Here is a 104,418-nt window from a genome sequence, read left to right as displayed (position 1 = left end):
TTAAGAAACTGCCAAAATGTTTTCTAAAGTGTCTGTACAATTTTTCATCCCCACCAGCATTTATGAGAGTTCGACTTCCCCCACATCTTTGTCAACATTTGTTATGGTCAGTCTTTTTAATTTTAGCCATGTTAATGGATGTGAAGTGATATCTAATTGTGGCTTTACTTTGCATTTCCCTGATAACTAATGATGTCGAGCATCTTTTCATGTGCTTATTGGCCATCTGGATATCTTCCCTAGTGAAATGTCTGTTTAAATGACTGACACTGCTGTAAATCTTGCAATGTTGTATCTTCATTTTTATTCAGGTCAAATATTTTCTAATTTTTCTTAGGATTTACTCTTTGATCCATGGGTTACTTAGAAGTATGTTTTTAGTTTACAGACATTTGGAGATTTTTCAGAGATCTTTCAGTGTTTGATTACTAATTTTATTCCATCGTGGTCAGAGAACATACTTTGTATGACTTGGATCCTTTTAAGTGTGTTGAGGTTTGTTTTATGGCCCAGAATGTGGACTGTCTTGGTAAATGTTCCACGTGCACTGGACAAGAATGTGTACTCTGCTGTTGTTATGCGGAGTGTTATAAAAATTTCAGTTAGTCAACTTGGTTGACAGTGTTGTTCAAGTCTTCCATATCCTTAACCAGTTTTCTGTCTACTTATTCTATCAGTTTTTAAGATAGAGATATTAAAATCTCAGACAATAATTGTGAATTCACCTATTTCTCCTTGCAGCTTTATGTATTATAAAATGCTATTTCCTTCATTCCATCTTTATGGTAATTTTTTATACATAATTCACATAACAAAATCCACCATTTAAAAGTTTACACTTCAGTGAGTTTTAGTAAGAAAGAAACCCCATATCTATTAGAAGTTAGTCCTAATTTCACCCTCCCCACAACTGGTGGCAACCACTAATCTACTTTCTATCTCTACAGATTTCCGTATTCTGGACATTTCACGTAAATGGAATTCTTCATTATGTGGCCTCTTGTGATTGGCTTATTTCATTTAGCATAATTACTTTGAGGTTCATCCATGTTGTAGCATGTGTCAGAACTTCCCTCTTTTTCAAGGCTGAATAATATTCCATTGTGTGTATATATTACACTTAGTTTATCCATTCATCTCTCAGTGGACACTTGGGTTTCTTCTACCTTTTGTCTATTATGAGTAAGGCTGCTATAAACATGGGTGTACAGATACCTGTTCAAGTCCTGGTTTTCAATTCTTTTGGGTATGTGCCAAGAAGTGAAATTGCTGGGTTATATGGTAATTCTATTTTTAATTTCTTGAGGCACTGCCATATGATTTTTCATAATGGCTATACCATTTTACATTTTCACCACCAGTGTACAAGGGTTTTGATTTCTTCCTATCCTCACCAACATTTGTTATTATCTGCTTTAAAAAAAATTTATAATAGCCACCCTAATGGATATGAAGTGGCATCTCGTTGTGGTTTTGATTTGTCTTTCCCTGAGGATCAGTGATCTTGAGCATCTTTTCACGTGATTGTTGGCCATTCACATATATTCTTTTGAGAAATATCTATTCAAGTCCTTTCCCCATTTCTTAATGTCACTTGCATTGTTTCTGACAAGAAGTCTGCTGTCATCCTTATCTTTGTTCCTCTGTGGATATTGCGTCTTTATTTTTCTGAAGACTTTTAAGATTTCCTCTTTATCACTGGCTTTCAGCAATTTGAATATGATATGTCTTGGTTTTCCCAAGCGCAAGGACTCCAATCACACATAACATAGAGGCAACAATAGAATTTAGGGGCTGGCCTGGTGGCACAGCAGTTAAGTTCACACGTTGTGCTTCTCGGAGGCCCAGGGTTCGCCAGTTCAGATCCCGGGTGTGGACATGGCACCGCTTGGCACACCATGCTGTGGTAGGCATCCCACATATAAAGTAGAGGACGACGGGCATGTTAGTAGAGGAAGATGTTAGCTCAGGGAGAGTCTTCCTCAGCAAAAAGAGGAGAATTGGCAGTGGTTAGCTCAGGGCTAATCTTCCTCAAAAAAAAATTAAAAAAAAAATAGAATTTATAGCACAGAGTTGGAGTTCCTGTAGTCAGGAAGTAGAAAAATATTTGAAGAAATAGTGGCTGAAAACCTTCTAAATTTGATGAAAACTATGAACCCACAGATTCAAGAAGCTCAACAAACCCTAAATACAATAAGGGTGAAGAAAACTACACCAATGCATATCCTTCTGAGACTGGAGAGTATTAAAGAAATCACAGATATCAAGAAAGTGATGCCATAAAGTTGTGTATGAATTCCTGATCTCATTTTCAGGCAATGCATGTGTGAATTGGAACCTAAATTGCACACCAAAGGCCTTGGGAACTGAACTATGAAGCAGACCACTTCCCACGTCTGAGACTGAGCACTGGGTGGTGCACACGCAGAATAGATGCAAACAGGACTGCAACAGCTTTGAAAACTGAATTGACAAAGCCACAGTCCACAGAAGGCTGGCAGGAAATGGTGAATTAAAGCTAACTGGTTTGATTGTCTGCTGAAACAAAGCAAAATAAAAAAAAATAAACATTCTCTATAGGATTTAAATAAGACTCAGCATTTCATAACATAACATTCATGACAGAATTCAAAATTACCTAATATATTAAGAACCAGGAAAATGTCAAATTCTCACAAGGCAAAAGACATTCATCCTATGTCAATTCATAGATGACACAGTTGTTGGGATTATCAGACAGACTTTAAGACAGTTATTATAACCACGCTCCAAGAAATAAGGATGAACACACCTGAAACAAATGGAAAGAGAGAGTTCCAGCAAAAAAAATTAGAAGATATGAAAAAGAATCAAATGGAAATTTTAGCACTGAAGAACATAAAAACTAAAAAATATGCTGGATAGGATGAATAGTAGAATGGAGATGAGAGAGGAAAGGGTCTGTGAACATGAAGATAGTTTGAGCTGAACAGCAGAAAGAAAAAAAAGAAAAAAAGAAAACCAGAGCCATAGGAACCCATAGAAAAATACCAAAAGGTCTAATATTCATGTCCTTGGAATTCCAAAAAGAGAGAAGAAAGAGTACAGTGTAGAAAAAAATGTGAAGAAATAATGGTTAAACACTTACCAAATTTTGCAAAAGAGTTGAATTTACAAATTGAAGAAGATCATCAAACCCCAAACAGGATGAACTCAAATGTATCCACCCCCAGACACATCATAATTAAACCCCTGAAAATAAAAGACAAAAAAATTGTAAGCAGCCAAAGAATAACAAAGCACTATATATAGGTGAAGAATGTTTTGATTGATTGAAAATTTCTCATCAGAAAACATAGAGGGCAGAAGACAGTGGAACAACACTTTTCAAGTTCTGAAAGAAAAGAACTGCCAGCACATAATTCTACATCCAGCGAAAATATCTTTCAGGAATGAAGGCAAAATAAAGACAGTCTCAGTGGAAAGAAAAGTAACAATTTCTCACATGCAGACCTGATCTAAAAGAAATGCTAAAGAGAGCTCTTCAGATGGACAGGAAAGAATATCAGAGGGAAACTTGGACTGAAGGAAGGGTAGGGGAAATGATGAATATCTGGGTAAATCTAATAGGCTATTTTTATCCTCTTAAATTCTTTAAAATATATGTAATGATTGAAATCAAAAGTTATAATACTGTCTGATGGGATTTCCACTGTTTGTAGACATAAAATGTGACAATTACAACAGAAAGGAGGAGGGTAAATGGACCTAATGGTGGTAAGGTTTCTACATTCCACCTGAAGCAGTAAAATAGTTACTCCAAGTAGTCTGTGAAAAGTTATGTACAGTAATCCTTAAGGTAATCACTAAAAAGCTATCCAAAGAGATGTAGTCAAAAACTCAATAGATACACTAAAATGAAATACTAAGGGGGCTGGCCCCGTGGCTGAGTGGTTAAGTTAGTGCGCTCCGCTGCAGGCGGCCCAGTGTTTCGTTGGTTCGAATCCTGGGTGCGGACATGGCACTGCTCATTGACCCATGCTGAGGCAGCATCCCACATGCCACAGCTAGAAGGACCCACAACGAAGAATATACAACTATGTACTGGAGGACTTTGGGGAGAAAAAGGAAAAAAAAAGAAAGAAATACTAAGGGGCTGGCCCTGTGGCTGAGTGGTTAAGTTTGCACGCTCCACTTCGGCAGCCCAGGGTTTCACCAGTTCGGATCCTGGGCATGGACATGGTACCGCTCATCAGGCCACACTGAGGCGGCGTCCCACATGCCACAACTAGAAGGGCCCACAACTAAAATATACAACTATGTACTGGGGGGATTTGGGGAGAAAATGGAAAAATAAAATCTTTAAAATGAAATGCTAAAAGAATTCAGATAATCCAAAAGAAGGCAGGTAAGGCAAAAGAGAGGAATAAAAAACAGAGGAAATAAACAGAAAACAAACATGAAATGGTTGACGTAAATCCAATCACATACACAATTACATTAAATATAAATGGTTTAAATACACCAATTAGAGAAGTGAGATTGTGAGAATGAATGAAAAAGTAAATTCAAGTAAATGCTATCTACAAGAAACTCACCTCAAACTAATGAAAGATAAAAAGTAAAAGAATGGAAGAAAATATGCCTTGCAAACAGCAATTGAAAGAAAGTCGAAGGTGGCTATACTAATATCAGACATGGAAAACTATGTGCAGAGAGCTGTTCATAGCTTTACTTTATTATCCTTATAATGTTTGTAGTTTCTCTAGTGATATATCCTACGAGAAAGTTAACAGGGATAAAGAGGTATGTTACATAATGATGAAAGAGTCAATTCACCAAGAGGGCATAACAATCTTAAATGCATACAAACCTAACACAATTTCAAAATATATGAAGCAAAAATTGATTTAAAAAAGCAGAAATGGACAAATCCATAGTTATTGTTGAAGACTTGAATTTTGCTCTGTAACTGATAGAACAAGTAGATGGAAAATCAGCAAGGAAGTAGAAAAACTGAACAACACCATCAAGCAAATCGTCTCATTGATATTTATAGAACTCTGCCCAATAACAGCAGCACACAAACTCTTTTCAAGTGCACATGGAACATTCACCAACATATATCGTATTGTGTGTCATAAAACAAGCCGTAACAAATTTAAAAGAACTGGAATTATAGAAAGCATGTTCTCTAAACAATAGAATTAAAGAAGTCAAAAACAAAAAGCTAACAGAAGCTTTCCCAATACTTGGACATTAAAGAACACACTTCTAAACAGTTATGGGTCAAATCAGAAGTCTCAAGAAGAATTGGATAATATTTTGAACTGGGTGAAAATTAAAATACAACATATCAAAATTTGTGGGATGCAGCTAAAGCAGTGCTTAGAGGAAATCGCATAACATTATATTAGAAAAGAAGTTCTTAAATCAACAATCTAAATTTTTAAGAAGACTACAGACAAATATCCTTCATGAACACAGACACAAAAATCCTCAACAGATTACCAGCAAATTGAATTCAGTAATATATAAAAAAGTCACATACCATCACTAAGCAGGGTTTATTCCAGGAATGTATGACTTGTTCACTGTTTGCAAATCAACATAATCTATCATATTAACAGCCTAAAGAAGAGAAACCATAGAATTATATAAATTAATGGATGCAGAAAATGCATTTATCAATGTTCAACATCTTTTCGTGATTCAAAAAAAACTCCCAGAAAATTAGGCATAGAAAAGAACTCCTTAATCTGATAAAAAGTATCTACAAAAAGGCCACAGCTAACATGATTCTTAATGGAAAGAGCGAATGCTTTCCCCTTAAGGTGGGGAAAAAGATAAGTATGTCCATTCTCACCATTCCTATTCAACATCATACTGGAAGTCGTAGCCAATGCAATAGGGCAAGAATAAAAGAAAAAGCAATAAAATTAACAGACTAGAAAAAAATAAATAAATCTGTCCCTATTCACAAACAGCAAAATTATCTATGTAGGATATCCCAAGAAATCTATAAAACAGCTTCTAGAACTAACAAGTGAATTTAGCAAAGTTGCAGGATACAAGATCAACATACAAAAATCAATCATATTTATATATAGTAGCAATGAACACTTGGAAATCAAAATTTTAAAAATACCAAAAAGTGAAATACCTAGGTAAAAATCTAACAAAACATGTTCAGGATTTGTGTACTGAAAACTGCAGAATGCCAACATAAGAAATCAAAGAAAACAGGACAGATTTTTTCCATTCATGAATTGGAATATTTGATATAGTTAATAATTCAAATCACTCCAAATTGATCTACAGATTTAGTGCAATTCCACTCAAACCCAGGAGGATTTTTTTTGTAGATAGAGACAAGCTCATCCTAAAATTTATATGGAAACCCAATGAAACTAGAATAGCTAAAACATTTTGAGAAACAAATTATAGAGCTCATACCAGCTGACTTTATGTCTTACCACAAAGCTAGAGTAATCAAGACAGTTTGGTATTGGCATAGGGATAAGCAATGGAACAGCATAAAGAGTCTAAAACGGACCCATACAAATATGGCTGATTGATTTTTTTTTACAAAGGTGTAAAGTCAACTCAATGGAGAAAGAATAGTCTTTTCATCATATAGTGTTGGAAAATTGGACATCTACACACACACAAAAATGATTTCACACCCATTAGTATGGCTGTTGTTAAAAAATCAGAAAATAACAAATATCAAATATGGTAAATTGGAACCACTGTACGTGCTGGTGGCTATATACCCAAAAGAATTAAAAGCAGAGACTCCAACAGATATCTGTGCACACATGTTAATAACAGCATTACTTGCAATAACCAAAAGGTGCAAGCACCCAAGAGTCTATCAACAGATGAACAGATAAACAAAATGTGGTAAATCCATACAATGGAATATTACTTGGCCTTGAAAAGGAAGGAAATTCCAACACATGCTACAACATGGATGTACCTTTAAGATATGCTAAGTGAAACAAACTAGTCATAAAAGGACAAATATTGTAGGTACCTAGAGCAGTCAAATTAATAGAGACAGAAAGCAGAATAGTGGTTTCTAGGGGCTGTGGGGAGAGAGGATGGGAAGCTAGTGTTTAATGGATACAGAGTTTCAGTTTGGGAAGACTAAAAACTTGTAGAGATGAATGGTGGTGATGGTTGCACAATAATGTGAATGTACTTAATACCACCAAACCATACACTTAAAAGTGGTTAAAATGGTAAATTTTACGTTACATATATTTTACCACAATTTAAAAAATTGAACCCTAACCTAAACTTCAAACCTTACAATAATTAACTCAAAATGCATCATAGATCTTTGTAAAACTATATACTTTTAGAAGAAAACATAGAGCATCTTTGCGACCTTGAGTTGGGCAAAGAGTTCTTAGCTATGACATCAAAATTACAATCCATAAAAGAAAACATAGAAAAGGAAACAGATGAAGTGAACTTCATCAAAATTAAAATTTTTGCGTAGTGAAAGAAGCTGTTAAGAGAACGAAAAGACAATATGTGAAGTCACATATCAGACAAAGAACCTGTATCCAGAATATTTGAAGAAGTGCTAAAAGACAATTGTAAGAAAACAAACAGCGCAATAATTTTTTTTTTCAAAAGATTTAAATGGAAACCTCCCCAAGGAAGATAAAGAGATGGCAAACAAGCACATGAAAAGATGCTCAACATCACTAACCATTAGGGAAATGCATATTAAAACCACAATCAAGTACCACGACTTGCTAGAATGTCTAAAAATCAAACAAACAAAAAAACTCGAACAACTAAACAAACAGAAAGTTGACCAAACCAAATGCTGGAGAGGATGCAGAGGAACTTTCACACATTGCTGTTGAGATGAAAATGGTACAGCCACTCTGGAAGACAGTTCGACATTTCCTTATGTAGCTAAACATACACTTAGGTATATACTAGGTATTTACCCCAAATAAATGAAAAAGTCAGTTCACACAAAAACCTGTACCTGAATGTTTGTAGCAGCTGCACTCATAATTACCAATACCTGGAAACAACTCAAATTTCGTTTCAATGGGTGAACGGACATACAAACTGTGGTACATCCATGTCATGGAATATTGTTCAGTAATAAAAAGAAATGAACCACCAATACAGGAAACTTAGATTCATCTCAAAGGCGTTATGTTGAATGAAAGAGGCTAGTCTGAAAACATCACATGCTGTATGGTTCCATTTTTATGACATTCTTTAGAATGTCCATGTGACATTCTATTTTACGTGTGGGCACGTGAAGCAGATCAGTGACTGCCCAGGGTCATGGGCGTGGGGAGTGTGTGGCCACAGGGGCAGCATGAGGGAATTTACGGGGAATTGTTCTGTATTCTGGATGTGGTGGTGGTTCCATGATGTACACATCTGTTAAAACTCCTTAAAGTGTACTCCATAAAAAGTCTATAATTCTGTATTTACATTTTACAAATAATAATTTTAAAATCCTAAAAAAATACAAAAGCTAATCAACACTCAAACATCTTAGTATTTAAAAACTTTGAGCCTTTAATTTCTACATAAAAACCAAATGGCCTGTAAATGTTACGGTATCTTCTTCTATCTGCTTAATATCAAAGGAAACTGAAATATATATCCTTAGGGCATAGCATATTTTTTCTTTTCTGTTTTTTTGACATATAACTCACATACCATAACCTTTCACTCTTTTACAATTCAGTTGTGCAATTCAGTTGTTCTTGGTAAGCCGCAAAGTTATACAACCATCACTACTATGTAATTTTAGAACATTTTCATCACACCAAAGAGAAACCCCATGCTCATTAGTAGTAACTCCCCATTGCCTCCCACCTCTTCCCATCCCCTGGCAACAACTAATCTACTTTCTACCTCTATGGATTTGTCTAATCTGGACATCACATATGAATGGACTCATGCAATATGTGACCTTGTGTGTCTGGCTTCTTTCACTTGCACGTCTTCAAGGTTCATCCATGTAGTAGCATGTGTCAGAATTTCCTTCCTTTTCAAGGCTGAACAATATTCCATTGTTGGATATACCACATTTTGTTTTTCTGTTCCTCGGTTGATGAGTATTTGTGTTGCTTCTACCTTTTGGTTATTATGAATATTGTATAAGCCCCTTTGGACATGTGTTTTCCATGTTCTTGGGTTCGTACTGAGGAGTGGAGCCTCTGGGTCATATGGTAACTCTATGTGTGACTTTTTGAGGAACTACTAAACTATTTTCCAAAGTAGTTGCACCATTTTACATGTCTACCAGCAATATACGAAATTCCTTGTTGCTTCACTTTCTTGCTTGCATTCAGTATTTTCAGTCTTTTCAATTTTAGCTGTTCTAGTAGGCGTCCAGTGGGATCTCATTGCAGTTTAGATTGGCATTTCCTTAACGACCAATGATATTGGTCGTTGAGCGTCTTTTCTGTGCCTACTGGCCATTTGTGTTTGTTGGCCATATCTTCTTCGGAGAAATGTCTATTTATACTCGTTGCCCATTTTTGAATCGGAGTATATATTTGTCTTTTTACTGTTGAGTTGTAGGAGTTCTTTATATATTTTGGACACAAGTCCTTTCCAGACATATGATTTTCAAATATTTTCTCCCATTCTTTGGGTTATCTTTTCACTTTCTTAGTAGAGTTCTTTGAAGAACAAAAGTTTTTAATTTTGATGAAGTCCTTTATCTTTTCTTTGGTTATTTGGGTGCAGTATATTTGAAATACATCCTAACATACCTTTCCTTATCAGTCAGCTGGCTTCTTTCTCTTTACCCCTTCTGCTTGATAAGCCTCAGCCATAAGGTTTATTGCTGCTCTGGAAGGAGAAGGGCAGATAGCAACAATTAGAACAAAAAGGTCATTTGACTCAAAGTCAGCTTTTTGGTTGAGAGTTCTAAGCTACAAAAGTTCCCTCTACACATTGAAGGCAAAGCCTGGTTTTCTGTCTGAGGTTTGCTGTAAGTCCTATGTGGAGAGAATACTATGGAAAGAAGGTTCCCAGATACCTAGGGAGAAAGGGGAAAGAGCTTCTGGAACTGGGAGGTCGGCACACAGTAGGCCCTCGGTAAATGTAAGTTCTCTGTCCACCCCACCCAGTTGGCAGAAAATCTAGGTTAATGCAGAGACTGGAAGATCCCATGATGGGAAAGGATTGATCTGAAGTTGTATGGGCTTGATTCACAGGTCGCCTATGTTGGTACCAGCAGTGTGACTTGGGAAACGTCACTTCACTTCTCCGAAGCTTTTCCCACCCTGTGAAATGGTGACGTCTACCTCCTGGGGCCATTGTGAAGATACCATCAGATGAAGTGCTCTGCATACTGTGTGTAAGTCATCGTGATGATAGAAAACAACACGCGAGGCAGTACAACTGATGTGTACTGAGTGCCAACCAGGCGCATGACTAGTTCCAAATGCTTTAAATGTAAATCTCACGTCATTCTGTAACGACTCTAGAGGCAGGTGCTACTATCATCCCCATTTTACAAATGAGGACGTTTAATCCAAGCGATGTTTAAAAACATGTCAAAGTATCACAACTGACAAGTGACAGAGTCGGGGCTAAAACCCAGGCAATGAAGTTTGTGCAGACTTCATTGACTCCCCCACCTTCTAAGGACACTGGGCCCAGGCCCCACACAAAGGACTGTGTCTGGGCTTGGGGCCAAAGATGGCCACTTTGGCCTTGACTCTAAGGCACAAGTTACAAAAAATATGTCCTGCATCATGTTCCTTGTCTGGGCTCGCCACCCGACGGGCACCTGACAGAACTTTAGAAACATCCCATCCATGAAAACAAAAACGATAAAAACACCCCATCCGTGGGAACAAGAAGAAATAACTCAAAATATCCAAATGTCTAAAACTTTGAGTCGGAACCCAGAGAAACCTTGGGATAAAAGGGAGTCACAGGCATAGAATAATTGGAGGTCTCACTGAGGAAAGGACGCTTTGCCTCAGACCTGGACAATCAGCATCCCACCCGTCGTACAAACTATTGGGACTTCCCCGGCTGATTGTGGCATGGATGTTGTAAGTACCGATTTGTTGTTCCCCTTTATCCCTGCTCCTTGTTCTGTTTCCCTTTGTCAATAAACTTGGATTGCTTAAACAACCAAGTAGCCTTGGTGGTACCTGTCATCCTTGCCCTTTGCGGCTGTGGGCAGCAAAGCTCCAGAACCTGCACCTCAGTCGCTGCTTTACAGTGCAAAGACCGCCCTTCAATCAAAGCCACTAATGCATGGAGACCATTTCACAGAGCCTGGCACGTGGGAGACACTCAATCAAGGGTAGTAGCATTATGAACATCGTGGCAAATGGAGTCAGACTGTCTGGATTTGAATCCCAGTTCTAACATTTACCTAGTGTATTAGTGATCTACTGATGAGCAAAAAATACTCCCATACTTAGAGGTTTGAAACATCAAACATTTACCATCTCACACAGTTTCTGAGTTACAAATCTGAGAGCAGCTGAGTAGGGTGGTTCTGAGCCAGGATCTCTCATGAGGTTGTGGTCAAGATGTCTACTGAGGCTGCATCATTTGAAAGCTTGACTGGGGCTGTAGGACCTGCTTCCAAGACTATACGCTCACTTGGCTGTTGTGGGGAGGTCTCAGTTCCTCTCTGGTTCTTGGCGGGAGGCCTGAGTTCCTCATTATGGGGACCTCTCCATAGGGTTGTTTGAATGTCCTCAGATGTGGCGGGGTGAGTGATCCGAGACAGGGAAAGAGAGAAAAAGAAAGGGAGAGAGCAAGGAGGAAGCCACAATGCCGTTTACGACCATTCCTGGAAGTTACAAACCATCACTTCCCTCACATTATTCATTAGAAGCAAATGACTAAATCCAGCCCACTTCCAAGGGGACAGGAATTCAGCTCCACCTCTAGAAGGGAGGAGGGTCAAAGTCGTTTGTTTTAAATTACCACACCAAGGGGCGAATTATTAATCTCTCTCTGCCTCAGTGGTTTCCTTTTCTAAAATGGGTTAATATTAATGTTCTTCATGGCAGTTTTGTGGGGATTTAGTACGACAATTTACATAAAGAGCCTAGGTGGCGCCTGACACATAGTAGGCATCCATATAAGTTAGCCACGATTAGCATTTATTTTCAGCTGTGTTGAACATGGTGAAGTCTCTCGTCTCTTAGTCTGGATTTTCTCACCTGTCAAATAGGATTAACATCTGCTCTGCTCAAGGCACTCAAAAGCCGTTTGTTGACTACAAGAATGAATGAATTTATTGAACACATACTATATGCCAGGACCTGTTCTAGGCACTAGGGACACATCAGTAAACAAACCAGACTAAGTTTTTACCCTCATGGAACATACATTCTGAAGGGGGAGACAAAAAATAAAAACCTACAAGAAATAATAAGGAAAATAATTTTTGAAATGATAATAAAATAAACCACGGGATATATGCAAAATGAAACCCACTGAGACACCACTATCCACTCAGCAGAATGGCTAAAATGAAAAAGATGGACAACATCAAATGTTAGTGAGTATGTGGAGCAAACAGAACTCTTGCACATTGCTTGTGGGAGTGTAAAATGGCAGAATCACTTTGAAAAATGTCTGGCAGTTTCTTATAAAATTAAACATATATCTGGTCTATGACTCAGTTATTCCACTCTGAGGTGTTTACCCGAGAGAAAAAATACATCCACACAAACACTTGTACGAATGTTCATAACAGCTCTAGTCAGAATAGCCGCAAACTAGAAACCAATGACCATCAACAGGAGAATGGACAAACTGAGGCATATTCATGCAATGAGAGAATTCAGCAGTAAAAGAAACAAACTTTTGGTACATCAACAACACGAATGACTCTCAAAAACATAATGAGTGAAAGAAGTCAGTCACAACGAAGTACATAGCGTACAAGCCCATTTCTAGTTCTAGAACAGGCAAAACTCATCTATGGTGGAAAAAATTAGCAAAGCGGGAGAAGGGGCTGATGGAGAAGGAACAGGAACTTTCTTGAAAGATGGAGACATGCTATAGCTTCACTGTTTGACCTGCCGGCCACGAGCCAGATGGCTTGTTTAAATTTAAATTATTTAAAATGAAATAATTTGGAAAATCCAGTCCCTCAGTCTCAGTAGCTACATTTGAATTACTCAATAGCCACATGTGGTGAGTGTCTACTGCGTCTGGACAGCACAGAGCGTTTCTGTCACTGATGACGGTTCTATCGGGCAGCACTGCTCTACATCGTCTGGGGAGGCATTTGTCAAGACCCGTGGAATGCTAAAGTTAAGATTTGTGCATTTCATTTGTAAGATTTACCCTTAAATATGTTGAACTCATTTAAAGCTACCTAGGCTGACATATTTAGGGGTGAAGTGTACTGCTGTCTGCAGCTTACTTTGAAATGCATCAGAGAATAAATGGACTGATGGACGGGTAGAGGGATGGAGACAGGCGCTGAGGTATATTAAAGCAAATATAGCAAACTGTTAACTACAGAATCCAGGTGGTTGTATATGTATCTTCATTGTACAGTTCTTTCAAGTTTCCTGTATGAAAATTTTCATAGTAAAATGACAAAGAAAAACACGGTGATGTAATTGAAGAATGACTATCAAGGTGGAGAAGCACGTGTGAAATCTTAGTTAGGGGGTCAGAAAATAATCAGCAAAGGTTCTTGCAGGGATCACATTCACCCATTTATTCAAGAGGCAGGCATGGATCAGACCTGATTCCCGCCCTTGAATCGGGGAGATGCCATCAGGGTGACCCGTTGTGCCAGGGTGCTGAGAACCTTCTATGTGGCTGAGTCCGGGCATGGGTCAGTGGGACCCCACAGCTCACATACTTTTCTAGCTGTGCCACACTGCTTCCTCGCTGGGCCCTGACCGTCTCTCTGACCTCACTTTGGACCACCTGTCCCTCACCATACTTTCAGGAAGACCCAAAAATGGCAGTTCCATAAGCATGAGGACTTGGTTCACCACTCGATATCCACTGCCCAGCACATCGGAGATGCTCAGCAAGTGTGCCAAGGAAACATAAGAAGGAAAACTGTCACCTTGCTGGCCTTCTCTCCACCCCTGGGGCCTCACCCCCTGCTCAGGCCTTGCAGCTGCTCTTGCTGTCTGGACCACTGGTCTCTGGTTCTTACAAGCTCCTTCTCATTATTTAGGTCTCTGCTTCAGCATCACCTCCCACAAGAGGCCTTCCCTGACCACCTGGCAGTCCCCTCACCTCTCCGTCATTACATCACCCTTTTTTTTTTTTTTTAAAGCAACCTATGCAGGGGTACATAACAATATTTATTTATAGGTTTAGTTGAAAATCAACAGTTTTATGAAGGCTCTGTGATGTTTGCAAGGTCTTCATTTGCTCTGCTAACGCCAGGCTCGCCCCAGATGCCCACTGTAAAGCGGGAGACTTCAGAGCGTACATCACCCGATCTTGGTTCCTTCACGCTACCGTCACTTCTTGAAGTTATTTGGCCTGTTTGGTAGGTTTATTTGCTTTTTGTCTGTTTCCCCTTCAAAACCTAAGTTCCAGAAGGGCAGGGGTCTTCTCTGTTTTGTCCACAGCCCGACACAGTAAGTGCTGAATGAACATCGCAGCGACACAGGCTTGCTCCCTGGGTGCGCACTGTTCTTCCATCCTCGGGGTTGCGGTGGGAGGAGAGAGCCAGCTCCAGGGTCTTGGGAGAAGGTGGGGGCGCAGACCCAGCCTCCAGGACAAGCCTTATGGCCCCGCCCCTCGGGCCCCGCCTCCGCGGGGGCGCGTGTTCCTTTAAGGGCGGCGCGCGCCGCAGCCTCGCTCTGGGGTCGGAGCCTGCGCGCTGGGGCCCCGCGCGCCCCCCGCGCCCCCCGTGCCCCCCGCGCGGCCCCCTCCCGCAGGGCCCTCTCCTTCCCGGCGGTCATGGCCGGCGGTCCGAGGCGGCCGGGCGGCGCAGCCCCGGCCTCGGCGCCCGCAGCGAGCGCCCGCGGGGGGCCATGATCCGGCTGGGCGGCTGGTGTGCGCGGCGGCCCCGCGGCGCGGCGGGCCCGGCGGGGCGGCGCTGGGCGGCGGGCGGGCCGGCGGGCCGGGCGGGCGGCCGCGCCTTGCGGGTGCTGGTGGACATGGACGGCGTGCTGGCCGACTTCGAGGGCGGCTTTCTCCGAAAGTACCGCGCGCGCTTCCCCGACCAGCCCTTCATCGCGCTGGAGGACCGGCGCGGCTTCTGGGTGTCGGAGCAGTACGGCCGCCTGCAGCCCGGGCTGAGCGTGAGCATCCCCCGCGCGCCCGCCCCCCGGGGCTGGGAGCCCGCCTGGCCTTGGGTGGGTCACCGCCTCGAGCCTCGGGTGGGCCTCTGGTAAAACAGGGTCCTGGGGAGGACCCAGGGTGCAGCGCCGGGCGCAGCCCAGCGCTGACCGTTGGCTCTCATCGAGGGCTTCTCAAAATTCAGGAGAATATAAAGCATAGTATAGCTAACTCTCCATCTCCAGCCGACTTTTTAATTTTTGGTGTATTTGGCCTGAAGTATTTGGTTTGTAAATTTTTTAAAATAAACGTTCCAAGTAAAGCCCTCCTTGACCCTTGCTGCAGTCACATTTCTGTTTCTTCCTCATGAATTTGATGAGTGTCTTTACTATTCTTTTTTGCCCTTTTCTGTGAAAGCATAGCTCCCAGAGAGGTTGAGTGACTTTCTGGACGTCACACAGTCAGTCAGTGGTCAAGGTAGGGTAGGATCTGCTCCTTGGTTTATCCCCTTGCTCTCCTGACCCTGCTGAGTGCAAAGGACCCCACCTACCTGACTCCCGCTGGGCTCTGCCCTCTGCACCCATGATGGATGCAGGCCAGCGTCCAGGCGGGTTTACAGACAGAGAGCTTGGTTTTAAATTTGAGCTGTGTCGTGAAGGGAATGGGGAATTTTGCCGTGCACAGACTCAGAGAGGCTGGGTGCTTTCTGCCCCCCCCCCCCCCCCCCCCCCCCGCCCACCGCATTGGCCACCTCAGGGCACTGTGGGAGGATCTGATGGTGACCCTGGAGCCTGTTTTGTAGCCACAGGTTGCATTATCTTCTCTGTGGGGTGGGCATGATTATTGCCATTATGCAGGTGAGGAAACTTGTCCCAAGTCACATGGCTAGTAAGGGGCTCAGTCAGGATTCAAACTCCAGACTTTCTGCCCCCCAAGCGTATTCAGCTTCCCCACCTGAAGTCCTGTTCTCACTTGTTCTCACAAGTGACTTTTCTTTTGACATATGTAAGGCACGTTGACAATAATTTGGTTTGTTGAAGGGCAGGTGTTAAAAAGGAAATCAAGCGTCATTTCTCTTCATTAGCACCAGGCACTTCGGAAGGCGACTTTCCCAGAGCCAGTGGACTGACTTCTCCCCGGCCTGATACCTAATCGGAAACTTTGAACCCAAGAGAATACCCTGGCAGTTTCTGTAGCCTTGGTAACGTGCTGTCCTGCTGTGTATGTGTCGCTTATAGACAGCAGCACTGGTACTCTGGGCACCTTATTTCCTCCCCAGAACTGTTTAGGGGGATGAAACTAAGCCCACCCCAACTGTGAAAAAGCAGCTTTTCCAGTCTGCTGTGCAGGTGTGCAGACTCCAGCTCTAAGGAGATGAGTCACCGTTTTCCGAGTACGAGGCAGAGGAGCAGAGCTCCTGGGGTGCTCGGAACGGGGTGCTCTGGGAGTGACCTGCTCATTTCTGCTGCTTCTGGGAACGTTGCAGGCAGCTGGTTTTAATAGATGAAGACATGCCCTTCATCCCCAGCACAGCTTACAGCAGGATACCTCTGGCTCTCCCCTTGGCCGAGCTGGCCCGGCATCTGCTGGTGAAAACAACCAGCCAGCCAACCCCGGGTCCCTGTGTAGGCATTTCTACTTCACACAATACTACTCTGTCCTGTTCCCTTTGATCTCCACATTGCTCTGAGAGGTAAAGAGGGCAGAGGTGGAAGGCAAAGCTTATTGTAACTGACTTAGAATCTTACGCTGTTCGGACAGGTGAGGAGCTGAGCCCAGAGAGCGAAAGTGTCTTGACTGGGGTTTCGGAGCAAGTTACTGAAGGGGGGAGGGAGGGGATCCTGGGGTGCTGATTCCTGAGTCAAGGCGGTTAGCCCAGGGTCACACAGGAAGGCCCAGTCCTTCTGACTCCCACGTCGAGCGTACTTTCCAGCATTCCACGTTGCCTCCGTGTGAGTCAGAACCTCCACGTTCAAGTTCTGACAGTATCACTTTGATACTGCATGTTATCGATAAGCACTGGTTTGTTTAAGCCCATACTGTTCACAAGAGTATTGCCAGTGTGGCCTCAGTGTACTCCACCCACAGGAGTGACGTGGTGGTGGCACTTGTTCTGGAGCAGCTTCTGACCTGGCAGGGGCACTTCCTGCACTGCACACATGGGGTTAGGTTCCTACTTCTCAGAGGCTGGGGTATGTCTCCCCTCCCTAGTCCTGGCCCTGGAAAGGTGTGGCATTCTGCAAACTTGATTTTGGTGTGGCAGCATAAGGTGGAAACGCCTAGCCTGGGAGTTGGAGATGGGATTCTACTCACAGTTTGGCCACCGTTTCGCTGTGTAACGTTAAGTAAATCCCCGTTCTGAGGCTTGGTTTTATTATATGTAAAATGACGGTCTGGATTTTTGGCTTGCAAACTGAAAAAACAGCAGAATACTTTTTAAACAAAGTATTTATTGGTATCTCAATGCATAAACCAGATAAAAGAGCTGTTCCGGTTGATGTCGGTGAGGGGCCTGGAGCTCTGGCCAGTTGGCCTTCTACCCACACCCGCATTATTCGGGAAGACACAGCAGTGCTCTTAAGGATCTCTGAGTTTCTCTGGAATTTAAGGACTCTAGTGCTCTGGCAAGACCTGGTCCCTCCTCAGAGCCTGCAGGCTGCTGCTGGCTGCTGGAGTCAAGCATACGTAAGGCTCGTGGTGATGGCCCTGTGTCCCAGACGGCTCCAGCAGCCCCTGCAGCCGAGCACACTTCAGAGTCCACAGCCCCTAACACCTTAGCTGGTCTCTGCTGCCTCCTCGCAGAAGTCAGATCCCTCCTGGAGAGCGGCTGGAACACACGCAAGCTCGTGTAATCCTCTGCCTCCCCGCAGGAAATAAGTCCTTGGGGGTGTCTGTGGGGGTGGTGGTGAGGGGAACGTGGAAGGCCCACCTGCTTGTCAGCAGCCCTCCCCAGCCACAGCATCCTCTGTGCCACGAGGCAGGGTGCCGAGGACTCTGAAAGTCACCTGCTTCTCTTTGTCTTCTCAGGAGAAGGCCATCAGCATATGGGAGTCAGAGAATTTCTTTTTTGACCTTGAACCTCTCCCGGGGGCTGTGGAAGCTGTGAAGCAGATGGCCAACCTAGAAAAGTAAGTTTGTCTCCTCGCTTCCCAGTGTCTGCACCTTCTTCTTGCCATTACCTCCCCTTCTATCTCCCTCCCTTCTCTCTCCTCACCCATTTCACAGGACCATGCTTGTTTCATTGTCGTTGGACTCAAGTTTGTAGGTTATTAAGATGTTTTGATCCAGTAACTTGAGAAAATATCGAGTCTAATTTAACTGGGTTCGCTGGATGTTCAGAGTTCATTTATTCAGCCAGTATCTGAGAAGGGACTGGTAGATGCTGCTGGGTACCCATGATACAGAACAAACACAAACGTGGTTCTTGCTCTTGTGGAGCCCGCAGTCCAGCCGAGAGCACGTGTTACACAAAGAATCACACACGTGAAGATAATTACAGATTGTTATAAGTGCTGGGAAGAAAAAGATGAGGCGTGTGAAGAGGTGCCACAGGAGACCTAAGGACAAAGGATGATTAAGGAAGCAGGAGTACTGTTTTGTTCGAGTGAAATGACTGGTTCTGTAGCTGAAGCCCCGACTCCATAGCCATTGCCCACTGTCCACTGAATTCCGTTAGCCGGTACAACTATGTGCTTCCCTGAGGACTTTTTAAAAATCGCTTGATTTGAAGTGTACCCATTTGAAGTGTACAATTCAGTGGTTTTAAAATATGCTCACAGAGTTGTGCAACCATCACCATAGTCAATTTCATCACCCCAAAAAGAAACTCTATACCCCTTCCTGCCCTCCCCCTGCAGCCCTTGGCAACCACTGTGTACTTTATGTCTCTGTTGATTTGCCTATTCTAGACATTTCCTACAATATGTGGTCTTTTGTGACTGGCTTCTTTCATTTGACATACACGTTCCAGGGTTCATCCGTGTTGTAGTGTGAATCAGTACTTCATTCCTTTTCATTGCTGAATAATATTCCATTGTGTGGATATGCCCGTTTGAAGTGTACAATTCAGTGGTTTTAAAATATGCTCACAGAGTTGTGCAACCAGTCTGGGAAGTGCAAGTCTGGACCATATCATTGGTCCTTTACTTCCATTTTGGCTATTAACTGGGTGGAAGATTCCTAAGGTCAGTCAGTGCCGACTATATGAGAGACTCAAACAGTGTGAAGAGATGTGAAAACATGTGAGTTGCCCATTTTCGCCTCTCTCCCTACATATATCCCCCTTCAGCCCACTCTTTTGGCCTTAGTAGACGATTTAGGGTGTACGCTTCCAGACCTTTTAAAATGCATTTACATATGTATTTATGTATAGATTTGTAATTTATATGTTCCACCCAGCAGCCAGAGTGATATTTTTAAACCAAATTCTGGTGATGTTGGTCCCCTCTTAAAACCCTCTCTTGGCTTCCTGTTGCACTGAAATAAACCCTAACCCGCCAGGCCAGTGAGGCTGTCATTGTGACCTGGCCCTGCCACCTCTTGACCTCTTCTCACCTGCTCGAGGCACACTGGCTTATTTTCTGCCCTGTGGTTGTGCCACGCTTATTTCTGGCCTTATGGCCTCTGTTCTTATTATATCTCTTGGAAAGTTTCTCCTCTGGTTCTTTGCGTGGCCACATCATTTTCGTCCTTCAGCTCTGAGCACCTTGAATGTCACCTCTTCAAAGAGGCCATCCCTGACTGCCACGGCTAAAGTGGCCACCATCCCCCCCAGTCATTCTGCCGCATTGCCTGGGCGCCCACTCTATGCTGGGATGGTGTGTCTGTGCTTGTCCCTTCCTCTTTTGAGTGTTGGCTTCCGGAGGTCAGGGATTGGCTTGGTTACACCTTTCTTCTCAGGCCTAGAGTGATACCTGGCATATGGTACACACTCAGATATTTGCCAAATGAATATTCACGTAGTAGCTGTTGGGTTTATTCTGTCTGTAGCTTTCTCTTGTTCGCTTAACAATATGTGCTAGATATTTTCCATATCAATACTATGGAACTATCTTATTCTTTTTACCTACTATATAGTATTTTATCATACACATATACCATAGTTTATTTAATGATTTCCATACGACTTTTAAGCTGTTTTTCATTTTTTCTTGTATATGAGGGCTGCAGTGAGGTCTTGGTGTACGTGTGCAAGTATTTCAGTACAGTAGTCGACTAGCTGGATCAAAGCCATGTGCATTTAAACTGTTGGTGGATACTTAGTCATGCATGCTATCCTTTTAGTAGTAACAACTAGCAGAGTATATGCCTCATAAAATGCCCTCAGTCAACATGAATTGTCCTTAAAGGGGCATTTGATGTGTAAAAATAGCCAAAACTTATTTGGAGTCAATGCTAGCAAATAAGTGAGTCATATCTGAATTTCCCTGATGCTTAGAATGTAATGGATTTCAGTGTACATTGAATAGGAAACTCATGATGCCTCAAGCAACGAGTACTTTCTGATGTGATTGTAACCGGCTTCAGAGGGAAGTCAGTCCCTAAGAGAAGGCCAAAGAATGTTTGCCCTAAAAAAATACAGCATATGGTTAGTTTTTGAAAATTAAAAAATGGATAAAAAGTTATTCATAATCTCACCACTTTGAAACCACTGCTTTCTTACATTTTGGTATTTTTGTTTGAGTTTTCTTTCATATGTATATGTATTTTTCCATAGTTGTTGTTATATCTAACTCCCAACACGTATTAAGCGATCGTATTTGTCAAAACAAGCATTTGACATCCTAGGGCACTACTTTTGAAGGAAACATCTCATTTAGGACAAGTTTAGATGTGCTTAAACCTGTGTTTAAACGTGGGTCTCGTTACTCTGTTGTGGAGCCTGGAATAAGAGACAGTTCATTCACTCACTAAACAGATTCGTTTGTCACTTACTATGTGCCTGGCACCGTCTAGCCCTGGAGATGTATTTGTAAATAAGACACCTAAGGTCCCAGGCCACAAGGAGTTGACGTTACAGGGGAGGATGACAACAAGTAAACGGAGTAATTTCAGATTGCAGTAAGCTTTGTGCAGGCAATAAACACGGTGGTGTGTTGGGAGTAGGTGGGAAAGGGGCTGCTCCAGGTGGTGGGGAGGTTTCTCTGAGGAGGTAACATTTGGCCTCAGACCTGAGGGTAGGAATGAACTGCTAGTTCGGACCCAGGGGTGCGGCCCTCCAGGGCAGGAGGAGAGCAGGTGTGCAGGCACTGAGGTGGGCGAGGGCTTTGCTTATCTGATGACATGAAGGAGACCTGTATGGCTGGGACTAAGTGCGTGTCGGGGGTGGGATGGTAGAGTGGTGGAGGCTGAGGCTGAGGAGAGAATTATGGGATAGAACTTAGGTTTCAAACATGGGCTTGGGGTGATGAATTTGGATGGGCATTTCTCCAGAGGAGATATACACAAGGAGTGCATGAAAATTTGCCTCAACATCCTTAGTCCTTGGCGAACAGCAAGTCAAAAAACAATGAGAAACCACTTCACACCCACTAGAATGACGATAATAAAAAAGATGGACGATTGTAAGTGTTGCCGAGGATGTAGGGAATTTGGAACCATTGTCATTGCTGATGGGATTGTAAATTGGTGCAGCTGCTGTGGAAAGCATTTCCTCAAAATGTTATAAATGGAGTTACCATATGAGCCAGCAATGGCACTCCTGGGAATATACTCAAAAGAAATGAAAATATATGTCCACATAAAAACTTGTGCATGAATATTCCTAGCAGCACTATTCACAATAGTCAAAAGGTGGAAACAGCCCAAATGCCCATTAACTGATAAATGTGAAACAAAATGTGGCCTATCCACACAGTGGAATGTTCTCGAGCAATAAAAAGGCATGAAGTACTGATGCATTCTCCAGTGCCTTGGAAACATGGTGCTAAATGAAAGAGGCTGGTCACAAAAGACCACATAGCGTGGGATTCCATTCATATGAAATGTCCTTTCATATTCCGTTCATATGAAACAGAGGCAGGAGGTAGGTTGGTGATTTCCTAAGGCCGGGGGCAGGAGTGGGGAGTCACGGCTGATGGATACAGGGTTTCTTTTTGGGGAGATGAAGGTGTTCTGACATTGACTGGTGATCGTTGTCAAACTCTAAATATACTAAAATTCATTGAATTACACACTTAAAATGGGTGACTGTCATGGTATATGAATTATATCTCAGTGAAACTTTAAAAAAATCAGTCTGCCCAATTAGAAAAAAAGGAACTATTGATACATTTAACAACATGAATGAATCCCAAAAATAGTTTCACTGGATGGAGGAGCCAGACAAAAAGGAGTATATACTCTGTGGGTCCATTTGTATAAAATTCTAGAAAATACGATCTGATCTATGGTGATAGAAACAGATCACTAGTTCCCTGGGGACCAGGGGGTGGGGAAGGGACAGGGAAGGGCAGGCAGAGAGATGACAAAGGGGTGCTGGACGTGTTTATTATCTTGACTGTGATGATCTGTGTTTCACACGTGTCAAAACTTACCATTTTGTACCCTTTTAATATGTGTAGTTTATCGTGTGTCAGTTATAGCTTGATAAAGCTGTTCAGGAACAATCACTCTGGATGCTGGGTCTCAGGGAGTGGCTGGGCGCTGGGTCTCAGGGAATGGCTGGGTGCTGGAGCTCAGTGAGAGACGGCAGTGCCCTGGGCTGGGGCAATGACTATGGAGAGAAGCTAACAGACTGAAACATGCTTTGGAGGCAGAACCCGTCAGACCTGGTGATGGATATTGGGGGTGGAGGAAAGGTAGGAAAAAGGCTGATTTTTAGGTTTGTTGCTTGAGCAGCTAGATACATGTATAGTAATGCTATTAACTCAGGGAGGAACAGGTTTGGGGAGGGGGACAACCACATGCTCCATTTTGAAAATATCGAGTTTGAGACGCTGGTGCGATGGCCACATGGGGATATTTAATAGGCCATTAGGGATGTAAGCCTGGCACTCAGGAGAGAGGTGAGTTAATACAAAATAGATGTGTGTGTACTGGTCTCTGCCCCCAGCTCCTGGCACTGAGCTCCTAACCCTTGTAAATTCCTAAGCGATAAGAACACCAGGAGCGTCTTTTGTTCTAATGAGGTGACTCTGGGGCGACTCCTGGATGGCTCCTGCATGGGGGTGGGCCCCAGAAAGACCAAGCCATGATGAGCTGAGAACTGTCAGCCCCCCGCCTTCTCCAGAGAGGGGAGAGCGCTGGAAATGCAGTTAATGGTCGATCGTGCCCGCGTGAGGAAGCCTCCAGAAACCCCAATAGTAGGGGGTTCGGAGAGCTTCCAGGTGGGCAAACACAGCCACACCGGGAGGGTGGCGCACTCCAGCTCCACGGGGACAGAAGCTCCTGCGCTCGGGACCCTCCCAGACCTCCTCCTGTGTGTCTCTCTTCACCTGCCTGTTCCTCTGTGTCCTTTATAGGAAACTGGTAATAGTAAGTAAAGTGTCTCCCTGAGTTCTGTGAGCCACTCTAGCAAACTGATGGAGCCCGCGGAGGGGGCCGGGGAACCTCCCATCTGTAGCTGGTTTGTCAGAAGCACAGCTGATGACTTGAACTTGTGACTGGCATCTGAAGTGGGGCCGGTCTTGTGGGACTGAGCCCTTAACCTGTGGGGTCTGACGCTGTCTCCAGGTAGAGTGTCAGAACTGGGTTAAATTGTAGGACACCAGCTGGTGTCACAGAGAATTGCTTGGTGTGTGAGCTTCCCCCCACATCTGGTGTCAAAAGTGTTGTGGGTGTGGCAGTAGTGTGAGAGGAAAGGAGACATACAGGAAGGAGAGACACAGGAGGAAAAACTGGGTGGTTTTTCTTATAGAGGAGAGAGCTGGACTGTGGAGGTAAAGTTCGGGGGCACCAGCATAGAGACGGTGTTTAAAGCCCTAGGGCTGGAGGAACTGCTGAGCTGGGAGTGTAGACGGAGAGCCAGAGAGCTGGGGAGAGCCAGCCGGCAAGGCCGGGAGACTCTGCTGGGGCAGTTGGTGAGGGCAGGTGCGCCAGGACGGGAGAGCTGTCATGGAGGAGGGTGTGGCTGCCACGCTGCGTGCTGGTGGGTAGGAGGAGGAGGGTGCGGTGTGCATTGGATATGATGACCTGAGGGTCCTTGGTGACAACGGGCAATTTCTGTGGAGTGGAGGGGCTGGACGCCAGGCTGGATTGGCTGGAGCGGGCACAGGAGGTGAGGAAGTGGAGTCAACAAGTGCAGGCCACTTGCCAGGTTGTTCTGCTGCGACGGGAGCGGAGATCCAGGGTGGGGAGGGGAGGGCAGGGGTCAGGGCTTCGTATGCGCACATGTATGTTTTAAGACGGGAGGCGCTGGAATGTGCTGGGACAGGGAGGAGTGGTGGAAGGGGCATGTTGCAGTGGCCCCATCTCCCTGTGAAGATAAGGGCACGGGATCCAGGGCACACGTGGAGGGCTCGGCTCAGAGGAGGCAGGGACCCACTTCCTCCTGGCAGTGGAAAGGGAGAAGGAAGTTCAGACACAGGCGACTTTCTCGATTTCATGATGAGCAGACGAGGCACGTTGCGCAGGAGAGCAGTAAGTGAACACGCAGTAGGGCCCCGAGGAAGGCTGCCAGGCGGGCTCAGACCCTTGGGGTTGCGGTTATGATTTTAAGGTGGAACTGGCCAAACTCGTTATGTGTTTTTTCTTTTTCTCCAGCAGCATGGCATTGCTTGGGTGCAGGTGGGAGAAGCTGGACAGTCGGGTTCTTTTGGGGGCCCAGCACAACAGACCCCCATGGAGGAAGAGAAAGGCGAGCTGGGTGATGGTGGTGCTGGGCAGTGGGAGAGGCAGGCCGCCAGGGAGGATGCAAGGGTGCTGGGCCTCAGTGGGGTTGAAGACCAAGCAGAAGAAGTTAGAATGAGTTTACTGGAAGGGTAGTGGGTGGTGGTCCCAGAGCAAAGCGTGAAGTTGAGACGGCAGAAGTGATTACGAGCTCCTGGGCGGCGGTGGCAGGGGCCTGGAGACGGGTGCGGGATGGGGTTTGGAGGTGAGCAGGTTAGGACCTGAGGGGCTGGAGCTGCATGTGTGTGCATAGTGTATGTGTACGTGACATGGTCGCTGAGGACAGTGATAGGAGTGGGATGGAAGGACAACGGCAAGCCCACGAGGTGGGGGAGGGCACGAGGGGCAGTGCCTGGGCCAGAGTAGGTGACAGTGACGGAGACAGCAGGGCTGTGGTGTAGGAGGCAGGAGTGTGGAGGGGAAGTGGTCTGGAGGTGGCAGTGCAGAGCAGGGAGACTCCTCACCTCCTCTCTGAAGCACGTGGGGCGTGAGGAGCGAGCGGCTTTCACTCAGCCGCAGGGGAGCCGGGTTCTTCCCAGGAGGCCAGGTTTCAGTGCAGGCAGGAGGTGAGAGAACCTTGGGGAGAGGCTGAGTACCTAGGGGACCGAGCCTGCACGTGGGAGGGGACACGAACTTGGCAGAGGCAGTGCTGAGAGAGGGGAGACTCAGGGAACTGAAAGACACGTGCCTTCTGCCCGGGAGCCTGGCCATCTTACCATGGCTCTCAGGGGACTAGTTTGCAAAGAAAAGGAGCCAGGAAAATCCAGTCTTCCACAGGCTCAGTTTGATCAGCCAGTAGGTGCCGGCTTTATGTGGGTGTTGAGACCAGCTGGCTCTGTCAGCAAGGACAGCCTTGGGGCTGTGAGGAGAAGCAGGCTCCTGGGATGTCAGCCCCCGCGTTGACCCAGCACGGAACCACAGACCGTGGGGAAGGGGCCTCCCTGCGCAGAGCCCATGCCCGTTTCGAGGGGGCTCCTGTGGTCGGGGAGCTTAGCCGGCTTGGATCTGGGCTCCTCCTCTGCTCCTCCCTGCCAGAGGGCTTGGCAGGCATACTTTTTAGGAAGACTTCTTCCTCGAAGGTTTCTTTACTTTGAATTGCATGAGGTCCTGACTCTCCCTCAAGTCACTTGCCCTGCGTCCTTTTCGTGCTCCTCTCCGTGCCACGTGCTTCTTTCTCAGTGTTTCCCAGTTCAGATCTCAGAGGGCACTGATTAGCCCAGCTAACCTTTTGGGTCCAGCCATGCAGAATTGCCATAAGTTGGATGCCCACCCCTGTGCTGGTTCTCTGGGCCAAGGAGTGGCGTGGCACAGGGCTGCCCAGGGCCATAGGATGGGCAGATGTCACTGGTATGGAGAGCAACTCGGAGCAGTGGGCTTTCCCGTTCTGGGTGGTGGTGCAGACTGAGAGGGTTCGGTGCCGCAGAGTGGGGGCGGGGCTGGCGGGGGCCACAGGGACGTAGGCTGGCAGGCTCACTGTCCTTCCTCTTCCCGCAGCACTGACGTCTTCATCTGCACGAGCCCCATCCGGATGTACAAGTACTGTCCCTATGAGAAGGTAAGACGAGCAGCTCACTCGGCGCGGGCTGGTGCTCTGCCCCTTGTCACCTTTACCCCATGTGTAGCAGGTAAGGGGTGCTGACCCTCAGCACAGCTGCTGGCCAGCTGGGGTCGCCTCCTCTCTGCCACTTCTCCTGTCGCTCCCTCCTGTCTCTCTGCCAGGGTCTGCTCTCCTGAACACCTTCTCTAGCACCACTCTGAGATTCCGTCACGTTCTCTAGATGGTACCTGGTGAAGACGCCAGGTTCTCTGGGAAGGGTGACCATCCACATTTTAGTGCAGGGTTGTTTGTGAAGGATGGATGGAGAGAAAGTGTGTCAGGGGAGGGATTGGAGGCAACCGAAACCCAAATATTAGGGCATGTGAATTTATTTACATGAAAAGTCTTACAAAGGTGAAACAGTTAAATTACATATTGGTACACACTCACTTTGTCCTTATTGAAAAAATAGAATTACGGGAAACAGACTTTTCTGGAAGTTGGGAACCTCTGGTTGCCAAACCCAGAGTAAAGATCTGGTGCCCAGGAGGCAGGCATTCACACAGAGGTGGTTCAGGGCCCAGCTCCTGCCCCGGGGAGGTCCAAGCAGCCTGCCCAAGTCCAGGAAAGCGGGCCATGGGATCCGGAGGCTCCCTGCTCTGCGGGCTCGGCACGGCCTCCAGCAGGAGCTCTCCAGAGTGTCTTTGTATCTCTCTTCAGCTCCAGGTTAGAAACAAAACATGCACAGTCAGCCAACATTGAGTGCCTTCTGTGTGCTTTAAATGGGGCGGGAGCTCACTTACTGAGCAGTTAGAGTGGTATCAGGCGTGGCGCTCGGCGCCCACTGATCGCGTGCTCATAGCACACTGTTCCGTGGTTGTCCCGACGCCCTGTTAGCATGGGGAACGTGAGTTTGGTGAAGCTCAGAGGACTTAAGGACTTACCCTCAGTCGGTAAGTGAGGGGTCAGGACTGAAGGCCAGGTCCACTCTTCCTGGGAGAGCAGTGGTCCAGGGTCAGAGCCCAGCCCATTGGGGTCATCAGCCCCTGGACACCTGTAAGAAGTGGACGTTCTCCGGCCCCTCCTGAGACCACCTGCGTCAGAAATTCTGGGAGTAGCCATGTGTCTTTTAACAAGCCCTCCAGGTGCACCTTTAAGTTGAGAACTGCTGGGTTAGAGTAACGGTTTCAGCTGGGATTATACTGGGTGGTTAGGATGACTGTCCAGTGGTTGCTGAATTGAAAAGGTGGCTGTCATTTGTCTATTCCTGTGCATTTCAGTGTCATCTTTATGCCCACCATCTTACCCCTGTAGCCTCAGCCGGGACTCCCCTCTGAGCTCCAGACAGTTCCAACCTGATGTGTCTGTCCCTGGGGTCCTGATGCTCCATCCCATGTCCATCCCTCCCCGCTCAGGCTGGAAGTCTGAAGCCGTCCCAGTGACACCCTTCTTACCCCTCACGTCCAGCACATCAGGAGGTCATGTTTCCTGTTGATGCTGTTGCTAAGTATTTCTAGCATCTGTCCACTTGTCTCTCTCCATCACCACCATCTTAGCATTTCTTTGTAGAAATACTAAGATAGCCTCCTAAACTGTTCTTTTCAGTTCCACACGCGGCCAGAGTAGGTCTTTCATAAGCAGATCATGTCAACTCTCTACTCTAAAACCTCTTAATGGGGGGATTGGCCTAGTGGCGTAGTGGTTAAGTTCACACTCTGCTTTGGTGGCCTGGGGTTTACAGGTTTGGACCCCAGGTACAGACCTACACCACACATCAAGCCATGCTGTGGTGGCATCCCATATATGAAATAGAGGAAGATTGGCACAGATGTTAGCTCAGGGCCAATCTTCCTCACCAAAAATAAAAAAATAAAAATCTTTTAATGTTTTTCCACTACACTTAAAGTAGAACTAAATACACACACACACACAAACACACACACAAACACAAACACACAAACTCCTCGCCATAATTTACAAGGCCCTGCCTAGTCACCTCTCTCACCCATCCTAAGTTTCTGTCCTCTCTGTTCACAATGCTCCACGTTCCTCTGTTTCTTGAGCATGCCAGGTGTTCTTGCTTCTCCCTCACCCATGCTGGGCCCTCTGCATGTCTCGTTCCTCTTCATCCAGTAGGGCTCAGCCCAGCCCCCCACAGTTCCTGACCATATCTCAAGTACGTTCTCTCTCCGCCTTGTTGTCCTGTGTCTCAGACCTCGTTTCCTGTGTAACACACTGTTTGAAATGGGTCCATTTCTTTGTCTGTGTCTTATCTGTTTGTCTCCTCCGCTGGACCACAAGATCTCTGAGGGTGGGACCATGACTGGCTCACCTGCCATTGACCCCAGCCCCAGCACAGGACCTGCACGTTGTGTGCACTCAGCGTTCGTTGTTAGACGAATAGATTCATTTGTGCGGCCGAGAGTTATCAGACACCTTTTAGTAATAATGTTTGCTGTTTATTTGACGCCTCTAATATGCAGGGTCCTATACTTTTATTATCGTTTTTAAGGCTTACCACAGCTCCTTGTGAAATAAAATACTCTTCTGATCTGACAAATGAAGAAAGGGGCTGAGAGAGGGGAGGCAGCTCATCTGCTGGGTCTATGATGACGTAGGCGGTGGGGCTCGGTCCTGATCTGTGCGCCCGGAGCCCGAGCTCTTAGCCACTTCTGCAAGCAGCACATGCTCACCGTAGAGGGTTTGGAATCCGGTGAATGTGTAAGAAGAGGATATCACTTAGGACTCTCTAGTCTCACGCAGCATCAATGGCATCTGGCTACTTAAGCAAAAGTAGAGTTTATTAGAAGGATGTTGGTTTGCTCAGAGAATCCAAGGAAAAGCTGCAGAAGCAGATCTTAGATGAGCAGCTGGGGAGCCAGAGCTGACAGATGGTCTCTTCAGCGTATGAGCTTGAAAAACGCGCAGCTCCATTCGTTCTCCATCCGTTGGTTTCTTTGCCCGAGATTCGTGTTCCCAGGAGAGAGAGGCTGACTGGCTGAGCTGGGGTCCCGCGCCAGTCCTTGGCCAGGGGAGGGTGGGCATCCTGGCTGACATTCTGTTAAGGATGGGGGCGGCTTTGCAGAGAAAAACTGAGACGCTATTAACAGAGGGAGGGCTGCAGCGATGGTGGATGCTGTGGCCAGAATAAACGAAGGACAGACAGCAACAGAGCCCACAGCTATAATCCTGCCATCTAGCAGTAGAAACACTGTTAACATTTTGATGTGTTTCTTTCTGGTTTTGCTTTGATGTGTATTAAATATAATATGTATATTTTAACAAAACTTAAATCTCATATGGTTTAGTATGTTTTTTCTACTTAATGTATTTGCTTTTTTCTGTCACCAAATATTTTTCAAAAACATGATTGCTAACAGCTGAAGTCATGTTTAAATAAATCTTTCGATGATCATGTCCGTAGGGTAAATTCTAAGAAATAGAATTCCTAGCTCCCGCAAGCGGAGGTGGAGTGTGGCGCACGCTACAGGGAGAGTGGCTGTGTGCCATTGGCGCTGCGCAGGCCTGGGCGGAGCACCCCTCCCACCCGGGGCCAGGCGGGGCTGCACAGGGTCAGCTGGGGCAGGAAGTGGGGCCCTGAGCAAAGACACCAAGACAGGACAATGCAGTCTGTTTGAGGAGGTCTGGGTGAATTCTGCTGGCTGGTGGCCAGAGGGCCTGGCTAGAATGTGCGGTGGGCCAGGCTCAGGGTGCGTGCTTATCTGCAGTCTCCAGCCCTCTGGAACAGTTCAGCCACGTTGACAGCTTTTTTCCTGGAACTAAGAGGGGAAAGTGGACCGACTCTGTCTTGTGAAGAGATGAGTGTAGCTCCTGCCACCTCCTCTCCCACCGACCACATACCCTCTTGTCCCTAGTGGATGGGGCTTCTGCCCTTGGCTGACGGAGGCTGGGGCCAGGTGGGTGCTGACGATTCCTCTGCCTGGGCCTCAGGGATTGAAGGGCTGGGTGCTGGTCTCAGGACATCGTCTGCACTGTTTTGTCCCTAGGGCAGCGCTGGTGGGTGCTCAACGCCTTGACTGCTCACAGAGTTCTTCCCTCTGCTCATGCCCACCACAGCAACGTCAGCCTTTGGCGTCAGAAGCAGGAGCTTTTCTCCTCGCCTGATTCCTCTCCAGACCCAGTCAAAGAAGGGAAACCTAATTGCTATGAGCTCAACTTTTTTTTCGCTTGCTCGTTTGGTATTTGTTTTTGTTTTGTTTTTCTGGTGATGAAGATTGGCCCTGAGCCAACATCTGTTGCCAGTCTTCCTCTTTTTGCTTGAGGAAGATTGTCGCTGAGCTAGCATCTGTGCCCATCTTCCTCTCTATTTTTTGTATGTGGGATGCTGCCACAGCATGGCCGGATGAGCGGTGTGTGGGTTCACGCCAGGGATCCAAACCAGTGAACCCAGGGCTGCCGAAGTGGAGCGCAGGAACTCAACAACCATGCCTCTGGGCAGGCCTTTTCCAGTGCCTTTTGATGAGCAGAAGCTGATGAAGTCCAGTCTATCAAGGTTTTTTTAAAAAATGCTCAGTGTCTGTTGTGTCCTATAAGAAATATTTGCCTGTCCCAGAGTAATGGTGGTAGGCCCTGTGTTAGTTTCTTATTGCTGTGGTAACAAATTACCGCAAATGCAAATTACTGCTAAAAACAACTCAGATTTACCATCTTACAGTTTTGGAGATCAGAAGTCCAAAATCAGTCTCAGTGGGCTAACAGCGTGGGGTCGGCAGGGCTGGTTCCTTCCAGAGGCTCCAGGGGAGGATCCATTTCCTTACCCACTGCAGCTTCCAGAGGCCGCCTGCAGGTCTTGGCTTGTGGTCCCTTCCTCCATCTTCACAGCAGCCATCACATTACTCTAACATCTGCTTCCACCGTCTTTCCTCTGACTGACTCTCCCGCCTCCCTCTTTCTTATAAAGACCCTCGTGATTACACTGGGCCCACCTGGGTAATGCAGGGTAATCTCCTTTGACGATCCTTAACTTAATTGCAGAGTCCCTTTTGCCATATTCACAGGTTCCAGGGATCAAGATGTAGACATCTTTGGAGGGCCATTATTCTGTCTACCACCATCTTCTGTGTTTTCTTCTAGAAGCTTTATATTTTTAGCTTTTACATTTAGATCTCTGATCCGTCACAAATGAATTTTTGTATATTGTGTGAAGTAGGGGATGAGGTTCATTTTTTTCCTGTTTGCTTTTTATGTTTGTTGAGAATACTTTTTTTTAAGACTTTCATTTTCCAATTGAATTGTTTGGTTCTTTTGTTGAAAATTAAATGGCCATATATATGTAGCTTTATTTTTGTTTTTTTTTCCTTCACTTTTTTTTTGAGGAAGATTAGCCCTGAGCTAACTACTGCCAGTCCTCCTCTTTTTGCTGGGGAAGCCTAGCCCTGAGCTAACATCCGTGCCCATCTTCCTCTACTTTTTATATGTGGGATGCCTACCACAGCATGGCTTGCCAAGTGGTGCCATGTCCGCACCCGGGATCCAAACCAGCGAACCCCGGGCTGCCGAGAAGTGGAACGTGTGAACTTAACCACTGCACCACTGGGCTGGCCCCTGTAGCTTTATTTTTGTACTCTCTATTTCATTCCACTGATATGCATGTTTCTCTTTATGCCAATGCCACGCTGTCTTAATAATGAATATTGATAGCATGAGCCGGCCCTGTGGCTGCGTGGTTAAGTTTGCATGCTCTGCTTCAGCGGCCTGGGGTCTGCCAGGTCGGATCCTGGGTGCGGACCTAGTACCACTCATCAGGCCACACTGAGGCAGCGGCCCATGTGAGCTCAATTTCTTTGTCATACCTAGGGAATCAGAACTGGGCGATATTCAGGTTATTAGGACCTTCTTTCTGGCTGGAGCTTGCTGATATTTTAAACCCAAACCTGCTCAATAATAGTGGGTATTAATGCATGAGTTGGTAGGTAGTATATGCAGGCGAGGGCTTTACCTGTGCAGATCCATTTCACCTTCATAATGGCCCTTTGACATAGGTATGTTATTATCCCCACTTTACAGATGAGGAAACTGAGGCACAGGAGGTTAAGTCACTTGCCCAAGGTCAGCAGCAAGAAATGGCGAATCAGGCTTGGGCATTCTGGCTCCAGAGCCTGTCATCGGTGCCTCTGTGCCACGCTGCCTCCCTTCTCTAACTTCACCCAACTCAGAGCTTAGTGAGCATGATATTACCATTTTTTCCAAGAGAGAGATTTTAAAAACTCCACGGCAAATTCTTGAGGCTCACACATGACGTGGTGCTCCACTTTTCCTCATTCAGCAAGGTGAGTGATCACAGTGGGGTTAAGTGAGATGCTTGGTTGTAATGGTGGGACGGGTTCTTTTCATTTGAAGTCTGGTCTCCAGATCACATGTCAGCTAGATTCTGTGTTTGATTTTAAGAATAAATGGTAAACATTTCCACCCCATAATTGAGCCTCTTAACCTCAAATAAAAAAACATAGGCCATTTTTTGAATTTAAGAAGATAATGAATTAAATTTCTTCATGCCTTTCCCACCAAACTGTCTGACTGTTCCCAACACGGGCCCTCTTGTCAGACTTAACTAACAGGCACATTGCTTTCTCTTGCCACCAAAAGCAACCACAGGTCCTTTGAGGGACAGTGTGCGAGCCATGCTGCCAGCATTTCAGGAACTTCCCCTCGTGGCATCTCCCACTTTGTGTGCTACCTAGGAATCTGAAACTGGGGCTTGTGGCATGTTTTGGCCCAAACCAGTGTTTACTAAAAAATTGAGTGTTCGTTGTAGTTGGCGTAGGTCTTCTTTTCGGGATGGTGGAAATGTACAAGAATTGGCTCGGTGATGGCTGCACAACACGGTGGATTATTAGAGAACTACTGAATCGTACACTCGAAGTTGGTGAATTTTACAATATGTGAATTATATGTCAAAACAGACTGTAGAGTGGAGTAAAAGGAGACAGCATTTTATAATATAAAAAACTAATACACCAGGAAAAGAGGAGGACTCAAATAAAATCAGAAATGAAAAAGGAGATGTCAAAACTGATACCATAGATATATAAAGAATGAAGAATTATACACCAACAAATTAGCCAACCTAGAATAAATGGATAAATTCCTACAAACATACCACCTACCAAGACTGAATCATGAAGAAATAGAAAATGTGAACAGACTGACTGCCAGCAAGGAGGCTGAATCAGTGATCAAAAAACCTCCCAACAAATAAAAGCCCAGAACCAGACGGCTCTACTGGTGAATTCTACTAAACATTAAAAAATTGATACTAATCCTTCTCAACCTGTTCCAGAAAATAGAAGAGCGGGGAACTCTTCCAAATACGTTGTACAAGGCCAGCATTACCCTGATGCCAAAACCAGACAAGGATGCCACAGAAAAAGAAAATTACAGGCCAATATCCCTGATGAGTGTAGATGCAAAAATCCTAAACAAAATAATAGCAAACCAAATTCAACAATCTGTTAGAAAGATCATACACCACGATCAAGTGGGATTTATTCCAGGGATGCAAAGATGGTTTAACATCCACAAATCAGTCAGTGTGGTACACTACATTAACAAAGTGAAGGAAAGAAATCAAATGATTATCTCAATAGATGTGGAAGAAGCATTTCATAAAATGGACATCCATTTATAATAAAAAAACCCTCGACAAAGCGGATACAGGCACCTTGGAGATACTGCAGGTTCAGTTCCAGACCACTGCAATAAGGTGAATATCACAATAAAGCAAGTGTCGTGAATGTTTTGGTTTCCGGTACAAATAAAAGTTATGTTTACACTATACTGTAATCTGTTAAATGTGCAATAGTATTATGTCCAGAAAAAGAGATGTACATACCTTAATTAAAAAAATACTTTTTTGCTCAAAAATGCTATCCATCATCTGAGCCTTCAGCGAGTTGTCATCTTTTTGCTGGTGGAGGGTCTTGTAAAAAACACTCTATCCGCAAAGCTCAGTAAAACAAGGTCTGCGTGTGTAGAGGGAACACACCTCAGCATGATAAAGGCCATGTGTGACAAGCCCACTGCTAACATGGTATTCAGTGGTGAAAAGTTGAAAGCTTTTCCTGTAAGATCAGGAACAAGACAAGGATGTTCACTCTTACCATTTTTAGTCATTTTATTTGTTGTAGCCAGAGAAGTTAGGCAAGAAAAAGAAAAGAAAAGCCATCCAAATTGGAAAGTAAGAAGTAAAACTGTCACTATTTGTAGATGGCATGATATTATATAGAGAGAGTTGTGAAGACTCCGTCAAAAAACTGTTAGAACTAATAAATGAATTCAGTGAAGTTGCAGGATACAAAATCAATACACAAAAATCTGTTGTGTTTCTATACACCAACAGCAAACTATCAGAGAAATTAAGAAAACAATTCCATTTACAATTGCATCAAAAAGAATAAAGGACCTAGGAATAAATTTAAACAAGGAAGTAAAAAACCTGTATATTGAAAACTACAAGACATTAAAGAAAGAAATTGAAGAAGACGCAAATAAATGGAAAGATATCCCATGCTCATGCATTGGAAGAACTAATATTGTTAAAATGTCCATCTTACCCAAAGCAATACACAGATTCAATGCAATCGCTATCAAAATTCCAATGGTGTTTTTCACAGATATAGAACAAACAATCCTAAAATTTGTATGGAACCACAAAATCACCAAAATTTTTACGGAAACGGAATAGCCAAAGCAGTCTTGAGAAAGAAGAACAAAGCTGGAGGCATCGTGCTCCCTGATTTCAAACTTACTGCAAAACTAAAGTAATTTAAAAAGTGTGGTATTGGCATAAAAACAGACACATAGATCAATGGAACAGAATAGAGAGCCCAGAAATAAACACAGCAAATATGGTCAATTAATCTATGACAAGGAACCAAGAATATACAATGAGGAAAGGACAATTTCTTTAGTAAATGTGTTGGGAAAACTGGACAGCCACATGAAAAAGAATGAAACTGGATGCCTACCTTAACACCACACACAAAAATTAATTCAAAATGGATTGAAGATTTGAACGTAAGACCTAAGTGGAGTAACTTGTACAGAGAAAGAGAAATATCCCATGGTCTCACTCACATGTGGAATCTTAAAAACAAAACAAAGCGTGAAAACAGAAACCAAACTCACGGAGAGCAGATTGGTGGTTACAAGAGGCAGGAGGTGGGGGTGGGAGAAATGGGTGAACTGTTCTTTGTTTTTTAGTTTAATAAATTGAATAAAAAATTTTTAAAAACTAATAGAACTGCAAGGAGAAATAGACAAGTTCACAATTGTCAGAGATTTTAATATTCTTGTGTTAACGACTGATAGAATAAGGAGACAGAAAACCAGGCAGGAAGTAGAGCCGGCTTGCCCGCCTGACGCCTGCCTGGCGCTCCACACCACAGCAGCAGACGGACGTTCTTGTCCCGTGCATGCGGAACCTTTAGCAAGACAGGCATTATCTTGAGATGGTGAATATACTAAAACCCACTGGATTGTACACTTTAAATTGGTGAATTTTATGGTATGTGAATTATTGCTAAAAAAAGTTGGCTGTTGAGATGGTTGATACTTCCGAAACTAACCTCTTCTTCTGCTTAGATGTGGTCATTTTATGCTCATGATGGGAGATGTGGACAGAAGTGTGTGATACCTTTACAGGGCCCTGGGTCAAACCATTTTTCCTTAAAACCTTGGCTTTCATGCTACTGTTGGTCACATCTCTTGCTAAAAGAAGTGGGCCACTATTGAAGACGCCCGTTACTGGGCAGGAGCGTGTCCCTCACCCCCAGCACTTGCGCCTCCTTCCCTGGTTTGAGGTCCGTCCTGGGATCTGCTCATCTGAGCAGAGGAGGACTTTGGGAGGCCTCCATCCAACATTTGAATAGCGAGGACCACGTCTAGCTCGGAGATCTCCGTCTCTGAGCTGCTGCTTTGCTTGTGGACCCGTGAGCCACACGGCTCCGAGGGGGCTGTGAGGTGGTGTCAGGGAGCTGCCGCAGGCCCACTGCTGCCACCCTGGACATTCTGCCCCTGCTGTCCCTTCCAGCACCGAACTTACCCCGTTGCCGCCTTGTCCTCACTCAGGGAATCCTTGGCTCCCACAGTCATTGGTCTCATGGACTTGCTGTTCATACTCCAGGCCTGAGAAGGTCGCCTCTCTTGCGAGTCCTCCTGGTGACTCCTGCTACATGTAGTTTAGACTCAGTTTCAATCGTTTTGACCGATTCCAGTTTAGAAATAACACCACCATTTTACACTTGGACAACTCTACATTCATCGGGGCCGAACTATTTTATCCTCAACTATTTTGAGGAAGCAAAATTATAATCGGGTGAATGAGCCACCTTTCTCTTCCAAAACCTAATTAGCACTGCATTGTCCAAGACCTGCCTTGTCCTCAGAGGTGTCCCTAGGATGGCTGCCCTCACTGAGCCCTGGCTGAGCCTGGGAGTCCCACTTTCAGCTCTGGATCTGTGACCCCAGCTGTAAGCTCCTCGATTCACCTCTCAGAACCGTGGGTTCTTGATCGGTGCTGTTGTGGTGATGCCTGCCATGGGCATTATTAAAGAAGATTGAGTGGTAATCATATTGCAGTACGTAAATGGATCAAGTCAACACGTTATACACCTTAAACTTACACCATGTTGCATGTCAATTCTATCTCACTAAAAACTAATTTTAAAAAAGTTGAAGAAACTTACATAAACCACCTAGCATTATGCTTGCTAGCAGTAAATGTCATCTCCTTGTCTTCTGTTCATCCCCAAATTCCCCTGCCCAGCAGTAGAGAAAGAAGGAAGCTCAGCATACTTTTCTCAAACCAGGAAGCCTGGACCATTCTGTAGTCAATTAATTTTTTTCTGCCTTCTTGGATCCTGGAAAAATAAGGTTTTTTTGCAAAGTTGCCTACACAGTTAAATTACAAGTATGTTTTTTTTCAAGTGGTAAATTTTAAAAAGAGGAAGGAAATACAGCCAACTGATGTAGTTATTACTTTCTCTCACTTTCCTCGATTTTCCAGATTTTGTTTGATAAGCTCTTACTTTTGCAGTAAGAAAGTGAATGCCTTTTCTGTTGGCGTTCCTTCAGCAAACGTGTGCTGAGCGCCTGCTACAGCTCTTAGATGTCGCATGCCCACCTCTGCCTTCGGGACCTGGTAACAGTGCAGGTGGAAGACAGCTGGCTGTCACCGTGTTACAGGCTCTGTGGGCACACCGGAGGAGGAAGCCAGGGCAGGCGTCTTGGGGAAAGTACGAACTGATCTCATCATGGAAATGAGACGGCAGGGAAGTGAGGAGAGCGAGTACGAGTGGTGGGCACACAGAGGACGCGCAGACACAAAGATGCGTAAAGGGGAGCTGTAGGGGGAGGTGAAGGGGAGGCTGGCGGTGAGCTGAAGGGGCAGGCGGGGTCTGTAGGATCAGGCCCCAGGCACTTTGGGGCCTTTGGAGGGTTTTTAAGCGAAGCCCTCGTAAATCCCACTGGCGTTTCTGCAGTGGAGGGATTGTGGAGGGGCTGGGGGCAGGGTTGGTGGAGGGGCTGGTGGAGTCCAGCCCCTGCTGGAGGCTGTTTGGAGGTTCGCAGGGGAGACAGAATGAGGACCTGAACCAGCACAGAGACAGGGGCCCAAAGGGGCTGAACAGCTGCTGTGGGGTGACAAAAGACTTCTTACAGCCACAGGAAATGGCTAACACCCCATAGAAAAATGGGGTACAGAGGCGAAGAGGAAGTTTCTTTAAAGCAAAAAACTACAGTGAACGTATGCACAGATTACTTCATTAGTAAAGAAATTAAACTTTAAGTGATTTTTCTGTATTAGAATGATAAGCACTTAAAAATTATAATCACTAGAATTGGTAAAGGTTTGGAGAAACCAGCATTTTCAGATATGGCTGGTGGAAATAAACTGATCAAACCTTTCTGGTTGGCAACTTGGCAGAATACTCAAAAACCTTTAAAAATTGCCCTTATTACCCTTTTTTGCATCAGGTTTACTAAGATATAATTCAAACTCTATGAAATTGACCTTAAAGGAGCAGTGCCACGACAGTCCCGACAGAGCACATTCCACCCCCAGGGTCCCTCAAGGCCCCATCACGGGGCCCACACTTTTGTGAGTTTACTTTCAGGAGTTTTGCCAGGTTCTCACAGTAAAGCTCAGAAAAAAATCCCTTCGTGCTTCTGGTGGGGAAAGAATATTCTGGAGATATGCCGGAATACTCTATTCTTCACGAGGCTGCTCTCAAGGGAAACTGTTGTGCCAGAGCCTGAGTTGCTGGGTTTCTCAGAGCCTGACTGACTTGAGGGAAGGGAAGTACCCAGCTCCAGCCCTCTTGCCGTCCTGCCCCGCTCAGGAGGGGAAACTGAGATGCACTGGTGAGGCTGGCAGAGCAGAGGCCCAGCCTTGTCCAAAGACTGAGACCTCATCCTGGGACTAGAGAACGTTTCCCCTCCCCCACCTCTCCACCCGTCACCAAAGGCTTATTTCCTGCAGTTTCTTTTGGCTGGTACATCATGTCTGCCTTTCAAGAAAAAATTACAAGTCATACAAAAGGGCAAAAGACAGTTTGAAGAGACAGAACAAGCCTCAGAACCAGACAAGATAAGGTTGGAATTATCAGGCCAGAAGTTTAAAACAACTCTGATTAATACGCTGAGGGTTGTAATGGAAAAAGTAGACAGCATGCAAGAAAAGATGGATAATGTAAGCAGAGGGGTGAAAAATCTAAGAAAGAATTTTTAAAAAGCTAGAGATCAGAAACACTGTAACAGAAATGAAAAATGCTCTTGACAGGCTCATTAGTAGACTGGACACAGCTGAGGAAAGAGTCTCTGCGCTTGAGGATATCTCAATAGAAACTTCCAAAATTGAAAAGCAGAGAGAAAAAAGACTGGGGAAAAAAAGAACAGAATATTCAAGAACTATGGGACAACTGCGGAAGGTGTAACGTCTGTGTAATGGGAATGCCAGAAGGAGGAGAAAGGGAAAGGAGCAGAAGAAATACTTGAAACGGTAATGACTGAGAATTTCCCCGAAATTAACAGTCAGGCAGCAAAGCAAAGGTCCAGGAAGGTCAGAGAACACCAAGCAGGATAAATGCGAAAGAACCTGCACTTAGGCATATCATTTTCAAATTGCAGAAATCAAACATAAAGGAAGAAGTCTTGTGGGGTGGGCCCGGTGGTGCAGTGGTTAAGTGCACACATTCCGCTTTGGCAGCCCAGGGTTTGCTGGTTCAGATCCCGGGTGTGGACATGGCACTGCTTGGCACACCTCGCTGTGGTAGGCGTCCCACATATAAAGTAGAGGAAGATGAGCATGGATGTGAGCTCAGGGCCAGTCTTCCTCAGCAAAAAGAGGAGGATTGGCAGTGGATGTTAGCTCAGGGCTAATCTTCCTCAAAAAAAAAAAAAAAGGAAATCTTGAAATAAGCCAGAGAGAAAAAAAACCTTACCTACAGAAAAGCAAAGATAAGAATTACATTGATCTCTTCTCAGAAACCATGCAAGCAAGAAGAGAGTAGAGTGAATATTTAAGGTATTGAGAGAAAAACCCCACCAACCTACAATCCTATGCCCTGTAAAATTATCCTTCAGAAATGAAGGAGGAATATTTTCTCAAACAAAAATCTAGAGAATTTGTTGCTAGTAGACCTGCATGGCAAGAAATGTTAAAAGAATTTCAGAGAGAAGGAAAGTGATATAGGTCAGAAACTCAGATCTAAATAAAGAAAAGAAGAGCATTAGAGAAGAAAGAAGTGAATGCAAAAAAACCCTTTTATTTTTCTTATTTTTAATTGATCTAAGAGTTTGTTTAGAATAGTATTAGCAGCAGCGTATCTGATGATTACAGCTTATGTGTGAGTGTGAGGTATGACAGCAGTGAGACGAGGGCCGGGAGGGAGAAGTTAGGAATACTTTGCTGCTGTATGGTGCTTGCACTACCTGTGAAGCAGCGCGTGTCACTGTACTGTTGAAAGCAGACTTGGATTAGTTGTAAATACATATTTCAAACTCTGAAAAAAGTAAAAAAAAGAGTATGTGCTTCTCGATATACTAAGGATAGAAAGTGGAATCATATCAAATGCTCAGTTAAAACCACAAAAGGCAGAAAGAGAGTAGAAGATAGAAATAGGACTAGGGAACAAGGGCAATGAATAGAAAATGGTAACAAATACAGTAGATATTAATCCAACTATCTCATAATCACTTTAAACATCACTGGTCTAAATACACCAATTAATAGACAGAAATTGTTGAAGTGGATCAAAAAAACAAGACCCAAATATACAAGAATACAAATATATAAGAAACACAGTTTAAACATAAAGACACATACAGATTGAAAGTAAAGGGATGGAGAAAGGCGTACCATGTTAACACTGGTCGAAAGGAAGTGAGAGAGCTATAGTAATTTTAGACAGAGCAGACTTCAGACCAAGGAAAACTATCGGGGATAAAGAACGGGTTTATATAATGATAAAGGGGTCAATTCTCCAAGAAGACATAGCAATCCTTAATGTGCATGTGCCTAACAACAGAGCATCAAAATACGTGAGGTAAAAACTGATAGAACCGCAAGGAGAAGTAGGTGAATCCACTATTACAGTTGGAGACATCATCATCCTTCTCTCAGAAATGGACAGACCCAGCTGGCACAGAATCAGTAAGGACATATTTGAACTGAACAGCACCATCAATCAGCATCAATCAATTGATTGATACTTCATCCAACAACAGCAAAATACACGTTCCTCTCAAGCTCACATGCAACATTCACCAAGACTGACCACCTTTTGGGCCAAAAAACTCATTTTAAATTTAAAATTTAAAATAATAGAAATCATACAATGTATATTCTCAGACTCAGTGAAATTAAACTAGACATAAATAATAAAAAGATAGCTGGAAAATCCAAAAATACTTGGAGATTAAACAACACAATTCTAAATAACACGTGTCAAAGAAGGATCTCAATAGGAATTTCAAAATATCTAGAACTAAATGAAAATGAAATGAAAATACAACTTATCAACATTTGTGGGATGCAGCAAAGTAGTGCTTAGACGGCAATCTAGAGCATTGAATGCACACATTAAAAAAGAAAAAAGATCTAAAATCAATCAAAGCTTCCACCTTAGGAAACTAGAAAAAGAGGAGTAAATTATATCCAATATAAGCAGAAGACAAGAAATAATAGGAGCAAAAATCAATGAAATTGAAAACAAGGCATCAATAGAGAAAATCAATGAAACCAAAAGCTGGTTCTTTGAAAAGAGCAATAAAATCAATAAGCTCCTAGCTGACTAAGTAAAAAAGAAAACATAAATTACTAATAATATAAATGAGAGAAGAGAATCACTGCAGATCCTATGGACATTAAAAGGATAATAAAGGAATACTGTGAACAACTCTATGCCCACAAATTTGATAACCTAGATGAAATGGGCCAATTCCTTGAAAGACACAATCTGCTAAAACTCACACAAGAAGAAATAGACAATATCTATCAAAGAAATTGAGTCAATAATTAATACCCTTCCAAAACAGAAAGCTCCGGGCCCAGAAGGGTTCACTAGTGAATTCTACCAAACATTTAAGGAAGAAATTATAGCAACTCTCTACAATGTCTTCCAGAAGGTAGAAGTAGAGGGAATACTTCCCAGCTCATTCTGTGAGGCCAGCATCACCCTCATACCAAAACCAGACGAAGGTATAATATCTGTCACCACCACAGATGCAAAAATCCTGAAGAAGATATTAGCAGGTTGAATCCAACCACGTATAAAAATAATTACATACCAAGAACAAGTAGCATTTCTCCCAGGTATGTAAGACTGGTCGAACATCTGAAAATCAGTTAATGTAATCTACCATATCAGTGGGCTAAAGATGAAAAATCACATGATCATATCAATAGACGCAGAAAAAACATTTGATAAAATCGAATACCCATTCATGATAAAAACTCTCAGCAAACTAGGAACAGAAGGGAACTTCCTCAACTTAACAAAGCCCATCTACAAACAGCCTGCAGCTAACATCATACTTAATGGAGAGAAACTAGAAGCTTTCCTGCTAAGATCAGGAACAAGGCAAGGATGTCCTCTCTCACCACTACTTTTCAACATTGTACCGGAAGTCCTGGCTAATGAAATAAGACAAGAAAAGGAAGTAGGAGGTAGACACGTTGGGAAAGAAGAAATAAAAATGTCTTTGTTTGCAGATGACATGATCATCTATGTAGAAAATCCAAAAGAATTGACAAAAAACCCTCACAAAACCTCCTGGAATTAATAGGTGATTTATAGCAAGTTTGCAGGATACAGGTTAATAAACAAAAGTCAATCACTTTCCCATATACCAACAATGAACAAGTGGAATTTGAAATGAAAAACAGAATACCATTTACCTTAATATCCCCCCACCCCTGCCAAATGAAATACTTAGGGTTAAATCTAACAAAGTATGTACAAGATCTGTATGAGGGAAACAACAAAACTCTGATGAATGAAATCAAAGAACTAAAGAAATGGAGAGAGACTCCATGTTTATGGAAGGAAGACTCCATATTATCAAGGTGTCAGTCCTTCCCAACTTAATCGAGAGAGTCAATGCAGTCTCAGTTAAAATCCCAGCAAGTTATTTGGTGGTTATTGACAAACTGATTCTGAAGTTTCTATGGAGAGGCAGAAGACCCAGATCAGCCCACACGGCACTGAAGGAGAAGAATGAAGTCGGAGGGCCAACGCCACCTGACTTCAAGACATACTGTAAAGCTCCAGTAATTGCCACAGTGTGATATTGGGGGAAGAACAGACAAATAGATCGGTGGAATAGAATAGCCCAGAAATAGAGCCACGTAAGTATCGTCAACTGGTCTTTGAGAAAGGAGCAGAGACAGTCTCTTCAACAAATGGTGCTGGCACAACTGGGCGTTGATATGTGAAGCATGAATCTGGATACAGACTTTACAACTTTCACAAAAATTAACTCAAAATGGATCCCAGACCTAAATGTAGAATGCAGAACTATAAAACTCCTAGAAGATAACGTAGGAGAAAACCTAGATGACCTTGGGTATGGCAGTGACTTTTTAGGTACAACACCACAGGCACTATCCATGAAAGGAATAATTGATCAGCTGGATTTCATTAAAATTAAAAACTTCTGCCCTGTGAAAGACAATGCTAAGAGAATGAGAAGACAATCCACTGACGGAGAGAAAATATTTGCAAAAGACATAACATATAAAGAAGTATTATCCAAGAAACACAAAGAATTCTTAAAACTCAACAATAAGAAAATGGACAGCTTGATTAAAAAATGGGCCAAAGACTTGAACAGACACCTCAGCAAAGAAGACATACAGATGGCAAATAAGCCTGTGAAAGGATACTTGGCATCTTATGTGATTAGGGAATTGAAAATTAGAACAATGACATACTGCTGCGCACCTAACAGAATGGCCAAAATCTAGGACACTGACAACAGCAAATGCTGGTGAGGATGTTGAGTGACAGGAACTCTCATTCATTGCTGCTGGGGATGCAGGATGGTGCAGCCACTTGGGAAGACAGCTTGGCGATTTCCTACAAAACTAAACATACTCTTACCGTACGATCCAGCAATCACACCCTGTGGTATTCACACAAATGATCAAAACATATTCACACAAAACCCTGCACAGAGATGTTTACAGCAGTTTTATTCATGATTGCTAAAACTTGGAAGCAACCATGATCTTCCTTAGTAGCTCAATGGATAGATAAACTGTGGTGCGTCCTGTCGATGGAATGTTATTCAGCACCAAAAAGAAATGAGCTATCAAGCTATGAGAAGACATGGAGGAATCTTAAATGAACATTACTAAGTGATAGGAGCCAGTCTGAATAAGGTACAGCACTGTATGATTCCAACCATATGACATTCTGGAAAAGGCAGGGCTGTGGAGACAGTGAAAAGGTCAGGGGTTGAAGGGGTTGGGGTGGAGGGGAAGGGTGAACGGGCAGAGCACAGAGAACTTTTAGGGCAGTGAGACTACTCTGTATGATACTGTAATGGTGGACACATGTCATTATACATTTGTCCAAACCCACAGAATGTACACCACCAAGAGTGAGCCCTAATGTCAACTGTGGACTTTGGGTGGTCGTGACGTGTCGATGTAGGTTCATGTCGATGTAGGTTCGCTTAATGTAACAAATGTAGAACATTGTTGCAGGGTGTGATTGGGGAGGTGGTGCATGTTTGGGGACAGGAGGTATATGGGAACCCTCTGTACTTGCTGCTCAATTTTGATGTGAACCTAAAACTTCTCTAAAAAATAAAGTCTATTGAAAAAAATAGTGCTACTTTGTGTCCCTTTACAGTCAGTCCTTTCCCTGCCCTGTCCCCGTCACTGGATATTGTTGGCATGAGTGAACCACTGATGTTCTCCATCCCTGTAGTTTTGCCTTTTCCAGAATGTCATGTAAATAGAATCATATAGAAGTAGCCTTTTGTGTCTGGCTTTCACTCAATGTAATACTTTTGAGATTTATCCGTGTTGTTGCATGTATCTGTGGTTTATTCCTTTTCATTGCTGAGTAGTATTCTACTGAACAGCTGTACCACAGTTTGTTTTGCCTTTGCCAGCCGATAGACATTTGGGTTGTTTCCAGCTTTGGGCTTTTGTGAACACAGTTCCTATAAACATTCATGTCCACGTCTTTGGGTGGGCTTGTGCTTTCGTTTCTCTAGGGTGGGTACCTAGAGTGGGACACCTGGATTGTCTGGTAGGTGTGTGTTTAACTTTAAGCAGCTGTCAAACCGTTTTTAAAAGTGGCTGTCCCATCTCGCATTCCCACCAGCAGTGTATGAGCTGTCTAGTTGCGTCACATTCCATTCGCACTTAGTATTGTCAAGTCTTTTCAATTTTACCTGTTGTAGTAGCTGTCGAGTGATATCTCATTATGGTTTTTGATTTGCGTTTCTCTAATGACTAATGGTGTTGAAACCTCTTAAGTACTTACTTGCCCTCCATATGCCTTCTTTGACGAAGTGTTCACTTTTTGGGACTAATTTTTCATTAGATTGTTTATCTTCTTAGTGTTGAGTTGTGAGAGTTCTTTATATACGCTAGATACAAGTCCTTTATCAGATGATATGTTTTGCAAACATTTTCTCACAGTCTGTGGCCTGTCTTTTCATTTTCTAAGTGTCCTTTGAAGAACAGCATTTATAGTTTTAGATTTTGTATTTGGGTTATGATCTATTTTGTTTGATTTTTATATATGGTAGGAGTTAAAGATAGAGGTTTTTGTGTTTTTGTTTGTGGTTTTTTTTGGTTTTTTTTTTTGCCTGTGAACTTCCAGTTGTCCCTCTGTTGAAAAGCCCATCTTTCCTCCATTGAATCTTGGCACCTTGGGGTGTTTCTTAAATATATTCTGTTCCTTTGGTCTAAATATCTATCCTTTTGCGAATACCAGTTACTGTAGTTTTATAGGAACTCTTGAAAACAATGTGAGTTCTCCAACTTTTTATTCATTTAAACAATTGTCTTGGATATTCTGGATCTTTGTATTTCTGTATAAATTGTAGAGTCAGCTTGTCAGTTTCTACGGAAAACTGGTTCGAATTTGACTATCTGTGAGGTTTGAGAATATTGAATCTTCTGACTGATGAACATTTATTCATTTTCATTTATTTAGATCTTTTAAAGTTTCTCTCAGCAATGTTCTGTAGTTTTCAGTATACAGGTCTTGGACATATTTTGTTAAATTTGTCCCAATTTTGTATTGTTTTTTGCATAGAGCCTATATTTTTTAACTTTATTTTTTTAAATGTTTAGGGATTGTGGTAAAGTACATGTAACAAAGAACTTACCATTTTAACCCTTTTTAAGTGTACTGTCAGCCTATTTCATATTTTTGGCACTATTGTAAATGGCATTGTTTGTTTCATTTCAATATCCAAATGAATGGACATACAAGTGATTTTTGTATATTGACCTTGTATCCTGCTCCTTAGCTAAACTCATTAGTTCTAGTAGCTTTTTAATGTATTATTTGGGTTACTGAAGTTCAGCTGTGATATAGTTTATTGAGTACTTACTGTATGCCAGGCGGTATTCTAAGTGTTCTGCACAGATTTGATTTTTTTTAATCGAGCCAATGACACTGTGAGGATACTGAGTCTTAGAGTATTAAATGGCTTGTCCGAGGCCCCGTAACTCAGACGCATCAGGGCCACAGGAGAGCAGGACAAGACCCACGCCAGAGCCCTTGGTCCCGCTGCCATGTTCGGAGCACGGGCTATGTGCCAGGAGCACTGGCTATGTGCCAGGAGCGCAGAGCTAGTACCGCCGTCAGCCATGTCACTGTATGTGGCCCAGGCTGCTTGCTGAGGAGGACGTCCAGCCATGAGAAGCCAGCCATGCCTGTGCAGGAGAGGCGGCGGTGCTGGGGAGGGCCCGGGTGGCAGCCGGCAGGGCTCTGGAGGCGCAGACCCCGTGTTCATCGGGGCTTCGCACTCGCTGAATCTCTCTGAGCCTCAGTTTCTTTGTACAGAATCTGTTCGCCTGATGCTGTGACCCTTTAAAACTGTAAATCCAGTTGTGTCATTTTCCTAAATAAAATTATTTTGTTGTAGTTATTTGGTGCCGCTTCACTTGTGGTCCGCCGACAGGTGCTGGCCCAAGATGAAACACAGAAATTGGGTGTGAGTGATGGGAAATGCTCGCAGCCGTTTGATGTGGATGCAGCATCCAAGCACGTGGTTGGAGTTCATATGTTACAGAAGTATCAGTCCAGGATAAATTGGAAATTAAACAAATGGTCCTTCTCCACAGACAGTTTGTGAAACCCGACTCTAACGGACTCCCATGGACTTAGAACAAAGTTGTGTCCCCTACTGCAGCCCATGAGGCCACGGGACCAGGCCTGCCCAGCGCCTCACTCTGCCCCCTGCTCCCGCTGCTCCCCGCGCTCCAGCCGCGTGCATAGCCACCAAGCATGTTCCTGCTATAGAATGTTCGTGCTTGTTGTCCCCTCTGTGTGGGACGTTCTCCCAGACCTTGGAACACCAGGCCGTGCCTTGTCATGAGGTCTAGTTGCAGACGTCCTTCTCAGAGAGGCCTTCTCGCCACCATGTCCCAGCTCCGTTTCATTGCTCAGAGCCCTTGTTCCACCTGAAACTGCTTGTTTGTGTGTTGGGCCTCCTATTACTGGAGTGTGGATTCCACAAGAGTACCTCACACAGCGGCTGCTCAGTCGGTGTTGGTTGAATACCTGCGTGAACAAGGAGAACACTGCCTGCTTCCTGGGTTGTTGTGAGGCTCAAATAAGACGATGGGTGATGAGTGCACGTGTAGGCTTCCTGGAAGCGTCAGCCCCAGGCCGTTCCTGCCTTTGCATGGCAACATGCGCCCACACCAAGGCTGCCTGGCCCTGGCCCTGCAGTGCCCCTTTTCCTGTGGTCCCTGGAGAGGTCCTCACCCTCGCCAGGTGGTTGGTGTGGGTGACCAGCTCATCCTCTGTCGATCCAGCTGGGCGTGGGGACTTGCGCCTCGCTCAGCTGTGTTGTGAACCAGATGGCGCCCTGCTCTTGCATAATGGGGTCTTTCTGAGAAGATGGCCAGCGTGGCCATTTGCTCAGGGTCCTTTGTCTGCTGGGTAAGATCACTCAGGAGAGGATGTTTGGGGAGCCCAGAACTGGGCCAGGGAGAGGCGAAGGGGCAGCTGATGGGCAGCAGGTCACGGTGGGGCCGCCCTGCCACCTTGGCCATGAGGTCTTCAGAATCAGAGCCCCTTCTCCCTTGGGCAGGGCTGGCCGAAGCAGACCCGGTCCTTCTTTTCATATGTTTGTTTGCTTGTTCACCAAGTCTTCACTGAGGCGTGGTCTTGGACCTCAAGGAATTTCCAGTCTGGCTGGGCAGATGGATGTGAAACAAGTAACTGGAGAGGTACCTGGCCACAACCATGGCCACTGCCAGGAAGGACAGTTAGAGTGGGGAGGGTCAGGGGAGGCTGCGCGGCTGGGAGAAGAGGTGTGTGCATGTGTGTGCATGTGTGTGCATATGTGTGTGCAGGAACAGTGACAGGAAGTGTTCCAGTCAGAGGAAGGGCCTGTGTGAAGCTGCTGAGGCAGGACAAAGCATAACACAGTCAGGAAATCAGAAGAAGGTCATTGTGAGTGGGGCATAGGGAGAGAGGGGACCACAGAGAGGCTGCAGCTGGAACCGCCGGAAGGTCCTGATGGCCCACAGCGCGTGGCTGGGCCCCCTCCACCCCACCCTCCCCAGCAGGCCGCCCTCTGGCTCTCCTAAGGAGGTGTCATGGGGCTGTTGTGGGGCTTAGCACGGTGCCCTTTCCCCCAGAAAGAAGCCATCCGTAGCAGTCGTGGTCTCACGCCCGCACTTCACACACGGGGAGTTGGGGGCCCGCGGAGGGCAGGGACGTGCCGGCCATGCAGCTGCCTCGAAGAAGGCCTCCCGGAGCTCCCTGTGGGGCCTGAGGCCACACTGCTGGGCTATGGCTCCCAATCGTTCTCTACACAGGATCGGGCGAGCTTTGGGAACACATCAGATCCCTCCACTACTTAAACCTGTTGCGGGCTGGCCCCGTGGCCCAGTGGTTGGGTTCATGCGCTCCACTGCGGCGGCCCAGGGTTTCACCGGTTCGGATCCTGGGCGCAGACGTGGCACCGCTCATCAAACCATGTTGAGGCAGCGTCCCACATGCCACAACTAGAAGGACCCACAACTAAAAGTAAACAGCTATGTACAGGGGGACTTTGAGAGAAAAAAGGAAAAAACATAAAGTAAAATCTTTAAAACCCATCACTGATTAAAACCCGTAGTCCTGACAAACTCTGTCAGCTGAAGTGCTTGTGTGCAAAAGGCAGGAGTTGAGAAAGGTGTTGGAAGGACATCAGGGTGGGCCCGCTGGCTCTGGAGCCTCTGCCGCAGGCCTGGCAGGGGGCGGCCGCTTGCCCCTGTTCTTGTGTGGCTCCCTCACGCTGCCTGCTGCCCCAGAGCCCAGTGGCTGGGCTCAGGCCTCTTGCCCACCACCTGGCTGCACTGGGATGGTGAGAGGTAGGGGGGCCGAGAGGGAGCAGCCAGGAGCCATCAGCCCCTGCTGTGGGAGGGCGCCCCCTGGCTACTTTCCCCAGGGAAAGGGGAGGCTGTGGAACAGCCCGACAGTGGCGAGGCGCCCTGTGTGTGGCTTGACCAGCCTCCGTGCCCCTGTGCCTCCCTTAGTCACTTGCTTTCTGTCAGCTCCCCTGACCTGCCTGCCCCTTTCTGCCTTAGCCCCTCACACATGACCTCTTCCTGAGATGCTCTCCCGCTCCCTGGTGGAGTCGGTTCCCAGGTGGCTTCCTGAAGAAAGTCCTCGGCTCACCCAGGATATGGGTGGACCGGCAGGGTCAAGGGCCCTGCGCACTGGTTCTTGGTGGCACTTTCCCAAGTGTCATGTAACAACTTGTCTACATGCAGCTTTAAGCTCTGTCCCCCCTTTCCTTTGTCCCTAGAGCCTAGCAGAGTGCACGTACCCATTGGGAGCCCGCGGGGCACTCACATGAGTGTTGGACGGATACAGGAGGCCCTTGTGTCCACTGTTGCTGTGCGGGACTCGAGCTGGGGGCCCTCTGGGTTCGACCCGGGACTCTGCTGCCTTCTGGCTACAGGGACGTGAACGAGTCGCGCCGTCTCCCTGAGCGTCAGTTTCCTTGGCCCCCGACGGGTGAATCGCGTCCCCCTCATGGCGGCCCTTCTTCCTGGAGGAAGCCTGGCTGTGCCCAGGGCTGACGGCAGTTTCTTCTCCCCTCTGCCTGTTCCCGTTCCAGTATGCCTGGGTGGAGAAGCACTTCGGCCCTGACTTTCTGGAGCAGATTGTGCTGACCAGAGACAAGACTGTGGTCTCTGCCGACCTTCTCATAGATGACCGGCCGGACATCACAGGCAAGTGAGGAGCGAGTGCCGAGGGCTGTGAGCCGCTCAGCCTCACCCCGCTCTTGAGTGGCCCCCACTTAATCACCAGCTGTGTATGAGGCATCCAGCCTGAGCCTGCCACTGCGTCTCCTCCCTGTCAGGAAGACAGAGTTCTTCTCAGCATCTGGCCTTGGAAGGGGCACCGCTGGGAGTTGGGAGAAGCAGGTCCCAGTTGGGGGTAACTCTCCAGGTGGCCTTGGGTGAGTCACTTAACACCTGGAAGCCTCACCTTCCTCATGTTAAATGAGGGCCCAACTCTAGCTTCCACATATTTGTTTTTAGCTGCAGAAACCTTTGTTTTCTAAAAGCTATTTGAGCTGAACCTAATATATAAAACAGAAAAGCAAAGTCTGTTCTTTCCGGTTGAAGGTAGTTTGTGGGCTGTATTTGCTCCCTCTGCTTGTGGACGCCCCTCCCAAAAAAGAAGCAGACAAACAAGCCTTGAACTGGCTTAAAAAAGAGAGGGGAAATTTACTGTGCTCCTAACTGAAAAGGTGGGACAGGAGGGCTTCAGGCACGGCTGAATCTAGGAGTTCAAACAATATCAGTGAAAATTCAGTTTCTTTCGCTCCTGCCTCTGCTCTGCTCTGTTTTGCCTTTGTACTCAGGCAAGCTTTCTCCTCCTGGTAGATATCATGGTTTCAGGGTTAAATCCTATTCTTTTGGACACCTCAGTGGGGAAATATGGAATATTTCTTCCCTAATGGCTTTTAGAGCTGGCTTGGGAAACAGGGCACTGTGTTGAGAGGTAGAATCCAGGGGTGTGCCCACCCCTGACCTCCCAAACCACGCAGTTTCCCAAGGGGAGTCAGGGCACAGTGCCAGCAAGGGCCATGACCTTGAGGGGCCCAGAGACCTGCTCGGCTTCCATCTCCAATGATGGGGAGCAGGAGAGAGGCCTGTGCAGGAGGAGTGGGGCACCAGGCTGTACGCTGAGGGGCAGGATTGCCATGGTCAGTGCCCGTGTGCACATGTGGATGTGCAGGACTGAAGCTTGAGGGGGCTTGTGGGCCCGTGGTCAACAGCTGGTGGGCTGTGAAGCTGGCGCCCGCTGGTGCGGGACGGCTGGGCACAGGGAGGCGAAGGGCAGGGTCTGAGCAAGGCTCGACCATACCGACTGCTGCAGTCACTGCCGAGCACGGCTGTGTGCCTTGCCGAGGGCTTCATGTGGGCCTCTCCGTTAATCCTTGTGGCCCCCGCAAGACAGGGGCTAGTGCAGTCACCACTTTGCTGATGGGGACACCAAGTCTGGGAGGTGAGCTGCTGCCCAGGACACTCAGGAGTCGGGCCCAGGCGGCCGCGCTCCGGGGCTCCTGACGCTGGCCTGAAGCACTGCCTCCCGCCCACAGGGGCCGAGCCGAAGCCCAGCTGGGAGCACGTCCTCTTCACGGCCTGCCACAACCGGCATGTGCGGCTGCAGCCCCCCAGCCGCAGGCTGCTCTCGTGGGCGGACGACTGGAAGGCCATTCTGGACAGCAAGCGGTCCCGCTGAGCTCGACTGTGCTCCGGGCTCCTCTGCGGGGCCCTGACCTCAGGGCTCCCAGCTCAGGGCCTGGGGGCTCCCTCGCAGCCACCCGCTGGCCCACTGCATGGCTCTTCCCTTGCCCAGCCCTGCCAGGCCTTAACTGATCTCGGGCAGGGCTGGCCCACAGGCCTGGGCAGGAAGCGTGCAGCCAGGCAGTGCAGGCCAGGCTGCCTGGGGCAGGGCCTCCAGACGGACAGGAGCCGAGGACATTATTCAGAGGGCCAGTGGTCCTCCCCCCTCAGGGAAGTCCCCTCTTCCCAGGCCCCGTGACCCATCAGCAAGGGGTGCCCGGGTGAGATGGCTGGGGTGTTCCTGGCTGCGGGTGACAAGCAGGAGCAGGGGGCGGTGACCCCTCACTCCCTGCCCCCCAGTCCCGTGTCCCGCAGTGACCCGCCATGGACTCAGCAAACACACTCCGAGTTTAGGGCACGCCGGGCTCTGTGTTGGGGACACACAGGAGGCCCTGCCTTTGACCAGCTCAGGGGTTTCTTGTGCTGTGTCCCTGGGGCCCCGCTCAGGGCCCAGCAGAGGGTCAGCTGGCTTGAATGTTTGTTGAAGGCATGAAAAAATAAAGGCTGTTCACATGTTGCCTGAGGCTGTGAGCTCCTCTGACCCTTGCCCCAAGGCCCTCCAGTGTCTGACCCCCAGGCACCCAGCTGCACATCCCGTAAGTGCCTGGCCGTCCCCTCACTGACGACAAGGGCTGAGGGTGCCACTTCCCCGTGGGTGCCGCACAGGGACCTCGGAGGACAGAGTCTTGCTGGTGGTGGAACTGGCGGCCATGGTGGTCCCCTTGGTCCGACCCCCCACACCCTGCAAGTTTAGCAGTACCGTCCCCTCAAGTGCCTCCTTCCCACTCCGAGCCCCCGGGCCCACCCTCTGCTCCTCTTCAGGGCCAGTCCCTGTGAGGTCCCAGGAGCCACGTGTGGAGGGGCAGGCTGCATTAGAGACTCAACCTCTCCCCTTCCGACCTGCTGGGGGCGGCACCTCGAGCAGCCCCCTCCCACACTTCTTCCTCCGAGGCCTGGGGCCTCAGGGCCTGCACTCTCCCACTTCTCTCCTGCTGCCCTTGCAGGGGACCCCTGATGGTCCTATCTCGGGGTCCTTCTGTGACAGGCACCCTCGGGCTGCCTCGGGGGTGGGGTCAGGTGGGAGGGAAGATGAGGGAGAGGTGCCCGAGGCTCAGGGCTGGGGAGCTTCTTGGCTTTCTGGCTCTGGGGCCTCAGGAGCCCAGATGAGGCAGGACGGCCCCAGCCTGGCCAAAGGCAGTCCTCTGCTTGCCCCTCCCCTTGGCTGGCTCCATCCCTTGGGTGCCGGCTCTGCAGGTCATCCTGATGGGGAGGGTATTTGGGGTTGTGTCACATGACCCAGAGGCCGCCTGGCCCCAGCAGGGCAGTGTCCAGAGGAGTCCCAGCCTGCGGCCCCAGAACAAAGACAGACCCTGGAGCGCCAGCTCCCCAGCGTCTCCCCAGGACCCTCTGCGGTGCTCACACGAGGACACAGAGGACACAGCCGCTGCCTGAGGGCCTGAGGCCATGTCACATGTGCGGCACAGTGCTTCCCTTCTTCCCGGGCTCGGTCACTGCCCTCTTCCCAGTTGGCAGTGGGGGCCTGGCCGTCTGGTCCTGCACGCCCACTCTTCACAGGGCTCCTCCTGCTCAGAGGTGTGAGGTCTAGATTTACTGGGACCCTGCTCGCGACTGTCCGGGGCACTGCAGCGTCTGGCCTGATGGGAGTGGCGTCTTCCCTTGGACTTGGCCTTCCTGGGGTGGGAGGAGCACCTGCCCCGGCCGGGGTGTGTGCTGGCCCTGAGGCCACAGCCGTGCAGTAGGCTTGTCCAGCCCTGGCCTCAGTCACCGCAGATGGCAAAGTGGGGCAGCTGGAAAGCTCTTAGTTCATTTCTGTCATGGGGCCTTGTTTTCCTGATGACAGAAATTAGTCCCGTCAGGTTTTTCTCAGCCACATCTGGTTTCTCCCTCCTCCTCCTGTCCAGGGAGAGCCCCAAGCACGGGGGTGTGGGTTTCCTGCAGGGGTGTCAGTGGTGAGGGGCGTCCGGTATCCTGTGGTCCCATCCTCATGGCGGTCTTGCCGGACAGTGGTGCTGGCACTGCTGGATGGCCCGTCCCCCTGAGGTCAGCCATGGGGCCCCACATCTGGTGCACAGCCCCTCTGCTACAGGGACACGGCTGGTCACCTGTGGCCGTTGCCCCCATGCTCCCGGCACCTGGTGCAGTGCAGGGCCTTGGGTGGGGCGGGAGGCCAGGGCACAGAGCCCACTCAGGGATGGGCCCTCCCTGGCCTCTGCCGAGCCCTGCTGCCCGCCCCGCGCCGTGCCGCCAGGTCCGCTCCTAACAGCTGCTGCGTCCTCAGGAGGCGCTGCCTCTGAAACCTTTCCTTTCCAGCCGCCGCTGTGTGAGTCTCCGAGGCCGGCTGGGGACTCAGAGCTGCAGGTGACGGTGCTCTCTGCCCAGCCGGGAGCCCGCCCGAGGCAGCGGCGCTTCAGCTGCCTCGTTAGTTTACAGGAGAAGGAGCAGTTGCAGTGGCACAGGGGCTGCGGTCAGTGCTGCAGAGGGTTGCCCACCTGACAGAGCCGCTGTCCCTGCGGAGTGCAGCGCGCCGGGGGAGCGGTGCGGCGGGGCCTGGGCAGCAGGCATCTCGACTGAGGTCTGAGTAGAAGAGGGGGAGCCCTGCCGAGGGAAGACCAAGGCCGTGCAGAGGCCCTGGGGCAGGAGGGGCTGCCGAAGAGGGTGGGAGGGAAGAAGACAGCAGGACTGGGGCCTGGAGAAGAGGCAGGGAGGTGGGAGGTGGCCCCCGGGCGCGGGGACTGGCACCTACCCCCGAAACAGCTGAGGACGCAGCCAGGAGCACAAGGCTTCATGATTTTCTTTTTGTGAAACAGGACACACCCACTTGACATGAAGGTGATTTTCTTCAAAGCTTGAGAAGTGTATGTTTTGCTTTGGAACCATTTAATGAGCCGCAGAAAAGGAAGTCCGCCTCTGGAGAGGAGAGCCGGGCCTGTCCTGCCCCCAGCCGGGTGACGCATCAGCACGGTTCCTTGCCATCTCCAGTGGCTGGCCTGGAAACGCCTCAGCTCTTGCCCAGAGTGGAGATTTACCCCTTTGAGGATGCTCAGGACTCTGGGCCTGGGCCTGGGCCTGGGCGGCATGGCGTCCTCGGGCCAGCAGACGCCTCGGCCAGGGAGCCTGTGTGGTTTCTTCACTTTCTGGGTCACACTTTCCCTGCGGGGACCCATTCCATGTCACAACCACAGTGACAGCCATTTCCTCAGCACTTCCTGTGTTCTGGATGTTGATGAGCACTTAACATGGCCTGGTGACCACTTAACCCTTGGGGCTGTGGGCTCAGCAGGGTCAGCTGTCCCCATGGAGGGTGAGCCAGGTCAGTGGTGCCACCAGGATGGAGTGCAGGCAGCCACGTTCGGGGCTTCTGCTGGCGGCCTGTGCACAGCCCTGTCGTCCGACCTGCAGTTCCCTGGGGGCTCAGGTGTCCATGGGTAGAGCGGAGTCGGCTTGGGCTAGGCCTCCCTCTGAAGGCGGGTATTCAGACCCTCACCTGCAGTAGAGACCGGGCACAGGTGGGAAAGGATCAGGCCGGGGCTGCGCAGTTCCTAGAAGCAGGCAGGGCAGGCTACGGCCCTAGGTGACAAGCCCGAGGAAGGGGTGTGAGGAGGAGAGGAGCTCCTGATTGCCCTGCGGGCCAGGCAGAGAGACGTATGTGATGGAGATGAAGATGCTCCCTAACACCCCTGTTGCCCCCGACTTGCCAGTGTCCTCCCCTGCACACCTGCCTTCCAGGTGAAGCCAGAGTCCAGCAGCCCCAAGGAAAGGCAGGGCAGGTGTTCAGGACAGGGAGCCCGTGGTGGGGGGAGGTGAGGGACGGCCTGGTGAGGCCCCAGAGAAAGTGGCCTGCTGGTACTGGGCCCAGAGGCCACAGCCACAGCTCAAGTGAAGATAAGCCAGGTCCCTGGGAGGTGGTGCCCCATCCCATCCAAAGTGGAGCCGTTGAGCAGATGAGGTAGGTCCCCAAGACCCCTCCTCTCCCTCTGACACGAGGCTCCAGGAGTCCCTGCATGCCTCTGGGGGAGGAGGGGGTGTCGAGGATGGATGAGCACGCTGGCTGGGCACTCAATAGGGGACCACCAAGGAGGGGCAGAGTGACCCCAGGGCTGCAGGGCTGAGCAGTCTGCCTGGGCCGAGAGCAGGCCTTGCTATGCCTGCACAGGGGCTGGCCGTGGGGGCAGGGGGGGCAGAGGCCCCCGCCCAACACTGGGTGACATGGCCAGTGTCCATGCAGAAGCCGGGTCCTGGCTTAGATGTCCCTTTGCCGGGGACAAAAACGAGGGAGACCCTCTGAAGAGAGGATATGAGCCCCTTCAGGGAGTGAGTCTTGAGCTAAGAGCTTCTCAAAAGAGCCTGAGTTAGAGACCAGAGAAGACCATTTAAATGGAAAGAAACTGAGATAGTTGTAATTGGCAATTGAAAAAAAAGAAAGAATGATCAGTTATATAGTTAATAGTGAACACTTATCTGCACATTTGAGTTTTAGCGCATATATATACACACACACACACATTTCGTTGTCCCCAGGAAGCCAGGGCTCAGAGAGGTTCATTGACAACCCTGAGGCCACCCAGCCAGCAGGGCTGGGGTCTAGACTCAGCTCCCAGAGCCTGCAGGGAAGAGCCAGAAGGCTGCGTGGCAGTGGGAGGGGCTGGGAACAGCCTGGAGAGGGGGCTGCCTGGCCGCCTGCCGGCTGTGTGAGCTCAGCAAAGCCACTTCTCTCTCAGCCCGTTTCCAGAGTTGGGTTTCCATGAGAAAGGGTTGCAGGAAATAGGGACATTTATTCCAGAACGTTGCTGCTCGGGGAGGAAACTGACTTGCTCTGTGGGACAAGGTGGTGGCTCAGTGGCCGGAGCCCCACTGCGGGAACCAGGGGTGCTTGTCCTGGTTTGGCCACCGGGTGGCAGCACAGCCCACTTGAAATGGACTGGGGAGTGTGTGTGTGTGTGCGTGTGGGAGCGAGCGGGCTGGGGGATGCTAGTGATTTGTGAGTGCACAGGCAACTGCAGGGAAAGAAGGTGGAAGGGCCACATTCCCGAAGCCCCCGCCGGCCCTCCTGGACCAGCTCTTGCCCCTTGCTCGTGGGCTGCAGTGGACAGAGCGGGCCCTGCGTGTCCGCGAGGCTGAGGACCCTGTCCCGTCTGCCTGGCCTGCAGGAAACCTTGTTTCCAGCCACAAATCTCAAACACCTGCTGCCTTCTGCACCTTCAGGGGCCTGAGAGGGAAACACGCTGCCTCCGGGCCAGGCGTTGGTGTAGGTCCCAGGCCGGCCTTGGCCTGCGCCGAGCCGTCCCTGGCTCCCCGTCGCACTGAGGGCAAAGTGGGGACTCCTTACTTAGGGAGGGCCCTTGGGGACCCCGCATTCGCCCTGGGCTCCTTGCAGCTCCTCCGCTGCGTCCCCCCTGGGCGGCACGTCGGGCTGCCGTCTCCCCAGGCCCGCGCAGCCCGCGGGACCGCCGGCCCCTCTGCGTCAGCGGCTGCGCCTGCAGGACTTTTCCAGAGCTGCCCAGGCCTGGGGGCCGGGCCTCGGGGAGGGAGAGGCTGGCCGAGCCGCAAGGCAGCAGCCCTCCAAAGACGGGCCGCGCCGGGACGAAATGACGCTTACAGATAGAAATACGTAGTAGTGAGAACCAAGTCACCCGTCCAGCAAATACCTTGGCCTTGTTGGAAATTTGGAATAAATTTTTAAAAATCCTTAACTAGATTTGGCAAAGCTGGCTTGGACCCACAGGCTGAGGCCTGAAGGAGACCAGAAATGACGAGGGTATTTCAGGTCGAGAAGCTGGCAGAGAAGGGGGCTGAGGAGCCGAGCCCGGAAGCCGCAGTGTCCTTGCCTGGGTCTCCCTCCCGCCCTCCTGTGAAGGGACAGGTCAGGCGACGCCGGCCACGGGGAGGGGCTGCAGCTCCCAGGGACGGCCACACGGTGGCGCCACAGGCCCGGGCCGGGCCGGGGCGGACAGGCAGCCTCCTGGACCAGACCTGCTCCCTGTTCTGGCCCCACGCTGGTGTTCCCAACCGTCAGCATCTCTTCTGACCCCCGTACATTGTGGAAACTGCTGTGGGCAGGGCCTGGCCTGTGAGCAGAGGGCACCTCAGCCACGATGGTCGAGCAGGGTCACATCAGCCCTAATCCTCCCCTGGGAGAGCAGAGTGCTGTGGGGGCAGTTCGGGCTCCAGGGACAGCCCTGTGCTCTCACGCCGCCGTGCCCCAGCCCCCTTTCCTCTGCACGTGGTTCGCCCTGCTGCCTGCCCCAGACAGCCCTCGCAGACCGCCCAGCCCGGCGCGCCTCCCTCCGACCTCCCGGCCTCGCCGCCTGCACCGCGAGCTTCCAGCCTGGCTCGGGGGCCGTTCCTGTGCAGTGGATGGAGCGTCGGGGGCCCGGGAGGGCCCACGGTTACTGAGCATGCGCCAGACACTTTCATCTTCCCACGTGACCACGAGGTAAGGGAGAGTAGCCTCGTTTAATTTTGTGAAATTGCAGCTGAGCAGGTGGAGTCCGGGTTCAGTTCGTCGCCAAAGGCCGTGCCCTTCCCGCCATCCAACGCTGCCCCGCAGAGCGCAGAGCGGAGCTCAATCCCCTCGAGGCATCAGGAGCGAAGCCCAGAGAGCGCAGCAGCGGAGGCGGGTCACGTGGGGGCTGACTCACACGACGCCTCCCCCACAGTCCCAAAGCCCAACCACAGCGGAAAACAAGAACCGTGCTGTTGGTGAACCAGAAACCGTGCCAAATGCCTTAAAGGTGGAAGGCAGCTGGGTGAGACCGAAGGAGAGAGCTGTGTGAGGGGGTGGCTCCTGCAAAATGGGAGGGGCCAGAGGCCCTGGAGGGGTGGGTATGGGGACTCAAGAGGACCTTGGGCCCCTGGCAGGATGATTGTTTAGGGTACCTCAGTAGGAGCTGCCAGGTGAGTTGAACACTCTCTCTACCCTCCTCCGCCACACGGCACACCGCCCCTAGGCCAAGCAGGGGACACAGCTATGTGTGTTTTGGGGGAGTGGGGAGAGTAAGTGTGGATGCGAGGGTTGAAGAGACAGTGTCCCGGAAAACTGGTGATACCCGGGGAGAGTGGAGAGACCCAAGCACAGAACATTAGGATTGTCTCGTGGTGCCTTACCCTCCCCACAGCGAGTGGAGCGGGCTGTGGGGAACAGATTTGACATCTGCAGCTAAAGTGAACCTCAGGTGCAAAGATGAGCCCCATGAAGGATAGGCGTGAGACTCCTCAACGAGAAAATTGACACCCAAGGAAAGGAAGTTAATGTAACCAGAACGAGATTTCAGAACAGGGGTCATCTATATCCTTAGATGTCATAGAATATTGAATCCTCAAAAAGCGGCTGGGGAATTCGGAAAATTCAAATCTGGTCGCTGAAAAAAGGGATGAATAGCAGAATGAACATAGCCGAGGAGTAAATAAGTGAATGGAATATTGATCCAAGGACTTCTAGAATGCAGCACAGAAGGACAAAGAGGTGGAAAGCACAAAATAAAAGGAGATACAGAGGATAGGGTCAAGCTTCATTTCCTAGTGCAAAAGGAGACAAGAATACAGAAAAAGAGATTTCCCAGACCTGGGTCTGAAAATGTCCCAGAAATATGATTAGAAGAGGCTGCCAGTAGTAGTCAAAACAGCATGGTACTGGCACAGAAACAGACACACAGATCAATGGAACAGAACCAAGAGCCCAGAAATAAACCCACATCTACAGACAGCTAATTTTCGACAAGTGAGCCAAGAACATACAATGGAGAAAAGAAAGTCTCTTCAATAAATGGTGTTGGGAAAACGGGACAGCCACATGCAAAAGAAGGAAAGTAGACAGGCCGGCCCGGTGGCATAGTGGTTAAATTCGCACTCTCCACTTCAGCAGGCCAGGGTTCATGGGTTTGGATCCCAGGCACAGACCTACACTCCCCTCATCAAGCCATGCTATGGAGGCATCCTACATACAAAATAGAGGAACATTGACACAGATGTTAGCTCAGGGCCAATCTTCCTCACCAAAAAAAAAGAAAAAAAAAGGAAGAAGAAGAAAAGAAGGAAAGTAGACCATTATCTTATACAATACACAAAAATTAACTCAAAATGGATAAAAGACTTGAATGTAAGACCTGAAACCATAAAATTTCTAGACGAAAACATAGGCAGTACACTCTTCAACATCAGTCTTAGCAGTATCTTTTTGAATGCCATGTGTCCCCAGGCAAGCAAAACAAAAGGAAAAATATACAGATGGACTACATCGAACTAAAAAGCTTCTGCAAAGCAAAGGAAACTATCGACAAGACAAAAAGACAACCTACCAGGGAGAAGATATTTGCAAATCTTATATCTGATGAGGGGTTAATATCCAAAATATGTAAGAACTCATACAACTCAACAACAAAAAGAAAAACAACCCAATTAAAAAATGGGCAAGGAATCTGAATAGACATTTTTCCCAAGAAAATATACAGATGGTCGATAGGCACATGAAAAGATGTTCACCATCACTAATGATTAGGGAAATGCCAATCAAAACTACAATGAGATATCACCTCACACCTGTCAAAATGGCTATCATTAAAAAGATAAGAAATAAGTGTTGGAGAGGATGTGGGGAAAAGGGAACCCTCATACGCTGCTGGTGGGAATGTAAACTGGTGCAGCCACTATGGAAAACAGTATGGAGATTCCTCAAAAAATTAAGAATAGAAATATCATATGACCCAGCTATCCTACTACTGGATATTTATCCAAAGAGTATGAAAACACTAAGTCAAAAAGATATTTGCACCCTATGTTCATCGCAGCATTATTCACAATAGTCAATACTTGGAAGCAACCTAAGTGCATGTCAGTGGGTGAATGGATAGAAGAGGTGGTATGGAGCCAGCCCTGATTGCCTAGTGGTTACAGTTCAGCATGCTCTGCTCCAGTGGCCTGGGTTTGGTTCCTGGGCACACAAACACACCACCTGTCTGTCAGTAGCCATGCAGTGGTGGTGGCTCACATAGAAGAACCGGAAGGACTTACAACTAGAACATACAACTATGTGCTGGGGCTTTGGGGAGAAAAAAAAAAATGTGGTATGTATATACAGTGGAATACTACTCATCCATAAAAAGACGAAACCTTGTCATTTGCGATAGCGTGGATGGACCTTGAGAGTATTTTATTTTGCTGAGTGAAATAAGTCAGGTGGAGAATGTCAAATACTGTATGATGTTGCTCATAAGTGGAAGATAAAAACAACAAATAAATGCATAGATACAGAGACTAGATTGGTGGTTACCAGAGGGGAAGGGAGGAGGGAGGGGGGCAGAAGGGGTCATGTGCACAATGATGGATGGTAATTAGTCTTTGGGTGGTGAACAAGATGTGGTCTACACAGCTATCAAAGTATAATGATGTGCACCTGAAACTTATGTCATAGTATAAATCAATGTTACCTCAATAAAAATAAATAAAGGAACAAGATAACCTTAAAAAAAAGAAGAGGCCACCAGTGACAGGATGAATGAAAGAGATCCACTAGTGGACAGAGTGTTGAAATTTTAGAACACTGGAGATAAAAAATTATAAATATTTCCAGAAAAAAACAGAGCACTGGAAGCAAGAAGAAAATGAAGCGATTATCTTCAAATTCTAAGGGAAAATAATTTCAAGTCCAGAGTTCTGTACCCAGTCAAATGTAAGAATAAAAGCACATCTTGAAGACATGTGATGTCTCAAAATGTTTAGCATTGAAAATAGTTCCTTTTTGTAAATATTACTAACTGATATGCTCTAGTAAGAAGAAAAATCAGTCCAAGGAATGGGATACAAGAGACGAAGGTGAGGCAAGAACCAATAAAACTTATTAAATCTAAGTAAGTGTTGATTGTTTAAAGAATTAATAACGATCTGGAACTAAAATCATAGTATTATCAACAAAAGAGTTAAGGAGTTTGTGGAACAGAGGAGGGTAGAAGTGTGCGAAAGGTCTTGTCTTGGAGGGTGGACATAGACTATGGATAGTTCTAGCTTTGCTAGAATAAGATCGAGTGTGTGTGTGAAGATGTTATGGGAAATCTCCGTAAAAATAGAAGTGAAGTGTATAATATTAACTACTGTAAACTATTAGAAGGAAAAACTAAAATGAAGAAAATCCAACAAGTTCAACTTCTCTTCCTAGGAAAGAGAAGAAAATCAAAGCATAGGAGATAGAAGAGAAAAGTAATATATCAGGAAGAAGTTCAAACATTTCAATAATTGTAGTAAATGTGAATGGGTTAAATTCATCTATTCAGGAGAAAATTTCCAAAGACAAGAAATAAACTTGTGTCTTTAAGAGACATGTATAAATGGTCCCAGGAGGGTTCTAAATAGGAGAGTAGGAAAAAGGACGTGAAGTAAATCCTAATGAAAGGACAGTGGTGAGTGTATGTCAGTATCAGATAAAACAGAATTCAAAGAAAAAACAAGAACAAAAGACAAAGTTCCTGTGTTTATGTTGCTAAAAGAGACAAGCTACCAGCAAAGTGAAAGTTATGCAATTTTCTGACCCTAACAACATACTTTCAAAATGTTTGAAACAAAAACTGAAATGGGCCGGCCCTGTGGCCAAGTGGTTAAGTTTGTGCGCTCTGCTTCGGCAACCCAGGGTTTCCCCAGTCTGAATCCTGGGTGCGGACATGGCACCGCTCCTCAGGCCACGTTGAGGCAGCGTCCCACGTGCCACAACTAGAAGGACCCACAACTAAAATATACGACTATGTACTTGGGGGATTTGGGGAGAAAAAGCAGAAAAAAAAAAAGAAAATTGGCAACAGTTGTTAGCTCAGGTGCCAATCTTTAAAAAAATTTAAAAAATAAATAAATAAACCCAGAAAACTATAAAGAGAAATGGACAATTTCACAGTTACAGTGGGAGACTTTATTTTGTTTTGGTTTTGGTGAGGAAGATCTGAGCTAACACCTGCTGCTAATCTTCCTCTATTTTGTATGTGGGATGCTGCCCCAGCGTGGCTTGATGAGCAGTGCGTATGTCTGTGCCCAGGAACCGAACCTGTGAATCCCGGGCTGCTGAAGTGGAGCCTGCAAACTTAACCCACTACTCCACCTGGCTGGCCCCTATAGTGGGAGACTTTAATGTATTTTCCTTAGAAATTGACAGATCAAAGAGGCAAAAATAAGGATCATATATATATGTATATGTATATAAACTTATGTATATATATAGTTCAAAAAAGAAATTACGTTATTTTCAAATATACATGGACTGGTCATCAAATGGAAATGTTGAAAAAGAAGAGATAAAACTTGTTATTTTGTAGACAATATGATCATCTCCTTCAGAAAGGGAGAAAGAAGTAATGGCAGAATTCAGCAAAGTTCTCGGATTACAAGATCAAGCGTAAAAGCCAGTGCTTCCCTGACAGTGGGAACGGGAAGAGAAGAACAGCTGTGAGAGGTGACGTCGGGAAGGCAGGACAACAAGGCTGGGAGGAGAGGACAAGATGACAAAGGGAGGCCTCTTTCCCCTGAGGAGGTGAGGGCTGGGAAGAGAGAGTCTCAAAGTGTAAGGGAGGCACAGAGCAGGCGAATCTGGGCTTGCCAACATTTCTTGAGCGCCAGGCATGCCCCAAATGGTTTGTAGGAATTGTCTCATTTAATCCTTGAAGTGGGTGCTATCAGCTGTCTGTCTCGCAGATAGGAAACCTGAGATGTGCGCAGGTGTGCGCATCACAGCGAGTGGGGTTTGGACCTGGCCCGTCTGGCGCCCAGACTGCTCTCAGTCTCTGAGCCATGCAGAGCATGGAAGTCACCCTGCTCTGGGCGCCCTTCTAGCGAGAGCGTCTCTTGGTGTTATCCAATTCTCAGAGAAGTCTCTGATCCGTAAAGTGTTAAGAATCCCTGACTCACGTGTTGGGATCCTTTTCAGAGCTGGAACGAGGGACTCAGAGAGCCTGGCATGGGGGAGGCTACTGGCTTCCGCAGCCCAGGGGCCCTGGGGTGGACTGCGCTGGGCGTTCTGACGCTCCCTCGAGTCAGGACGGGACGTCTGGTTCCACTCAGGCTCTCGGAGCAAGAAGAGACAGACTCTCCTGAAACCATCTCTAGTCCAACACTGTCATTTTACAAATAAGGACTCTGAAGCCCAGAGAGGTTGCCCAAGTCACCGGCTGTATGGTCCTACAGCTGGTTGGTGACAGATGGCCAGAGCCAGGGAGTGGCCGACACTATCTGAAGATGGTCCAGCCTCTCTGCCCACAGGGTGACTCCCTGGGCTGAAGGCAGACTGTCCCCAGTCCCCCGCAGGAGCCTGCGAGGCGACAAAGGGACTGGAAGAACACTTTAGCCTGTGGCCAGATGGTGTGGCTTTGGTTGATTTTTTAAAAAATTTGTGGTAAAATACACATAACATAAATTTTACCATTTTAACCATTTAAAAATGTATAATCCAGTAGCACTAAGTACAACGTTGTGTGACCAGCACCGCTATCTGGTTCCAGGACTTCGTCATCACCCCAAAACCAATAGCCGTCACTCTCCCTTCCCCCTCCCCCAGCCACTGGAAACCACCCATCTGCTTCCCATCTCTGGATTTGCCTGTTCTGGACATTTCATACGAACACAATCAGACAGTGGCTTTCTGTGTCTGTCTCCCTTCACTTAGCATAAACATTTTCAAGATTGATCCATGCTGTAGCATGTGTCACAACCCCATTCCTTTTCATGGCCAAATAACACTCCATGGTGTGGATATGCCCCATTTTAATGGTGACCCAGTCATCTGTTGAGGATCCCTGGGCTGCTTCCACCTTCCGGCTATTGTGAACAGGGCTGCCATGAACCTCCGTGGACGCGTTCTTGTGGGAACACCTGCTTTCACTTCTCTTAGGTTTACACCGAGGTGTGGAACTCGGGGTCACGTGGTAGATCTACGTGGAACTGGTTGAGGAGCCGCCAGCCTGGTTCCCACGGCAGAGCGGATGTGCACGGCCCTTGCTCTCTGCATTCGGCACGTCCCTGTCCGCACCCCGACCCCACCTTGCTGCACCTGCATCTTTGCTGCAGGCCCACCTGCTCTGCTCAGTTCCAGACCCACAACCCGCACCTGCGTGACCCCTTGGGCCTCCCATCACATTGTCCCTTGCTCAAATATGCTCCACCTGCACCTGCCTCTTCTCTCTGACACGCCTCTGCTCAGTGTCCCTGCAGCGTGGGTCCCAGCGGGTGACGAGCACCAGCCTCAGGCTGGCACGTGGGCCACAGGTTGTGAGGGTGGGGGTGGTACACCCACTGTCTGCTGCTGGTCTCTTATTATCTCATTTGTTCCTCACAGCAAGCCCATGAGGCAGGTGCTAATATCGTCCCCATTTTGTAGATGTGGAAATGGAGGCTCAGAAAGGTTCAGTGACTTGCCCAAGACCACACAGCTAGTAAGTGGTGGAGTGAGGGTTTGAAATAGACAGTCTGTCTCCTCAGGGGTTAAGACAGATGCTTGGGCTCCTGGGGTCAGTAGAAAAACCGCTGGCTTTGAGGAAAGAAGGTCAGGGCTTAGGACTCAGGCTCCAGAGCAGACAGCTGGAGGAGAGACAGGGGTTCTTGGGAGCAGCGCCTCTTTCGGGGACGAGGTCAGAGTGAGGTCCTGAGCTGGAGGGCAGTCGTCAGACCCTGCATCCCCACGCTGTGACCCCAGGGCCTGCTGAGCCTGGTGAGTGGACAGACTGAAGCTGACTGCGAAGGACTCTGGAGGTGATGGACGGCTGAGAGGCGTCGATTTTGCTCAGACGTCATTCATCGACTGGAACGCATACGTGTTTCATGGTGAGATGGCGTCTATCACCACGGGACTGGTGGGGGCAGAGGGGTGCACCCAGGCACCGAGTACAATCCCCACCTGCATCGAGCCCCCAGGCAGTGAGCAGAGGTGGGTGAGGGTGTCCAAGAGCCCGTGAGCCCACGTGCCACAAACACCTGGCCAGCGGCCATTCCACAAGCCCTTCCCCAGATGATGACTCAGCCTCAGGGCTGATAGGATGGCTCCCGTCCCCCCAGGACAGAGACTGGTCAACTGGGAGGGCTCTGCCCCAGTCAGAACCCCACGGGCCATGCACCCTCCTTCTGCAGCGACGCCCCTGCAGGGAGCCTGGGTGCTGGGCTGCATCCACATCCACAGCTGGGCCAGGCCTCTCGGTGCCCCCTCGAAGCCCGGCTCACCTCAGGTTCCAGCTGATCTCAGGGCAGAAGGCAGAGATGGGCTTGTCGGTGGGCTGGACCCATTCTAGTTGCAAGGCTGTGCTGGAGGGCAGGCTGTGTCCCTGTCTTCTTGAGCACAGGCCATGCAAGCACAGAAGGTGGCCGGAGGCCATGAGGACCCCCGTTCTCTCCCTTGTGCGGTTCTGAGTTGGCCAGGCCACCTCTCGAGACCCTGGGCACCCTAGGCCAGCAGGGCCCTCCCACCTGAGCATTCCAGCTGGCTGGGGGCCCTCAGCTCTCCTTGTGGATACACTGGTTTCCTGGTTCCAGCTCCCTGAACCCCTTCCCCACTGGGGCCTCCAGAAAACAATTTCTGGGCCCACGAAGCTGAAGGTCAGGTACCTGGTGGTGGAGACCTCACCGAGTAGCCACCGCCCTGTGAATCCCGGGATAGAGGGAAAGAGGCGGGGAGGAGAAGGGAGGGAGGGGCCTTTAAACTGGAACAAGGAGGAGGAGCAGGAATTAGCTAGGAGAGGAGGCGGCAGGGGTCATAGGAAAGGGGTAGTGTGTGAGGACCCCAGGGTAGGAGGCAGATGTCCTCGGAGGGCTGAAATAAGGCCCATGTGGCTGCGAGTGCAACGGACGAGTGTAGACAGGGACGAGGAGCAGGTGAGGAGGAGGCAGAGGTGGGCAGAGCCTCCACCCCGCCCAGCGGCCTCAACTTGTGCTGGCATCTGTGGCCACCAGCCCGCTGTTGCAGTGACCCACGAGCACCCCGTTGCCCGGGGTGACTGTGGTGTCTGCAAGGTCATAGCCTGCCTTTCTCAGCATCATCTGCACTTGGCACAGGGACTGGTCGGCGCCCGGTGAGAATCTGTAGAATGGAGAAAGTAGATGTGCGAGTCAATCCACTGATCTCACAGAGAGACAGAAGCCAGCGTTAGGTGAGGCCTGGGGACCTGTGTCCCTGCTGCACCCCTGAACTCTCGGCAGGGTGGGCAGCCTCCTGGCTGGGGCTTCCAGAAGGCAAAGGGGGATATTTAAAGGAGCCAGACAGAGAGAAAGAGAAAGATGGTCTCTACAACTCTCCTGGGAGGTGAAGCACCTTCTTGAAAACTAGGAGGGCTTCCTGGAAGAGTCAAACCCAAGGTAACTGGCTCACCCTGCACCACTGCGGGGCTTCTGACCCATTCCTCCTGGAACCCAGAGACCCAGCCTGTTCACCCTCCAGCAGGGGCTCCCTTCCCCTGCTTCCCGGGCGTTGGAGGAGCCACAGGAAGTGGGGGTGACGCGGCCATCCCTGCTCAGGGCCACTGGTTAATTCCTCAGGCTTTGCTGTGAGCTATGCGCCCTTCGGCTGAACATTCAGGCTGCTGCTGGCTTAGCCCTGCCTGCGTCTGTGAGGCGCTATTTTTATAGCCCTGGGGATGGCTGACGAAAGTGTTTAAAAGGACACAAAATTAAAAAATTTAAAAGCTGAGTGCCAGCTGTTTTGTTTGGAAAGCAAGATGGCATCTGTGTTCTGCCCAAGGAATGCATCCTGTCCACTGCCCAAGGCGCAGGGGCTTAAGAAACCCTATGTGCCACTCACCCCCTGTGTGACCTTAGCCAAGCCCATTCCCCTCCTGTGCCTCAGCTTCCAGCATGTGAAAAAGAGAAGCTTGGATGAGTTGATTCTCCCTCGACTTTGGGGGCTTGAAGAACTTCTCCCTGCAGGGGACAGGCATGAGAAGGGGGCAGCCTCTCTCCTCGGTTTCACTATCCCTTCCTTCGCCATCCCTTTGATTAATTCCCCTAAAAAGGCTCCACTTTTTCACCCAGAGGAAAGGCCCTGCAGGCCCCTGGCAGGGCGCTGGGAGGTCGTGGGGACGGGAGTCAGCAGCCTTGAGCCCTCGTCTTGACTCTGCAACCCACTTGCAGTGTGACGTTGGGCAACACGTGTAACCTTTTGGGTTTCAGTTTCCACACCTGTTAAAAGGGAGGTAATGATGCCCGCCCTGCTTGCCTCATGCAGCCGTGATGGGCATCCAAGGTCATGATGCATGTATGTGGGGGACAATACTTGGAGTCCCTTCGGTGCCACCAGTTTTCACGTACTCCAGTCCAGAGGCTAACTCAGCACTTAGTGGTGCCGGAACACATGTGACCGTTGGCACATGGGCTGGGATAGCTACCCGGGCAGGATGATTTCTGAGCGAGTCCTGGCGAGGAACAGCAGTGACTCTCTGTCCTCCATCGTGGGGTCGGAGTCACGAGGATGTGTTGAGGGTTCACCCCATGAGCTCCTCCTTTGCGTGGTCCTCTGGTGCGGTGGCCGCACTAATCTCTCTGTCCCACACATTCTCTGCACCGTGACCTGACCTCTCCCCTCGAATCTGGGTGGATGTGTAACTCACTTAGGAGCAAGAGACTGGGCAATGCAACCCAAGGCCGGAAAAGAAAAGGCATGTGGTTTCCGTTTCATTTGCTGAAACTTCGTGTAAGCGGGTGCAGCTGTCGGAGGACGCCACCCTGTGAGGAAGCCCAGCTGGGCCACAAGGATGATCTCTGAGGTCTCATTAGAAGAAAGAGATGCCCGGTGTGCCCGGCGGCTCAGGACTGCAACTGCATACAGGCTGCCCCGCTGAGCCCTCATAGAGCTCCTGACCCGCGGACGCTGGGAGAGCCAGGGCAGTGTTGCTGTCTTAGCCACTAGGTCTTGGCGCACTTTCTTACGCAGCTAGAGTAGCTGGTTCAGAGATGGGGAGCATGGGGTGGAGGGCAGGTTTTCGTTCAGAAATCTTGGGAAGGACCGTGGTTGGCGTGGCAGCTTAGGCGTGAGGTAGCTGTGGACACTTTGCTAAGCCGGGCTCTCGGGGCCTCAGGCGCCTTTTCTGTCAACTGCATGATGGGAGGCCGGTGGAGGGGGTCGACTTGGCCAGTGCTCACCAGCAGTTCCAGTCCTCCGTCCCGGGCACACAGGAGGCCTGTACTCCACACGCCCGCTTCCCAGCGCTAGGTGTGGCCCTGTGACTCGTGGGCCAGGGAAATGAGAGCAGAAGTGGTAGGTACCGCTTCCAGGAGCAAGAGCTACAGCGTGAACTCCATGTCTTTGCCTGGCAAACTCTAAGGCCTCATTTAAAAAAAAAAAAAAATTTTTTTGAGGAAGATTAGCCCTGAGCTAACATCTGCTGTCAATCCTCCTCTTTTAGCTGAGGAAGATTGGCCCTGAGCTCACATCCGTGCCCATCTTCCTCTGCTTTATATGTGGGACGCCTACCACAGCATGGCTTGACCAAGCCGTGCCGTGTCTGGACCTGGGAACCCCGGGCTGCCGAAGCAGAGTATGCGAACTTAACTGCCGAGCCACCGGGATGGCCCCCCTAAGGCCTCATTTTAAGGTGGTGGTGTCGTGAGACAGCAGGACATCTCTTAACCTTAGTCTCCTGAAGATCTGTGAGGAGAAAGACCCCTCCCATGAAGCCAAACCTTTGTGGTTTTAAGCCATTGAGATTTGGGGGCTGTTTGTTGCAGCAGCATAAAGATGACTGATTCAACGATAAAAGCAAATAGCAAGAGTGAAATATTCTCCTTTTTTTTTTTTTTTTTGAGAGCCTGGGTCACCGCGAGCATTCAGTTAAGTGCTGGCTCTTATTGCAATACCAATTCCTATGTCTTAGGTGGTTTTTTCTCAAAAGCAGACCCTGAGACAAAGATTTGAATGCAAGAAGTTTCTTGGGAAAGTGATTCTGAGAAGCACAGATAGAGGAGTGGGAAAGGCAGATGGGGAAGGAGAAGCGGCCCAATCGTGGGGTGCAGGGATGAGCCGGTTACTGCTCTGGGCAGCTGGGTTCAGTCCTGCTGGGCACCTCTGGGAGACTGTGTTCATCATGCTTCCGATTGTCCCACCCGGAGGGCCGGGAAGCGGGGGTTTGCTCATCAGTTCCCATCACGGTGGCTCCCAGGGGCGTCAGCTGCCTCGCCTTCTGGTTTTCCCTGTGCACACGTTCTCGGGCCAGAGGAAGTCCTCAGGCAGAGGCCCCGGGCCTGTAACGAGGAGCTGTTGGTGAGCACCTGAGAGGGATGTGGGGGACACTGTCCTTCACAGATGAGGAAGTGGGCTCTCAGGAGTTGCTGAGTGGCAGAGCCAGGCTTGGCCCCCGCCCATCTGACTTCCTGGCCAGATTCTGAATTGTGATGCTCTTGGTGGGAAAAGTGCAAAACACCAGAGCAGGACCTCCTGTCCTGGGTCTGAGCTCTTGGTGGGAAGGGACTGTGTCTTATCTGCTGTGACCAGCGGCTCTGCATCTGTGGAAATGCCCCGCAGGGTGCAGCCGAGGCCCAGGTGTGCTCTGGCTGGGCAGCTTCCATGGCTGCTGGACGCTGGTCCTGGGCTTTGACGTGGGGAGCCGGCCGAGGCCTAGCTCCTCTCCCAGTGCCTGCACTGAAGGCGCAGAGGGGCTGCCAGGGGGTATCCCAGCCACCCGGTCTGCCCTGCGCTTCCTGCTGCCTCCCTGGGCCGGGAAGCAGGGGGACTTCAGAGCGGCGGCAGCACTGGGTGGGGTGGGTGAAGAGCAGGTTCTCACATTCAGCACCATGTGGCCCTGTTTTGGCTCTTAGGAAACTGAAGAAGAAACTTGCCCTGTGCATTGTGGGCCACACATGACGGATGCTGGACTTTGGGGGAGCGTGGGCCAGAAAGAGCCCTGGATCAGGTGTGAGGCAACTTCTAATCCTGGCTCTGCCTTCTTCAGCTGTGTGACCCAATGTCTGTGTGTGGAATTGGATGCAGCAGAACCACCCAGATCCCAATCAGAACAGGGATTATTGAGAAGGAAGAGGAGGGGATGGAAGCTGAGATGAACTCTGAGTGCTGAATTTTAAGAGAGATCACAACAAATGGAAAAGAGTGATAGTGGTGTTAGAAATGCTTTTGGCTGCAAGTAACAGAAAATGCAGCCAACAGTGAATGCACAAGCAGAAGCTTGGGGCTCCACAGTGGCTGGTGGTGATCAACCTGCCCAGTGATGTCCCCAAGGCTCCATCTGTGCTCCGGCTTGCCCGCTCTCAGTATGCTCACTTTTCTTCTTTTAGCTGCACAATGGCCACCATAGCCCCAGGAATCATATCTGTATTCAAGGTGGAGAGACGGGGGACAGAGTGAACCTGAGGCTCCTTTCCTGCATCGTCTCTCTTACTGGGAGGCAGGAGCCTTTCCAGAAGCTCCTGAAGAGACAGGTCTTGGCCCAGCACTGGGTCATATGGCCACTCGTGCTTGCAGGTAGTTTGACCAACCGTCTTGGTTTGCCTGGGACTGTGGGAGATCCCGGGATGCGGACTTTTGGTGCACAGACCAGGAAAATCCTGGGCAGACCAGGTAAGCGGGTCACCCTAACTGGAAGGAAGGCTGGGAGAGTGAATTTGGGACTTCCCAGGCTCTCCTGTAGGAGGTTGCAAAGGGGGATGTGCTGGTGGTGGGTTTTGGGGTGGCCATCAGCAGTGTCCACCACAACCAATCAGGGTGGTGAAGGGGTTCAAAATTAAGACATATCAGGCATGGGCTGGAGGGCTTCCAGAAACTGATCCCAAGGTCCTACAAAGCTGAGTTCAGAGAGAGGGCATCAGGTTGACACAGGATGCTCAAGTGGACTGAAAGGGCGGAAGCGGGTCCAGAAACGCACACACACAGGTTCCCGAATGTACGGTAAAGTGCCGTGGGAAAAGGGTGGTCTCGGCAAAAAGTGGTGCTAAGCCAACTGGATATCCACGTGGAAGAGAGACACACCTTGACCCTGGCCTCACACCACACTCAAGAAACAGCTTCCAGATGGAGCGTGGATCTATACAGAAAGGTAAACAGTAAAGCTTTAAAAAGAAACCACTGGAAACGAATGTCCACACAGAAACGCGTACACGCATGTTCGTAGCGGCATTATTCACAGCAGCCAAAAGGTGGAAACCACCGAGTGTCCCTCCCAAGCTTGCTCCTCCCCCACCTCAGTAAACAGCAACGCAGTCCTTCCGCTTGTCCTCGCCCCGAATCCAGGAACCATCCGGTCTCCTCCCCGTCCCTCGATTCCAGTCCCCAGCTACAACGAGTCTACTTGCTCACAGCTCCCGACTCTGTCCGGCTTGCCGCTCCCGTGGCCGGCCGTGAGCCCAGGCCTCCAGCCTCTGCTCCTGCGCGTCCGCCCTTCCCCGGCAGTGATCCTCCTGAAGGTGCCGGCTCAGGTTCCCCTCACGGAAACTCTCCAGGGCCTGTCTACCGCCACCATGAGCTTCTCCGGGGAAGCCTTGCCCGCGTGGCCACCCCTGGCCTCTGCTGCCCGGTGCCAGGCCCGCCCCTCTTGCTCTCTAAGCAGCAGTCGGTCCTCTTGCTCCCGGCTTGGGCCCTTGCCTTCTTCCACTTGCAGCTCTATTCCTCTCTTCCCTTCTTCCAGTCCTGCACTGCCTCTAGCTCTCAGCTTCTAGGGAAGTCGTTTCTGACCTTCCCTCTCGGGGGAGTCAGCTCTCACCTGGGCCTTTGCAGCCCCCAGTGCTTCTGGGGGCTTTAGCATGGTGGTTACCTGCTCAGTCTTTGCCACTTAGGAGCTGTGTGACCTCGAGCAAGTTACCGAATGTCTCTGGGCCTCAGTTTCTTTGTTTCTTCATCTGTAAGTTAAGGTCAATAATGTTTGCCCTCCAGATCCGGCCTCCGCCCTTCTCTGCTCTGCTCTGCCCTGGCCCTGGACGCTGACCCTTCAGGCTGCATTTCAACAGGAGGTGCCATCAGAGAGCAGAGGGAGGGAGTGGTCACAGAGTCTCTTCCTGGCCCCCTCCTTGTCTGGGGCCAAGTGTCTCACTGAGGGGCAGCCGTGAGGGTGGTAACAGCTCCCGCCGTGGCTCCCTTGGGCACCTCTTGATTTCCCCTTAACTCTGTCTGAGGCACGGTCAATAGTCACTTTGTTAGTACGTCTCCTTGGAGCCAGGGGTGAATTCTGTTTCTACACCAGGGCTGTGGAGGGGATTGGAGGAGAGCGCTCCTGATGCCGCACTGCCGCACTGCCTTAGCGCCCCGCCGGCTCGCCTCGCTTCCGCTCTGAGGACTTTTCCTCAAGCACTGCGCCGTCACCTGGTTGCACGAGTGATGGTTTTTTTATCCATTTCTGCCGGCAGACTGGAGCTGAAATGCAGAGACCTTTCTCAGCTGTACCCCTAGCGCATGGCCGACAAGAGCATTTGACGAATTAGTGGTCCCGTTTGCCTGTGTGCAGGACTTTCATGGTGCCAGGAGGAGAGGCAGGAGTGCCCACAGGCCCCCTTGTGCAGTCGTTCAGGTTGTGCACTGCAAAGGTGCCTGGCCCAGTGAACAAGGGGAGCTGAAATCAGCCTGTGCTCTTCCCATCAAGCTGGGAGACAGAGGTGTTTTTCCTAATTTGCTCAAAGGGGCTGTGTGAATTAGTGGTTCCTTGGGTCTCTACTTCCAAACCTAGTGTTTGTTCATCTACACAGGAGGCTCCATCCTCCCTCCTGTGTTCTGTCCCCAGCCCCCTGGGCACCTCCCTTTTCATTAGCTCCTCTCGGTCTTCCAGGAAGCGAGCAGCTCCCCAAGGAGGTGTCCTGGCTTGAGAGAGGCCTGCAGAAACCAGCGGGGACAGGATCTCCGTGGGCAGGTCTCTGGCCCCCTACGCATGAGAGCCACCAATCTTCCAGCGGAATGAAGGAAGACAACAGCTAGTGAGCGGTCAGGCCCAGGAGAAACCAGTCATGGACGGCTGCAGAAATAAGAAGCCTGGCAGCAAAGAGGACTCAAAGTGGGCTAATAGGCAATGAGCACCAGAGAGCCCCCACTCCAGCCCCAAGCCCATTACACAGGACAGTTTTAACCAAATCCTGTCTTCAAGAGCTCTATCTAGAGTCTGCTTAATATAAATTGTTCTATATGGAGGAAAAAAACCGCAACAATCCAGAGAGTGTTCTCAGCGGGAGATTTTAATAAGTGGGTTGGAGAGGCAGCCGAGCTCGATTGAAATGCCTTGCGGGCAGAGGATGGAGGCGGCCAAGTTTCTGTTCAGCCTGTTCTGTTTCTCTCTGTTCCAGGGCCTCCACCTGCCCCCTCAATCTCTTTCATATTTGGAACCCGGAATGGCTCCACTGTGGGGTGACCTGCCTCTCGGCCTCTGCTCGGGACGCTCAGATCTTGAAAGGGACTGGAAGTGGGGCCTTCAGGGCCCAGGCCTGATTCCCCACAAGTGCGAGACCCTGGGGGGGGGGGGGTGCCCTGGCCTCAGGCTCCTCCATTCCCTCCCCACGCCCGTGAGGAGAGAGCACCGCCAACAAGGCCTCCCCTCTGGGCAGCCCCCCAGTGTCGCACCCCTGGCTGCACTCGGGAATCACTGGCCGAGCTCTCCCAGTGCTGAGGCCCAGGCCCCGCCCCAAGATTCTGGTCCGTTGGTCTGGAGTGGGGCCCAGTGTGGGAACTGTCCACTGAAATAAAGAGTCTGGGTGGAGGTTGATTAAAGGAGTTTATTTGATAATCAAGGTGAGGAACTTGAGTCCTAGGAAACACTCCAACAGAGCGTTCTGGGGAGCTGCTCCGAGGGCTGCAATCTGATGCAGTTTAAGCTTTTCACGAAGCAGCGTCCGTGCAGGAAAGGGCTTACACATCTAATAGTCATCTGCTTCAAAGAGAACAAGAACATTAGCTTTTTGTTCAAACAAGTTCAGTGGTGCTGCCGTTATGTACATGTGGAGGGGAGCAAGGACCAGGGTCGTCCGTTATTCCCTGAGTCTCTAAGAAATGCAGCTGGGAAACGTGAGAGCGAGGCGCCCTTTATCTCTCCTTGCAGATCCGTCCAGCTGGCGTCCTCGGTCGTGAGGTGTGGGTTGCAAGGTCATTCTAACACAGGCTAAGGGTGGCCTGCACGGCTGCTCCACAGCATAGATTTTTGTCCTGACTTTAAGCCTTTGCCACTTGCTTGCTAGACTCACCTGTTAGACCAGGGGCAGGGGCCCAGTTTTGTTCGTAGAACTGGAAAACTCCTCCTTCCACGTGTAGCCAAGGTTGAGGCCCACTGGTCCCAAGGCCCGTCCTACACCTGCTCTCTCGAGTGGTCAACTGCCCCTGCAGTCCTGGGAGACAGGGAGATGCACCTTCTTCGACCCCCAGAGCCTCGGTTGTCAGAGTGGGGTTCCCCAGACAGCAGCATCAACACCACCTGGGAATGCATTAGAAATGCAGGTTCTCAGGCTCAGCCCCAGAGCTCTGAAATCAGAAACTCTGGAGGTGGGGCCCAGCAATCTTTTTCATTTTTGAGGAAGATTGGCACTGAGCTAACTGCTGCTAATCCTCCTCTTTTGGCTGAGGAAGACTGACCCTGAGCTCACATCCGTGCCCGTCTTCCTCTACTTTATACGTGGGACGCCTAACACAGCATGGCCTGTCCAGCAGCACCATGTCCGCACCCGGGATCCGAACCAGAGAACCCCAGGCCACCGAAGCGGAATGTGCGCACTTAATCACTGCGCCACCGGGCCGGCCCCAGCAATCTGTATTTTAACAAGCTTTCCACGGGATTCTGATGTGCTGTCAAATTTGAGAATCCCTGCCCTGAATAATGATAGAATTAACATTGTAGTTCAGGGCTTTTCAAAGTCTAACGTGCACAAGACTCACCTGGGAATCATATTAAAATGTAAATCGCGATGCAGCCCTGGGGAGGCCACGATTCCGCGTTTCCCTCAAGGTCCCGGGGCTGCTGCTGGCCTGTGGGCCTACTCTTGGCAGCGAGGTTGTCGATGCCTCACTGAGTGCTTACTGTGTGACAGGCGCTGTGCTAAGGCCTTACTTATATCGTCTCATTTCATCTTCCCAGAAACCCTGAGGTAGTTCGTTAATTTATTAACATTTCCTTTTCTTAACAGCTCTGTTGAGAAATCATTCACATGCCATACAATTCATCCACTTAAAGTATACAATTCAATAGCTTTCTGTATGTTCAGAGTTGTGCGACCATCAGCACTATCAATTTTAGAACATTTTCATTCTCCTCAAAGGAAACCCTGCTCCTGTTAGCTGTCACCCTCCCTGGCTCCTCCTCCCCAGCCCCAGACAAGCTACCTTCCCTAAGATAGATTTGCCTGTTCTGGATGCATCACATAAAAGGGATCTGGCAATATGTGGCCTTTTGTGAAGGGCTTCTTTCACTCAGCGTCATGTTTTCGAGGTTCGTCAGGGGTGCAGCGTGTGTCAGAACTTCACTCCTTCTGTGGCTGAGTAATATTCTATTGTTGGGTAGACCACGTTTTGTTGATCCGTTCATTTGTTGATGGACACTTGGGTTGTTTCCAGTTTTTGAACATTATGGTTAGGGCTGCCGTGAACACTCGCGTACAAGTATTTCCACTTTCCAGGTGAGGACACTGAGGCTGAGAGGCCAAGCAGCCTGGACAGGGCCACCAACCACTCCAGCTTGCTTTCTGCCCCCTGGCCGCCATCAGAGACCCAGGGGGCAGCAAGGAGAATGGGGACCCGCTTGTCTCGGGAGAGGGAGCAATGGCCTTGGAGTCAGGTCTCCTGGACCTGTCTTGGCTTGACTCCTTCCTGAGGACCTTGGGCAACTCAGGGGAGTCTGAGCCTCAGTTTCCCCAGGAAGGAATGATGAGTCTATTGGGAGCTGGGTATGGAGGAGGGGATGGGGATGGGAAGAAGATTCTCGTGTGGGGGAGGCACTTGGCAAATGTGGGCAGGGAGGGTGTTGCTAGATCAGGGGCCAGAGGGGCTGAGAGCACTAGTTGGGGCCCTCATTGTGGGGTCAAGGGGAGAGAGAGAGAGACGGGGAGGTGGGGAGAGGCCGTGCTCCTGGCTGGGAGGGGTGGGCCGGGCAGGCTGCCTGCTAGTCAGGGCGCTGAAGCTTTTAACTTCCTCCCACAGCCATTTGCCCAGCCCCTGGGGTAACTGCCGTCATTTCAGGCTGGTAATGCCAGGCGGATCAGGAGGGAAAGGCTCCCTCGGGTTCAGCAGGAACAGTAGGAACAGTTATGAATGTCAGTGGCTGATGGCTTGTCAAGAGCCCAAGCATGAAGGCGCCCGCTCCCTGCTGCCTGCTCTGGGGTGGGCTGGGCCAGGCCCCGGGAGCCGCGTGGGCTACTGCACACCCCATACCTCACACACCACTCCTCAACCCCCTTCAGGTCATCTCAGCTCGGGGTTCAGACAGGATGGGTTCAGAACCTGCTTCTACTGCTCAGCATATGCTCTTGGGCAAGCAAGTACCTTAACCTCTCTGACCTCATCTGTAAAATGGGCACAATAGCAACACACACTCTACAGGGTCTCTGTGAGTGTTTGCCACCGTCAGGCCCTACTTAATCCTTCCACTACGAGGGAGATGCTTCTATATCCCCGTTTCTCAGAAGAGAAGACTGATGTTCAGCGAGGTGAGGCCCCATTCTGGGCCTCAGTTTCCCCATCTGCAGAACACGGAGATTAAGTAAGAAGAGGAGGCCTCAGTCTCTGTCCCGATGATGGGGGTGGAGGGGCAGGAATGAAGCAGGGCAGGGGAGGCGGCGGAGTGAGGCTGAAGGAAGGCTTTTCCAAAGTCAGCTGTTCTGCTTCCAGCTTGAAGCTGATGCTGCTGGAAGCCCGGGGGGAGCCAGCTGTCTGGGGTCCCATGCCAGGTGACCGGGAGAGAAGGCTCATGGCAGCTGGGAGACCAGGCTGGAGTTGCAGCTTCTGCCCCACCCTGGGAGCCCAGAGGCTGAGACCCAGCCTCCTCAGGGTGAGGAGCTGTTCCGGGAGCGATGGCTCGCTGTCGTGGGTGAGGCTGGCCATGCTCTGCCCAGAACTCGTGTCAGGCACGTGCGAAGGTGTGGCGATGCCAGCACAGCCTAACTGCCCTCAGCCGCTGACAGATGCCGGGCCCGAGGAGGCCACGTTTCCAAGGGGAGAGACGGATGGAGAGGAAGAGTGAGATGGGGACAGCGATGGCTCTGCCAGGAGTATTTTCCTCCCACCAGAAAAGCCTGTGGGGTCCCTCCTCAGGCCTCTGCCCCACTCGGGGAAGTGAAGTCAGTCCCACCTGGAGCCCTAGGGCTGGTGATGGGTGGGTGAGAGGAAATGTTGGGGACCCAACGAGGAGACCAGACACAGGTCGCCGTCCCTTCCCTCTTCCTAGCACTTTAACATTTTCAAACACAAAAAGCTGAAAGAACTTCAGAACCGTCTGCTTACCGGCCACCACAACTGCTGACACGGTACTGCCCTTGCTGGGGTGCACACAGATGCCGCTCTCCCGCCCCCGACCCGCACGTCTTGTTTTTTGATGTATTTCGAAGGAAGTTGCTGTCAGGATTCGCTCCAAGGCACTGCAGCATGCACGTCATTAACTGAGGGCAAGATCTGCCAGCAGGTTTTTTTTTAAGGTAAGATTCACATGCAGTGAAATGGACAAGTTTTAAGGGTAGCAATCAATGAGTCTTGAGAAATGCACACACTCGTGGAGCTCAGTTGCCTTCGAGACGTGGAGCATAACCATCGCCCCGGAAAGAGAACCCTCGCTCTTTCATCATTTCCATCCCCTGAGAAAACAGCCACCCTTCTGATCTTCCCAACATCGCTTAGATTTGTCTGTTCTAGAACTTCATATAAATGGAGTCGTACAGTTCGTAAGTTCTTTTGGAGGGGGCTTCCTTCTTTTGCTGAACGTATTTATTTTGAGATCCATTCGTGTTGCGTGTGTTCGTAGGTCGTTCCTTTTATTGCTAAAAAATCTGCCACCGTGTGACACATCCCATTTGCTTACCATTCATCTGTTGATTCTTTGAGTTGTTCCAGACTGGGGCTACTATGAATGAAACATTGTGAACATTTGTGTCTGAGTCTCTGTGTGGACATGCCTTTGCATTTCTCTTGCATAAATACCTAGGAGTAGAATTACTGGTCTTCCTCCTTTTAAACGATCAAATAAGAGAAAGAAAGAGACAGAGAGAGACACTCAGAGAGACAGAGAGAGAAAGAAAGAAAAAGATTTAAAAAAAGGTCGGCAACCAGATTGCAGAAACCTTGCACAGTCTCCACCTCCTGGTCAGAGAAGCCCCCAGGACAGACTCTGCAGGTTGTGGAGGAAGGGTTGGCAATGAGACAGGTTTGGTTCAAATCCTGGCTCTACCGCTTGTAAACTGTGTGACCTTAGGCAAGTTCTTAACCTCTCTGAGCCTTAGTTCTTCCTCCGTTAACTGGGGACAATGGTGGCAGTCACTGTAGGGTTGTTGGGGAATTCCCTTATGAGAAGGGCTGTAAAATGCCCGGCCCAGGACCTGGACCACCATGGGTGCTGGCAGACATGAGCCTCTTCTCCCATCTATTTAATCCTACTTGTCTTTCAAAGTCCAATGTCTTCTAGGTGAAGCCTTTCCTGAAAATCTAGGTGAAAATAACAAGTGCAAGCACTGTTAGAATACTTACCCTGAACTGGCGTGACTGTCCGTGCTTTGCAAGTCTCAGCTTGTTTGGTTCTCCCAGGAACACTATAGAGCAGCTTGTTTATCATCATGCCCAGTTCATAGGCACAGAGAGATTCAGTGATTCGCCCAAAGTTACACAGCAAGTCAGTGGTGCAGCTAGGACTGGACGCACTCAGGCATGTTTCTATGGATTTGCTTATTCTGGACACTTCATATAAGTGGAATCATACAGTGCGTGGCCCTCTGTGTGCTGCTTTCACGCAGCAGCGTGTTTCCAGTTCCGTCCACATGGTGGCACGTGTTCGGAGTTCGCGCCTTCTTGTGGTTGGATGATGCTCCGTTGAACGGGTAGACCACACTTTCTTTATGTCCGCATCTGTCGGTGGGCATTTGGGTTGCTTCCGCCTTTTGGCTATTGTGAACAGTGCTGCTGTGAACATCTGTGTATGAGCTTTTCTTTGAACATCTGTTTTTGATTCTTTGGGGTATACACTCGGGAGTGGAACTGCCGGGCCGTGTGGTAACTCTGTGTTTAACTTCTTGAGGAACCACTGAACTCTGATCTGCCTCTGAACACTCTTGCAGCTGAAGACGTGGCTGATGAAGTGAAGAATGGTTTCCCAATGCTGTGGGCATCTTACCGAATGGGAACACAGTAAAACAACGTCACTAGACTTTCACAATCATCTTGCTACCCTGCCAGCTGCCCTTCCCACGCCGGCCTTCAGCTGGGAGCCAGCTGGGCCCTTTCCCAAGCCTCCCTCCCCTTCCACTCCTGACCTCCAGGGGACGTCTTCCTCCCGGTGGGGCGGTCCTCTGGGGCCGGACCCTGCAGGGCTTCCCTTCAGGGACAGGGTGGGGGTGTCAGCGCCCCGTCTGGCAGAGTCCTACATGCAGCCAGGCTGGGGTGTTTGGAAGTGAGCAAGGGGACTCCTGCGTCCGCAGGCCTCTCCCTTCTCTCCCACTCCAAGGGCATCAGGGGTCCCCTGACAGCTCCACACCGCCCCCACCTCCCTTCCACTGTCAGACCCAGGAATGCAGCCAAAGGCCAGTGGACTGCACACGGCAGAGCTGGAGGAGAGGAGGCTGGAGCCACCTCACACAGGGAGCCTGAGAGTTTAGTCGTTCGCTCAACAAATGCAGAATGCTTCCTGCGTGCAGGGGACTGCCGCGCGTGTCAGGGATACAGTGCTGAGCAAAACAGGGGAGACCCCTGTATCATTTTCAAGGCCTAGTGTGAAATAAAGCTGCAGGGCCTCTTGCTCAAAAGTTGTGAAGAGTTTCAAGACAGGGGCAGCAGAGGCCCTTCTGACTGCTCAGGTCACAGGCCCAAGAAGCCAGCCCTAGCCCTGCCCTCGGGGAGCTTGCATTCCTCGGCACCCAGTGGTAGGGGACAGGGGCATGAGCCCTGACTCAGGACGGCCGCAGGCTCTGGGGGCTCCAGCCGGGGATGGAAGCGAGATTGTGGGATGAGAAGAGACTTAGAAGATGTGGGTCCAGTTCCTGCTTTGGAGACAGAGAGCGGGCGGCTGGGAGCGGGGCTTGCAAGCTGCCCGGGCCAGGCGGGGCTGTGACTTCTTGCAGGAGCGCTGTCTGGAGTGGGGAGGTGCCGGCAGCAGTGCCCTCGCGCTGCCTGCTTCCGTCTGGAGGGAGTGCGAGCCATGCAGAGCGGGTCCACAGAGAGCCAGCTTGCTCCCTCCCGGCAGAGCCTACCCCTGAGTGGACATATTCTGGGAAGAAACCATAAGACCAGCACTGCCAGCAAAACGAGGACCAGACGATGATGCTCGTGCCCCTGGGTTCCACCAGCGGCCCCACAGTTTGCTTCACACTTAAATACAACTGCAAGAACTGACCCCACCCAGTGAGCGTCCTCTCAGCCACAAAAACGGGTTCCTCAGGCTCATGTCTTCTGTCTCTGGTTGGATTGTTTTCCTGAATTGAGGTAAAATACATACAACATAAGATGTGCCATTTTAACCACTTTATAGCGAATCTTCAGTGGCATTTAGGACACGCGCAATGTTGTGCAACCAGCACCTCTCGTTCCAAGACTTTTTCACTTCCCCGAAAGGAAACGCCGTGCCCGTTAGCAGTCCCCTCATCCTCGGCCCCGCCTCCCGGAAACCACCAGCCTGCTTTCCAGCCCCATGGATGCGCTCCTTTCGGACACTTCGTCCAGATGGAGCCCCCAGGGCCTGGCTGGGTTTCCAGTGACCCTGGCTTCCACTTGTTGAGCTCTGATGCTCCCGACTGGACTGCTGGGCATGCCTCCCAGTGCCACCCAGCTCCGTCCTCATGATGGTCCCAACGCAGGCACATCTCAGGAGGAGGAGACTGGGCATTGGAGAAGCCGCTTGGAGGCCGATGGCGGGATGGTGCTCACAGCCAGGTCTGCCCACTCCCCAGGACACTGCTCTCTTGTCAGAGCTCAATGAGGGTCAGAGGCTGGGGTGACCTGTGCGAAGCTGTATCACCTTCTTTGTCTATACAATGGGGCCGAGAATCCTCTCTCGGTGCTTCTTAGGGTCCTCATGGGGCCCAAGGCTCTGATAGATGTGCGGAAGCTTTGTGAGTGGGGGCCCCTATGTCCCGATGGTGTCGTCATGGAATACAAGGCCGCTGTCCGTGCCCAGGTCAAGGCCCTGCCAGAGCTGCATGGACAGATGAAGCCATTAATCCCTCAGGAAGGAGCCTCTGCTATGATGTGGAGGCCCATCTCCAGCCTAAGAGAGACTCAAGACGTGACTCCTGGAGAGAAGGGAGGGAACGAGGTGGGGGCAGGGCTCCCTCACCCTGGACGGGGCCCTCCCAGGAGCAGACGCCTTGGATTTTGGACAAGCTGCATGTACTATCTATTCAGCAATTAAGTATTTTAAAAACAAATCACAGACCACACAGAAACTTGTACACAAATGTTCATAGCAGCATTGTTCATAATAAAATAGCCAAAAGGTGGACAAAACCCAAATGTCCATCAGAGTATGAATGGATAAACACAATGTGGTCATCCGTACAATGGAATATCCTTAAAAAGGAGGGAAATTCTGACACATGCCACAAGAGGTATGACACTTGAGGACATTATGCCAAGTGAAAGAAGTCAGCCACAAAAACCCACTTACCGTAAGATCCCATTCATATGAAATGTCCAAAATCAGCAAATCCATAGAGACAGAAAGTAGATTAGCGGCTGCCGGGGCTGAGAGGAGGGGCCCGGGGCGTGATAGCTGAAGGGAGCAGGGTTTCTCTTTGAGGCTATGAAAATGTTCTAAAACTGACTGGTGCTGGTTGCAAAACTCTGTGAATATACTAAAAATTATTGAATTATACACTTTAAGTGGGTGAACTGTGCGGTGTGTGGATTCTATCTCAATACTGCTGTTTAGAAAATAAATCAAAGACTTGCTAAGGTCTCCATCTCGCCACCCACTTTTCTCCCGAGGGTGGGGTGGTTTGCAGCCGTCCCTTGCCCTCACTTATTTGCTCAGCACAGACCTTCTTGGATGCTGGATCCGTGGGGGAAGGCTCCCCGCCCCAGCACTGTGCCCTTGCACGGGGCCTGCACCAAGGCCACCACTGCCTGGCACAGGTGGCACAGGGTGGCCTCCCGCAGGCCTAGTGGCAGCGCCCCAAGATCCCTGTCCTGTGACCTGGCCAGATCAGAGCAAGGGTCTGCACTCGGAGGACTCTAACTCATCTTCGTGGCCCAAATAATACAAGCAGAACCACATGAGAGCTCAGGGGGTCTGACATCCCCTTTCACTGCGCCCATGGTCTCCCAGCCGGGCTGGGCAAGTGGGGCCTGCTGACTCCAGGAGCAAATGGTCTCGGGGGCTCCAGATGGCCTCCTGCTCCCTCCACAGCCCCATCTTCACCTCCTGCTCTGAGCAGGCTTCAGTTTAGGGTTACCTAGGAGCTGATAGTGAGCCCACAGCCCAGGTGTAAGGGGCCCTGAGGCCCTCCCCCGCTGCCCTCATTTAAAGAATTACCTCTCCTTAGGGCCATTTGCATTTTAATAGGGAGCCCAATGGGGTACACTCAAAGGGTAGAGTTTTGGCATCTGACCAGGTGGGTGAGTGTGCAGGTTCGTCCGCACAGGCTGTGGGCCAGCAACGGAAGGCGCGAGCTGAAGAGACTTCTCCCCAGTGAACACTCTGGTTTGCTCAGGAGGCTGGGAGATGCGCGAAAGCCTCCGCTGATCGCCTCAAGTACTGCGCTCACTGCCCAAAGCTCAGCCCAAGGGAGCTTTTGTTCTCAAGGCTCAGGGAGCTGGAGGAGAGGAACGCTGCCTGCTCCTCAGGGATCTTGGCCAAGAGCCTCGGGGGAGGCCCGGGCACAGAGAGGGTTTCTAGCCCAAGACGTCGTGACGGGCGGAGGGGCGGCTGGCACAGGTGTCAAAGCCCCAGCAGGGTGAGGGGGGCAGCAGCGAGCTGGGACGTGGTTCCCTCCAGGAGGCTGAATAAGTAAAGTGGGAGGGTCCTGGGAGCCAGGGGGCTCACTGAGGAGAGTTGCAATAGGGAAAGGGCGAAAACTAGATGACCCCTGAGGTGCTGGTTTGCGAAAGGCGGCAGAACACACCACCCCAAGGAAGCCACTTCGGCAGAAGGACTATTTTGAGCTCAAGGCAGTTAAGAAGAAGGCAATACAAAAAAAGGCTCTCTGCCCTCCCCCTCTTTGCTGGAAAGCAGGACAGTCTGTAAAGGCATCCCCTCCCCTCCCCACCAGGAAGGACAGAAGTTAATCACCAGAGACAACTCCAGACCCTTAGCAGCCCAGAGACGAGATGGCGCCGGGGGACCCTCCAGACCAGACTTGACTAACCAGGCCCTCATCTCGCATGAGCTCCCTGCGTGTTTACTTTCCCACAATTCCTGCCCTAGAAGTCCAAAGTCCTTTTCCTCTGTCTTGTCATTTCTCTGAAAATCTCTTGTTCTTTTGTTAAGATGCCGTATGAACCCAAGTCCTCCCCATCCCTGTGCGTTCCTCATCACGGGATGCTCCATGTGTATGCTGGGTGCACCTGCTAATAAGCTCCTGTTTGCTTTTCTCGTGCTAATCTGTCTCTCGTGAGTCTAATTTACAAGGCCCCAGCTGGAAAACCTGGGAGGGGAGAGGGGGACAGAAGTTAAATTTTTCCGCCCCTACACTTGGAATTGGAGGCCTCCATTTAAACTCATGGTTTTCAATATACACATGTGATATAAGAATATAGGCATATAGCTCTGCCCACTGAGAGGGCCCAGGACAGCGCCACCCCAAGAGCAGTGAACATGCCCACTGCCCAGATCTTAATTTCTAATACCAGACTCTTTCAAGAAATGACTAAAGCCAGCGCTGGGGCAGGGAAGGCACAAAAAGATCCTGGAAACTTATAACTGAGTAGTGCTCCAAATATGATGGAGATCTGTCAAAAAATACAGCCAGCATCTTGAAAGGGGCTCTCACTGGCCCAAATCAGGGATCACGTAAGCATCAAAATAAACAGCCATGATAACATTATAACCCACGGAATGAACAGGAAACCATAAGTCCTTGTCGATATAAGTAAATGAAATAATACATGGAAAGTTTGATGAGCAATGGAATAGTCACATCATCTCAAAGTACCTGTCCACAAAAATACTTATTAAAGAGCCTGGAAGATGCCATCTTCATCAAATGCTCTCCTTGGGTACCACCGCCCCGCGGTGGGGAACACTGCTGTACGTGTGGCAACCATCAGTCAGGGAGCCCCCGGTCTTAGAGACACGATGGAGTGTAAGCATCCTGGGGAGCACCTCTTGAGTTTCCTGGCTGGGCTGGCAAGGTGGGGGTGGGGATACTCCAGGCAGAAGGCTTTACAAGCCTGTGGGCACAAGTTGCCGTGTGTCTGGGAAGCCGCGGGGGCTGGAGCAGGGGGAAGCAGAGTGCGGCTGCTGCGAAGCTTCTGTAGGAGTCAGAATTCAGTCTCGGGGTTTCTGTGTCACCACGCATTTTCCTACTAAGTCAAGCAGTTCATGGTGGCCAGGAAGCTGGGTCTGGACCCTGGTCCACTGTGTGACCTTGGGGAAGCCACCCGCACTCTCTGAGCTTCAGCTTCCTTGTCCGTGACAGAGAGGCTGGACTGGACAATGTGTGGATATGTTTTCAGCTCCTTTGGCTAAACGCCAAGGAGCCCCGTTGCTGGACTTCACGGTAAGAGCGTGTTTAGCTTTATAAGAAACTACTGAAACGTGTTCCCGAGCGGCTGCCCCGTCCCGCATCCCCCCAGCAGGGAGTGAGCGCTCCCGTTGCTCCACCTCCTCACCAGCATTTGGTGTCGTCAGCGTTCCGGATTTGGGCCATTCTAGTAGGTATTGTTTTAATTTGCACTTCCCTGAGCACGTATGATGTGGCACATCTTTCCACAGGCTTACTTGCTATCTGCACGTCTTCTTTGGTGAGGTGTCTATTAAGGTCTTTGGCCCATTTTTAACCAGTTTGTTTTCTTCTTGTTGAGTTTTAAGAGTCCTTACGTATCTGGATGACAGTGTGCCATGTTCCGAATGTCTGTCCCCCCCTGAAATTCACACATTGAAATCCCAGCTTCCAGAGGTGATGGTGTTAGGAGGGGGTCCTTTGGGAGGTGATGAGGTCATGAGGGTGTGGCCCTCAGGAATGAGATTAGTGCCCTTACGAAAGAGACCCCAGAGAGCTCCCTGCCCCTTCCACCCAGTGAGGACCCGGTCTGTGGTATTTCCTTATAGCAGCCCAAACGCACTGAGAGAAAGGCCTTTGTCAGATGTGTTTTTTGCAAATATTTTCTCCCAGTTTGTGGCCGGTCTGCTCATTCTCTTGACATTGTCTTTCCAAGGGAGCAGAGTTTTTAATTTTAATGAAATCCAGCTTATCAATTCCTTCTTTCATGGTCTTGCCTTTGGTGTTGTACCTAAAAAGTCACTGCCATGTCCAAGGTCATCTAGGTTTTCTCTTGTATTATCTTCCAGGAATTTTATAGTTTTTTGTTTTACAGTTAGGTCTGGGATCCATTCTGAGGTCATTTTTGTGAAAGGTGTATGGTCTGTCTCTAGGTTCACTTTTCACATGTGGACGTCCCATTGTTACAGCACCATTTATTGAAGAGACCATCTTTGCTCCGCCATATTGCCTTTGCTCCTTTGTCAAAGATCAGCCAACTACAGTCACGTGTCACTTAACAACGTGGATGCTTTCTGAGAAATGCGTCATTAGGCGATTTTGTCGTTGTTCAAACGTCATAGCGAACACCCGTATGGGACCACTGTCGTATATGTGGTCCATTGCTGACTGAAGTGTTGTTATGCGGCCCGCGGCTGTATATTTATGTGGGTCTGTTTCTGGTCTCTGTTCTTCCAATTATTGTTTTAAGCCACTAAGTTTTGGGACACTTTGTTCCACAGCAGTAGATAATCGGGAGACTGACGGTTCCACCCCTCCATGTCCTCACACCCCCTCCTGAGAGCAGCTTCCGGGTCTGCTGCTCCAGCCGGCCCTCGCTCTGCTCTGCCGTCGGGGGAAACCCAAACCAGGACAAGCGGGACAGTGAGAATTCAGGGACACTCATGCCCACTGAGCCCAGGGCGGCTGTGAACACGGCGAGACTGGAGGCACGTCATCAGCTTGGGGAGGTCCTCAAAACCCAGCGTGAAATGGAAAACAGGGAGCCACAGAAGGCTGAACCCAGTGGGAAACTCTTTGCAGGTGTTTAGGAGCACACCCAGCGCTGAGGGAGCACGCCGACACCCAAGGGAGCGCGCCGACCCCAGCATGCGGCCAGGTGCCACCAGACGGCGTGACAGCAGCCCCTCCGGGCCCGGCGGGGCTGCCCCGTGGGTCATTTCTGTATGAAAAAGGGCAGCAAATACGAAGATGGAGCGCGCTGGTGAGTAACAGGCGTTCATCGTATCATTCTCTATTCTTGGCTGCATGTTTGCTGTATTTAATAATAAAAAAAGCGAGTGATGTAAGGACAAAGGGGACCAGCGGTTCGGCCACCCTTTCAGCCCCGCTTTGGCCTTCCAGAGAGAGGCCCGGCCGCCGCCACCCCTTGTGGTCGGAAGCACAAGCCATCCCGTTTCTTCAAACAGCCTGCCTCCCTTCGCCCAAGGCGCAGGGTTCCGCTCCGGGCCCCCTTCCAGGCTCAGGGCAGTAGCCAGGAGGGCCCAGGGCCTGAGTCTATCCCCCAGAAGTGCTCCTAAGGCCTCACCCAAAACTCAGGCGGGGGCCTCCCGGTGATTCTCACGGCCGCCGCGGCCCCTTGTCCCAGGAGCGCCCCTCAGTAGGCACAGTGGCCACCCCCTCAGGGCTGTAGTGATGGTGACAATAGCAGCTGTGTGTCTGCAGCTGGCGTTCAGTGTCGCGCTGTTCTCCAAACCGCCTGACATTTCTCAGGCCTGAGCTGGTGGAAGCTTTTGGGGCGGCAGGGGCTTGACGTCCCACTTACTCATTTTCCAGAAGGAACAGAGGTTCTGAGAGGATATGTGAAGCCCCCACCTGCCCCAAGGTCACACTGCACTTCTGCGGGGGAGACAGAACCCAGTGCGGCTCAGAGGGACGTCCCCCTGCCCCTGCCCCCACACCCCACTCAGCAGAGCGAGGCGGGCTTTAGGTAGGGGACGAGTTCTGCTGGCCACTGTGTGGACCAGTAGTGTTTTTTCTGCCCAGGCTCTGGTATCAGCACCACCTATCTACCCGCTTCTTTCAGGGAATGTCTCTCTTGTCACTCCATGTGGTTCCAGGGAGGCTGCCAGGCACAGCTCACGGCCTCTCCTGCTGCAGAGGTGAGCAGCTGTCAAAACGGGAACATAAGACACATTTCCAAAAAAGCACATTAGAAGTTATAAATCCAGGCTACGATTAGAAGCAGAAAAAATCTGAGTGTCACAGTGGACCACAAGATAAATTCAAGGCAGCAAGATAATGTTACCTTTAAGAAAAAGAGGCAAGCAGGGTGCGAATTGGGAACATAATGTTTGGGGACAGGCAAAGCTATTCCTATTGCTCATTCCCCACGGCTTTGGGAGGGGAAGACTCATTGTGAAGAACACGGCAAATGCCTGAGCATCTGAAGTGAGGACCTAGAGAAACTGGTAGGAGGTCAAAGGCTTGTGACCAGGAGCAGAGAAAACCAGGACCTCTGCCCAGCCTGGACTTGCACAACCCTGAGAGGAGACACCCCCTTGCCCACCCAGGCCCGGCCCGACACCCTCGCCTTTAGCACACTCCCCTTAAGTTAGAATCAGACCTACATAGATCGGACCATCGCTATGTACACTTTAAATATCTTTCCTTTGTATTTGTCAATTATACGTCAATAAAGCTGGAAGAGAAATTGGAATCAGAGCTGCAGATGTCTGCCCACCAGATCCTGGGGCTGAGGCCGTGTCTCATCTACCGTTCCTCACCTATCTTTGGATGGGAAAATGGAGACCCAGAAAGATCCACCAACTGGCCCACAGGTCACACAGCTGGTTAGGGGCTCCGGGCACTTGGACCTGGGCAGTTGTGCGGGAGGCTGCGTCCTCCACCACTGCTCTGCCCTGCCATCCCAATGCGCCCTCTCCACTCTGCCCGCTACTCTTCAGGTCCTCCACCTGCAGGCTCTGGGTCGTGGGGTTGCTAACACCCACTGGCTTCCCTGCTCGCACCCCTGCCCTGTCCTGACAGCCTGCTCTAAGTCCAGAAGCAGAGGGGTCCCCTCCTCTGCACCGAGTCCCAGGGCTCCCTCTTGTCTGTCTACGGCCAGAGTCCTCACACTGGCATAAGGGCCGAGGCACCTGGCCCCCGTCTCCCCTCTGGCCTGGCTGCCTGCCTGTTTTCCCTGCTCACTTCACCACAGCCATGGTGCTCACGGTCCTGCCCCAGCCTCTGCATTGGCTGTTCCTTCATCTGCAATGCTTTTCCATCAGACGTCCACAGAGCTGGCTCCCTTACCTCCTTCGGGATTTGTTTTGATGTTACCTTCTCAGCGAGCCTTCCCTGACCGCACTGCCGGGGGTACCCAGGCACGTCCTCTGAGGCAGGGAGAGAGGCGGTCAGCATAGGGCCTGCCATCGGGGGCACTGTTCTCATCCTCCCACCATGGGCGCATGGTCTGGGCATCCCCCCAGGGCACTCGGGCCGTGGAAGGTCACCCAGAACAAGCTCTCCGCTCGAGACCATGAGCTCCACAGCATGCAGAGGCGGGTACAAGCATTTCTTTACCTTTCCCGTGAAATCGGGCCTGGAGGGGCTTCCAGGGCCTCTTCACCCTCCAGTGCTCCTAGTCTTCCTGTCCCCTGACTCGCGCTCAGGCTCCTCCATCCTCCCCGGGACCCAGAGTCACTAAGCTGCTGGCTCTAGTCTGTCACCAGGAGAGGATGGCATGAGGCTCGTGATTTCCAGCGCGCAGCGTCCACAAGGCAGACAGACGGCGTTGCTGCACCTCGCGGCTTGGTTCACATGCGCAGTTACGCTCGTGGCATCTGTCTCTTCATCAGGTTTAATCACAGACACCCCCCGCCCGAGGTGAGGGGAAGGAAAGGCCAGGCCCATGTGTGCGTGTGTAAGCTCTGCACCTGTGTGACACACGTGCGTGCCTTATGGAAATGCATGTCTGAGGTTAGATCGGAGTGTGTTTACGCCGGAACCTCTGCTGTGACCGGGCACACGTGTGTGCACTGAGCGGGTTAGGGAGGCCTCAGGGGCCCACGCCTGGCAAATAGCCCCCCAGGAGGAGCAGGAGTGTGGTAGGGGGCCTGGTCGGGGGTCTGGAAAGGAGAAGGGAGTTCTCTGGAGCTGGTGGAAGGAACCTAGAAAAGTCTGAGTGTTGGGGGCTGGAAATCCTGGGGGTAAAGCCAGAGGTTGCGAGGTCAGAGGTGGGGGACAGAGAGTCATTTAGAGCGGACTGCCAGTGCACTGGCAGGCAAGGGGATGACCTGTGACCACTGGTGGTGTCAATAATATTTGCAGCCCAGGCCAAGGGGGTGAATGTTGAAGGTGAGACAGAAGGTCACAAACAAAGGCAGGAGAACAGAGAGCTACAGTCATGCAGGGGAGTCGGTGCTGGCATGTCTAGGGATCGAGGCTGCCACTAGCCCCCAAGGTGCCCTGTGTGATGTGGAAAATGTGTCACCTGGAGATGGATCAAAGCCCCAGGAGGTGGACGCAGTGCCCCCTGAACGTGTATGCAGTGTCCGTGAAGGTGGATGCAGTGTCCCTGAAGGTGGATGCAGTACCTTCTGTAGGGGATGCAGTGTCCCTGAAGGTGGATGCAGTACCTTCTGAAAGTGGATGCAGTGTCCGAGAAGGTGAATGCCGTGTCCCAGAAGGTGAATGCAGTACCTCCAGAAGGTGGATGCAGTGTGCCTGAATGTGAATGCAGTGTTTGAGGTGGATGCAGTACGTCCTGAAGGTGGATGCAGTGTCCCAGAATGTCGATGTAGTGCCCCCTGAAGGTGCATGCAGTGTCCCTTAGTTGGATGCAGTGCCCCCAGTGATGAATGCAGTACCGTCTGAAGGTGGATGCAGCGTCCCTGAAGTGAATGCAGTGTCCCTGAGGTGGATGCAGTGCCCCTTAATGTGGATGCAGTGTCCCTGAAGGTGGATGCAGTGTCCCTGAAGGTGGATGCAGTGTCCCTGAAGGTGGCTGCAATGTCCCTGAAGGTGGCTGCAATGTCCCTAAAGGTGGCTGCAATGTCCCTGAAGATGGATGCGGTGCCTCCTCAATGTGGATGGAGTGACTCTGGAAGCTCCCAACCGCATGGGGCTTCCATGGTGCGTCTGGGCTTGATTTCAACCACCCCGCCCCGTTGGCATGATGCCCTTGGGCAGGGCACAACTCGCACAGCTTTACATGGCAGCCCTGGGAGAGGCAGGGCCTATAGAGACGAAGATCAGCTCTGGGGTGAATGTGGCTGTTTGGGGTGCTGGGGGCAGGAAGGGGCTGGGGAGCATCTTGGAAAGCCCCGGAGAGGCAAGGGCTGGTTCACGGCTGTGGTCACATGTGCCTGGCAAGGCCACAGATCAACACCCCACCACCTTGGGGTGAGGGTCCACACGCTCACACCCATGGAGGCGCCACAGCCCCAGGAGCCTCCGGTCTGCCAGCTGAGCTGGGACTGCACACTGTGGAGGAGACCAAAGACATTTCCTCACGGAGGAAGCATGTGCCACATGGAACAGGCCTGGCAACCATTATGGGCCTCAGCAAACAGAGGGTTACCTGAAGACCCAGCAATTCCACTCCCAGGTGTCGCCCTGAAAAACCTGAAGATGAGTATTCAGAAAAAACCTAGCCCACAAATGTTCATAGCAGCATTATTCACAATCACCAAAAGACGGAAGAAACCCAAGTGTTCACCCACAGATGCGTGGATAAGCAAAATGGGGTACATCTGTACAATGGAATCTCCTTCAGTCATAAAAAGACAATAAGGACTGACACAGGCTAACGCATGGACGATCCTTGAAGACCTCACACCAAGGAAAAGGAGCCAGTCACCAAAGACCCAATACTGTGTGATTCTGTTTATATGAAATGTCCAGGACAGGGAACGCCACAGAGCTGGGGAGAGGCGGTGCTGGCCCAACACTGTGAATGTACTAAATGCCACTGAATTATACACTTCAAAATGGTTAATTTTATGTTGTGAGAATTTTACCTCCATTAAAAAAAAATGATCAAGAAAGCAAACAACTGGAGACCACAGGGATCTACAGAGCTAGGTAGAGACCAGGACAGGGCCGGCGTTCAAACTGCTCACCAGCTGGCCCCGCGAGAGCACCGGCCAAGCTGTTCCTCCCCTGACAGCTTGTGAGGAGGCCTGGGGGTCCTGGAGGAAGGGCCGTGTGGCTCCAGTGGGGGGCCCAGGCTATGAATGTCTAAGTGTGAACATATTCCAGTCTTTTCTCCCTGCTGAGCATCAGCCCTGGATAAGGCTATGTGTGCCAGTCAAGGCAGGCTCCTGGAGGGGCTCTGGGTGGGGGGAGGGCTGAGGGGCAGCAGGTTCTGCTGGTCGGAACAGCAAGCAAGGTGGAGTCGACAGACGCTGAGCTGCGCTCCAGCCGGGCAGAGGACTAAGTCTCCACTCTTGCACCTGCTCGTGGAGCGCACAGGTCTCAGAAGCTTCCTGAACCTCTGTTTCCTCAGCAGCCAAAGGGAGCCCATGATTCCCCTCCGGCAGGAGCGTGGAGTGAGAAGACCCCCGAGAGCCTGGGCCCACAGCAGGTGTCTAGCCGGGCTGCTTGCCTTTGATTCTTTATCACAGGCAGCTGGAAAGGAAGCCGAGTGCCCAGAATAGCAACGGGCCATCCAAAGAGAGCTTTTAAAAAGGTGCCCAGGAAAAATCAGCTTCCTGTGTCCACACTCAGCCTCAGGTGTATTCATAGGGAAGTGATGGAAGCCTGGCCGAGGGGGTCTGGAGGAGGTTTGCTGCCGGCCTGTCATTCTGAGGCCCCAGAGCCTCAGTCTCCCGCCCGCTCTGCCACCGAGCAGCTGGCAGGTGGCTCTCCACACACTCCCCCATCAGCGCATGAGCCCAGACGCACTTCCTCCCTGGCTCTGTGCTCCCAGGGCAATTTGGTAGCAGCTGCCTTTCAACTATTGTTGCAGACTCAAAATGGGGTTGGGGGAAAGAGGCGTTGGGCAGAGGAGAAAGATGAGCCAGGCAAGTTGGCAGCTGGGCAAAGCCACCTGCTCCACCAGGCAGTGAAATTAAAGGACTCCCAGAGCCAAGAGGGGGTGAGGTCAGGCTGCTGCACACTCCGCCTGTCCCCACCTCACCCCATGCACCTCCAGTCCACGCTCTGTCCCCTCCCTGCCCTAGGAGGCTGGCCTGCACAGACCCCATCGCACTCAGGCTGCCCACGGGGTCTGACCAGTGGGAGGAACGAGGGCGGGATGCATGGAGGTCGGGGTGCTTACTCGCCCTCTCCCTGCCAGGCTGAGTTGCTGTTCTCTGCTGCAGGCAGCCCCACCTCATCCAGCAGCAGCTCCTCCTGGGTTCCAGGATCTGCTCCCTTCTCTTGCCCTTCAGGCCTGAGGGTGGGGACACTGTTGCCAGCCTGGGCCTGTCCCTGCTGGTTTTCTCTGACGGTGCTCACTGCTCAGCCCTTGTGAACTCTCCTGCTCCTGTTAGCGTGTGAATTCCCTGTTTCCTGCCAGGACTGTGCCTGCTGACCCAAGTGAGTGTCAGGGTAGGGTGGACTGGCCACGTAAGAAGGGTAGCTCCCTCCAGGCCCTATTGCCAGGGTCAGCTGGATAGTGCCAGGCCAGCCGCTCACCAGCTACACAGTCTTTCGGAAGGGTGACAATGACTAACCTCGACAACGACGTGGGCCAGGGCTGACATCTGTTGGGGACCTGCAGGGTGATCTGGCATGTTAGGTATTTGGGCTTAATTTTCCCAACTAGCTATTCCCATTTTCTAGATGAAGAGCCTGAGAAGCTGTGGAACCTGCCCAAGGTCTGAGAGGTGGGGAGCATCAGAGCGGGGCCGGGGCGTGCATCCCCATCTCCTAATCCCCATCTCCTCCTTCTGAGGAAGTCCAGAGTCAGGGCAGTGAGGCAGAGGGGCTGGCTTTGGTGTCACACAGGCTCTGTCCTGCACAACCACGAGCAGCACAGGGAGTTGTCCCACTTACCTCTTTGAGCCTCAGTTCCCCAGTCAGAAAACGGGCAAGGAGAGCCCGCTCAGGCGCTTGTTGTGAGGGTGAATTGCGGGGAAGGGATGCAGAGTTGTGTGTTTGCCATCATTTCCTTCCTGCCTCCCACACCTCTGCCACCTCTGCCGTCTGCCTCCTGCTGGTTCTGAGGATCCACGAGAAGGTGGACAGGACTGGGCTCCGGGACTCAGCTGGCAACACCCAGGAAACGAGAAGTGTCGTAAAGATTGTGTCTAAGTCACCAACTCGGAGATGGCCGGAAAGTCAGCCCCACACTTCTGTGTGCGGCTGGGTTATGCCTTTGTCACGCATGCGTGGCAGAGACAACGGCGGCAGCAGAATTGGGGTGCCTGTTATGTTCCGGACATTTCTCCAGAACATGGGGGGAGGGGCGAATTAGGAACCAGCAGTTCTGGGTTCTGGAAGGACAAGACAGAGCGATGCAGGGGAAGGATGGGGGGCCAGGTCTACTTCAGGGGTGGCCCCAAGAAGCACTATTGGGGCTCCTGCAGACACGACATTTCTGTCTGGCTCTCCCATTGACCTAGTTGCCTTTCTCAATGAAAGATGCTCCACAAAGTGCAAATTGCCCCAAACCAATGTCAGTTCTGAAAAAAGTCAGACGGGAACAAGATGGGCTTGGTGGCGCCGTCCCCACGTGGGTCAGCAGTGGCAGGTGGGAGACCGTCCACACAGCCAGAGCACCCTAGCTCACAGCCCACTTCCCCGGGACCCTGGGCGACCCTGTCCCCTCTCTGGGCTGCTTCCCATCCCATCCAGAGGAGTGATTGGATGGAGGCTGGATGGTTTGCACCCCCTTCCCTCCTAGAACTGTCTCTTCAAACAGAATCTGACGCAGAAGCTCAGCATAAAGAGCAAAGGGGAAGCAGAGAGGCCCCCTGGAGGCAGAGACGGGGTGTGCGGAGCCGCCGGTCTCCTCCACAGGGCACCTGGGGCTCCGCGGACCCAGCAAGCCCCAGCAAAGGCGGATTTCCTGAGGCCTGGCGCTGTCTGGGGGTACCTGCCTGTCCCGGTGACGTCAGTCCAGACGATGTCATGGGAGGTTTTGTGCCCAGTCAGCTCAGAGCTAACCCTGCCACCCAGGTTTGTCTGACCTTTCGCACCCATGAGGACATGCTGTGCCAAGGCAGGGCTGGAGCAAGGCTTAGGGCTCATACACTGTTGTCAAACTCATCTTGGGTAAGAAGAGAGAAAAAGCAAAACAAACAGAGCTGCATGCACTCCTGCTGCCCTGGTACAGAAGTCTTTCCTGAAACAGCAGGGTCACAGGTTCCCGCAGAAAACCCCCAAGGTGAGAGGGGGTGCACTTACCTGACCCCTGGGGAGAAAATGCCCTCCCTGCCCCCAGCCCCACCCTGGATCTCTGTGAGCACGGGGGGAAATAACAACTGGCCGTGGATCTCCTGCTGCTCTGGCGTTTGGGAGGGCCTTGCATATAGAGGAAAGTGCAAGGACGTTAATCGACTTGGACACATTGTTAGGACAAAAGCATGAAGAACACTGCAGATGAGCTGCACCCCTTACTTCCTCTGTGATTTGGGGCCAGAGCACTTCAACCCGCCAAGGCCTGGTCTCCTCCTCTGTAAGTGGGTACGCTTCACCCGACTCCCACGGCCAGGGTGCCAGTGAGGATGAATAGCGGACACCTTTTAGTCTCCAAGCACATTGTCCGGCATGTGGAGGAATGTCTGAACATCTCCTTTCCCCCTTCTGTAGGTGATATCACAAGTAAGGGGCTAAGTGAGCCTCAGTTTCCTCATCTGTAAATGGGGACGCATGCTTTGTGAGCACCAAGGTCCCCCAAAGGCTAACAGGAGCCCAACATGAGCTCATCAGAGTTTCTGGGGCCAAGCAGCCCCCAGTCATTAATGAAGCATTGAGCATGTTAGGGCTAAGAAAGGGCGTCAGGCCTCAGGTCCGGCTGGGAGGTCCAGAATGGTGAAGGACATGCCCACGGTCAGAACCGGGACTAGTGCCCAGGTCTCCTGCTCTCTGGTCTGGGTCCTTCCCTTGCATCACCTTGTCTTGTCTTTCCAGAATCCAGATCTCCTGGTTCTTCATTCACATCTCATCCCTCACATTCTGGAGAAACATCCAGAACATAACAAACACCCCAAATTCTGCTGCCTCAGCTGTCCTCGCCCTGCCGATTAAAGGGACGACCCAGCCACATCCACGTCCATTCACACATTCAGCAAACGTTAGATGACACAAAGATATACTACATCCATCAAGCAGCAGAGCCACACAGGGGACTCAAAAACATGTGAGAACCTCACATGAGGTGCAGTAGCGGAAGTGGCTGCTGGGCCCTCCCCTGCCTCCCTCAGTCTACCTGAGGGCACTTGCTGCTCCAGGACCAGCCTGTGGTCAGCTGCTCGCATGTGGGGCTTGTACCTTCCAGAATGGCTGAATAACACCTCCCATTCGACGTGCTCTCCTCACAATGCATCTGCAAAACTTCCACAAAGAGGCGAGCTCTGTGTCCCCTCCTCGGACTCTGGGTGCACCGTGGCATGGGCAGAAGTGCTGCTGTGTGACTCCTGAGGCCAGGTCACCTCGTGGCTCTGTCTGGCTCTCCCAGGACACTCACTAGTAGAACTGCTGCCATGCTGTGGGGAAGCTCAAGCCACGTGGACAGGCCACAAGGAGGTGTCTGGCTGACAGCCCCAACTGAGGTCTCAGCTAAGAGCCAGCACCACCACCAGGCATGTGAGTGAGGAAGCCTTCAAGATGCCCCCAGCTCCAACCTCCATCTGACTGTGAGAACTGGAGCAAGAGCCGCCCTGCTGAGCCTAGCCAACCACTAGAGACAATAACAAAATGACTCTTGCCGTTTCATGTCATTACATTTGGGGTGGTTTGTTTGCAGCAATAGATAACCAGAACCCGAGACAGGTGCCTGGGTCTCTCTTCCTTTCTTCAGCAGCCTCCTCCACCAGCAGGTACAGCTCTGGAGCTCAGCTTTAGGAATCAGGAGTGGGTGAATCAATGCCCCAGCCTCCCCACTGTCCAGAGGGTAGTTCTCAGAGGGTCCCCAGCAGCATTGAACCCCAGTTGCTCACAGCTCTCTCCCATTCATTAACACAGCTGTTATTCACTTATCTCACCTCTCCATTCTCCCCTGGGATCATCTTTCTTTCAAATAAACTACTTGCACCTAGGGCCTTGTGACAGGCTCTGCTTTTGGTGGAACCTACACTGAGACGTATGGAAAAGGAGGTCCTATAAATATCGGGTAGGGGGGATTCTAATTTAGCATAAGATGTTGGGAAAATTGACTTTCTTTATGGGCAAACAGTTATTGAGTGCTAATTACTGGGAGTAAAATAAAGAATAAGACAGTCTCTACCCTCAAGTGACACACAGTCTAATGGAGTTTCATCCAAAGCAGAAAATGTCTTCTCTTCACCTTGCTGTCTGTGGCTGCACACACATAAACACACACACACACACACACACACACACACACACACAGAGTAAGCTCACTCATAAAACCTCTTATTGTGGGCACTAGAGTCTGGAGGTATATAAACCTGGTTCAAATTCTGTTACCATACATCTTTAACTAGTGAGGAGATTGAATCAGTAATCAAAAACCTCCTGAGAAAGAAAAGCCCTGGACCTGATGGCTTCACTGGTGAATTCTAACAAACACTTAAAGAACACCAATCCTCCTCAAACTCTTCCAAAAAATTGAAGGGGAAGGAGCACTTCCTAATTCATTCTAAGAGGCCAGCATTACCCTGATACCAAAGTCAGACAAAGCCGCAGTAAGAAAAGGAAGCTACAGACCAATATCCCCTGTGAACGTTGATGCAAAATCCTCAAGAAAATCCTAGCAAAGGGAATCCAGCGGCTCATTAGAAGCAGTAGACATCACGACCAAGTGGGATGCATTCCTGGAATGCAAGGATGGTGCAACATATGCAAATCAATGTAACACATCACGTGGGGAAAACCACGTGCTCATCTCAACTGATGCAGAAAAAGCCTTTAACAAAATTCAACTCCCATGGAAAGAGTTCTGGCCAATTAGACCCAAGTGGAAAGGTGCTAAAGATTCCTGGGGAAGATTTTTCTTTCCTAAAAGAGGTGCTGCCCTTTCCTTCTTCTTCGTCTTCCTTCCTGTAAGGGGCGTGTGAGGCCAGAGGTGGGACACGTGTCTTGTACGCAACACGTCTGACCTTAACGGATGATCAGTGTGGCAAGATGAACCATGCCCCCTCTCCCCCAAAGATGTCACACCCTAACCCCTGGAGCCTGGGAATGTGTTACCTTACATGGCAAAGGGGGCTCTGCAGATGCGGTTAAGTGAAGGATCTTGAGATGGGGAGCGTATCGTGAATTATCCAGGGGGGCCCAATGGAATCACAAAGGTCCTTATAAGAGGGAGGCAGGGGGGTCAGAGAGAGAGAAGGAGATGAGAGGATGGAAGCAGAAGTCTGAGAGAGAGATGTGAAGATGTTACACTGCTGGCTCTGAAAGTAGAGGAAGGGGCCACGAGCCAAGGAATGCAGGCAACTTCTAGAAGCTGCAAAAGGCAAGGAAAGAGATCCTCCCCTGGAGCCTGCCTGAGGAACGCAGCCCTGCTGACCCAGCTTGGTCTCCTGATCTTCAGAATGGAAGAGAATAGATGTAGGGCTTACAGCAGCAGTAGGAAACGGATGTGATCCGTGAACGTCTGTTTTCTCCTCTCCTCCATCCCTCTGGTTAGCCTTTACTCTGTGGCCGGATGGATCATTTCCACCCCACGGTGTTAGCTGGATAGCCCTGGGGTATTCCCTGCTTTAATAATCGCCCTTCCAGGTGCAGGTCCCAGGGGTCAGGTTGTGCCCCATGACCTTGCCCCTGCTTACCACCGACTGGGCCAAGGATGAACTCTGGCCCAGTACGGGTTGGCCAGATTTTGTCTCTGGGGAATGTGGACTTGGGCCCCCCAGTGGGCTGGGGCATCGTCTCTGCGCTTCTGTCAACCTGGGTGCTGTGGGCAGCATGTGAGGAGAGGAATGATGGAAGTCTAGAAGAAGGCAGAGAGCAGAGGAGCCGCACGAGACAAGAGAGTCACAGAGACACAGCAAGACGGGGGAGAAACAGACCGGCAGGGAACAGAAGAAGATATACAGGGAGTCAGAGAAAGGAACAGAGAGGGCAGGGAGAGACAGAGACACAGGGAGATACCCTGAAAGACAGAGGGATAAACAGAGAGAGACAGAGAGAGCGAGGCACAGGGGGGACCAGGAGAGAGGCTCTGAGACAGAGGCCAGAGAAATGGAAAAGAACAGGGAGAGACCGAAAGAGATGGACACGGAGACAGAGATACACAGAGAACAGGGAGAAGCAGGGGAGAATAACAAAGAGGCACAGAGAAACAGAGAGACACAGAGATGCAGAGAGAGAGACAGAGAGACACAGAGAAAGACACTGAGAGAAACCCCACACACTCCACACACACACTCGCACACTCACACAGTCGCACACTCGCACGGTGACTGTCCTGGTTCCAGGCTCCAGGGAGCTGCAGTGCACCCACACCCTCGGGTTTGAACCACTTGCCCTTTTGCCCCAGGTAGTCTGGAGCGGGCTTCTGTTTCTTGAGCCCAAGTATCCTGAGTGGGGTAAGTCCTCCTCCGACACCTATGGCGGCTCCGCAAGGCCAGCCTTGAGCCTGGCCCCCTTCACCCACACATGTCTCTTGCAAAAGCATCTGGGCTTTTTTTAATTAAAATTTTTTTAATTTTTGAAATAATTTTAGATTTACAGAAGAGTTGCAAAGATAGTACAGAGAGTTTGCATATTCCCTTCACCCAGTTTTGCCTAATGATTACATCTTGTAGAACGATGGGATAATTCTCAAAACTAAGAGATCAGCATTGCTGGGGCCGGCCCAGGGGCCGAGTGGTTGAGTTCGCGCGCTCCGCTGTGGCAGCCCAGGGTTTTGCTGGTTCCGATCCTGGGCGTGGACATGGCACCGTTCATCAGGCCACGCTGAGGCGGCATCCCACATGCCACAACTAGAAGGACTCATGACTAAAAGTACACAACTACATACCGGGGGGATTTGGGGAGATAAAGCAGAAAAAAAAAAAAAAAAAAGGATGGCTACAGTTGTTAGCTCAGGTGCCAATCTTTAAAACAAAAAAGCTGAATTAAAAAAAAGAAATCAACATTGTTAAAATACTATTAACTAAACTACAGGCTTTTTCAGATTTCACCAGTTTCTCCACTAACACAGGAGTCAGCAAACTCTTTCTGTAAAGGACTAGATAGTAAATATTTCCGGCTTTGTGAGCCATGTGGTCTTTGTTGCAATCACTCAGCTCTTCTGTCGTAGCCCCGAAGCAGCCGTGGACGACACATAGATGGACAGGCTCGGCTGTGTACCAAAAAAAGTGGATTTACAAGAGCAGGCAGAGGGCCAAACTTGGCCCGCAGACCGTAGTTCGCTGACCCCCAGCCAGTGTTCCTTTTCCGTTCCAGATCTGACATTGCCTGTAGCTGCCACGTCTCCTTGGTCTCTCTCAATCTGTAATGGCTCCTCGGTCTTTCCTCATCTTTCTTTTTTTTGATCTTGACATTTTTGAAGAGTACTGGTCAGATATTTTGTGAAATCTTGCTCTATCTGGGTCTGTCTGATGTTTTCTTCTGATTCTGGGATAATTCTCAAAACTAAGAGACCACTTAGTTAAACAGGTGTCTGCCGGGTTTCTTTATTGTAAAGTTATTATTTTTCCCTTTGTAATTGACAAATTAATATTTTGAGGGAAATACTTTGCGACTGTGCAAATCCAGCTCCTCCTTACACGTCCTCCCACTGATTTTAGCATCCGTGAGTGGATCCAGCCACATGGCGTTCTCACGGTGACCTGCTGTCTCCCTCACTCCTTCCCCATTCATTAAGTGGAACTCGTCCCCGTTTATTTACACACTCATTTATTTACGTCAGTATGGACTCGGGTATTTATCTTATTTGATGAGCTAAAATCCCAGTGCGATTATTTATCTTGTTTTGCAGCTTAAATCTCAAAGCCACTGTGGCTTAAGAACTGTTAGTTGGTGCCTGCTTGCATAGAGGTCGGTCAGTCAAACCTGTGTTCGTTTGTTCGTTCATTCATTCATTCATTCATCAAGCATTAATTGAGCATCTGCTATGAGCTGGCCTGACAGTGAGCAGAATGGGCAGAAATTGCTGCCTGTTCTAATGGGGAGAGACAAACACGGAAGAAAGCGTAGGTGAGGGGAGCTGCTGTTCCAGGCTGGTGATGTTGAGGGTCCAGGTTTTTTATCAAAACAGCATTCACCACGCCGGAGTGTCTTCTGCACCCAGGCGTTCTATGGGGGACAGTGGTTCCATCAACCTGCTGAGGCTCAATCAGGAGGTGACGCTTGACTTTCGACACTTAGCTTTTTATTTAAAGCGTGATGACTCCTCACTTGGTTTTGAATGACCTGGTAACACAGTTCTGCCTTCTTTCCTTTCAGTCCCTTTCAATGGAAGCGGCATTATTAGAATCCTAGCGTGTCAAACAAAGAGCAGGGCCCTCAAAGGTGCCTGGCTTCATATTTTCAAACCGGGCTCCTGGGAACTCCGTGGCCCTTGGCGGGGGTGTGATGAAGGGAGGGGCAGAGAGAGTAGCACGGCTTCTCTTCTACCAGAACGACCCCCTTCTTATCCGGGTTATAAATTGGACTTCCATTCCATTTTCTTTGAACACAGGGCTTCTGCTGCTACGGAATGAAGTTGGATGACCCCTCATGTTACTCTTGTGAGCTAAGGCGGCATCGTGGTTAAGGGTCCAGACCTGCGTCTGGGTTGGGTCTCGGCTCTGCATCTTGTGACCTCCATGGCCCTCTGGATGTGTCTCCTCATCTGTAATGTGGGGGACGGCAGCAATTCCCATTCACAGGGCTGCCGTGAGGACGAGACAGCATAGTCTGCGGCGAAGCTCAGTGCAGAGGGCCTGGTCAACAGGCATTTAATTACTCCCGCTTAAAATTTCCAAGTTAGAAAAAATGAGGAAAGTGACCCATTTTCTTAAAAACAAACACTAAAAAGAATCCAAAAACTGCCGAGAAAATCCCCACCCCCACTCCCAGGAGGAACCACAGGTGAGCCAGTCCAATTGCATTCTTCCAGACTGTGTTCTAAGCATTTGCAAATTTATAATATTTATATTTAGAAATACTTCTTATAAACAGGGGATTTCACTGTACATCCTGCTTTGCGATTTGCTTTGTTCGCCGAGTCCTAGATGCTGGGCAGGTTTTTTCATCAGAACCCAGAGGCAGAGCACGTTCCTCCTGATGGCTGTCTGGTATGTCCCTGTAGGAATGCGCCCTCATTTTTAACCAGTCCCCAACTGAAGGACATTCAGGTTGTTTATAAGTTGTCGCTGTCACAGTCTGAATTTACATATCTGTACACATTTCTTTGCATTCATGTGCATGTATTGCTGCAGGATAAATTCACAGAAGTGGAATTGCTGGGTCAAAGGTTTTCCCACCTAATATTTTTATAGATACTGCCCGACTACCCTCCCAAAAGATTGTAGCAATTTATGCTTCCATCAATAAAGTAGGAGAGGCCCTCTCTGCACCCGGGCCACATTCTCCCCATCCCTGCCACCTGACAGAGGGAAAATGCTTTTGTTTCCTTGACTATTCACGGTGCCGTGCGTGCATCCACGTGCTTCCTGGCCACTCATAGTTGTTTCTTCTGTAAACTTTTGTTTTTAAATGAGGAAGCTGAATGAAGTCCAGAGAGGTTTGTGGCTCATCCAGGTTTGCGAACCCACTTCCCTCTGCTGTTCCTCTTGCTGTCTGTTGTGTTTGGAGCTCAGGCTCTGTTCGCTTCTCGCTTGGTGAAATGTCTTAGGTCAGACTCCTCCAGAAATGGATGTGAGTCAAAGATTTGAAGGCTGCTAAGAGAAGCCTGGGGAGGGAGTGAAGGAAGGGGAGGAAACTAAGGATGAGATTTTAGGGGAAGGTCACACCTCCCAGTCGTCCTGCAATCCTCTTCCCTCACCAGTCGCTCGCTGGCCCTGAGCTGTCGTGGGCAGGGGCACCAGGACCCAAACCCCCAGGGCAGAGCGGGAAGGGGTCCTGGAGCCCAGGTGGGAGCCCCAGAGCTCCCGGCAGCTGGGCTAGGGGCACGAGGACACATCAACAGTGATGTGGGGTGTCAAGGGCACCAACAATGCTCTCTGTGGTACCCCCATTTCCTTTGGGGATGCACTCCTCCCCCACAGTCAGCCCAGTTTCGGTTTAGGTGGGGCCTCAGAAGGGAGACCTGCCTGGCTTGAGCAATTATGCATTCTATCCCCCTGCCTAAATGATTGACTGAGGGTTGGGCCCACAGGACCATTTCTGCCAATGAAAGTCGGGCCAGGATCTGTTTGGGGACAGAAGTCCTGGCTCGTTTTCACCGCTACTTCTGGTTCCATGCATGACTAAACCTCGGTTTCTGTGGCCCTCCACCTGCCAGTGAGCAGCTGTACCCTTTCCAGTCTTTGCTGCTGTGAGCGGGGCTGCTGAGGGCATCTTGTGCCCGGGGCTCAAAGCTCGCACGTGTGCCTGGGAGTGGAACTGCTGGGTTACAGGGAAAGTGCTCGTGCCCCCGACTGGACAAGGCAGCATTGTTCTCCAGCGTGCCTGCAACAATTTGCACACCTGTCGACTGTGGGTGAGCGTTCCTGTTGTTCCACACCTCTCCCCAGCCGTGGTATTGTCAGATTTCTTATCTTCTGCTGATTAGAAGGTGTCAGAAGGGGCCTCCCTCTGGTCTTCCTTCGCATCTCCCTGACTAATGTGCTTACTCACCAGTCATGTCTCTCAAAATCATTTCTTCCTGATTCTCACCCACTGTCTTTCACACATAGAAGTCAGCTGCTCTTCCTTCTGTCTGGAATGCCTCCTGCAGAAACCCTCCTACCCTCCCAAATGGGGCCACTAGGACACCTCCTCCCGGAAGCCTTCCCTCGTTCCCCTA

The 104,418-nt window shown here is 49.9% G+C and overlaps 1 protein-coding gene and 1 long non-coding RNA gene across 8 annotated transcripts; one reads left to right on the top strand and one right to left on the bottom strand.

Moving 5' to 3' along the window:
- The first annotated feature begins 14,784 nt into the window (after positions 1 to 14,784).
- Positions 14,785 to 87,648, top strand: NT5M (5',3'-nucleotidase, mitochondrial). Of its 5 annotated transcripts, none has more exons than XM_070228344.1 (5): positions 14,813 to 15,305; positions 18,256 to 18,356; positions 26,551 to 26,611; positions 50,426 to 50,540; positions 51,920 to 52,684. In XM_070228344.1, exons 1-5 carry the CDS (start codon positions 14,982 to 14,984, stop codon positions 52,060 to 52,062), a joined length of 744 nt encoding a protein of 247 aa, XP_070084445.1. In that variant the 5' UTR covers positions 14,813 to 14,981; the 3' UTR covers positions 52,063 to 52,684. The 5 variants fall into 5 exon arrangements, with proteins under 5 accessions (XP_070084446.1, XP_070084447.1, XP_070084448.1 ...); XM_023653683.2 differs by having other exon boundaries at positions 14,821 to 15,251; XM_070228345.1 differs by lacking the exons at positions 50,426 to 50,540; positions 51,920 to 52,684 and adding an exon at positions 32,621 to 40,900 and having other exon boundaries at positions 14,785 to 15,305.
- LOC138916338 (uncharacterized) lies at positions 74,815 to 88,311 on the bottom strand. Of its 3 annotated transcripts, none has more exons than XR_011423536.1 (3): positions 82,892 to 88,311; positions 79,768 to 82,420; positions 74,815 to 75,520 (listed from the first exon to the last, which is right to left on the bottom strand). It is a non-coding gene; the product is annotated as an uncharacterized lncRNA (long non-coding RNA). The 3 variants fall into 3 exon arrangements; XR_011423535.1 differs by having other exon boundaries at positions 79,768 to 83,078; positions 83,759 to 88,311; XR_011423534.1 differs by having other exon boundaries at positions 79,768 to 88,311.
- Positions 88,312 to 104,418: the final 16,107 nt, after the last annotated feature.

Source organism: Equus caballus, chromosome 11 (genome assembly GCF_041296265.1).
Source record: "Equus caballus isolate H_3958 breed thoroughbred chromosome 11, TB-T2T, whole genome shotgun sequence".
Classification (NCBI taxonomy): domain Eukaryota; kingdom Metazoa; phylum Chordata; class Mammalia; order Perissodactyla; family Equidae; genus Equus; species Equus caballus.
This window is presented reverse-complemented; position numbering and strand designations above follow the sequence as displayed.

What these genes read in the sequence shown, in the direction of transcription:
- NT5M (XM_070228344.1), top strand. Translation starts at nt 14,982, where the DNA reads ATGATCCGGCTGGGCGGCTGGTGTGCGCGGCGGCCCCGCGGCGCGGCG. An exon ending in GGGAGCCCGCCTGGCCTTGG is followed by an intron (nt 15,306 to 18,255) that starts GTGGGTCACCGC and finishes TTGTCTTCTCAG; the next exon opens with GAGAAGGCCATCAGCATATG. An exon ending in AGTACTGTCCCTATGAGAAG is followed by an intron (nt 26,612 to 50,425) that starts GTAAGACGAGCA and finishes TTCCCGTTCCAG; the next exon opens with TATGCCTGGGTGGAGAAGCA.